Source organism: Thamnophis elegans, chromosome 4 (assembly GCF_009769535.1).
Source record: "Thamnophis elegans isolate rThaEle1 chromosome 4, rThaEle1.pri, whole genome shotgun sequence".
NCBI lineage: Eukaryota > Metazoa > Chordata > Lepidosauria > Squamata > Colubridae > Thamnophis > Thamnophis elegans.
Window position 1 is genome coordinate 100,950,577 of NC_045544.1, and position 144,179 is coordinate 101,094,755.

The window sequence follows — 144,179 nt, forward strand, 5'->3', positions numbered from 1 at the left end:
CAAGAACGCCACGTGGAAGCAGAGACCAAGAGAAGCGACCTCCTCCCTGAGTCAGCAAAACTCGAGTGAGGGAAAAGGGAGGGGCGGAGGCAGTGCACAAACTCAAGCGCGCGGGCAAAATCTGCCTTCTCATCCCAGGCATTACTGCGCATGTGTGAAAAGCGCTTCCAAATAAGGCCACCGGCATCAAAGGCGCGAAATTCAAAGAAACCGCAGGGGAAAATTCCCAATAGCCGATTCATGTAATCCTCCGGCAGCCGCTCCAGCGAGGGCACAAGGGAGGGAGGCGGGGAGGAGGGGGAGACCCGCTCCGACAAGCCACAGCCTCGGATCTGACCGCGCTCGCGGGCGGGTGCTATCCGGCGTGGCGGCAGCGCTGGGAGACTCAGCTTCCTTGCGCGCTGAAGTTAAGGGAGGTCAGGCGGAGAACGCCCCACTCCAGCTGTAGCGATCCGATATCCCTTAAAGGGAAATAGCGAGGGAGGAATCGGCTGGCAGCAATCTGCCGCTTTACCTCCAATCCAGCAAGAAATCCACAGTGAAAACCAAGTAAATTCATCCTTAACCTTGAAAAATTAGCAAATAATCAAGAGAGTGTTGAAAATAAGTCTCGTAGGCTTGACTGAGTAATAGAACTGGAAAGGAAACGGAAGTCCAGTCAGAGGAGGCGTAACTTTGATATTTGCATACTCAGTCTCAAGGCTAGAAGGCTAAGTTAACCCCATGATTGGATTCCCGGAGCAGCACACAGGAGAAATTTTAGACTTGCAGTTGGGAGCCCAACTTCAGTTGGGATTGTGGCATCAGAGGTCACCCCATCAACCCAATTGGAATGGACCACTTTTCTGGATCCAATCTGGGTCTGTCACTGGGACTAGAGTCTTCCAAGCTATTGGACTCATGCTGGGGCCCATCCTCAGGGCATTTCCCTCTACCAGAATGTGCAGTACAGAGAAGTTCCCCAAGGATGGGCTCCAGCACAAGTTCAAACACTGGGAAGACTAAACCTCTGATCCTGGTGACTAACACAGATTGGATCCTGCAACATTATCCTGGGACGTGTATATTTGCCTTCATTTGCAGACCACTTTTCCTATGCCTGCTATTTGCTGTGGGAGGAGAGAGAAGTTTAGAAAGAAACTACTTATGGGACCAAGTGTTAAATATCATCCATGGACAGTGCAGCTCTAGTAGTTTGAGTAAATAAGAGAGCTCCCCCCACCATTCCAAACTGACTGAGACCATGAGTTATTTAGTCAAGCAAAGGCATATAATGGAATTTTTGCTTTGCTTTTGGACCTCACTCTTGTAGCTATCACATCATACTTATTACACTGAGTTTAATAATATGGCCATTTTGTAATTTCATTCCAAAATAAAAGGTAAATCAAGTGTAATGTTCATGGAAGTTTAATGTTTTGAAAACACGGGAGAATAACAGTACTATATCATAAGCACACCACACACATTAAAACAAACTCAAAATTAGTTTTGCAAATAACATGATTGTGACAAATACATTTATTTAGCAAGCACAGTAAATTTGCTAATTTGCTTGCTTCAGCCTCTGCCTGGCTAGTTGTTGCTTGAAGAGAGATCCTCTCTGAAGTCAGTGTTGCTCACAATAGTTTTACAGACCATGAAGAAAAATAACCAGGAATAGAACAACGCATTCTTAAGAGTGTAATGCAAAATACATGTGAGATGGGAATGCTTGCGAACATGCAATATTTTATGCACACATTTCAAGACATGATGACACTTCCTCAGCAGAAACCTGTGATACTTTACTTAGATTTAAATAATAACAACACAGTCCACACTATTTAGAGAAAAATGTTCTCTATATGCTGAAAAGAGTAAATCAACTTTGTTTCCTTATTTGAAGCATTTCATGGCATTAAAATGAATCATGGGGACACCGAGCTGTAATCAGCCTAAAAACAATTCATTTTGAAGAAAAGTTTAGCAACATTCCTTTAATATAATAGTGTAGTCCCTGGAATTCCTCCATTATATATATTCTGCCTTTGACAAAAACATAGTAAAAGGCCAATATCCAGCATCTATGAGTTATAAACCAGGAATGGCCAATATATGTTCTTCAATGTGGGAATAAATTGACTATGCAATGGAAGGCAAGTGGAATGGTTATTTACTAAGAGCAACAACCGCATAAATCTAATAGATACAATGTGTTGTGGAGATTAGCCCTTGTCTTAAATGCATTTAAGGACAGCTTTCATGTGCAGCCTGATGACAGCATATAGTGAATTTTTCAATGCTTTTTTAACAGAGCTTTCATATTCAACTACTTATTTGTGAACCTGCTATCTAACTGCACAATTTTATTTCTTAAAACAATTAAGGTGACACCATTTTTGACATCAACCAGCAAGGAAAAGATAGACTTTTTGAGCTTATATAAACATACTTAAGTGTTTAGTGAGAAGTGAAAAATTGTTGATTCAAACTTTCAGCTTGTTAAAGGCTAACTCTTAATTGTCAGTATTTTAAAGCTTTTCCCTGATTTTGCAGATTTATTCTATGACTGACCAAAAAATTGCTCAATACAATTACAGTTAACTGCATTCCTTTCATCTTCAGTAGGACATGAATATCACTTTGCTTATTAAAGAGTAACGTTGGTTAGATTAGGACCAGGTTAGCTAAAGAACTATTACAATGAACTTGGGATACTGATAATAGTTTTACTTTAGTAAACTGATGAGGGAATTTCATCCCTTAAAATAGGCCCTGCTTGATTCTGTATTTTCAATGCTGTAAAAGTCAGATTAGGCTCCTAACTGATAATACAAAGGAAGAATCTAAAAGGCTATATAAATATTACTATCTGTATCTGTTTTATAAGACAAGTGATTTGAACTTTTGCTTGTCAGCATGAGAAAAATATGCAAGAACCAAGGATTTAAGCACATTCATAGTTTTGTAGAATTATTTCTTTCTATTGATTAAAGTACTGAATGGTTTTTCTTGATTTTTCTTTACCTGACTGGCTTCCAGATAAAATACTGCATTTGTAATTATTTGGGTATATAACCCACTCAGGAAACATCAGAATATTTTATTAATGTCCAAATGACTATTCATTTGGACATGCTTGACTTTCATGAACAAGAGGGCTCTATATCTGAGAAACAGGAAATATCACTTAGGGCCAATTAAAATGGTTTGAGTGTAGAAAGCAGGAATCTGCTTTTGGTATGGGCTTTTCATGATCAAAGTTAAGATACTTATGACAGCCATTTTCAAACAGTAAATTAGACAAGCTCTTTGGGAATTCATCAGTTAGCCAATCAGGAGTGGCAGACATATTTTCTTGCCAATCTCTGGTTAATCATCTTTCATCAATGCATGGGCATTCTAGAACACAACTTAGAATGACATGGATATATGATGGTATGAAAACCATGTAGTATTTCACAATTAACATTATGAAAATAATTACTACTCTACAGAGTAAAATTGTAACCATATTGGTATAATCTCAGTTTATAAACCCAGATTGGTAGGAATCATTTCTCTACTACTATTGCTATAATCAGACCAAACAGATTCCAATTAATCACAGATTCCAAATTCTGTGAGCTAAAAAATGATAGTTAGTAGTTTTGGAACAATCTATAATTGTAAATAAATCTATGGTTTAACAGCTCGGCTTGTGCTAAGGCTCTTTCTAGTTTGGATGCGCCTGGAAGTTACAATTGTATAAGTACAGCTATATACCACAAACAGCAAATTAAAAAAAAACTGAACATGTGAATAACATACTTACAAACATCAGTTAATGTTATAAAACCCTAAAGGTTATCTGAAATGAGGTACTATAACTGTAAACATACCAATATGTTCTATAATCTACTTAAATGTTGCTAAACTTGGTTGTTAAATCTAAACATTTAGCACTTATTTGGTGAGTTATGGCTTACACAAAATAGAACCATATATTTTACTTCAATTTCATCCACTTTGATTAGACAAAAATATAGCAGACCGATATAACATGAATATGTTTCGCATTCATAATTTGTTGTTTTCTGGAATAATGCAAGCATTGAAATTTTGTTATTTGATGATTCTTGAAATTTATGAAATTATTGTATTTCATGCCATTTCAATAATTGATATGGGCATTGACTAGTCCTGGATAGCAGAAAAGATCCCTTAGAGGTGGCGCAGTAGTTAGAATGCAGTACTGCAGGCTACTTCTGCTGGCTGCCTGCAATTTGGCAGATCGAATCTCACCAGGCTGAAGGTTGATTCAGCCTTCTATCCTTCCGAGGTCGGAAAAATGAGGACCCAGATTGTTGGGGGCAATATGGTGACTCTGTAAACCGCTTAGAGAGGGCTGTAAAGCACCGTGAAGCGGTATATAAATCTGCTATTGATTGATTGATATTGATCTGCATCCGCTCTGTGTCCTAACTTCTCAACAGATGATCAGTGTCAGCTCTGACAAAACTGTCACCTGTTTTTGACAAAGTCTTTCTGTTAAATTAGGGATGCTATTATTGCATATCAATTTGCTGTCTATTCAGAAAACTGCGGTCACTGTTTCCTACATTTGATAGATGAAGTTGTATTGCTCATCTGTATGGGGCGACCCTAAAAATTAATCTAGGGAGAGATTTGGCAGCTGTTTCTGGCCTCCTGCTCCTATATAACTCCCTGACAGTGGGGAGTTGCTACCACAGGATATTTGGAGGGCATCAGCTTAGAGAAGGAATACTTTGTAGATTATATTCATTACTTCTTTGACTTGGTATTAGATTGATAATGCCTCTACTAAGAAGTCTGAAAAGGAAAAGAGCATGTTTGTTTAATGTTTTGGTTCTGAAAGCTTATAGGATATACATTCATTTCCATTCTGGTCATTTACAGATAAAGTTGCCATTTAAGAATTGATGGGCTCTAAAATATAGTCAATTTCCTCAGCATTTGTAGAAAAATTATTTATTTGGCAACCCAGGCTAGAGGACCTGATAGATCTCAAAATCGTGATGTTATTGCCTGAAGTTAAAATTCATGGGGGTTTCCCAATATTCTTTTAAATACTAAAAAGGTGACCTCTAGAGACAACACTGACTCAAGAAAAACTCTGGATGGAGTGGTTTCAGTATGAGAAGTGACAGATATTTCAGTGCCTGCTCTTTATATAAGATTGTTTTAAATAATCCATGTAGCTGCACAATTTGAAATATACACAGATAAAGTCTAGTTCCTAAAGCAAAGCTTAGCAATCTACCATGAAGCTAAGCAAATGTCTTAATTTTTTTTATCTACTGCCACTTGCTCTGAAAACTATCCAGAATCCATCAGATCACAAAATATGACCGGTAATTTGACTTAATTCGGGCTAACTGGGCAGTCTTAATGCATCTTGAGGGCAATAGACTGGATGCTAACTTTATGGCTCACAGGTTGTTCGGGAATTCTCATTTTAGAGGAAAGCAAGCAGGTTCTTTGGTGCCTTTAACTCACTTTGAACAACTTCTCCCTATAGGAAAAAGTATCCGGATTTTTCCATTTGTGATCGGTCACTTAGAATGATTCTGGAACTGTCCTGGAGATCAGCAATGGTACTCCTAATGAGCCTAAGTGTGGAGGGGAGAGGAAGAGGGAGAAGGAATAAAACATGTAACAGAATGCTAAATCCTCAACTGGACATTCGTGGGTGTCATCAGAATACAAGTACCTATGTTTGTGTCATGATGCCACCATGTATGTGTCATTTTGATTCAACCTCAATTTGCTGCAGACACCACTGCAATTAAGACAGAGAAGTGACTTCAAGATGACTTATGAGGGGAAAGGATTCTCCTTGGTTACAGAACGGTTCCAGTCTAGCTTCCATGTTCCATTCCAGAAGGCAACACATATTATCCCTGTGGAATCACGTTTTTCATTCAGTTCCGGACTTTGTAGGCACCTTCTGATTTGACCAATTGGGAACTGCCATAGGAATTAACAAGTTTGGGGACCTGAAGTGCCCTTCAGCATATAATAGATGGATACCTATAAACCTCATTGGTATCCTGGATTTTTAAAAGAGGGCAAGATTAGAACATCTTTTTTTTTGCTTAAACTTTCTGTTTTGGTCTTGAATCTTATGACAGAGTATAAGTTTTGGTCAACTATTTCTTACTATCTGAAGCACCAGTTGCTCTCATTTCAGCTATATGCTTATAAAGATGAAACAAGCCAAAGTGTGGTAAAATACATGATTGAATTCATCTGCAGAAAAGTCACAGGGAAGCAGGTACGTCTTAGCAGTAGTAGCAGCAGCAGGAAGCCCATCAGGGTAATTGCATGCACCTTCTAGTGGCAGACTTACTCCCTAGGTATGTTTGGAGGAGGAATTTTCACAGCAGAAGGTTCCACTCCCCAGATCTCTCTGGCATATTCAGTAATTGTCCTGTCACTGGAAAACTTGCCAGAGCATGCAATGTTCTTAATTACCTTTTTAGTCCATTCCCTAGGATTCTAAGAAGAAATAAGAAAGAGATTATTAGGCTGATATCTCAGAGCTTTAATAGTGGAAAGATCATTTGTTATTCATTGGACAGCTAGTTTTTCCAGAAGTTATGAATTCAGAGCTAGAATTCATAACTTTCAGTTTCTTAGAGCTGTAATAAACTTTAACTGTGGTTTCTCCTGTTTGTTCTCTACTTATTCTTGTTGTCTATTCTCCCCTACCTGTTTAATTTATTGGGAATTGGGATTCCTCATTCCAGATAAATGATCTTAACTACTGCCATCCAATCTACATTTAACCGCTTTAAAAAAAAAAAATCCCTACATTTAATATAGTTACCGTGTTTCCCTGAAAATAAGACATGGTCTTAATTTTTTTGCCTCCAAAAAAGGCACCAGGTCTTATTTTCAGGGGAAGTCTTCCATATTATTACCTTGCAGTGGCAGCGCCAACACCCCCATCCAGCAGGAGCCCATGTGGCTGCTGCCAGCCCACTTCTTCTGTGGTCGCTTGCTGCTGCCCCGACCTCTGTTTCGCCATCAGAGGCCTTCAGGAAAGGCCTCTGCAGCTGAAAAATGAGCTCCGGATTGATGCACGCAGCGCCACATGGCCTTGTTTCCCTGTCAGAGGCCTTCATGAAAGCCCTGTGCATCAATCTGAAAGCAAAATGGAAGCCAGGAGTGACATGTGCCAGTGGCCGCAAGCAGCTGCAGAAGAAGTTGGCCAGCAAGGTGAGGCAGGTGTCGGAGTGTGCGAGGCCTGGCTGCAACTGTCCAAAGATAAAACAGTTCCAACACCGCGTCCTCACCCTAGCTTGATTTTTACCCATGCGCCATGGCCTACCTCATGCAACCAGGTGCAACAGAGTGGGCAGGGTCTTAACTAGGGCTTATTTTGGGGGTAGGGCTTATATTGGATGCACAGGTAAAAATCAAGATAGGGCTTATTTTGGGGAAAACACACTTATCTTTCGGAACTCAGGGCCCAACAACATCCTACTCAAGGATAAAAGCACCTTGATATACTCTTCCTCTGATGTGGTACATCCACCAGGGAGGCCTTGCTCACTCGCGTTTTGGGAATTTTCCAGATGTGATGGAATATAAACCTGGAGTATTAGTGAATAGGAATTTTGGCAACTCAGAGCTTTCCCAGAGAGAGGCCCAGTTATGAGTCGGCACAGTCCTGAGCTGGATCGGAGTGGGATAGGGAGAAGTTCAGAGTAGCCACACACTACAACTTCTCATGATATATCTAATAGGTTACATTAGATAGCTTTAATTAGGCAAGATCCTGTCCATCAGGTGGAAGCAAACAAAGGATTCAACTCAAATGGATTTGGCTGTGTTGTCTTTGACACAGCTGGACCACTGAAAAATGCCTTACATGAGGCTGTCCTGAAGAGTGCTTGGAAATTAAAAATGGCGCATAATGTAGCAGAAGGGGCAGTGTTGGGTATGTCTCAATTGTCTACATTATACCACTGTCATGTGAGATGCACTGGCTCCCAGGTTCTTTCAGGTGCAATTCAATATACTGATTACGTCGCAGCGGGCCAGGTTATTTTTGGATAATTTCTCCCCAAAGGTTTCATTTTCCATCAAGCCAGATAGACTGGGCTCCAAGTCCCTTCCCATTCATGTTGCTATTTAGTGGGAACAAGAAATATGCCCCTTCTGTAAGGCCCTGTGGGACACCTTTCCACTCAGGATCTGGCAGCCCGCTTTAATTTTTCGGAAGGCCGGAAAGAGCTGGCAGTTTCCCCAAGTGCTAGAATAAGATAAGGCGATTATGCTAATGTATGTATGATACATATGTACATTCTGACTGCCCCTTTTCAGCATTGGGCTCACTCTTGGATACCAGGAACACTAGTTATAATTTCTAGTTATTTCATGAAGAAGCCTTCTTATCAATTTGCAATTAGTTCAAACTATGAGGAAAGTCTCCATCTTACCATGTATAGTTGGTCCACTTGCCCTTGAGATTTGATGTAGGCTTCATAGTCAGCAAATACTTTAAACCTAAACAAAGTAAATGCAACCATAAATTCCATTTATTTTGTTAACTAAAGAGTCATAAAGAATAATTGGGTAAATAAATATAATATTGTAGCTGTGCTTTAAATAAAGCAAGTTTGGATGTGCTTTTCCTGTCCCCTTGAGTAGTTTAAGTACCTAAGTGTTTAAGTGAGACTCTCTCCTATGTAACATAATTTCAAAGGACTTTTTCTATGGTAGTTCCCACTCTGAGGAGGCCCTAAGTCAGGATTGCTTAAGATAACCTTATTTCATTAGTTGACTGATTTCACTGTATTTTCTCTCTCTAAATTTCAGGAACCCTTTAAAAATAAAAATATATCCAAATAATGGCCTGTGCCCTAATCCCCACTTGGTTAGACTACAGTAATGTGCTGCATTTGGCATTGCCTTTGAATTGAAAGCTACAGCTGATTCAAAATGTGGCAGCAAGGCTCTTGACAGTCTAACTCTTTGAGAGTAGAATTACACCTATCTTGAAATTTCTGCATTGGCTGATGGCTTGTTTCTGAGCCCAATTGACGGCAAAAGGAAATAAGCCAGGGTCTGTATGTTATCAATGAAGAGTGTGTCATGCCCCCTGCCTGGATTTACAATATATAGTAGTTTTCCCCAATATGATATGCCTCATAAAAAGGAACTGCTGTTCTTGTATCTTTCAGCAAGTATGGTGATTGATGTTATGGCTGGAGCAGAGGTGGGTTGCTCCCGGTTTGGCCAAACCGGTAGCAGCGGCGTCGTCAGGAGGCTGATGCGCAGAAGTGTTGCGCGTGTGAGTATGAACAAACCGGTAGTAAACTGGTTAGCAACCCACCACTGGGCTGGAGATGTTGGAAGTTATATTTGAACCCACGCTGTGGACATTAAAAGAAAGTCTATAGTAAAAGTGCACCATTTCATGCCTCTTACCTGTCATGATGCATCAACATGTTGACAACATCGTGGAAACAACTAGGATCATTTGGTGAGAAGAAGCCATTATTTATTTGATCAATAGCTTGCTTGAGCTCTGGAATTCTGTCGTAGTATTCCTTAGCATTGTACCTGAACAAGAAAAATAGGGACACCCTTAACCTTTTCTGCTTCTATTATTTATTTCTTGCATTTACATCCCATCTTTTCTCTTGGAATAGAAGGTGATATATACAAGGGTTTCCACAGTGAGTTAAGACTGGGTGAAAATGAGTGCCATGTGGTTAAGTAGAGACTGCTCCATCATCAAGGGGGACATTAATTCAACACTTTAGCCACTACATCATATTGGCTGTAGGCCAATACTCACTCAAGCAGTTTAAATTATAGGTGAGTTGGAAATAATACAGAACACAGATGTCAAATTAAAAGGCTATTGGTGCATATTAATTCTTAATAAAGGTATGATCAGTATTGTATCTTACACAATTTATGAGGAGTAATTTGTGGAAATTGCAGGTTATTTCAAAAATGTTCCTATTTTTAATACAATGAGTATGTAAGCTCTGTTCTATGCTGTAGCAAGTTCTTCTTCTATTACTATAAATGGATAACGAGAGTTTTGTCACAATGTATAACCCAATCTTCCCACGACAAGGCTATTCCATTTCCTGCAGCAGTTTTCAATGACTGAATTTTCTAATAAGCTTTCCTCATAATCAGAGATATTGACCATAAGTAACTCTAATATACATAGGAGAGAATTCAGAGAAGAAAAATGGACTCTTAAGGAGGTCAGGTCTATCCTGACGGCTCTGCTTGCTAGACACGAGATAGAGAAGTCTCCTTGTCAAAACAGAAACTGAATTCTGGTTAATTCCTCTAAGGCAGGGCTATCAAACATGTGGCTCGCACACCAAATCCGGCCCGCGATAGGCCCAGAGTTGTCCCACAGATGGCAAGGGACTGGCCCGTGCCGCCCCGCCCACCCAGTTGGCTGCAATGACTAGACCACGCCCGCCTGTTCCCACAAGGGCAAACAAAATCTTGATTCAGCCCATGATGGGATCAAGTATGATACTCCTGCTCTAAGGTGAAGCACCATCTTGAAAAAGCTCAGGAGAAGTTTCATGCTGGTCCAAAAAATCAATCACATGCCCATAGGCTGTTTCTATGGCCTGTTCATAGTGAAAGGTTCATTTACAAACCCTTTCTTATCCATTGCTTCTACGTCATCCACCCGCATGCCAAAAATGAACAGATTATCATCTCCAGCTTCTTCAGCCATTTCCACATTGGCCCCATCCATGGTCCCAATAGTGAGGGCTCCATTCAGCATGAATTTCATGTTTCCTGTCCCTGAAGCTTCAGTCCCAGCCGTAGATATCTGTTCAGATAGATCTGAAGCAGGAATCACTGGGATGAATTGGGAAAAGAGAAACAGGTAAGACTTCATTATTTTCCTCTGTAAACAAATCATTTGTTTCTGCACCTAACATGAGCAAGCCTTGTGTGGTCTAATTTTACTGTTCTGAGTAGACTAAGCAGTTCAACACCCCATGTGTTTGCTTCATTGATGCAGCTGTATGGCATACAGGACTGCACTTATACCTCTGCATTTGGAAGGGGTATATTTTCTTGCACAAGAGCCAGTCAGCCATGGATCACAGTATGCAATTCTTTAGATGCAACTTCCAACAACCTCAGTCAGCACAGCCATAAACAAGGTATGCAAGAAAAGAAAGATCAGCAGAATCTTGAAAGGCACCAAGTTGTGCACTACTTAGGCCAACCTGCTTCCAAAACTGGCTTACCTTTTTCAGCAAGAGACACTCTGTAGTTTTCCAAGAATATGACTTTGAGTCTATCTCCTATGTAGGGGTCATTATTGATAATTTCTCCAATGGCTGTGATCAATCTTATAATCTTTTTTGCCATGTGGTAGCCTGGAGCTGCCTGGAGGATGAAAAGGAAAAACATCTTAAGAGAGAAAAAAAGGAGTGATGAAAGTCACAAGGCAAATGAATACCAAAATATAGCATCTGGATTTCTTAATTAGAAACCACTAATCAGAATTTATTTAAAAGTCTCCATCACTGGTGACTTTTAAGAAGAGACTGGACAGCCACTTGTCTGGAATGGTATAGGGCAGGGAGGTCAAACTCAATTCCATTGAGAGCCGCATCAGAGTTGTGTTTGACCTTGGAGGACCGGGGGATGGGCATGGCCATGGTAGGCGTGATATGGGACCTCACCCCCACACCCATGGTTTTATACACTTATAAAAATAGAGAGGTGTACATTTCTGTGATTTTGTTTTTTTTAATACCTACTTGATCTACTTGATCACCTTATGAGAGACCATATCAAGAAATTGACTCCATGGGAAGAATAGAACTATAAATTATTGACATAGGCTATAGTAGCAGAATCCTGCAATCCTGAAAAGTAAACTATTTTACCTTCCCTCTCTTTTATAACCTTCTGAGTTAAGGACAGCCTCCTGGAGCGCTCCGGAGGCCCCGTTTTGGGCCTGGAAGGTCTCCTGCAGCACTCTGGTGGCCAAAACCGGTAGCGGGAGAACCCCATGTGGCCCCCCTGCACCCCATTTTTACTAGGAAAGGGACTGCGGGCCAGTCCTTTGCTATTTCCAGGCTGGCCCCACAAGCCAGATCTAAGCCCCCCTGCATGCCGGATATGTTTGACACCCCTGGTATAGGGTCTCCTGCTTGAGTAAGAGGTTGGAATAGAAGACCTCTAAGGTCCCCTCCAAGTCTGTTATTCTGTTATTATCATATGACAATGATGATGATGAAGAAGAAGTAGGAAGCCATCTTCTGAATTTATCAGCTGAAATACCTAATTCCCAAAGAGAGTGCCACAAACTGATATATGTGAACACTTCTATATATGTGTAAAATCAAAGGAAACTTTGATCTATCCCAGTAGAGGCTTCCTGCTACATATATATATGACTTTTTGTTCTTAATCTTTACTGAAGTTTGCAGCTCGTAGATACCTTAAATAAATCCATACCACAATAGAAATTGTCAATCTCCTCAAGTTCTTATTTTAATATGCTGAGTTTCCAAGTAAAAAGGATGTTTGAATCACACAAGGAAACAAAGACTAAAAATATTGGATTTATTTATTTTTGCATGCTTAAATAACTCAAAATTTAACATAAATGTGAAGTGTGTAGGCAGGCGGTGATGGGTGGAAGGAAGAAATATATGTGTAGCCTTAAGTACTAAGTAGTAAACTTAGCTTCACATTGAAATTCTTTACCTTTCCTCCAATCATAACTGTTCTTGGTACATAGGATTTTTTAGGGTCTTTTCTGATGCCTGAAAAAAAAGCAATAAAATTAAAATGGAGAATGACATTTAAAATGGATGATTTTAAAAAAGAAAAAAAATTAACAAAAAATAATTTTGCCACAGGGAGTGGTGATTGGCAGTGGCGATCAGCAGTGGTGTCGATTCTTGCCCGTGATGGGCCGAAAACAGGATGTGCAGAGGCCAAAAACAGGACACAAGAAGGTGGTGATGATCCACACAGCCTGGAACAGCTCATCGGCGCTATTCCGGGAGGCTGATCCAATTGCCAATCAGCTGGTCGTGCTAAATCAGGCTGCGATAACGTGCTGAAACTGACCAGGCTGTTTGCTGCAAGGATGCTAGCCAGATGGTTTGGTTTCGTTTGGTTTCGTTTTATTTATATGCCGCCCTATTCCCGGCGGGACTCAGGGTGGCTCACAAACCCAAGAGGGGAAGGGAAACATTAGAACTACAAATACAAGTATTTAAAATAACCAACTGACACACAATCGAGAGAGGAAGGGAACTCATCAACTCCAGGCCTGCCGACACAGCCAGGTTTTAACGGCTTTTTGGAAGACCTGGAGAGAGGTGAGGGTCCGAATCTCGGCGGGGAGTTCGTTCCAAAGTGCCGGCGCTGCCACAGAGAAGGCCCTCCCCCGGAATACTCATGGATGCTGGGAGGCAGATTTTTTTTCTTGTTTTCCTCCCCAAAAGCTTCTTATGCGTCTTATGGTCCCGAGTGTCTTATGGTACAAAAAATACGGTACTCCCATTGGTATCTTATGACTATCACTTGTTGGTTGTATCTTATGACATATAATTATATCTTGTGATTTATATTTATCACTTTGTTGCTTGTATGTATACTGAGAGTTTATGTACCGGGGACAAATTCCTTGTGTGTCCAATCACAGTTGGCTAATAAAGAATATTCTATTCTATTTTATCACATTCCTAGCATGAAATGTCAATCATACTTATTTCATTTTGCAAAATATTATCTTTTTTGCCTGCTTGTTTATGACAAACTTCAGTGTTAAGATTTTGATCTCACCAAGGCTTCAATTATGTGTATGCAATTCAGCTGAGGTTCCTAAATATGCTTCTTCATTGTTAACCAAGGCTAGTTTCTGGGAATCTCAAGTTCAAGCATGCTGGAGCATTATAATCAGAATAAAAGGATATGACTGCTTCTACAAACATATATCCGCATACGTGTGCGTGCACACACGACACACACACTCCCCCTATCTCTTCAGATTACTTTCCCAAATCCTTTCATATAGACATATTTTTTTCCACACTGATGTAGGAATATTATTGTTAATGTTATCTAAAAGGCAGTGGGGAAATTCAATTTTTTTCACTACTGGTTCTGTGGCCATGGCTTGGTGGGCATCGCAGGGGAAGGATACTGCAAAATTCCCATTCCCTCCCCACTCCTGGGGGAAGACTATTGCAAAATCTCCATTCCCAACCCACTCCTGGGGCCGACCAGAGGTGGTATTTGCCAGTTCTCCGAACTACTCAAAATTTCCGCTACCAGTTCTCCAGAACATGTCAGAACCTGTTGAATTTCACCCCTGCTAAGAAGGATTTAAAAGCTTTGAGCTGGCAAAAAACTCACGATTATAGAGAGTGATTATATGTAGGCAATTGAGGAGCTGCCTCTTGTATTCATGAATTCTCTTGACATGCACATCAAACATAGAGGATGCATTAATTTTCACTTTGTACTGTTCTTCCAAGTACGCTGAGAACTTCAGTTTATTCTCCTGCCAAAAAGACATTTTAGGTTGATCTCGGAAAATTTAAACAGACATTCAACTCAAGTGCCTTGCCTAAATGGAATTTTAAAAAAAGATACTATCTACTATATAAAATAAATATAGTTTTGCTAGGAGGTAGCATGCAAATGAATATTATAAATAAATGAAGTTAGCTAGCTAGAGGTAAATACAGTGGTCCTTGATTTACAACCACAATTGGAATTGGAATTTTCTTCCTAGATTGTTGAAGTCGTAAGTTGAGTTGGACATGATTTTATGACCATTTTTATGGCAGCTGTTAAGCAAATCACTACAGTTGTTAAGATCATTAAACAAATCACACCTCCCTAATGGTATTTTTCCCCCAGCAATTAGCAAAAAAGGTTGCAAATCACAATCATGTGATAGCTGAATTCTGCAACTGGTTGTAAATGTGAGCCAAGTGCTAAGTGCCCAAATTACAATCACAATCACATGACTGCAGTAGTAGTATGATGATTGTAATTGTGACTATAGGTCAGTGAGGGTTAACCTTTTTGCCATTGCGTGGCAAAAGCGGGGGGAGCACGAGGGGTTGGGTGTGCAGGCGCCCACACCCATAATTCTATGCAACTGCCCCCGCACGTGCAACCCACCCCCCCGCTCCCTACGCTTTTGCCACACAATGGCACGGTGGACGTTTTTCGCTCTTCCCAGGCTCCAGACCCTTTCTAAGAGCCTGGGAAGGGCAAAAACGGCCCAACTCACAAACCAGAATTTCGGGAACGGACTTCTGGGTTGCCCGTTGGGCCATTTTTCTCCCTCTGTAGGCTTTAGGAGGCTTCCCTGAAGCCTCTGGGGGGAGAAAAATGGCCCTACAGGCAACCCAGAAGTCCATTCCTGAACTTCTGGTTTGCATGTTGAGTTGTTTTTCGCCCTCTGGAAGATTTAGGGACACCTCTGGAGGACGAAAAACGGCCAAAAATTAAGGCAGAAATCAGCTGCCCAGCAAGCACATGTGTGCTGGAGCTGAGAGGGCAATGCCTCGTGTGCCCTAAGAAATGGCTTCGCATGCCACCTATGGCATGAGTGCCATAGGTTCGCCATCATGGCTATAGGTCATAAATCACTTTTTCTGAGACCATTGTAACTGTTGAGAGGTTATATAAATTTGTTTACTAAATAAATAAATCTTCTAACAGTAGTTAAACAAATGGTTGTGAGGATGATGATGATAGATAGATAGATAGATAGATAGATAGATAGATAGATAGATAGATAGATAGATAGATAGATAGATAGATATGATAGATAGATATGTGGGGTCCTTGGTGGTCTCTGAGTTTCCTTGTTTTCTTGCAGATGTTTAATTACCCTAACTAGGTAACACCATCAGTGTAGAAAGATAGATGATAGATAAGACAGACAGATAGATGGCAGGCAGCAGAAAGACAGACAGACAGAGACAATATATAGATAATAGATAGAGAAACATGCTTGTTGCAATTATTACCTGTTTAACTTTAGCTACATCCCTAATAAAGGCTTCATCGTTGACAAAATCCAGCAGCTTCTTTAGCTGGCTAAGATCAGTTAGGAAATCTTCCCCAATTCTCTGTATATTAAGAGAATAAAAATTATAATTAACAGAACTGATACATTTTTTTCACAGTTGAATGCTTCTATTACTATGTACATCATTGTTAACAGTCACATAAGTGGCAATGTTTTGATACAGATGAAATCTGGTTCACTCTTATAGGTCTTGTTGACAATGAATAGGCTAATTTAGGACTAACCACTGAATTGGAAACTGGATATAATACAAGATGATTCTGCAAAAATGAAAAAGCGGAGAGAAAAAAAATTAAAAAGCAGCATCTCTATCCTCTCCCTTGGTATAAAATGTCTTCCCCCTTTAGCATCAAATAAATATCCATGTGATGTGGCTCAACCAAGAGAGGATGTGCTGCCAGATGCAGTATTTGGGAGAAAGCATTTGCCACTATTTGGAGTAATAATGCTAACTAACTCTCTTGTTTTTATAAACATTAAGGGGATAAATACTCATAATAATAATATTAATTATAGTTATTTTCATGATCAGCCAACATCAACTTAGAGGTTAGGCGCTCTGCTTAAATTTTATGTTTCAAAGGAAATCTTAAGTAAGGAGAAGTTGACATATGGTCTACCTGATACAAAATTGAACATGACTTTCTGCTAATCTGAATGCAAACTTACTATTTATCTAGAGTTGTTCACAGATTCAAAATCATACTTTTGTCAGTCACCATATTGTTATGCTGTACTCTGGAATCATCCTAAGTATCAGACAAGATAATCTGTAGTATGCTGTCTCTTCTTTCCCCCCTCTTTTTGAAGGCAGGGATAACATTTGCTTCCTTCCAGTTATCTGGCGCTTCATCAGACTGTAGCTGAAACCCAACCAAGTATTTCTACAAGCATTTCCTATTGGCTGATACGTAACTTACCTCCACAATGACTTCGGAGAGTCCTGGGTTACACAGCAGAAGCCATCGCCTGGGAGTGATACCATTGGTTTTGTTTTGAAATTTTTCTGGCTCTATGTCGTAGAAATCTTTGAATCTACAATGCATATGAGTGAGATAGTTTTAAAAGGAACAGAACGTAATATAAATTATTTGATGCCATTTAACACCATTAACTTTTTAGCAGCTCAATGCAACCGTTAAAAAGAGAATGTAGTCATAGGATACATTTATGAAAAGCATAATCCAGATCTTGAGTAGTGCTAATTCTGCTCTCTTCCCCATATACCAAAGTATATGTTCTGTTTGAAGAACACTGACAAAGTGAAATCAATTTAATATCTTCAGATATTAAGGACTGTAGTTCCAAAAGTACTTTGCAACAGAGCACTGATTCATAGAAATTGAAATGCAAACCATCAGGAAGTTACTAGGTTATAATCTAGGTTAATAATTACCTGCCCCTGAAAATGGATTATGCCTAGGAAATGTATATGAAGAAATATTTGGGAAATAGTTTATAAGCAGAAAGCTTGCAGGTGATGGAAATGAGAAGTTTAAAGTGAGACTTGACAACCATTTGCTGAAGCAGACAAGTTCTATGTACCCAGCAAAAGGCAGGATGAGATAAACATTTTTAAAATCCTATGCCTTTAAAAATGGAGGACGTTGTCTGGATTGAAATAATTCAAGCTGCATATACTTAAGAATAACAGAGAAGGACTATATTAAATCTCATTTCTAGACTTGTTGGGTTTCTATGTATGTGGAGTCTTCTATTATATAAATTTGCACCCAAAATGCAAATTGAAGAAATCAATTTGTACTGACTACAGAAACTAGCCTTAGTTCATTTGTTCATTCATTCATAATTTGTTAAAACTCAATGTCTATAATTTTTCCTCTCACTACTAAGCACTTCTATTTTCCAGGCTATGTGCAAAATGAATAAAATCATTTATTTTAATAACAAATAAATCAGATTTGGAAAACAGCAGATATGTATGAGAAGAAAGGGCATTGATTGCTTCTTAGATCAGTGGCATTCTATGAAGAACACCAGGATTGATAGCTTACTTATAACTAAGTAAAAGAGAAACAAGCAGGACTCACACAGAATTCTTCACAATCTCCGAGTGAATCTGAGCCACTCCATTGACTGCATGAGAACCAATGACACACAAGTGGGCCATATTGATCCTCTTGCAGTCTCCTTCTTCAACCACAGACATCCTTCGGAGGCGGTCAACATCTCCAGGAAAGAGGGAAGCCACATACTGACAGAATGTACAAAATGACGGGAATGTTACACAACAAAGTAAATCATAACTCACGATGAATTCTTTTAAACTGAAAAACATGAACACATCCTCCAAAGTTCAGGAGAGGTGAAACTATTTTCCTGCTCTTCCCAAATGCCCTCCTCCATTATCACCATCCCCTAGAGCAGTGGTCCCCAACCCCCGGTCCGCGGACCGGTGCCGGGCCGTGGAGTACCTGGCACCGGGCCGCGCAGCGGCCGGGGGCCATGCAACGGCCGACTCTTCACTCATGCAGCGCCGTCGCCGGAGGGGGGGAGCTGCGCGGAAGCACAGGAGCAAGTGAGGTGAGGAGGAAGAATTCCCCGCTACTACACCACCTCCGCCCCCTCCCCGAGTCAGCCGTCCCCTCAGTGAACGCCTCCGCCTCTTTCTCCTTTCTCGCCTCAGTCGGCTCGCCTGGAAGCGAGGCGAGGAGGGGGCGGACCATGCGCTGGAAGCGGAGCCCTTGGAGGCCGCTCTCTTCTTTTTCCCGCCCGGCCTTGGCTTGTGAGAAGGAACGGCGGGAGAGGTAGAGAGAGAGAGAACGTTGGGCAGCCGAGGGCGGGGGGGGGGGTCTTTTGAGGGGAGATGGGGGGTGCGCGATTTTGGCGCCAGATTCAGGCCGCCGCTGCTGCTATTGCAGCGCACGGTGGAAAAGCGGCGGTCTTGCCCACCCCTTCCCTGCCTCCCGCCCGCTCCAGTTGCCGCAGCCAGGGGTGGGGGCTCGGTGCCTGAAGTCTCTTGCCTCTCTTCCAAAATTTCGCCAACGGGCATCGGTGAAGCACGCTCTTTCTCTTCCTCACAAAACACATTTCCTTTCCCCCCACGCGTAGCTATTGGTGATATGGACTCTTGGAGGCTGCGCTCCCGGGTCGCGTTTCCTTTTTGCAGCCCACGAGAATGCCTGGTTCTGAGCCTCAAAAAACGAGAGTTCTCTTAAGGCTGCAAAAAAGGAATATACTTTGGTCCTTGAAGCGCTTTTCCTGTTATTTGGACATTATATATATACGTACGTACATACGTACAGTATGTATATATGCATGTATGCATGTATGTATGTATGTATGTATGTATGTATGTATGTGTATATATATATATATATATATATATATATATATATATATATATATATATATATATATATATGTCTGTAGTCCATAATATATATATGTACGTACATACGTACAGTATGTATATATGCATGTATGTATGTATGTGTGTGTGTATATATATATATATATATATATATATATATATATATATATATATATATATATATATATCTATAGTCCATAATATAGTGATGATTTAAAAAAAAATTAGTTGAGCACATGGAATCTTTTTTCTTTTAGTATATTTTGGAGGTGGGGGCCCACTTTGTTATTTAAGATAGTATCTCCTTTTATATATGGTAGTGAAGATACCTAATACTCCCACCCCCTATTTCCCCCACGACAACCTTGTGAGGTGGGGGGGCTTAGATAGAGTGAATGGGCTGAATACTGTATTCTTTTTACATTGCTATCCTCTGGCTTATTTAATTTTGCCCTTGCTCTTTTTATCTTTGACCTTGATTAATTCAGCTGTTTATTCCTTAAAATCTACATACAAAATGGAAGGTGGGATATGATTCAGGTGTTGAATTGGGAAGGTGGATTTAAAAATTATGTTTGTATTCCCCCATTTTTGCCCCCCCTACCCCTGCGCGCGCTCAGCGGGCCACGGTAAAATTATCAAAGGCTGACTGGTCCGCGGCGATAAAAAGGTTGGGGACCACTGCCCTAGAGAAACCAGCTCCACCAGAGTTTTGATGACCCATCATTTCGTACTCCTGAACTGTTGCAAATGCAAAATTTGAATATTGTACCTCTTAACAAAAGACATCAAGATCTATTCAAGGATGGTATCAATTACACTGAAAAAGATATGCTAAGCTATACTAACAAAGATATCCTTATATGTATTTACATCAGGGGTGGGTTGCTGCCGGCGTTGCTGCCGGTTTGCTCGTGCGTGCGCTTTGCGTTGCTCGCGCATGCACAGTTCAACTCAAATTGTTCTGTGCATGGGCAAGAATCATTAAAAAGTAATAAAAACCTTGCCGGCAACAGCAGCAGAGACCGGGTAACCGGTTCGGGTGTGTGTGGCCAGCCTGGGTCGCTGCTGGTTCGGGCGATCTAGGCCAAAATCCACTACCAGTTCACCCGAACTGATGCAAACCGGTAGCAACCCACCTGTGATTTACATGATCAACTCATCAGCTTCTAAGCCTGACATTTTTGGCAGGGCTACGTGCACTGCTGCTTTCCAGAGTACTATCAGCATCAGTGAATTGTGGACACTGTAACACAAGAAATATGAAGGTAGCAGATGGATGACTGATGTTGTTTTACTGATTGTTACAAGATCACAAGAATCTGAAGTCCAAATACGATTGATTCTTCCCATGCTATTATTCTGTCCACTTGCTAGAGCTAAATACTGGCTCTTTGCTATGCAGCAAGGTGGCCAGAGAATGCACAACATGGCATAAAAAAGATAGCTAAACAAATTCAATAAAACTGCTATGTCTGATGTATGTTTTCATTCAACTACAAGACACAAATTAAGTCTCTTCTGGTTTGCCATTAGATATCTCAGTGAGCTTCATCTGATGCTAGCAACATAGGATCACATACTTTAAGCATCTACCAGCAAAATAATGTTCAAAACCACACAAAATGAAAAAAAATACTTTTAAAATGGCCAAATTCTTTCAAGTCTGAAGATTTTAATGACTTCACATGAGGTTAGTGAAATCTTATGAGAGCACTAGGACTTTGCAGTATCTTGAGCCTTCCCTTCCTTTCTCTGGGCTGCTGTGTGAGACTGCTAACCTCTGGTATCCTCTCTCTGCCTCTCCCAAGTCCTTTTTTTTCTCATTTAGATGACTTACATCCAAATGCTTTTGGTTGATAATGTAAATGATCTCCAGATGCCTGGGCAGGAGCTTCTCAAACATAGACACTGGCCAGCGCTCCAGGGCCTCAGGCAGCACTGTATGATTGGTGTATGCACAGGTTCGTTTTGTGATTTCCCAGGCCTGGAACCAAGGAGACAAATGAATTAGTGTGAGTAGAAGCAAATTCTATGGGCTGAAAATAAATGGTTGTAACTTCAAATAGCATTAATTTCTGATATTTGCCATGGAGATTACACTGGTGCTGAGTTGTAACTTATCAGTTGCAGCCTTGTTATTAATGAAAAAAACACACATTCATGAAATTGAAATTCAATTGGTGATGGTACTAGAGCTAAGTAGAGAGCTTGATGTGTTATAGGAGTACCTCAATCATCGCATACAGAAACAAAACCTGTCTCTGTGTCTAGTTGTTTTAGAATGCAATGCCCTGTAGAGGTATCCCAAGGGAAGGAGTTGAAACACTTTATGTCCAGAATGTGAGAGGTCTGTAGATAGTTTCTTAGCCCACTCTCTGACCCATGTAATATTTAGGTCCTCAATAGAAGGCAGGCTGGTTGCAATTATTTTTTCTGCTTTCCTTACTATCCGCTGAAGCCTGTTCTGTTTTGGTTGCTGCACCAAACCAGACAGTTGTAGAAGCACAAATGACAGACTCAATAATTCCATTGTAGAACTGTGTTAACAACTCCTGGAGCAGTCTGAATTTTCTGAGTTGATGCTGATGGTTCTAATGCTACAGGTGTCCATTTCAAACTCTGGAATATTATAGAACCCAGAAACTTGAAGACCTCTACTGTTCATACCTGTGTTGTCTAGTATAGTAAGAGGTGGTAGAATAGTAAAATTCCTCCTAAAATCCACTCTCATCTCTACAGTTTTAAGCATGTTCAGCTCCAGATTTTTCCGGCTGCACCACAAGGCCAATTGTTCAATGTCCTGTCTACATGCAGACTCATCGCCATCTCAAATGAGACCAATAACTATTGCATCATCAGTAACTTTAAGAATCTAGCTTCTCACCATCCTGGCTAGAAATTCTGGAAAATGCAATCCCATGATATCTGAAGTAAATCAAGTTGAAGAAGGAGAATCCGCTGGCAGTTTCTGAAAAAACTTGTAGGGGATCAAAAGCTGTTTCTTTCCTGCCTCCACTCGACTCTTACCTTATCCCACTCCATCTGTTCAACATCAACAAAGATTCTCATGAGCTCAGGAATGGAAAGCGCTGGGTGAGTGTCATTTAGCTGAATGGCAACCTGTAAAATGGACAACATAAACCTTAATATGAACATCTCCATTATTTCCATCCAGAAAAAGTCCAGTGAGTCCATGGAGCACAATGGAAAATCTGGTTTCATTTTATGCTGATGGCTACATGGTGACCCCAGACCAGCTATTCTAAATTTCAATTCCTCGATATAAAAAAGAAAAAAATATTAAGGACTCTGGGGGAGCTACAGGGTTTAGTCATACATAATCTGGGCAGTGGCCATGTCTTGGATTTGATATTTAATCAAGTTTTAAAAAATAAACTTTTAATCCTGATTAAAAGTAAAGCATCAGAAAATATGCTAAATAAGTATTTAGGCTGCTACTTAGAAAGTTTTTTTCAATTGTTCATTCATTCCAAGAACATAATCTGCCGGATTCCCGGTCTGTCCTTTTTTTCCTACTCTTGTGCAACCATATCAGTTCACTTTTCTAAAGATCTTAACTATTCTTTCCAAGTTGTCACAGCAGGAAAAAATAATAATATACTAAAATGGCATGCACAATTTTCTTTTGAAAAGTAAACCTGAATCCTCATCCAATTATGCAATTTGGAGGAAGATGAAAATTAAAATAGATAAAATATGTTATCCAATTTTCATTACTGGTGCTTATTGCTGAATTTGTGTTTTGTGAATTTGATACTGCATTGCAGAGTTTCAAAGCCCTTCATTATTCATGATATTCAACTTACAAGGTCCAAGATAAAGATGATTGGTAAAATTTATAAAATCTGATTAAATCCATAAATTCTTTTGGAAGTGTTTGCTAATATAGAATTTATCAATAATTTCTTGTCCCTAAACCATGTAAACATCATGGTATTAAATAACAACAAAAATAATGGCATAATTCTATGAACACCACTAATAGTACTATAAAGATCAGTCCAACAGGACTTCAGGATATTCTAGTATTAAGCAACATTCGGGTTTTATTTTTCTTAATATCAAAAGACTGCCAAAGTCTAAGAGAAAGAGATAAAGGTATTCTTTAAAATTAAAATGATTTATTTCAAGATTTGTACAAGCCTTCATGTAAAATGTTCACCTTGTCTGGGAAGGTTTCAAAACAGGTCCTCACTGGGTCACGGCATCCAAATTTGGAAGACTTGAATCGTCGTATGATGTCCTGGAGAGTGGCAGCTACCACAAAGTACTCCTGCTTCAGACGCAATTCCTTTCCTTCAAAAAACTTAGGAACACAGTGGGGAAAAGGGGGTTATATTAGTCTATGTCAGAAGCAGCACAATGAAGATACCAAAAGAAAATAGGCTAATAATGGCAATGATCTGATCGTAGGGATCGTAAAAATCAAGCTCCTTTCCAGGGTGAAAGAAAGCAATGAGATGGACTTTGCCAATCAGGTTTAATCTTCAGTGGTTTCCCTATCTCAGGTCCATATTTTATATAATAGGCATCCTTCTTTTAATAAGTTTTTACAGACGACAAACATTCACATGGACATTTGTGGATCAGCACTGATCTTAAGAACATGGAAACACTCTTAATTTCTTCTGAAAATAAATGGGACTTTAAGGACACTTAATTCTCCCTGCATTGTATATCTAGTGACCTTGAATTGAGTATAGTCAGGTAAAAATACTATCTGAGCAGAGGAAACGGTTACTACAAAGTGGTATGTAAGTTTCACTCTCCTACTATAGCCTCTGTATGTCTTCTTCCACCAGGAGTGGCTTTTTGAAGATGGTGAGAAGTTCATCAGAGAAGTGGAAACTGGTGGCTCCCACACAAAACACAGAAACAAATAGTTTTTCTAAGACAGCAGAAAAGCAGCCAAATAAAATCCACAATTTACTTGTGGCCAAAAGAGATTTAACGAAGCACTTAAACTGCACTTACATGGCACGATGCAGCAGATACTTACATTATCATTAGGATACAACACTCTGGATATGTTTTCTGCTAGGTTTCTATCCAACACAGCTTGGATATAATCACCAACATTAACTATGGAAGAGAATGAAGATATATCTCAGAGTAGTTACTTCAATGAAATGGAATACTCCAAGAGCTGTATGTGTTTATCACTACACAGCAGTCATTTCATAACTTCTCCTAAACCTTTACCTTTATTCAGTGAGATTTTTAAAAGTTTCAACTTGTAACTCAAATTCAACAGGAAATTTATTTACATTTATTTTGAATGCAAAGTAAATGTATGGATTCTTTGCTCAACTGTCTGTCTAGCTCTCAAGAGTCTTACTCTGGAATTGGATGTCACCATCTTTTTTATTTTGGAAAAAATAATGGATTGTACATTTCTAAGGAAGTGTGTAAAAGACTTTCTGGATGTTTTCAGTACATCAAGTAATTAGTGTGGCTTGGTTCCAGAGGTTAAATGAAGCTTTCTTCATTGTGTTTATCTACTTTGATGTGTTCTCAGGGGAAAAAAATAGGAATACCAGCTACCAAATGGTTGCTTTGCACACGTTTTATTAATTTACTGGATGTGTAATACTTTTTTCTTAAGTAGGAGCTAGGAGCAGAAATTTGAGCCATGATGACTGGAGTTTAATGCTTCTGCCTTCATTGCCCCTTTTAAATTATCCCTCTCCAAACCACCCTGCTGTAGAAAAGAAACTGCTTTTAGTGGCAATAACCAGCTTCCCTTCTTTTGTGGATAACAGAATTGGGAAGCGGATTTTTATCAAGGGACAAAGAATCATGAGCCTCTTATTTGCCAGATTTGTCTTTTTGTTTTTTTCCATGACTTCAGTTGAGATAAAAATACTTTTGCATATGCATACATATATATTCTATTTCTATAGAATAGAAATATTTCTATAGAAATAGATAAAACTGGACCCAACTATATGTTCTATTAACATTTCCTTTTGTATAGCAGATACTGAAGAGAAGAGGTTATGTCATCTGGGTTGAACATACTTAGAAAATATATAGAGACTTTCTTTTCTACATGCTTAGATTCTAAACGGGTAATGTGTAGGTATGAAAAACTTTAACATAGAATAGAATAACAACGAATAACAGAGTTGGAAGTAATCAAGCCACAATCAAGGCCATTGATTATCCTTTTTTCCTGTTTTATGTGGAGACAAATGATTCAACAAAGAACCTGAAATAACAAAAGACTATGAGCAGCTAGGCATGAAAACAAAAGAAGTAGGAGCACAGAGAGTTATTTTCTTCTGTACTTCCAACATAAGGTCAACAACCAATGAGAGAATGGAGAATTTTAGAATTTTAGGAGAATTTTAAACTACTGGCTTGAGGGATGATGCCACTGAGAGAAATTTCGACTCCTAGATCATGGTCTACATTATCTACATGAAGGGCTTCTGGAAGGGATTGGCTGCATAACAAGAACTAGGAAGATTGTGTTTGGAAAATAACTGGCTCAGATTATCTAAAGAGCTCTAAAGGGCTTTAAACTAAAATTTGAAGGGTAGGGAAACTAATCATTAGGACCCAATCTCAAACATAAACCCCAAGAGAACCAATCGAACAATGAGGTAGGTAGTGATGAGAAAGAAGGGGAACTCAGATATAAAACAGGAGACAGAGGGAAAAATATGCAGGATCAGTCATAAAGACTTAGATGCCTATACACTAATGCTCAAAATATAAGGAACAAACAGGGCAAATTTGAATTTAAATAAATAATGCAATAAAGAAATACTGGAAGAACTTTATTCATTATTAAGAGTACGTACATTCCTCGAGGTTGAAATCATTGGGTGCCTTGGCTGACCACAGTCTCATGGTATTAACTGTATTGTTCTTGTATCCAGGAACAGGTGTATCATAAGGCATGGCAAGAATAACCTAATGTGGAGCAAGAGATTAAATAAAGATGGGCTAACACAGTGACATAAAAATGATAATAACCTGTAGATAAAGGGCACTGCAATTGTTCACTCAAGTGTACCTTGCTCATTTTGTTTAAAAAAAAATTATTTACAATTCTAGACAGGCTAGCTTAATATATTGCAAATAATAACATGAGACAAATTAAAAAAAAACAACAGATATTAAACAGCAAAGTAGACTTTTGTATCCTCAAAAGTAAAGCATTCCCAATAGAAAAAGCAGAGGAGAAAAGAAGATAATTCATGCCTTTCTTTAACTTGGCATTTAAGGAAATTCAGTACTGGGGCTCCGCAGGTCTTGTTAGGCAAGCATTTGACAGAACAAAGAAGGATCTGATGTTCTTTAACCTGCAAAGGAACTTGGCACTCAGTCACAGATGTTATTAAATGAAGCTTTCAGAGAAGACTGTTCTTTGAAGGGGCTGGAAGTGAACTTAATTGTGTAATTCTCTCCACTCTTGGCAGTTTAGCAACCTTAACTTTCCTCTCTCATGGTCTCCATTATCTCCTGAGGAATGTCTTTGCAAGCAAAACAACATAAAGAACAAAACCGCGACTAGGTTTCATGCAATACACTAATTTAGGGCTACTCCAAAGGATCAGAGTAAGCTACAACGCAAACCCCAGATCCCTCCACCCCATTCTCTGTCCTCCTCTCTCCATCTAGGGTTGCATTTCCCATCTGCTCTATGACCCACCCTAAATGCTGCCCTCTGTCTGGGTCATCTTTCCTACCCACCCACTCTTTCTTCTTTCCATTGTGCCCAATTGTTTTTTGTGCTTTTTCATACAGCTCTCCCTGTTAATGTCCTCTTTCTTGGCTACTCCAAATTCCTTTTGACATGGAAAAGCCAGCCTTTCCTGCCAACCAGGTCTGATTCTTTCCAGTCTATTCATTCTCCTCCAACTGCCACTTGCAACTCTCTCTACCCTCTGCCCAATCAATCTAACCAGCATGCACAACAAAATGTATACGCATGCACACACACATACACACACACAAAACTTCACTGACCTGCTTTCACTGTTTTTCCCCAGCCTCCCTGTGATATGCTCACTTATTCGCTTACTTATAGACTGCAGGTTCTTTGTTCCTTTCAAACGGGGAAAACCATGTTTTTTTTTTTCTTTAATGGGGACCACGAGACCAAGACTATGGTTTTACAGTCTCTTCTACTTTACTTTTTGTAAAAACGAAACCACGTCCTTTTTTCTGGGTTGGAATGAAGAAGCAAGCTGCTTCTTTCATTTGTTCCAAAGCAAACAAAAAAGTTGCTTGGCTTTTGCATCAGTAGAAAAGTTTTGAAGTGGCAGCTTCTTTTTTTAGTGTAGTCATCATAATTTCTTCTAAAATTTGTAATACAATTTAAGAACAAATATTAGATTATAAAGGAATAATGTTAACTATAAAAAATAAAGTATAAAGAAATTCAAAAGAAAAAAGAAAAAAATAAGTAAAAACAAAAATTAGTATAAGATGCAATTAAAAAATAAATTTGTGCCCTCAGCCCCTTTTAAGAGTATGGCTTTCAAAAAGTGCCATAAGCCCAGTGCAGCTCTTTAGTTAGCAAACATTAGGTATTATTCCATATATTACTTTATTATTGAATAAAGCTTAAATATTTAAATTCATACAGCACATTAAGCCAGAATAGAACAAACCATATTTTAATATAGCATGATTCCAGGACATGTTTTCATTTATGTTTTAACCAAAGCGTATCTGTGTGATACAGAATGGTGGTTTGCTGGCTTGATCCAACCAGGCTCTTCATATGCACTTAAGCCACATGCAGTAATTTGTTACACTCAAGTGGCATAAAACTATTTGTAATACACAATTAAATAACTGTGGAAGACTATTGAAATCAGGATCTAGTCCTGACTGACACATGCTTGACAAGTTGTTTTGTCCAATTCTGATCTACTTCATGATAGCATGAAGCTGCCAGCATTCTACAAATGACTTGATTTAAAAAAAAAGACTAAACACCCATGGGAAGTTTATGGCCTAGTCATGTATCTCCTAACAAGTGAAAAATTAAACACCAAATAATTACAAGTACTGTACCTATGGAAAATCGTGTATTCCTAAACAGTTGAAAAATGGCACCAAATTTCAGTTTCAAATGCCTCTCTAGTCATTTGTTTAGTCAATCTCTTTAAGGAGCACTGCTGTTTAAACCAATTATATGCTGCTCAGCAACAAATGTGGAACACCATGGCCCATTTGTCTATGTGGAAAACATAAGAGAGGCTGCAGCCATAACAGGTCCAAATAAGGTTTGCAAGCAGAGAAGCCCATCTTTTAAATTGCTCTGAAGGCTCCTCATGTTTGCAAAAGCTCATGCTGCAACAAATCCATTTGTTTCTAAAGTGCCATAGGATATTCTGCCTTTAGAACTCACTTGGCATTCAGAAAAAATAAGAGAGAATCTGTTCTTTTTAGAATTGAAGAATTATCCAAACATTTGGATAATTAAAGACTTGTAATCTCGAATCAGCTCCCATTCTTTGCCATGTCATGGTGTTTTCACACACCTTTACAAAGGTGTTTGCAGTGTACTGAGTCCCTTGTTCTTCTACTTGCGTAACAGGGTTTTTCTCATTTTTTTTCTTTTTTCAGGTTAGTGACCAAAACACAGCTTTACTAATTTGATGTTCTTACATGTTGCCTATACTCCTCGGGGATTATGGGGGTGGTATTCTCAACATATCTGGAAGGTACCAGATAATGGCAGCAAATAAAATCAAATCTCTGCATCAATTGCATGGAATTTGATCTCATTTGAATCAAGATATACAATGAATTGATGAAACAATTCATACGTTTCTGCAAGCATTCATATACAACTACAATTAACTTTGACTCAAAACTGATTCTCTCTGATTCCCAAATGATTTAGAATGAAATTAACTTAAAAACTAGAATAATTCAAACTGCATCCTTGAAACATTCCTTGTTGGCAAAGCTATCCAGGCAGCATTTATTGTTCTTACCTCTGCTTTTTTTGATGCTTCCTCTGATCATTACTCTACTAAATGGCTATTTTCACCCAACCCTTCAATATGAATGGTAACCCAGCAAACTGGGAAAGTTCTACTGGTTGATTATCCTTGTAACATGGATGACAGGTAGACAAATATTAATTGCTATTGCCAAAATCTCCAAATCCAAGACTGCTACCATATAATATATCCCTTTTGGCTATTTTGCCCTTGTAATTAATGGCTTCACATATGTAACTTTAAAAGCTATACCTGAGTATCAACCCATTTAACCCCATTAGGGGTATGATCTACTCGACCATAGAAATGTACAGGAAGCATGTATTCAGGGCGGGCTTTTTCCCAAGGATTGCCATAGCGCAGCCAATCATCAGCTTCTTCCACCTAAAACAAGAAGAAATGAGTCACAAAAAATATTGTCTTCTTTGACCAATGAATTGTGATTAATGAACAAGAGCTTTTTCAACAGCTGAATGGAAGTGGGGGTATCCTCCCCAGCAGGGGTGAGTTCCTGCCAGTTCTAACCTCTTCTATAGAAGAGGTTCCACAAATCTACCATGCCATTTAGAACCGGTTCCAGCTTCCTCCCACAGCCCGTCCGCACCACGTTTGCCCTGCCTGTCACTCACTGATTGGCTGGCTCACCAATTGCCCGCCCACCTCTAAGAGTCCTATCTAAACCTTAAAGTCTTAAAGCTGTCAAGTTTGAACAACTCTGGGTTTTTTTCCTAAAGGGTTAGGGGTGCAAGGATCTTGCAACTTTACAGCTTTAAGACTTGCATACTTCAATGCCAGAGTTCCTGAGCCAACATGACTAGAGGAGGAATTCTGGGAGTTGAAGTTCACAAGTCTTAAAGCTGTCAAGTTTGAACACCCCTGGGTTTTTTTTTCTAAAGTGTTAGGGGTGCAAGGGTCTTGTAACTTGATACAGCACTGCAGTCATTCTGGTGCCAAATAATGATCTTTTTCATTTTTCTAATCATTCTAATTTTAAATATATATCTTTGTTTTAATTGTCATAATTAATGCATTGGTAAATATATGACTATGAAAAAGAAACTTTATTATGCATTTGTTGATTTTGTGAATGTATAATAAACATAACTGAACTGCTTATAATAGCAATAGTAATAACTCTTAGATTTATAAGCTGTTCCACAGTGCTTTACAGCCCCCTCTAAGCAGTTTACAGAGTCAGCATATTTTCCCCAACAATCTGGGTCCTAATTTTACCGACTTCGGAAGGATAGAAGGCTGAGTCAACCTTGAGCTGGTGAGGATCTAACCACTGGCAGTCAGCAGAATTAGCCTGCAATGCCGCATTCTAACCACAGGAATTCTTTGCCCAAATAAAGAAAGTTGAAAGTTGATTCCTAAGTGCAGTAAGAGTAGCATATGATAGAAATAAAGTATGTATGAGAATGGATGGAATGTTTAACAAATGGTTCAACACTGCACATGGATTAAGAAAAGGATAGGTGATGTCTTGGAATAAATGTATGGTATAAAGGAAAGCTTCTTGTGTTGTTAGAGATGGATCAGTTGGGGACACGAGTGTGTGTGTGTACCATTGTATGCCATGTTGTTGACAGAGAACCTGAATGATTTGTAGCAAACATTAGAGATGATTTTATGACACGATGAGGAGAATGCATTTGAAAATCAGTGTATCTGACTCCAGCAGATACATCTGACAAGGAACTTGGAATGAACAATTGCCAGTTGTACATAAATGGCAAAATATAAACAAGAATATGTATTTATGTTTCTTGGTAGAATGTTTACAAAAAATGAAAAAATGAATGGAGAAATTTTAGTAACTGCACGTTTGTAGCAATGTAGTGGGTAGAAATGAGTTATGATGTGAGGAATAAATATGGGAAAAAATTAAAATGGCTGCATTTAACAGCATCTTCAACAAACCCATTTGTAATGACAGTATCTTATACATTTCTCAGTGCACGAGCTATGACAATTTGGAGGATAAAATCTTAGAAGATGCTGCCAGCATTAATTTTATTATATTATGGTTCCTTAGTTCACTTAGATACTGTATTTTTCGGAGTATAAGACGCACCAAGGTTTGAAGAGGCAAATTAAAAAAAAGTTTTTGCACTATGCAAACCTCTCAAAAACATCCCATTTTTCGTGAAAACGGGCCCGTTTCCCCCCCGCAAAAAGGCACGAATAGCCTTTAGGGGGCTTGCAGGGTGCTCTGGGGGGGGGGGAACGAGCAAAAAAACGCCCTGTTTTTCGCAAAAATGGGTCCGTTTTTTGTAAAAAAAAGGGTATGGATAGCCTTTAGAAAGCTTAAGGACTGCTCCTGGGGGCTTGGGGTGTGTGTAAAATGGCCCTTTTTTGCTCATTTCTGTTCTCCCCAGCCTTCAGGAGCTCTCTTAAAGTTTCCTAGAAACTATGCAAGGCCATTTTGGTAAAGGGGGTGGGGTTTCGGGAGACAAAAAAATGCTGTATTCAGTGTATAAGACACACCCAGATTTTCAGCCTCTTTTTTGAGGGAAAGAGGTGCGTCTTATACTCCAAAAAATATGGTAGCTTCAAAGTCTGGCATCATGATAGTAGTATTTTATGATGCTAGCAATCCTTAGGATAACCTGTTAAATATGGGGAACATCAGGCTTTTCCACAAGATTTCTCAAAATTGCCCTTATGGACAATACTTCACCTAGGATACTGGTGTTCACCAAGCTGCAATCAGCTGCTGCATCTAGTGCTTACAACTGGCAATGCTATCTATCTACAAGAGCTAGTTGTAAAATATGTTTTGTGGGCCTATGTAAGGATACGTCAACCTATAGTTGCCTCTACAGGTTTATTTTAGTTTATATTAGTTTGATAGCAGACCCGCTTTCCAGAGTAACCTTCACTGGATGTGTTCAAGCTGAATCTATGGTCCTGCACTGAGCTGAAGGTTCGACTTGATTACCTAAGCGGCTCTGTCCAAACTCAATGGTGTTATGACTTTTAGTCAGCATGGCCACTTCACAGGAGCTGCAGAAGTTCTGTTACTAAATGATGTGGTCACAAAATATGACATCGTGTGATTACACTGCTTAGCAATGGCAGTTCTGGCACTTCCACTTGCCATCATTAAGCAAATCCTGTGCCCTTATTAAACATGATCTCACATGGTCAATATTTGTGAGCCCTTGACAGCTTCCACAACTGACGTGGCTTGTTAGAAGCTGGTAATGAAGATTGCAAAGGGCGATTGCAAGATTGTGGAAAAAGGCAGCACATAATTGCAAACCGATTACTAAGTGCCTGGATCACAATGTCATGACGGTCCTGTTGTGACCACTGCAAGTTCAAAGATCAGTCATAAGTACCATTTGTTGAGCACCATTGAACTGACAGTGAACTAGTGGTTGTTAAACAAGGATTACCTATATAGCCTTTGTCTACAGATAAGATTTGACTTCAATTTTGAGTATCTATGATTAAAAGATTCTCAGATAGTAGACTTATGCAACTGACATTCCTTACTACTGTTTTTTCCTAAGGCTTTGGAGAAGCTTTAGCTAACATCACAGTCCTCACTCAAGCTTGATTATCGCTTGACATTACCTGTAAAGACAGACAGAAATAAAGGTGATCTTTCCCTCACCTGCCAGCCATTGACAATCTTTTGATTAAAAATGCCGAATTCATAGCGGATCCCATAGCCATAGGCTGCAAGCCCCAGTGTTGCCATGGAGTCCAGAAAGCAAGCTGTTATGGAAAAGAACCAACACATGTTATTGCCTGACAGAAATCAACACCCAGTTAAGCAGCTCTCACTGATACAACTCAGTGTGTTTGTTTATAAGACTGCACAGACTCCCCCCTTACAAATGAGGGAAGGGAGTGGAAGAGTGGCTAAGAGATTGAGCTAAGGAAACCAAAGGTCTTTATTTCAGCTCTTCCATGAACTCACAAAATGGCCTTAGAAAAGGCACTTTTTCTCAGCCCCAATCCCCATATATTCAGGCAAATACTGTCGTGTTTCAGAATTGTTATGTAAAGATTTTTACTAGGTAAAAAAAATCAACACTTCAATTCATATAATATAAATTCTATAAAGAGGGTTTTTTAGGCTTTGTATCTGTATTGCAAACAGCTCTCCATTTCATCATAGCTTGTTATAGTTCCCCGCAGAACCAATCTAAGTGCAGCCATGCTGGCAAAGTCTGACAGTGCAGAATTCAGCTTCTCACACCCACCCAGCAAGATGCTTAACAAGGCAGTTGGTTAACTGAGAGCCTTTCCAACTCTGCATCCTATTTTATTAGTGCTATACTCCACCTCCTCATTTTCTCTGAACCCTCTAATCACCCCGACTGCAATACAAATGGTCTTCCTCCGTAGAAATGTACTGGCATCTTCTCGTCAATGGTCACTGCTCACCTGCCAGACGCCCAAGTCCCCCATTGCCAAGGCCAGCATCTTCCTCAATCTCTTCCAATTCTTCTAAGTCAAGGCCAAGCTATTGAGAGGAATAAGCAAAAGACAGAAAATACCATGAAATGTAAAGTTTTCTACTTGGAATTTGCAATTTCTTTCATTCTAGCCTTCTGTTAAACAACTCTGCTTCTTTCTGATCTTGGAGTAAAGTTAATTTCTACACTCTATAATTTAGATTGGATTTCTATGTTTTTTATTCAGTGGCATTTTTTAATGCCACTGAATGAATGAATTAAAATCATCTCACTTCCAGTGTTTGTCCCTTTTCTGATAAGATTTAAAAAGAGGACACGGTCTCTCAAACTCTGACACATTTCCTGGGCAAAAAGACCTCCCCCCCCAAAAAAAAGCTAAACAGGTTTTTAAAGCACCTTTTCATTGGAACTATTTAAAATATTTATTACTGTATTTTTCGGAGTATAAGATGCACCTTTTTTCCTCAAAAAAGAGGCTGAAAATCTGGGTGCACAGCATTTTTTGCCTCCCGAAGCCCTGCCTCCTTCACCAAAATGGCTGTGCATACCCTTATGGAGGCTTTCAGAGACCTCCTGGGGGCTGGGGAGGGCAGAAATGAGCAAAATATGGGCCATTTTTGCCCCCCCAGCCTCCAGCAGCACTCTATAAGCCTATGCATGCACCTTTTTTTTTTGCTAACAAACGGGCCCATTTTCATAAAAAACAGGTCATTTTTTGCTCGTTATTGCCCCCCCCCCGAGCACTCTGCAAGATCCCCCCCCCCCAGGCTATTCATGCCTTTTATTTGAAAAAAACCCAGACCTGTTTTTGCGAAAAACAGGCCGTTTTGGGGAGGTTTGCATAATGCAAATAGGGAAGAAAATGGTAAGTGAGCACCTGTCTACCCTAGGTGAGTTCAAATCACCAGGACCGGATGGATTACACCCCAGGGTTCTGAAGGAACTGGCAGATGAGATCTCAGAACCACTGAACTATATCTTTCAGAGATCCTGGAGCACCGGGGAACTGCCAGAATACTGGAAAAGAGCTGATGTGGTTCCCATCTTCAAAAAAGAGGAAAAAAATAGATCCAGGAAGCTATAGACCTATCAGCCTGACCTCAATACCAGGAAAGATTCTGGAAAAGATAATCAAGCAACGAATTAGTGAACACCTAGAAGTAAACAAAGTAATACCCAAAAGCCAACATGGGTTTATCAAAAACAAATCATGCCAGACTAATCTTATTGCATTCTTTGACAAAGTGACAAAATTAGTGGACCAGAGGAATGCCGTCGATACAGTTTACTTGGACTTCAGTAAGGCATTTGATAAGGTAGACCATAACCTACTACTAGATAAAGTAGAAGAATGTGGGTTGGACAGCATCACCACCAGATGGATTTGTAACTGGCTGACCAACCGCACTCAACGTGTAGTAATCAATGGAACTGCATCTACATGGAGGGAAGTATGCAGTGGAGTAGCCAAGGGTCTGTTTTAGGCCCACTACTCTTCATCAATTATTTGGATGAGGGAATAAATGGGGAACTCATCAAATTTTCAGGTGACACCAAGCTGGCAGGAATAGCCAACACTCCAGAAGACAGGCTTAAGATACAGAAGGATATTGACAAACTTGAACATTTGGAACTATCTAATAAAATGAAATTCAATGGTGAAAAGAGTAAGGTTCTACATTTAGGCAAGAAAAACAAAATGCACAGATACAGTATAGGTGATACCTTGCTCAATAATAGTAACTGTGAGTGGGATCTTGGAGTCCTAGTGGACAACCATTTAAATATGAGCCAGTAGTGTGCAGCAGCTGCCAAAAAAGCCAACACAGTTCTAGGCTACATAAACAGAGGCATAGAATCAAGATCATGTGAAGTGTTAATACCACTTTATAATGCCTTGGTAAGGCCACACGTGGAATACTACATTCAGTTTTGGTCGCTATGATGTGGAAAAGATGTGGAGACACTAGAAAGAGTGCAGAGAAGAGCAACAAAGATGATTAGGGGACTCAAGACTAAAACATATGAAGAATGGTTGCAGGAACTGGGTATGTCTAGTTTAATGAAAAGAAGGAGACATGCTAGCAGTGTTCCAATATCTCAGGAGTTGCCACAAAGAAGAGGGAGTCAAACTATTCTCCAAGGCACCTGAGGGTAGAACAAGAAGCAATTGGTGGAAACTAATCAAAGAGAGAAGCAACTTAGAACTGAGGAGAAATTTCCTGACAGTTAGAACAATTAATCAGTGGAACAACTTGCCTCCAGAAGTTGTGAATGCCCCAACACTGGAAGTCTTTAAGATGTTAGATAGCCATTTGTCTGAAAGGGTATAAGGTTTCCTGCCTAGGCAGGAGGTTGGACTAGAAGATCTCCAAAGTCCCTTCCAACTCTGCTATTGTATTGTATTGTATTATATAATCTTTCTCCTCCTTTTCATCTAGATCTTAATTGCTCCCTGCTTATATTGCTAGCACTAAGTTAGAGAAAACAGTCAGAACTGTTTCTAGTGGAAACCTAATATGGAGTGACATGACGTGACGCAACGTGACGAGGAAGGGAAGGGAACGTAATATGGAGTGATGTGACATAATGTAGAGAGAAAGGGAAAGCGAAAGAGAAGAAGCTGAATTTTCTCCTAGCACCACTAATAGCTTTAGATCCAATTTAAATTAGGAAAAGCTGCTAATTTTCACACCTCCAGAATTCTTGTGTTCAGACCAAGAATGATCATCCTCTCTTCCCTTTCAACTGCTTTTAACCAAAATCTAAACTGTCAGGAAACCCGATCATGGATCTCATAAGTCTATAGTTTGGATTGCTGATAGTACCTTGATTTTTTCATTTTCCATGGTGAACGTTCTCAGCTTGATTTCTTTCCAAACAAAACAACTTCTCCTTACCCAGAAAGAAAATCTGGCTCTTTGTGAATTTGATAGCAAGGTAACTGTCCAGGGCTAAATCACATTAGTAGCTCTGCCAAAAGGCCTGCAATCCATGAGTCATGCTGCATTCAGCAATAAACATTTAAAGATGTGTTATGGGCGGATTAGACAGAAACCTTACAAGGCTCTAGAAAATGATCAGGCTCTTTATTAATATAGTTTGCGTCCAGACATTAAACAGATAAGAGTATTGTGATGAGAGTGAGGAAAAGGGAGGGCGGGAGGGAGAGGGAGAGGGAGAGGGAGAGGGAGAGGGAGAGGGAGAGGGAGAGGGAGAGAGAGAGAGAGAGAGAGAGAGAGAGAGAGAGAGAGAGAGAGAGAGAGAGAGAGAGAGAGAGAGAGAGAGAGATAATTGGGCTGTGTGTACAGTGTAGACATTTGTAGCTCTTATGTTATCTCTAAATTTAAAGGAATGTGATTGCTAATGATTTGCTAATTTCCTTCGTTTCGTTCTGTATCTTACAGATTCTGAGTTTAATTTCTATTCTGTGATCACTAGAACCAGAGGAAGAAAGCTTTTTAGGAACTCACATTCACTCATATTTGCAAAAGGATGTACCTATGATTCTCTGGTATTATAAATCCTTTAACCTGATTTGCTGAATCATTATAACGACTCCTATATGCAGACCATCCTTTCGTTGTGAAATTATTGGAATTGAAATTATTTTCCATTAAAAATAGGATTACATAGTTAACTAGATTTAATCTTCAAAGCTGATATTATAAAATTAAATACTATCTATATAATGATCAGTTATCACCCAAACTGTTTTGTCAGTTCATTGCTTTCCACTCATCAGATCAATGCCCCACTATTTTAAAGGCTCATGGCACATGATCATATGTGTAAAAGAATCACATATATATTTTATATTTTCCTGAAAACCTAGGAAGCAAAGCTTTTCTAAAAAATACAAAAACTGAGACTTTCTGAATTTTAACCTCATTTATGAACTGTCCATAAAAATATTACAAACACCTCCTGCTTCCTTATGTACACAAACTGAAGAGCACCAGTTCAACCTCAAAGATGGAACACACCTGATAAATAGCTTCATCGCAGGCATTCTGCAGACCCAGGTTCACCATTGTATTCTGAAGTGTTCGGCCCATGTAGAATTCCAGAGACAGGTAATAAATACGCTAGGAAACAAGAGGGGGAAAAAGACAAGAGTTTATATAATCTAATATGTTTTGCACCCTGAGCCATGAGTAGGCGACAACTCCATTTACGGTATATTATAGAAACCATACAGAAAGCTTAGGAAAAATATCTGTGATATTTGTATCTCTCCTATTTCATCCTATTTTTGAGGTCAGTGGGATTGAGAGATAATGGCTAGTCTAGACTTAACCTATGCTTTAGTGGGGATTTGAACCAATGTCTCACTAGTCTCAGCCCAACATTCCAGCCAATATATCACACAAACTCTACTTTGGGACGACCGAGAAAGTAATGATGCAACCCTTCATTTCATTTTTGCCACAGGATTATTGTATATTCTGTACTGTAGATTCCATAAAAGCACAGGATTGCAGCTACATTTCAGCAACCTGGAAAAATACCTTCCCTGCATATATGTTCCCTCTATGTGTCTGTGCATGTGTGTATGCATTGTGTGGGTGTCTGAGAATCTAATCAGGTCAGGTTTGTATGTGCTACCTTTTTACACGGGTATTCCTATGTTTTACCCTTGTTTCATTTATGTGAACTGGTATGTATGTGTATCCTGGGAAGGCCAGAGTTGACTGCATATGCTCCATTCTGAGTGACGTAACTGAAGGGGCTTAGAAAGGACGTTGGTCTTACCTGAACGTCTATTTTCTGATGGGAGGAGGGAATGGTCACACGTGGGTTTTATCACAGCCTTAGGGTTCGTAACTTAGGAGTCCTCCTGGATCCACAGCTGACTCTCGATCATCACCTATCGGCTGTGACCAGGGGGGCATTTGCCCAGGTTCGCCTGGTCCGCCAGTTACGACCCTACCTGAATCGGGAGGCTCTCACAACAGTCACTCGAGCCCTTGTGATCTCTAGGCTGGAATACTGCAATGTGCTCTACATGGGGTTGCCCCTGAAGTGCATCCGGCGACTGCAGTTAGTCCAGAATGCAGCCGCGCGAGTGATAGTGGGCGCACCGCGGTTCGCCCACGTTACACCCATCCTCCGCGAGCTGCACTGGCTACCTGTCGATCTCCGGGTGCGCTTCAGGGTACTGATGACCACCTTTAAAGCACTCCATGGTAGTGGATCTGGGTACTTGAGAGACCGCCTTCTGCCGATTACCTCCCTCCGACCGATTAGATCGCACAGACTGGGCCTCCTCCGAATTCCATCCGCCAGTCAATGTCGACTGGCGACTACACGGAGGAGAGCCTTTTCTGTTGCAGCTCCGACCCTGTGGAACGATCTCGCCGTCGAGATACGCACCCTCACCACCGTCCAGGCCTTCCGCGCAGCCCTCAAGACCTGGCTCTCCCAACAGGCCTGGGGATAAGTCCTTAATTTGCCCCACCCAAGTGTTGAATGTAGAATGCATGTTGTGTTTTTACTACTTATCTTGTTTTCATATCGTTTATTGTGTATTGTTCCCCCTCCCTAATGGTTGTAAGCCGCCCTGAGTCCCCTCAGGGAAAAGGGCGGCCTATAAATTTTAATAAAATACCTAAAAAAAAAAAAAAGCCTGATTGGTCCAAGACTGAGAGGAAATCTATAAATACCGGTGCCTGTCCATTGCTAGCCCAGATTCTCAAACATGAACGGTACAACTGAAAAACAAGAAACAACAACACAACAACCCCGGGAAACACCCCCCGGGCCCTCCCCTTGGCCCCAACAGACAGAATTCAGGGCGGGTTGTGACCATTCCCTCCTCCCATCAGAAAATAGACGTTGAGGTAAGACCAACGTCCTTTTTCCAGAATGGGAGGAGGGAATGGTCACACGTGGGACATACCCAAGCTAAAGTCCCAGGGAGGGAGAACAGAAACTCTAGGGCCCAAGGGGAGCCTCAGCCGCCACCCCCTGTAGAACCCTACGACCAAAAGACGCGTCCGCAGACGCAAAAGCATCCAGACGATAATGTCGGATGAACGAGGTTGGAGTGGCCCAGGTAGCCGCCCGGCAGATGTCTTCAAACGGGGCCCTCGTGGCCCACGCTGCCGAGGTCGCCGCGCTCCTGGTAGAGTGCGCCGTGATGCCCGACGGAACCGGCTGCCCTGAGGCCACATAGGCCTCTGAGATGGCCTGACGCAGCCAACGGCCGATGGTAGCCGAGGACACCCTCGAACCCAGAGCTCCAGGTAGGAAGGAGATGAACAAGGCCTCCGACTTGCGGAAATCCTTGGTCCGCCGGAGGTAGATCCGCAAGGCACAGCGGACATCCAGACGATGCCAAAGACGCTCCCTGTCAGTGGACGTACTCAGGCAGAAGTCGGGCAGGACGATCTCCTGAGCCCTGTGAAAGGGGGTATTTACTTTAGGGACGAATGCCGGGTCAAGGCGAAGGACCACTCTGTCCTGGTGAAAATGACAGAGGTCGTCCTTACAAGACAGGGCGCCCAGCTCGGATATACGCCGTGCGGAAGTGATGGCCACCAGGAAGACCACCTTCAGTGATAAGAAGCGCAAGTGCACCGAGCGGAGAGGTTCAAACGGAGCTCCCGTTAAGGCCTTGAGGACAAGCGGAAGATCCCACGTGGGGAATCTATGAACGGGGGGAGGCCTGAGATTTGCCGCCCCCTTGAGGAACAGCTTGACCAGAGGAGACTGGGAGAGAAGAAGACCCCGCCCCCCCAAGACCGAGGACAGAGCCGCCACTTGGCGTCGCAAGGTGTTTTGCGAGAGCCCGTCCTCCAGGCCCTTCTGAAGGAAATCCAAGACGTTGGGAATGGTGGCTCTGTCGGGAGAGATGCCCTTGGGGGAGCACCAGCGGACGAACGCCGCCCAGGTGGAATTATAAATGCGGGTCGTCGAGGGACGACGGGCCGCCTCGATGGTGCGAATGACCCCGGAAGACAGATGAGCCCCCCTTAGAAGCTGCTGTTCAAGAGCCAAACGGTCAGCTGAAGCCACTGAGGCTCTGGGTGAATCAGGGCCCCCTGCCGTAAGACCACCTCCCCTTGCGGGATCCTCCATGGGGAAGTCACCGACAGCTGAACCAGGTCCGCAAACCAGGGCCTCCTGGGCCAAAACGGGGCCACCAGAATGACCAAGGCCCTTTCCGTCACCACCTTCCTGACGGTCCCCGGGATGAGTGGAATGGGGGGAAAGGCATAGAGAAGGCCCGGGGGCCACCGGCTCCTGAGGGCATCCGTGCCCTCCGCCGAGCTGGATTGGAAACGGGAGAAGAAACGCGGGAGTTGTGTGTTCTCGGGAGACGCAAACAGGTCCACCCGGGGGGACCCGAACCGACGACAGATCTCCCGGAACAGCGACGGGTGGAGTTGCCACTCGCCGTTGTCCAGAGTTGCTTGACTGAGCCAGTCCGCCTGGACGTTGGAGAGTCCCGAGATGTGCTCCGCCACCAGAGACTGCAGGTGTTTCTCCACCCATGACCCCAATCGCAGAGCCTCCAGCCAGAGGGCTCTCAAGTGGGTCCCGCCCTGACGATTGATGTGCGCCTTGGTGGCCACATTGTCTGTCAGGAGGAGAACATGACTCCCTTCCACCGAGGAGCGAAAGTGACTCAGTGCCAGACGCGCGGCCTTCAGTTCCAGCCAATTGATGTTGTGACGGATGTCTGAGGCCGTCCATCTGCCCTGAGCCATCCGAGAGCCCACCAGGGCCCCCCACCCGAACAGACTCGCGTCCGTGGTGACGGTCACCCTGCTCGGCTCCCAGAACAAACACCCCCGCCGGATGGCCGGGGAGAGCCACCACGCCAGGGATGCACGGACTCCCGCTGAGATGCGGAGAGTCCGAAGGGAATTGCTCATTCGTCCCCTCTGATAGGGGATAAGCTCCCATTGAAGGGGCCAAAGATGGAGCCTGGCCCACGGGACAATCCCTATGCAAGAGACCATCTTGCCCAATAACTGCGACAGAGAGAGGATGGAAACGGAGCTCTTTGTGCGAACGCTCTCCGCCAGCCGACGAAGGCTTACCTGCCTCTCCTGAGACAGACGCACCTCCCCCAACTTGGAATCTATGACTGTCCCCAGATGCAGAATGCGAGTGGAAGGAATGAGATGGCTCTTTTCGAAGTTTACCGAGAACCTCAGGGCCTGGAGGCTCCGAATGGTAAGCCGAAGATCTGAAATGGCCTGAGACAGGGAGCCCGCCTGAAGCAAGACATCGTCTAAATAACATTGGAGGCGGACCGGGACTGATCTCAGATGGGCCGCCAGAGCAGCCAGGACCTTTGTGAAGGTCCGCGGGGCCGAGGCCAGGCCAAAGGGAAGAGCCCTGTACTGGTAATGGCAGGACCCATGAGAGAACCTCAAGAACCGGCGATGAGCAGGCAGGATGGGAATGTGAAGATAGGCCTCCGTGAGATCCACGGAGGCCAGGAAATCGCCTTTTCTGATGCCCTGGAGGATAGACTTGAGCGATGACATTTTGAATCACCTGTAGACCAGGAACCTGTTCAGGCGCTTGAGGTCTAGAATTGCTCTCCAGCCCCCCGTGCTCTTCGGGACCACGAAGAGATTTGAGTAGTGGCCCAGGCCCCGTTCCCCTGCGGGAACCGCCTCCACCGCTTGGATTTCGAGGAGATGGGCGATCGCCTGACTCATCAGGCGGCGGCGCTTTCGACTCCGGGATGGAGGGAACGACCGAAAGAGATTTGGAGGAGTGGAGAGAAATTCTAACCTGAGCCCGTAACGAACTGTGGCTCGGACCCAGGCATACGACGTGATGTCGTCCCACCGGTCCGCATAAAGAGCGAGGCGGCCGCCGATGGGATGACTTGGGTTCGAGTCACTTCCCCCTGCGGAAGGGACGGCCGCCTCCCCCACGAAAGGGCCGCCGAGCCTGGCCCTGGAATCGGCTCCTGTCCTGGAAGGGCTGCCCCAAGAACTGCCTGTCAGAAGAGAAAGAAGAGAAGCGCTGGTTATAGCCGAAGCTAGGGGCCCTATACCGTTGCCTACGGAAAGGACGTGACTTGTTCTCGGCCTTCTTAGCCGTGGAGGGGAGGACCTTCTTTTTGTCCTTATCCTCTACTAGGATGCGAGTAAGGGCCTCCCCGAAGAGATCGGGCCCCTTGAAGGGGGCAGCCGCCAAATCCCATTTCGCTTTGTTGTCCATTTGCCAATGGCGTAACCACAGGAGCCTACGGGAGGTGACCGAGGTGGCCAGGGCGCTAGAAGCAAACTTGACCGTATCCAAGGTCGCGTCAGCTGAGAACTGTCACGCTGCCAGAATCTTGACCAGATCCTGATGGATCCGGTCCTCCTGTATGGGAATGCGTTCCTGCAGCTTCTTGAGCCACATGACCGTGGCACGATTAAAGTATGAAGCTGAGGCCGCCGCCTTAATGGCCCACGCTGTGGCGTTGAAGTTCTTCCGCAAAGTAAGCTCTGCGCGCTTATCCTCCGGCTTCATCTTATCTGCCGCATCGCCCGACACCACCGGGGAGGAGGACACCAATGCGGCCACAGGGGTGTCAACCGTCGGGAGCTGAATGGCCTGAGCAAAGGTTTGCTCCACGTTATAATGCCGACAGTCGGTACTACCTGGAGAAGAGAAATTGGAAGGTTTAGCCCACTGGTCGGTCAGAACCTCAAGGAACAAGGGAGGGGCAGGGATCTCTTCCTTGTTGGTGGCCGTGGCAGAGAACATGACCATGTCGGGATCCCTTGGGGGGGGCACAGAGGGATCCCCAGTTCCGACCTTGGTGGTGTGTCTCGCCTTATCCAAGAGAACTTTAAACAATGCGGGCATAAATAGGACCTTGGAAGAAGGCTCCTCCGAAACAGTGGTATTCTCATCATCTGAGAATCCCATCTCCTGGGGTAACTCCCCCCCCACCCAGGAAGGAAGTCTCACTGATCATGGAAGGAGAGGAAGCCCGACACTGAGCCCTGTTCAGCCCCCCATGCCTAGAGTAAAGGGAGCCTTTGTCCCACTGGGCAATGCCCCGAGTGATGGCTGCAGAAATAAGCCTTTTAATCCCTTCAGGGAGATTATCCAGATCCTCCACATCCAATGTTCCCTCTAATTTTTTTTCAGTGTGAGCGGAAAAGTATAGTGTTTGAGCGGCACATTTTCATGCCTGAGCACCTGAATTTTTTTCACAGATGTCACCTAAGACAACAACGAAATCAGTGTTATTTGAAACTCAAAGTTATGTTTATTCAAGGTACCCGCTTAATTAAAAGTGTTATATAATATCAGTATCACTTAACAACGGTCCTGCTTAGCAACCAAAATGTTGGCTCAGAAACTCTGGCATTGAAGCACGCAAGTCTTAAAGCTGTCAAGTTACAAGACCTTTGCACCCCTAACCCTTTAGGAAAAAAAAACCCAGGGGTCTTCAAACCTGACAGCTTTAAGCCTTGCTGACTTCAACTCCCAGAATTCCTCCTCCAGTCATGTTGCAGCAACGTCATCTGCGTGGATCTGCTCCATCTTCGGTTTTTTCACAGGAGGCAGGGCTGCTGCTGAAGATGCCAACGAGCCCCCACCGCCACTAGAACATGCATTTGTTTAGCATGACATAGAATAGTCTTTCAACCAGAAGTATGGAATAAAAGAGAGACTGATAAATATTAAAAAAATAAAACCAAAAAGCAGCTATTTATTTGAGTTCTAGATAAACATTTAGTTCAGATTTAATAGTGTTTCAGAGATGTGGCTGTCAGCTATTTGTGTATGTATGTTATTATTATGGAAGGTTAGATGAGATTTCACCAACATTATTCACCCCTGATTAATGCATTCATTCTAATAATTGAGTCTGACTCTGAATTACAAATCTATGTCTGAAGAATCTGGGTTAAGTTTTGGATTGGAAATTTGGGGAACATGAAAGTTTATGCATAATTTTTGTAATTTTTTCATTGGGTCTTAATAATGATTTTATTCATTTGGGATTTTTTTCATAGGCTTAACACAGCTCTAATTTTGTCATTAGGAGCAATGTAACATTGGCCACTAATGTATTGTATACAGGTTGCCTTAGAAGGTAATACCTTTTGTATAGTAGGAACTTAAGATAGGCAGACTTCATACAGATAAACAATTGAGAAATATTGTTCTTTTTAAAAAGCAGTGTTAATTGCTGCACCTTTCTCATATTAAGTATGTTAGCTCAAGTTCATGTTAGGAAAAACTTTCAGTCTTAAAGGTTTGGTGAGGAGAAATCCAAAAATTCTTTTAAAGAATTTAAATTAAATTTGAGGCTGCCTCTGCTTTCGCTCTCCCTCCCTCAGTTGTGCAGCAGCGGCAGCGGCAGCTCTCAGCCTATGGCGGCAGCGTCACGCAGGCTGTGGAAGGAGGAGGAGGAGGAGGAGAAGGGAACCAAAGAGAGGCTTTTACCGGGTCTGCGCCCCACAGCCAGGACCGTCCTTGCGCCTCAAGCCGCGTTTCTTCCTGCAAAGCCCTTCGGGCAACCCGAGAGTTCCGCTTGACGCCAGAAGGGCTTTGCAGGAAGAAACGCGGCTTGAGGCGCAAGGACGGTCCTGGCTGTGGGGCGCAGACTCGGCAAAAGCCTCTCTTTGGTTCCCTCCTCCTCCCCCTCCTTCTACAGCCTGCATGACGCTGCCGCCCAGGCTGAGAGCTGCCGCTGAAACAAGTTTGTGGAGGTCCTTTGCGGGCGGCCAGTTCTAGCCACCTGCAAAGGACTTCCCCACGTTTGCTTTGAAAGAAACCTCTGCGCGGCAGTTAGAAACCTCTGCGCGGGGGTTTCTTGCCATGTGCGCGGCCGCGCAGCCGCGCACCTTAGAGGGAACAGTGTCCACATCCCCATAAGTGGAAGCTGGGCCCTGAGGGGCCAACCTTTGGGGGGAACAGGGGCCTCTGGACGTGCCCTCCAGAGGATCATCTATGGGGGATGGAGAACGCCCCCTCCTGGAGAAGGCCCGCAACCTACCAGGGGAGCTGCCTGAAGAAGCCGGGCTAAAACCCCTAAGGGGTGACCTCTCTGAAATGGGCCTAAGAGGGGACCTGGATCTGTCCCTAGATAAAGGCTTGGAGGACTGGGCCTGCCTTTCTGCCCTGGCAAAGGTCTTTTCCAGCGCCCTATGGCGAGCTGCCTCATCCCTAGAGACAGAACTGGAGGGGCGCCTTGAAGAAAGGGATCTCTGAGGGGGAGCCCCCCTCCCCACCTCCTGATCCAAGGCCTCCTCACTCCCAGTTGGGCCCGCCCCCTGCCCTTGGGGAATCTCCGCTCCCTCGTCCATGCCCCACTCACGTGCCCAACGAAAAGGAGCAGGAATCGGCCTCCAAAGTCCCACCTGAGACCAGGGCCTGAAGCCTGTGGGGAGACCTAGGCTCAAGGCCTCTCACTAGGCCACACTAGGCCCGTCGATAAAGGCAAGGCCTCACGCACGTGGCAGCCTCCAAAATGGCCGCCGGAACTCCGTGCGCGGGAGAAAAGGGCTGGAAATAATCACCAGCAGCCCAGCCAGGCTTTTCTAGCCGGCGTTACTTTAAAATTAGCAGGGAGAGTCACACGGCACACACACACGCTCTCCTCACCCCTGCTCTTTTGTCCCCAGGCAACACAAACAAAGGAGCCTGCAGCGAGGCCCCCTACGGAGCAATCAGCTGTAAGGCGGGCCGCTCGCTCCCTCGAGGCTCCGAAGCCACTTGTAACTTTCCTGCTGCAAAAACGGCCGCTTCTAAGCAGCTTAAAGGAGCCGCACCCCCGTTACCCGGGGACAGGCTAAGGCTCCTGGCCTGCGGGGGGGAGACTAGTGCCCCACTGGGCCCTCCCCCAGCCGCCCGAGGCAGAGATCTGTCCCTTGGGGCCACAGCAGATCAATTTAGAATTTAAAAGGATTTAAAGTGCCCAATTAGCCAAATAGGAATCAGATTGCATAGAACTCACCCAAAAGGAGAAAACAAGTAGAATCCTAACAAACTACTCTACAGAACTTGGACCAGACTGAGAGAGAATCTGGGCTAGCAATGGACAGGCACCGGTATTTATAGATTTCCTCTCAGTCTTGGACCAATCAGGCTGTGATAAAACCCACGTGTGACCATTCCCTCCTCCCACTCTGGAAAATGGAGTTGACAAGTTGATAATTCTGCAGCAATATTTTGGGTTGTCTTTTCAAGAAAGTTTTCTCTGCAATGTTTGGTAGGGTCTCACCCATCTACAAGTTCAATCTTATGCTAGCTTCTGCTCTCTTACCGAATTTGGTCTTATTTGGGGGTTTTTTGGGGAGGGGGGATTATTCTGATAACTTAGTCTCAAGCCCCTTTGCACATTTTACAGGTTTACCAATTCTTCTCATTGGACTGGGAAGTGTTTAAAAAGGAGGAAAGGGCTGGAAATACGTGTGGAAATACAATAATAACTTACATGTTAACAAATTAAGTGTATCAGCAATTCATATCTGCATACCAAGTGTAGATTCATCTGTCCACCAAGGAACATAACATTCTTTTTTTGGACATCTCCATGAACAAGACCTGTTCATGGAGATGTCCCAAAAAAGAATGTTATGTTCCTTGGTGGACAGATGAATCTACACTTGGTATGCAGATATGAATTGCTGATACACTTAATTTGTTAACATGTAAGTTATTATTGTATTTCCACACGTATTTCCAGCCCTTTCCTCCTTTTTAAACACTTCCCAGTCCAATGAGAAGAATTAGTAAACCTGTAAAATGTGCAAAGGGGCTTGAGACTAAGTTATCAGAATAATCCCCCCTCCCCAAAAACCCCCCAAATACCGTATATACTCGAGTATAGGCCGACCCGAATATAAGCCGAGGCACCTAATTTTACCACAAAAAACTGGAAAAGTTATTGACTCGAGTATAAGCCTAGGGTGGGAAATGCAGCAGCTACCGGTAAATTTCAAAAATAAAAATAGATACCAATAATGTTTTTGAATATTTATTTCAAAGAAAAACAGTAAACTAGCGGTGTATTCAATGAAATACTTCACTCACCTCATGATGCTGATGTCCCGCTGTGATGATGATGTCCCGTGCAGCCGCGGGAGCGATGTCCCGCCTCCTATGACACACGGCACAGTGATTCCTATCATTGGATCACTGTACCAGAGGAGGTGGGACATCGCTATGTGGCTGCTTGCCATAACAAGGAGGAGGTGGGACATCGTTGCAGAGCGGCAGGAGGGGGAGGAAGGGGAATCGTAAGACAGCCCTGCATTACATTAGAACGTGAGGAGGGGGGATGGTGCAGTGCGCGCTGCGCGGCAAACTGAAACAGAGGGAGGGGAAACTCACAGGGGCACTGGGCCATTCACGAGTGTCACCCAGCGGCATGGCCCCGCCCCTTTTTCTCCTCCATTTCAGGCAAATTTTTCACTGACTCGAGTATAAGCCGAGGCGGCTTTTTTCAGCCCAAAAAGTGGGCTGAAAAACTAGGCTTATACTCGAGTATATACAGTAAGACCAAATTCGGTAAGAGAGCAGAAGCTAGCATAAGATTGAACTTGTAGATGGGTGAGACCAAATAGAGACATCCACAAACCTTGATAATTTGAAATACTGGAGACATAGGTACAAAGAAGCTATGGATCTTTGATGTACATTCTAAAACATAATTACAATTCTATGAATTTTTGTACAAAATGTGGTAACAGAGAGCAAGGTTAACTGATGTGAGTTAACTGCTGAATTCCAATAGCATAGCAATTGTAGTCAACATTATAAACATTAGCTGTGCCAATGCAAGGGAGTTCACTGGAATTCCCGTGGAGAATGCAATTATGTTTGGAAGAGTTAGTGGTAAAAGAAAACCAGGCCATCAAGGAACACGATAGCTGGACACCATCAAAGCTGACAGCAGCCAGAGCATAGAAAAACTCAAAGAAATAGTGCAAGATTGGAAGATGTGACAGACCATAGAAACACCAAGAGTCAGACACGACTGAATGGATATATCATCATCAAATGTATAGAAAATTTTCTGGTATTCTTAAGCATATTTTAAGACCTAAAGGACCTAACTTTATATTTTTTAAAAGCAACTTTCACAGATCTATAAAAACAGGACATTCAAGGTCATTATTTCAAAGCCTGAATGTTTAAAGGTCCCAGGGGTTAGATTTGGGCAAGAGAGATCCAGTTTCATGTTCACATTTGACTACAGGCCTCAGCCACCAACTCTATCTGATCACAATCTAATGTGTTGAGGGAATGAAATTAATGGGAAGCCCATATATGAGCCCCATTTCTTCTCAAAGTGAAGTGTTCTAGACATGCAGGATATAAATACTTAAGTAAAAAGTAAATAAACAGAAAATGTCTGTGAATTGTTCTGCTCTGACCTTTCTAATCCACAGGTGAGAGTAACCTGTAATAAGTAATAATTTACATACCGTATATACTCGAGTATAGGCCGACCCGAATATAAGCCGAGGCACCTAATTTTACCACAAAAAACTGGAAAAGTTATTGACTCGAGTATAAGCCTAGGGTGGGAAATGCAGCAGCTACCGGTAAATTTCAAAAATAAAAATAGATACCAATAATGTTTTTGAATATTTATTTCAAAGAAAAACAGTAAACTGGCGGTGTATTCAATGAAATACTTCACTCACCTCATGATGCTGATGTCCCGCTGTGATGATGATGTCCCGTGCAGCCGCGGGAGCGATTCCCGCCTCCTATGACACACGGCACAGTGATTCCTATCATTGGATCACTGTACCAGAGGAGGTGGGACATCGCTATGTGGCTGCTTGCCTAAGGTGACCAGATTTTCAGATTGGTAAAGAGGGACACCTTTGACGGGGTGGGGGGAGAGAGGGAGCTGGCCGCGGCGGTTACTCCCAGCCCGCGGCCTCACTAGGGACGTCTGGTCCCCTTAATTATACACATCCTCTCTCTCTCTATCCGTCCATCCATCCGTCTGTCTATCTACCTGCCTACCTATCGCTCTCTCTTTCTCTCTATCCATCCGTCTATCTGCCTGCCTATCTGTCTATCTAGTTATGGTCTCGCTTTCTCTCTCTCCCTCTCCCTCCCTCATCTCATTATCATCTATCTCAGTGTTTCTCCACCTTGAAGACTTGAAAGTATGTGGACTTCAACTCCCAGAATTCTGGGAGTTGAAGTCCACACACTTTCAAGTCTCCAAGGTGGAGAAACACTGATCTATCTAATTAATATAATTATTTCTCCCTCTCTTTTTCACTCTCTCTCCAGCGCACACATGCAAATGCATAGGGCAGCCCACCTCACACACAGGTAACTCTGGGCGGCTTACAACATTATGATGCACATCTCCCCATAGCAGAGGAGATGGGGAAGCCGGGGGCCCGGAGATCACCCGGGGGATGCCGAGGATGCCCCAACTCAGCCCTCTTCCCGCTCCAATCATGTGCCATTACTTCCTCCGAGTGCGGCGCTTTACTCACTCCTTGGAGCATTCGCAACTTCGCTCCTTCCAATTTCTCGGCCCGGGAGGCTCGCCGGGCTCCACCTACCCCGGGCCCCCATTGGTTCAGCGGGCCGAAGAACGCGAGAGGGGTGCAGTTGGGAGGAAAAAGCGCTTGGCGCGAAGGACTTTCTTCCAACCAGCGGAACCCCCTGGCGCAATTGGGCTGCGATCGGCGGCCGTCCTTGCTACAATCCGCGCCGCCTGCCGCTTCAGCCGGAATCTAATTCAAGAGATCTTAATCTTGACAGCGTTGTTGGGATCTGCGGTGAAGAAATTACTTTAATCAGTGGGGTAAAGTCCTTTCTCCCACCCCCCAGCTCTGATGCAGGCATAAGGAAAGTCCTCTCTTTCCCCCTCATCAGAGCTCGGGCGAGCGAAAGAAAGAACTTTACCCCACTGATTAAAGTAAATTTCACCTGCAGATCCCAACAACACTGTCAAGATTAAGATCTCTTGAATTAGATTCCGGCTGATGTGGCAGGGGCTGCGCTGGCGGGGACGGGCGGAGGGGATGGGACTTGGAGTCCTACGATCTTGGCGAGTGGGGAGTCCCATCCCACCCCGCCCATCCCCGCCAGCGCAGCCAGGCTGCAATCGGTGGTCATCCCTGCTACAATCCGCGCCGCCCGCCTCATCAGCGGAATCTAATTCAAGAGATCTTAATCTTGACAGCGTTGTTGGGATCTGCGGGTGAAATTACTTTAATCAATGGGGTAAAGTCCTTTCTCCCACCCACCCCCCCAGCTCTGATGCGGGCGTAAGGAAAGTCCTCTCTTTCCCCCTCATCAGAGCTCGGGCCAGCGAAAGAAAGAACTTTACCCCACTGATTAAAGTAATTTCACCTGCAGATCCCAACAACGCTGTCAAGATTAAGATCTCTTGAATTAGATTCCAGCTGATGCGGCAGGGGCTGCGCTGGCGGGGACGGGCGGAGGGGATGGGACTTGGAGTCCTACGACTCGAGTATAAGCCGAGGCGGCTTTTTTCAGCCCAAAAAGTGGGCTGAAAAACTCGGCTTATACTTGAGTATATACGGTATACTTTGCACTAGAAGCAGCAGGTATTGTTTTTCATGTTGCAAGGCCTGGACTACAATGTTGTATTGTAATCATTTTTAATACTCAATCTTGGATTAGCATGACCAGCAATGAGTTCTGAAGGAAAAATGGGAGCATTTTTGCTCATGCAAGATGCTAATACATGGCTAGCACAGCAACCTCAAGGTCAGTGTGGTGCCTGAGTGTACAATAAAGATTGAGGTCATTCAGGAAAATGCTACCAATGAATTGTCTGCAATAGGGTTTTTAAAAAATCTATTAAAGGTTCCCCTCGCACATATGTGCTAGTTGTTTCAGACACTAGGGGGCTGTGCTCATCTCCGTTTCGAAGCCGAAGAGCCAGTGCTGCCAGAAGACATCTCCATGGTCATGTGGCTGGCATAACTAAATGCCGAAGGCACATGGAACACTGTTACCTTCCCACCAAAGGTGGCTCCTATTTTTCTACTTGCATTTTTACATGCTTTCGAACTGCTAGGTTGGCAGAAGCTGGGACAAGTAACAGGAGCTCACTTCGTTATGTGGCGCTAGGGATTCGAACTGTCGAACTTTCTGATTGACAAGCTCACCGTCTTAGCCACTGAACTCTTCCTTTTTTAAGAGAGTCCCAAGGGAGTGGGCGGCATACAAATGTCAATAAATTGAAATTGAAATTTAATCTATTTAATCTATTAGGCTCTGCCTAATATGATAGTCTGAGCTCAAAGGGATGAAAACTACAGGCAGACAGCCTGCAAATAAAGGACAAGGGAATAAAGTCAGAATTATTTATCCTTTCCCTTTAAGAAAATGATCAAGATACTAATGATGGCATCAATATTTCCTGGGCTATGCCAACTCTGTCTGTTTTCTTTCTTTGGAAATATAACTTGATTTAGCAAGGATCTTAAAGGAGGATGTTATTGTAAGTAACAGGTAAGGAGTCCCTGTGGATGACTACTCCACTAGTCGTTGCCGACTATAGTGGGTGGTACTCATCTCCATCTCAAGGCCATTGAGTCAGTGCTGTCTGAAGAAATTTCTGTGGTCATGTGACCAGCATGACATTACAGAGCACTGCTATCTTCCACTGTAGTGGTATTTATTTATCTACTTGGACTTGCATGCTTTGGAACTGCTAGGTTGGCATCAGTTGGGGCAAGAACAGGAGCTCAGCTCACCCCATCACGTGGTGCTTGGGTCTCAAATCTGGGCTGCTGGCTATCCAGCTGACAAGGCCAGCATCTTAACCGCCAAGTCACTGTACCACCCCAATATTGCGAGTGACTAAACATAAATCTCATCCTGGGGAAAGAGAATAAAATTAATGGAAATAGATCCCTTCAGTCATTCTGAAATATTTATTAGATTTAAGCAGAAAGGCTAAGATTTCTGAAGATGCTGAGAGTGAAAATTTCTGGTATTGGGATGACTCCAATTTTCTCCTCTCATAACTTGAAGTGTATTTGATGCTAGAAAACTAAGAGAAGTTTGGCTGCTCAAATCTACATTCTGCATTTTTTTCTGGACCTTTGTTCTGATTTTAAAATCCAGTGCCAATTGAGACATTAAGCTCTAGTTAAGTTGATTTATTGCTCGTACCTATTCCTGTCAATTAATGGTAAGCACTAAATTGGTGTTATATAAGAGTTAACAGAATTCAAGAGCAGTTGGATGGACCATTAGGGACTCCAGGCTGATTCCTCTCTTGACTCTGCCTCTTTCTCCTGTTCTGACCTAGGCTTCCTGATACAGTAAAAAGCACACACTTAGTCCCCAAAACCCTCTTTTTATTTCAAAGGCTGTGAATGATATTCATTCACAGTGCATAATGAGTCACAAATAGTTTGTAAAGAGTCTGACAGTAGTCTGCCAAAGTCTTTCAGGATAAGGCTGATAACACCCACCTTTATCTTCCTTGAAACGCTGCCAAAGACCTAACTAGCAATTAGCTTGCAAGGCCACATGAACCAAAGAGTCAAAACGGAGCTTCAGAATTTAAACCAACCAGCATGAACAAAGTTGCTTCCTACAAAGGCTCACATGCCTTTGCTCCTCCTTTATGTCTTATGGGAGAGGCCAATCACCTCCAAGCCTTACTTCCGAATCATTCCTTTTGTCTTAACTGTTCTTGCTTTCTGGCAGCTCTGGGCATGCGTGCACTGGGAACAGGCTCCCCCCTGTTCCTCTGCCTCACTGATGTCTGGCTCTGGAGGCAGCACATAACTCCCAGATGGCCCTCTGCCTCTGACACAGAGCCCTCGTCCGAGCCTTCCTCAGACTCCAGGACTGGCCCATGCTCTTCCCCAACCTGCTCACTGTCCAACTCTGCTGCCAGCTTCGCAGACCACAACATCTCCTGCATCTGGGCTGCATATCTTGAAGCATATCTTTTCCTGGAAATTAACCCCCAACGAGTGCACTGATGTATGTTGTAGTTAACTGTTTCTTTTCACCTTTTCATATATGGTAAATTCTGACCATAGTTTCTTTGCACAGATGAATATTGCGAGGTTGTTGTTCATTATTATGCACCCAATCATGTGTTCCTCCTTGGTCAAATACTTCACCATATAGGAGAGCTTATAGCAATTCAAGTTACAATAGGAAGTTTCAAGTTAACCCCACTCCCACACACCCTTCCATATGTTGAAAGAACATAAAAGGCCAAAAAACTAACCCTGTTAACTTCTAGCTGTCAACATCCATAGTTTTTGCCATTCACACACTCACGCTGAGGGGGGAAAAACCTTCTGTAGTACAAGAATTTAAGTGTGGAAGGTGCTACTATAAAGTATAACCTCAACTCGGCCAGAGTTTTACCTTCTGGCCAGAGATATATGAAGAGTTTTCCAGAAATGGGAATAAAGGACCTTCAAGCAAATGAAAATGAAAGTTTTTGGCAATATGGCTGTACACAGAAGAGCACAAGCAGAGGAGACAAAAGAAAAGACTGGGCAAGAATAAGACTAGCTAGGGCAAAATATATCAGTTATCTGATGTGATTATGTTTATTTAAATGGGAACTAAGGTTTAGTGTTGTGGCCCAGCAGGAGCCGTTGGAGCTGCTGATGGACTCGGATAGTGAGGACCCCTATGAGTCTGCTATGGAAGATGTGGAGGACCCTGGGCAGTGTTCAGACTCAGAGCAGGGACCAGAGAGGCTGGTTGGCCACCATCAGGTACCTGAGGCATGGAGCAGTGGGGAAGATCAAAGGGAGTTTGTCCCTGACGCCAGGCAATGGAGGGTGGAGAAACGGAGGCAGCAGTTACGGAGACAGACTCATAGGAGATAATCAAGCCCAGGTGGTTGTGGCTTGGCCCCTCCCAAGAGAGTATATAAGAAGAGACTTTGGGTGGAGTCGTTTTGCAGGGCACAACTGTTTGTAGTAATCTGGAGAACTCCTTGTCTGATCTGCCTTGTGTTCCCGTGTCTGTTGGAGTCTGGGTTCCTGCCAACGTCTTGCCAGTGAGTTGTGTCTGGGCATTCAGCCAACAGGATTATAATTGCTGTGAATAAAGAGTGGCAAACAGATAAGCCTGTGTCTGTGTTCATTACCGGATGGAGGGGGGCCAGAACAGTTTAGTATATGTGAAAGGCAACAGATTAACAAACACTGAAAAAATGGCCATATGGGAGAGTGGCAAATTTCACTGCCCAAGCAATGTCTATAAATAACTATAAATAAAAGGATAATGCTAATTACTGCAATAGATTTGAGGAACAGAAGCAATGAAAGGCCTATTCAGTTCAACAGCTTTGTAGTTCATTTAAATGGGTGTCCAAATGAACCATGTTTATTTATTTTTGCAGAAGACTATTAATTATTAAATTAGTCTATTATCCCTGTCAAAATCATTATTCACCAGCAAAGGTCAGGCTGAGTGATAACCCTCAACACTGAAATCTAGAAGCCTATTTAAGTCATTGGGAAAATTCTTAGATGCTCTTGGAAAGTGTTGAAAATTTTTTGAGTTTCCAAGAAAGAAATTAGGACATTTTAATGCACTGTTTCTCAATCCCAGCAACTTTTAAGATGAGGGGACTTCCCTCATCTTAAACTTCCAGAATTCTGGGAGCTGAAATCCATACATCTTAAAGTGGCCAAGGTTGAGAAATATTGTTTTATATGTCAGTGTTCTGACTGCCTTCTTTATAGAATATACACTGCATGCTTCAATCCTTCCTCGATGCCATTTTTTCTCATAACCGTATTTTCCCTTACTGATTTTATAAGCAACCCTTCCACAATCGAAAGAACCTATGTTATCAAATCCAATCTGGTTTGAAATTATGTCATTATTAAATTTGAGGGCCATTATTATTCATACTGCTTAAGACACACACGCACACACCTTAAACAACATGTATACAGAATGGGAAAGGTGCTAAATAAAAGATTGGAAAGAGGGATTTTCGCTTCTCATAAGGGATTGGTGGGTAGGAAAAGACTGATACTTTTTTTTAAAAATCCCACAATCAATGGAAACCTTACAATAGACAATGATGACTAGAAGCTATGGATATTTGCATACCAAAGATTGAATGTAAAAAGCTAATTATATATGACAGTGACTAAACATCATTGCAGCATTCTGGGTCACCACAAACAAGGGGCCATTCCCATACCACTTACTGCTTCTGCAGTTATAAGGCGAGCACATTCGGTTCACATTCACATTCTAAAACAGGTCAGCTCTACAGATTGCTATGTTCCTACAAAGGCAACTGCATTTTCAAAAATAACCCCCACCACATCGCCTGGTACGTAGAAACAGGTCCATGATGTTCCAATCTCTGACTGAGTCTTTTACATTTGTGTGTGTTAAATGGCTACCAAAAGCTCTTTCAGTTCTAGGCTCACGTAATTTTATTTGCATGTCTAAAAGGAATCAGATTGAGAGATGGACTGACAAACAGGATCACTACGTTCTTGATGATCCAGCTCCTCTGCCTTTAATAGTAGCTGGTGAGCCATTTCATTAATTTTTCATGCTAAGTGCCTGTCCAAGTGATGGGCATATAAATTATTTTCCTCCAAAAAACGGCATAGTCATGATTATTGGCATTCAGATTTCAGGTCTGACCAAAAAAACAAACCTTTTTTTGGAAAGGATGACATTTTAAATGCTGGAACTAAATATTTCTGCTTGAATATTTGTGATCAAAACTAAAACTGGGGCAGGCCAATGTTTAATTCCTCTTCCAAGCCTAAGGGCGCTCCTCTGGAAAAAAAACACTCATGCAAACCCCAAAAAGTTAATTAATCCACTGCAGATCAGAGTAGTGAGTGCAGGGAGGAGGGAGAGGTCCCTTTTGCATGCTTTAATCACCCAACATTTGGATCAGAGGTGGATTGTCAATTTTTTTACTACCAGTTTGGCCACGCAACGCTTCTGCGCATGCCTTGATAAATAAGGCTTTCTGTCTGGATGGTCTCCTAGGGTGAGCCGATAGAGGTGAGCCAATAGACAGAGAAAGGAAGCAGTATACTTCCTCCCATATTTGGGCATACCAGGGGTTGTGACACAAAATACATACCTATTTCCCTGGCTCAGCTGATAAAGGAGGAGAACCTGTGGCTTAGTGGCTAACACAACTGCCTAATATGTAATACAGCACAGGTTCAAATCCCAGTAAGGGTATGGCTAGCTGATGAGAGCTAAATAACTTGAAATAGATCTATACTAGTCTCCCTTTATTTATTTATCAGCACAAATGCAACACAAATGTAACAAAGGTAACAGTAAAAATAATGGCTTTCTGTTTGGATGGTCTCCTAGTGTGAGCCGATAGACAGAGAAAGGAAGCAGTATACTTCCTCCCATATTTGGGCATACCAGAGGTTGTGACACAAAATACACACACACACACACACACACACACATTTATGCATACATACACATACACACACACACACACACACACACGCATACATAGATACATACATAGTGGTGCATATGATCATTTTGATCACAGTGATATATATAACACCTCAGAGTAACAAGTAGAAACACACACAAGTAAGCATAAGCATTACAGATAGCCCTTGACTTATGACCACAATTGAACCCAACATTTCTGTTGCTAAGTGAGACATTTGTTAAGTGATTTTTTTCCATTTTACGACTTTTCTTGCCACAGTTGTTAAGTGAATCACTACAGTTGTTAAGTTAGTAACATAATGGTTAAGTGAATCTGACTTCCCCAATGACTTTGCTTGTCAGAAAGCCGCAAAAGGTGATCACATGATCATGCAACCATGATAAATATGAGTCTGTTGTCAAGCATCTAAATTTTGATTTGTGACCATGGGGATGTTGCAACAGTCGTAAGTGTGAAAAATGGTGGTAAGTCACCTTTTTCAGTGCATGGTAACTTGGTCACTAAATGAACTGTTGTAAGTCAAGGGCTATCTGTATTTATGTTCACCATCTAAACCAAATATTCTCAAATTTTTCTTTACTACAGACCCCATTTAAATACCTTTTGTGGCCATGGACCACCAACACGTAACTCAATAATTAAATCATAACATTTCTTCAAGACTTCTCGGATCCTCTGTCACAACATCGTGGACTCCCTGGACTACAGGTTGGGAACCACTGATCTAAACTATTTTCAATTTACAAAGATTTGAATTGTTTCAAGAATTTGGCTCCTGTTACAAGATACTCTTACAATGAATATACAACTGGCATTTGCTTAAGAGAATTAATACTTCTGGGGCTCCTGACAGTATCTGGTTGCCTTTTTAAAGAGCAGAAATGTGGCCAAGTTGGAATTTGCATCTAATCCAGCAGTCACTAAAAAGGCAGCTAAACAACAGAATCTCAAAGAAGATAAAATGTAATTAACTGGATATAAGGAAAAGAATGCAGGGCCAGCATTTTAATGCAGTGACTTAATACAGAAAATGCCACCCTTTCAACATAATTCATTTTCCAATCTAGGAACTCTTGTATATTGCAAATATTTCGAGGTGATTCTCTACAAGAGTCATCAGTATGGCCAAACCTGAGGAGCTGCTCATCATGGAATCCTTTAATGCCCCTTACTTTAGTTGGTAACAATTTCCCTTTCTCTAACTCTAACTCAGCTAAATCTATATGTATGAAGAGGTATGGTTCTTAAGATATAGTGCAGTGATGCCTAACTTTTTTGGATTGCCTGCCAAAAATGGGGAGAGTGGAGGGGGGTCGTGCGTGGGCATGCCCACACCCATAATGCTATGCACGTATCCCCCCACTTTTGCCGTGTGACACACACCCCTTTTGCGTACTTTTTTCACCCTCCCCAGGCTCCAGAGGCTTTCTAGGATCCTGGGAAGGGTGAAAAGAGCCTTCCTTGCCCCTCCAGAGGGCCTCCGGAGGCTTCAGGAGCTTCCCTGAAGCCTCTGGAGGGCAAAATATAGCCCTATGGGCAACCCAGAAGTTCAGGAACAGTGACTTCCAGTTTGTCCATAGGGCTGTTTTTCGCCAACCGGAGCCTTCCGTTCCCAAATTTCCAGTTTGCCCATAGGGCTGGTTTTCACAGTTTTTCAGGTGAAAAACAGCCTCAAAAGAAGCCGAAGTCAGCTGGCCAGTGTGTGCATGCACATGCCTCGTGTGCCCTAACAAATGGCTCCGTGTGCCACCTATGGCACCATGCCATAGGTTCACCATCATGGCTATAGTGACTTGTTTCAAATACCCAAGTTATCATGGGTAGGTTCACATACATTAATCTAAACTCAAAGTACTTTACAAGTTGACCTTTTAGGTGAACCAGATTTTATTTTGCAAGACAAGGAAAGAGTCTAACTGATAAAATTATCAGGAAATTATCATGCTAGATGTTGCTCTGGGGCACTGTGGGTTCAAGGGATGCTACTTGCTGAGAATGAGCAAGTCTGTGACCCAAGATGAGCTAATTATACACATAAGAGCATGTCCAGAAGTTATATACAGAACACATACCTAGTAAGAACTGGGATCATGGCAAATAAGATGACCTCCATTTGTATGCATATACACAACAGATACATTTTAGGTATGTTAGCAGTAAAAATTATATAAATATTTGGTTAAATTCTACCACTCTCACTGGGGCCAAATCCAGTGGAAATTTGTAGTACTTACTTTGAAATCAACATTTTAAAAATCATCACTTGCAGCCTAACCATGATTCTTTCTTTCTTTCTTTCTCTTTTTTCTTTCTCTCTCTCTTTTCTTTCTTCTCTCTTTTCCTTCCTTCCTTCTTTCCTTTATTGTATATCCTTTTTTTGCTTTGTTAAAAAATCTAAGTTAAATGAGGATTCAACGGCTCTGTATTCTTGGAAAAAACAGTATTCAACCTCTTTCCTCCTCTTTATTCATTTATGCCTGTCTCCCAGAAAGGTGTCTTCCTTCCTTCTTCTTCTTCCCCTTCCCTATCAGCTGATCATCCCAAGCTTTTTAAATGTAATTCTGGATCAAATCACGCATCATTTTTCTCCCAATGAAGTATCCTGACAAGTTACTATCATTCTAATGATTATTTGAGCATTTTTGACCTAGAGCAAAAAGACTTAAGATCTTTTCTACCTGGTATTGTCTCCCATTCAATTAGGTGACATCTGCAGTATAAATGAAAGCATATGCCAACTTGACCTACATTAGGTTTAAGCAACAGAAGGTCTGAGTATCTATAATTAAGCTCCACAGCATAACCTCTAATCCTTGGTCCACAGACTTGAAGTATACCCAATGATGCATTGAGTCTATACTCTCATTTGAATTGCAAGCAAAGGGTTAAAGGCCTATTCAAATTTTGCAATGTGAAGAGCAAAGAGAGGCTTTAATAGGGCCCCTGTCCTAACGACGCTCACATGCACAAAAGTAGGGACTGGCTGCCTCTGGCTGAGGAGTTTAGAGGACACTGCCAAAGGTTCTCCTCCTTTGCACATTGGGAGGAGGGAGGAAAAGAGGAAGAACTGAAGTCCTTTGCCTATATCTTAATTGACATGGGACTGAGTCACTGACCAAAGCCAATGTTTCTGCTGACCTTTACACTCTAGCTAAGTTGACTGCAGGAGTTGAAAGAATTAGTAATTGATCAGGAACCTGAAACACTGTGGTTCCATCAACTCAGAAATGCTATAAGGAAAGGAGTTGGGGCAGGCCTCCAAATATATACTGTATATAAGGTGACCAGACGTCCTGCTTTTGGCGGGACAGTTCCGATTTCTAACAATTTGTCCCGCGTCCCGCGGAGTTTTAAAAAAGTCCCGATTTTTGGAAAGAATGCACGACGCAGTCCTCTCCCCCGGCACCCCACTGATTAAAGTGCTTTCTTTCGCCCGCAGCAGAGCTCGAGTGGGCGAAAGGAAGCACTTTAATCAGTGGGGTGCGTGCTGGGAGGAGAGGAGAGATTTCTCCCAGCACGCACCCCACTGATTAAAGTGCTTTCTTTCGCCCGCAGCAGAGATCAAGCGGGCGAAAGGAAGCGCTTTAGACAGTGTGGTCCGTGCCAGGAGGAGAGATTCCTCCAAGCACGCACCCCACTGATTAAAGCGCTCAGTGGGGTGCGTGCCGGGAGGAGAGAATCCATATAGACCAAATTTTTAATGAAGAACCCCCCACCCCCCGTCAATGGTGTCCCGCTTTACCAATGTTAAAATCTGGTCACCTTAACTGTATATATACTCCAAAATAATACTGTTATTATTTAAACTTCTCGTTCTCACTATAAAGTCCAGAGTTTCAATTTATCTCATATTTCTTTGTCCATTTCAGCATTCATTCTTCACTTTTTTTTGTTCTTCTCTGGGTCTACCATTGGAGATTATTTCTGGATTACTATTATAGTGACTTTTAAGATCTTTCAAATTCTGACTACTCCTGGAATTGTCCCTGAGTCAGAAATGAATTACCTTTCTTTGAAATCCACCGTTTTAATGAATCTGCAGTTTAGTATATTTAATTTCCTATCAGGAAATTCAGATTAAACAAGAAACTCATATTAAACTGTATCCATATGTATTCTTCCCTTGCTATTTTTCTCTTCCCTTTGTTGAATTTGTACAATATGAATTCTGCAGCACAAAGTTGTGTCCCTGACATATCATGGACATCAGTCATTCTAATTGAATGACTAATACAGACTTTTTAAAAAAAATGCTTTCATAATATATGTACTACATTGAGCAGGGCTAATGTTAAAGGGGTGATGGAACCATAATCCAAGACTTCTGGAAACATCCACATTGGCTAAGGTTCTGCTAATGTAATAATTCCATTCTGTATGTTGTAAAAATGTTATTTTCAACACCATGAATATCAAAACCTAAAAATATGTTTCCTATCTTTCTTATTGGTGTTAGTAGTCTCTCTATATAAATAAGCTAATGATGATATTATAAACAGATTTAATTCAGAGACAATATATGAAGACAGAAACAAAAGAACTCCTTGTAAACATTCAAAGTTCAGTAACCTTAATCATCCAGAACCCAAAATAAGTACACGCTTCAAGGAGAGAAAAACTGCTAAGTGAAAAATTAAGGCTTAAGAAATAGAGTTTCTACTATAAAAAGGAAGACTAAACTAGAATTAAATTTAATCTAAATTAATATAAGTACATACTATGGAAATATAAATATCACCTTTCTCAGTTTCTTGTGACAAATTTGCCACTTTAATATCTCTATTGCCCAACATTGCCAGGAATATACCTAACTGAAAGTTAAAGTTTTACATTCTGTCCCATTCTACCCTTGTGTGGCTCTTGCAGTTCAGGGGTGTCAAACTCAAGGCCGGCGGGCTGCATCTGGGGGCTTAGATCTGGTCTGCGGGCCCATCCTGGAAACAGTGAAGGATTGGCCTGCAGTGCCTCTGCCTGCAAAAACGCAACTCCATTTTTGATGGCAGAGAGCTGCAGGAGGCTATCATGGCCGAAAATGGAGCCTTGATGAGTGATGTCGAGCTGGCCACACACACCTGACCACGGCCCCCCCAGCCCTCGAGGTCAAACACAACTGTGATGCGGCCCTCAATGAAATCGAGTTCCCCTGTTGTAGATGGTATAATTCATTGCGATCCTATCAAGCAGCCACTGTGGTTTAATCTTGTACTGTCCAGAATCACTATTGTGAGTGGTCATATAAATAATTTAATAAAATAAAATAAATAAGTAGTGAATTGTAATTTCATTACTTATTTATACATTTAAGCAGCACTGACAAAGAACAGAGAAGGCTATGATATGAGAAAAAGTGAATTATGACCAATTATTCTTACAAATCATTGGAACTTAGAATTATATAATTAAGCTCTTGGCCTAGCAAGTTTAGCATAATTCCTTGATTGCCCACAATTGTGATAATAGCTGTTGAAACAGATGGTTTCAAATAAATGAAATGATATTGAAAAAGTAAATCAGGACTAGCAATTTGTTTATGCCCTAAGTTAGTAAATGTGATAATTCAGTATACTTAATGTGGAGAGCGATATAATTTCCTTGTGGCTGTTCTAGTTGCACTAAAGAACTTCCATGCTCTTCAAATAATTTTTTTTTCAACTGACAGTTTGAACCATTGGTAATTAAATAATTTTAGGCTATGGCTTTTCTTTTATATTCCTCTCAAATGCTTTCAGAAACTTCAAGATATTGTTTAGATACGTACTTTAAATTTAAAACATTTTAAAACATTTGCATTTTATGAATTAAGTATTTCTTGGTCAACCAGACCAACACAAAACAAAATTCTAATGATCACTCAGTATTCCCAAAGCAACATAATTTACACAACCACCAATATGTCATTAGCTCAACAGATTTCTAAGGTACAGATTTTAAAAAGCTGGTTTACAGCATCTCTTTACAGCATCTCTATCTCTTTGAAGATAGCTTCCTCATTCTTCCAAGACAGTTAAACTTTCTCTCTCAAAGACTCTTCCTTCTGAATCAGGCCTGTGGTATTTTAACAACAAAGCCTCTATAGTGGTAGCTATTAAATTTATTTTATTATTATATACTTTATTCATTAAACATGAAACTCAGTCAACAGAACATTCAAAAATGCATCACAAATACCATTGACTGGTATGATGATGATGATGATGATGATGATGATGATGATGATGATTACTATTATTTGGGAGGGAGAAATACTTTTGGGATTTTTTCCTGTTCAGGTGCTGAAATAATCTTACATTTCTTAAAAACATTGAGTTATAACTATTTGTTGGTGAGCCTGGGGCAGCCGTCTCTCCAAACCAACTTCTTGAATTTTATTCCTAATTTTAGTAAAGACATCTTCTAATAAATCCTCCTTATAAACTACAACAAAATCATATTGGTTACTGTTGGGTTAAACTGCTTTCTATCCTTTCTTAAACTGACAGAATATTGTTACTGATATGTACCAACTGTTTTTGCCACCCTGATATGAAATTAGCGGTCCCTGTTGCCAATCCCAATCTTGACTCCATTTTGGCTACATGTTTTAGAGGGTATTGTGATAAGGGAGAAAATGCTACTTTAACACCACTGTTTCAGGTTGACAAAAACAATTTCAACATACATAGCATCATTCAGCATTGACTGAAATAATATTAAACTTGGCCTATATTGCTGTGATTTTAGCAGAACAATTGCTGGATGACTCCAGAAGATGCTGTACGGAGCTAATGACCTTGTCTCACAGACAGTGCAAAAGAGGAAGGGAGTGTCATGGGGAAAAGACAGAAAAAGCTGTTATCGGGGAATGTCCGTGCCATGCCTTAGGTGCAAGTGGAAAACGATTTATGACTGCAGAGAGATCAACTGAATACAGGGGTGAGAAAAAGAGGACTTTAAAAAAATATTTTGCAGCTACCAATAAAGTTTATTGGTTCATTAAAGCCTAATATACTTGTCTTGGCATAAGTAGACCTTTCCAAGCCTGGTACCCTCTAGATGTGTTGGACGTCAAGCCCATGTTCAAAATAGCTGATGGAAACAAGTCCAGAAAGGATCCAAACTAAGGAATGCTGATTTCAATGTGAATGCAGCTTCTCCTTGTCTTTGACAAATTCCCCACCCTCCCAATTCATTGCCTGTGATTCTTTCTAGCCATGATCTAATGGCTCTCTGATGCACAATTTCGCTGCCAAGACACCCACACACGTTCTCCAGCAGAGGGGAAATTTCCACATTCGGTACCTGCAAGGCCTCCTTTGCCTGTGTGAATCTGGGGATAACTGGGGGAAGGGGGGGAGGAATGCATGCACGCACGGAGTGCCAGGTCCGCATCTTTTTACCTTGGGGTCCTTCTCGTAATAATATTGCTGGGTGCGGATCCACCGTCCCACCAAGTGATCGCGCACAGTGTGCGCCAAGGCGAAAAAATAATCCCGCGGGGTGGCCACATTCCGATCTTTCACCAGGGTGAAGTGGAGGTGCCGATTGAAGCTCTTCCTAATCTCCGCCACATCGCCCAGCCCGGCAATGCCCCGCACGCTGATCTGTTTCCTTTTTTCGCTGTCGCTAAGCGGAACGGCCATCCCGGCTAGTTGAGCGGCGGCCCCAGGAAGGTCGTCTGTCTGGAACGGCCCAAGGGTCGGAGCAAACTGCTGTTTCGGATAAATTTTCCCGACTCCCTCCCTTCCTCTGGCTGCAGACGCTTGCACGGCTAGCTGGATGCGAGGTTCATCAGAGGTGAGGGGTGGGTGGGATGAGAGCAAAGAGCTGCAACCCCGATCCTCCTCCTCCTCCTGCTGCTGGCGGCTCTGGCAAAGCCCGGCCCGGCCTCACTGCGGCAGCGCCTGCGCTGTGGGACGAGGCAGCCGGAGCAACTTTCAAAACAAGACCAGCCGGTGGCAGCGGAGCTTCTATCGTTTCCCGCTCTTTGCTCCTTTTCTTCTCTGCGCTGGATCGTCCCGGGATATTCCCCCGCGGTGCTGGGCAGAGGCGCAGAGAAGCAGCGGGCAGAACCGGGGCAGCGGAAGCGCGAGGCGGATCACCCGCAGACTAAAGCCATCACTTGGGCGCCCAACCGAATGTGCAGCGCGCCCTCCTGCCTTTGCAAAGCGCAGCTCAAGCGATGCGGCGTCTGCACATGCGCGCTCTGAAGAGCAGCATTGTGCGCGGTAGCGCTCTGTTTACGGCAACGTGGCTGGAGATCGATGGGTGGCTGAGGTCCGCGGGATTTCGTTCTGTGTACGTCTCGCCTAGGACACTAAGCCTTAAATCGGCTGAAAGGGAACGTTAAGCTCTGTACAGGAACGGAAAACTAAATATCTAATATTCAGTCAGAACTGAAGAATCTTCTTGGATGGGAAGCGAAACTTCTTCAAAGAAAAATCGGAAAGTCCAGTTGCCTCTTGAAAAGAAAAACACCTTTGTAAGCTAAATAGTTATCGCTTATGAGACTTATACGGACTTGGTTACAGAGGCTATGAATGCCCTGCTGGGAGATCTGAAAGAACAAATGAGAAAGAAATCTACCGGTTGGTGGTTAGGAATAAAAAAAAACAACTTGTCACATCATCTTCAGTTACCAGTTGCATTAAATCCGCTGAAAGAAATGACTGGTGCAGCCGCTGATGAATCTTCTCTGCTATCCTCTATGCTCACTGCTCTGATACAGAATACAAGATTCGTCCATCGAGCAGTCTGATGCTCTCTGATGTGACAGATTACTCAGAGTTTCTAATTTATTAAGGCATCAGCATGCGGACTATCATTTAAAGTGAATGTGGTTTGTGCCAATGTGTTAACCTTTAGGATATCATGTGATTCAGTTCAGATATCTGACATATGTCTGGAAATGTTTATTAATTCAATTTATGGATCACTTACTTGACATATGACTTTGGATGGCACCTGAACTAGTTAATCAATAAAAGCACCCAGAAGCTCCCAAACCTGGGGTATGTATCTGTATACTGTTTCAACAACTTCCCAAACTTGCTCATATTCCACAGATATTCTGGTATGAGTAGGAAACTACCTGCCCCCTAAATGCAGAAGAAAAGCTGCAGAATTATTTGGTTTTACTAGAATCAGGAACCATTGGTTTTACTCTACATCAGCCCTATCTCAGGAGCACATACCAGTCTGATGGAAGGGGTGTAGACCTGTCTGTAGAAGGGAGTGGGGATACAATTGAATAAACAGAGGCTTGGTATTTGCTGTCTGCCCTAAGAAAACCTTTCCCAAGCTGCCCGGGACATTTTGTGTAATTGGCAAATAATATATTCAGAATATTAGTGAACAAAAATGACTAGCCATTTCCAGGATTTGGGGGGAATGTACTTCCTTGTACTAACTATTACACAGATGAAAATAGGAAAAAACCTTGTCTGCTTAAAAAAAAAGTTCTATTGTCCCAGCAATAAGCATTTCAGAAATAAATTTAGTGATTTGCCTTACCAGGAGCTACAAAGATTAGTTGATTATCAGAAGAACAGATTCCCCTCCATTTCCCCCAACTTCTTAAAGGAGCTAATGGACATGGAAACCAAAACTGCATTGGAAGAAAGTGGACATGTGCTATGGTGAATTATTAAATGAAACAGGTCAGACAAAATTACTATGGCCTAAAGCCAGCATAAAACAAAACATATTGTAAAAGGTATAGAAGTATAAAATTATAATATGAAATGCAAGAAATGATTCTATATGGGGGAAATAAAACTGTATAGTCAAGGCTATGGTTTTCCCAATTGCAATGTATGGCTGTGAAAGTTGGGCCACAAGAAAGGCTGAGCACCAAAGAATTGAGGTCTTTGAACTATGGTGCTGGAGAAGACTCCTGCGAGTCCCTTGGACTGGAAGGCAATCAAACCGGTCAATCCTAGAGGAGATCAACCCTGACTGCTCTTTAAAGGTCAGATCCTGAAGAAGAAACTCAAATATTTGGGCCACCTAATGAGAAGGAAGGACTCACTGGAGAAGAGCCTAATGCTGGGAAAAACTGAGGGCAAAAGAAGGGGATGACAGACAATGAGGTGGATGGATAGAGTCACCGAAGCAGTAGGCGTGAGTTTAAATGGACTCCAGAGGGTGGTAGAGGACAGGAAGGCCTGGAGGAACGTTGTCCATGGGCTCGCGATGGGTCAGACACAACTTCATAAGTAATAACAACACACATAAAATTCATTATAGGCAATCAAGGCTTAAATCAAAGTATGTTTCAGATCTAAAATTTTACAGATATTATATCTGTATAATAATATATTATATATAATATATCTGTATAATATATATAAAGGTAAAGGTTCCCCTTGCTAATCGTTCTAATGTGCTAATTCCCGACTCTAGGGAGCGGTACTCATCTGCATTTTGAAGCCGAAGAGCCAGCTGTCTGAAGATGTTCTCCGTGGTCATGTGGCCAGCATGACTAAACGCCAAAAGTGCATGGAACGGTTACCTTCCCACCAAAGGTGGTTCCTATTTCTACTTGCATTTTTACATGTTTTGAACTGGTAGGTTGGCAGAAGCTGGGACAAGTAATGGGAGCTCATACTGTTATGCGGCGCTAGGGATTCAAACTGCGAAGCTGCCAACCATATATGTATGTATGCATGTATGTATGTTTGTGTGTATGCAATATATGAAAATATACAAAACAAGTAGGCATAGAAGCAGTTGCTGAAGGCAGAAGGAAGCAAACACATAAGCAAAGGAAGAAATAAAAATGAGGAAAGAAATGCATATTGCTAACTTGTTACAAGCACCAGATTTTATATACTGCCTCAAAATGTTGCTACATTGTATTGTTCAGGACAATAGATGTGGTTTCTGAACTGCTTGGAGCAACCTGGAAAATCTACCAGCAAGGGTATTAATATATGTGCTGCATAGATAGCTATTATGGGCAAACCAGTAGTGCCTACTCACTTGTTTCTATCTTCCCAACTCTACAATGACAAGTTTTTTTAATATCTATTCTCTAGCATCCATGAGGGAAGGGCATGACACCTTGCCACAGCAAAGGCTTAAATATGGTGCAGTCTTAGCCATAGTTATTAAAATGTAAGCTCATTTGAACTTCCTTCAATATTCATAGGCTTACAGCATGTGAAAAATCTGAGGCCCCAATGCCCTGCATACTCCTCCAAGCCTTGGGTACACCCTACGGCATCTAAAAATCACCTTCAAATTGTAAAGTTCAATGATAAAGAATACAAATTAATTATATTTAATAGTGTATCATACACACCCACGCTCACACCCTAAATCCCATTAAAATAAATTTGGTTTGGAAATGTAGATCTTTCATAGCACTCAAAGTGGAGGGGTTCAAAATTTTTACTACCAGTTCTGTAGGCGTGGCTTGGTGGGCGTCGCAGCGGAATGCTGTAAAATCTACATTCCCTTCTCACTCCAGGGGAAGGTTACTACTGCAAAATCCTCATTTTCTCCCAATTAGCTGGGACTCAGGAGGCAGAGAATAGATGGGGGTGGGGCCAATCAGAGGTGGTATTTACCGGTTCTCCTAACTACTCAAAATTTCCACTACTGGTTCTCCAGAACTGGTCAGAACCTGCTGAATACCACCTCTGCGTCAAAGCCAAATAATAACCCTGGCCTGAAAATTTTGCTCAGGTGAGAATGTAGGCAGAGTGAAATAACCCAATCATTTTCATTTTCTGTCAAGTGACAGAAGACAGCATTAACACATTATTACATTAATTGCTGGAATATTCAGAGATAAATCAATTCAATTTGCTAAGATTTTAAAATGAAGAAGCTTTAATAATAAATTTAGATGTCAAACTTCTTCCTTATCTAATTTGCAGTTAAATTTTCCCAGAGGTATCAATATTTTTTTTGAGCTTAAGTATGCCCTCACTGTATTGTCAAATGTCTATATCTAGCAAATGTTGTTTTAGGAATACATGTTCATGTATTTTCTTTTCATATAGACAAGAACTTCCATTAAACTAGTACAATGAAACTCTAGTTCGTAAATCTTTATCATCTGAAAAATAATCCTAAAAATCTCTTCCGAGGTGATCCTTTTTAATTCATTATAAAAATCCAAAATCCAGACCAAATGAAGTTTTATGTATTTAATGTGGAGGTAAATACAAAGGTGGCACAAAACAATACAGAGTAGTTAAGCTAGAATCTCTCTTTAGTTTTTTATTTGTCAAGCACAAACAGTCTTGTGATGATCTTTTTCAGAAAACAATTTGTACCTGGTCATGTAACAGTAAGTACTGGGAATACTGTACCAGACTAAGTCACATTTTATGTGCTAATTAACTTTTTAATACAATGAAATCCTTTGTTCTGTTTGATTAGGACTTTATTCTTAGTACACAGCTGTAAATTGTTTCCAAACTATATCTGGAATCAAACCAAAATGACATTCTGCAGGTATCACTAAACTCTATTAGCTTATTTTTCAAGGACATACATTCTTTTCCAGTTCAGTATTTGATTTATCTTAACCACTGTCTTAGTCATCCTATTTACTTCCTTTGAATAATTAATAGAACACTAGTCTTTTTATTACTCTGGGGAATTTCATCAGTGCTCAACATTGTTTAAAAGGCAAGCAAAGGCAGTTTTATAGCTTGCTTCCATCTAAACCTCTTTATTTGAAGGCCTTTTGGATTCAGTGGGAATCCCTATACCGTAATTTACCAATTGAGTATAATTAGGACTGTTCACTGCATCAGTCAACAGTTTCAATTGTATCAGATGTAATGGGGAGTTTAACAAAAATTGAATAAATTATACATATTATAATGTCTGCTTCAAACTGCAGGAGAGTGACATTTTTGTCTATCAGCATTGCTGCAAATATCACTGAAAAGCTAGTTTTTAATACCAAGGCTATTCTGGTATCCTACTTTCCAAAAGCTGACATCATACGATTACACAGTCTTCAATTAGTGGAATGCTTTAATCTGAGTTATGGAATGAAAAGTCAACAGAGAATGAAAAGATAAAAACAAACAAATTAAGATTGCACAATCAATGGAAAAATATCACAATGAAGTAGCAAAGAGTGCAATGACAGATAATATGAGCCAAACCAGCGGCAAGGGACAGAACTGGTTCATTTCATCCTTTAATACAGTGAAGGAAAAGATGAACCAAGTATCAGCATATTAACTTCATTTATATCCATATGGACATGTACACATGCATATTTTTACACACATTCTGCTTCAAAGGACATGCCAAAGAGAATCAGCAATTAATGACAAATACCTTTTGACTTTTCATCTATATTATGTGCTTATAAACCATATTCTATCAACTAAACTGGCCAGTAGACCAACTTCCTTAATGCCAGAGTTCAAGTGTTCTGCTAAATTATGCATGAATAAAATATAAGAATATATATTTGGATAATCTGTAACTTTTCACTTCTACAATGGGCTACTATGCTGTGTCGACCACGATGTTTGCTCTATTGCAAGTGTTACTGTGAACCATTTCAGTTTTAGACAACAAAATAATCAAACGTATCTTTAAAAATCAGGACTGCAGTAGCTAGGGAGGGCAGGAATCATTCCTTTCTTTTCTTCTATTTCAATTCATTGTCCCTGCTATTAGTAAGAGAAAGGCCTTGGTTGATGTCAATTGATATTTTTTCTCCATAGTTATTTGTCACTATGAATCTAGCAGCAGAAGTAAGAGTTGCTCTTTTCTTTCATGCTGCAGTTCTAACAATCCCTGCAGTGTCTAATGTGTTTACAAGACTGGCACAGTTTCTAAGAAAACATAGATTTCCATACTGTCATTGTTTCCTCTTCCTAGTATCACAAAAGCAACTTTGGAGTGCTTTATGGCTTGGGTCCTAGTAACTTTACAGATCATCTGTCCCAGACAGTATCTGCCAGTCCTACCTAAAGAGGTAGAGACAGGAAATGCCCCTTTTTATTGCTTTTCCAGCCTTTGAAATAATTGGCTGCCCATATAAATATAGCCTCTCCCTATTGACATTTGGGAGGGAATTTATTAGTACATTCAGCTGAATCTTTCCATCAAAATGTATTTGGGGATACTGTTATGGCTTTTTACCAAGGATATGTATTAATTCCTTTATCGTAATTGTAAGTGGAGTAGCACAGAAATAATGCTAAACAAACAAACAAACAAATCTTAAAAACTTTAACACCATGCAGTCAACTTTTGCCTTAGAAATTCTGCTGTGATTGTTGATATCTTCAAACCAAAAGGTAGGATGACACAATCGTTTCTGCAGATGATAAAAAAGGATCACCAGAAAGTTGCATTGTTTCAAATAGAACATTTGTTTTACTGCAGTTTCAAGTACATTGCAACCTACCCAATGATAAACTAAGCTCAGCCTTCAAACCCAGCACATTTTGGGATCTAGAAATGCTTTTGAACAGAGTCCTTGGGTGGAAACAACCTTAATACTGCTGAAATTCAACCTTCATATAGTTCCCCAATCTTTGTTTAGTGCAGCAATAAATTTACTTGCTTAAAAGAAGACTGTGAAGACTTTAAAAAAGTATTTGAAGTTTCCTTATAGCTAAAGGAACCTTAAATATACAAACTCTTTACTGAATACAAAATTTGGAACATTCGTATTATCTTTAATATGATCTAATATTTAAACCAAAATTAAACAAACGCACATAATCATTATTAGAACATTCAAGCATTTTTCCTGAATTTTCAGATTATCTCTCTGATATAGGTATACATGTTGCAGTAGGGTGCTTTCTGTCTTTCATACAAATTTATACAATCAAAAACTACTTCTACAAGTATTTTATAACTGATTAATACATTCCAAAATACATTCCAAAAAACATACTATAGTCTATGTATTGGACAATGGTAGACCAAACTAGCATGGTCCAATACTGCCTGATGTTAGCCTATGTCAAAAAACTCATTCAGCTATTTCTATGACCCATATGAAAAGATTCTTTCAGCAGTTTTAGATAATCCTCGTTTAGCAACTGCTTCAGATAACGACTGTTCACAAATACAATAATAATAAATAGCAGTAAAAACATTTTCCAACCAATGCATGCACTTCTGCCAAACTTTCTGCACTTGACCATAATATACACCAAAATTAGACTAATTGCTTGTGTTGCTACATGAGAGAACGTTTATTAAAATGGCAACAACCAGTGATCTTTGTGGGCCCTCTCAACATGTGGTTTGTTTAATGTTTGTATCACTTAGCAACTATTTCACTGGTTGAAATAGTTGCTAAGTGTGGTTGCTAAACAAGGACTGCATGAAGTGAGTTATAGCAAGATAACATTATCTAATCTTTTGCTTGACAGCAGGAACAAAAAACATTGTGCCATTTAAAAGTGAAAAAGGCTGTTACAGGATGGAATATACACCAGAAAGAAATTAAGGCAGTCAAAATCAAGGGGAAAACATCAACTGAATTCCATGTGGGAACAGGCATCTTGCCCAGCTCACCTCTTCCAAAATAAACCAGTACCCCAAAGGCTCTGAAGGATTAAAAGCTGGGTTTCAAAAAGTAATCTAAATATGTGCCAGTAAGAGTTTCACAAAGAATAACAAAGTTTTTAAAATAAATACCCCACATATTCACATATTTTAAAATCTGAATGCCGACGGTCTAACATTCAAAGGTAGTTAAAAAGTTGCTTGCTTCTGATGTTAGCTTTTATATGCTTGCATCAACAAATGGCAAAATGTCTGCCTAAAGATTAAGTGCTTTTCTTATAAAGAACATCAAATAAATCAGAGATCATTAGCAATGTTCATTAAAAATCAAAGGAGATTTGTTATACTAATTTGGTTTGATTTCTAATAAGCTTCTGCTTTTAGCTGTCTTTTCAAAATGAGTGTTACTGATTTTGTGTGATGCTAAAAGTATTTGTGATCCCAGGACAATACTGGGCACCTTAAGCTATCACCTGAAGCACCAGCCTCCCTTACTGAAAGATTCAAAACATTTAAAAATATATATTTTACTTATAGCCCTTTTCAAAGGAACCAATCAGGTCCAATTTCCTAGACTCATTTTCCCCAGGCAGTAAATCTCTAATTTTATAGCATGTGAAGTGAATCCATGTAGTGAAGAATTGCTCCCAAAGCCCAACTGGTTTCAATGTTGTTAATCTTCTGGGCCAGCTATAATGAAAAAAAAAATGATTAACATTTTTGGAAGTAGAGATGTTTCTGTGGGCTGTTTAAAACATTGTGATCTATATATTTCAAGAGACTGCAGTGCATAATAGCCTTCCATGTAGTACACACATACCCAATTTATGCATTGCCTTAGTTTTACTAAGTAGCATTTGGAATCCATGAGTTCCCAGATTTTATAATGTAGGGGGAAAAAGAGGAAATAATATATCTTGGCTGTAGTATTTAAAATTTATAAAATAGCAATAGCAATAGCACTTAGACATTTACTATTCCATAATACTTTACAGCACTCTCTGAGCAGTTTACAATGTCAGCATATTGCTCCCAAAAATCTGGGCCCTCATTTTATCAATCCTGGAAGGATAGAAGGCTGAGTCAACCTTCAGCCAGTCAGGATCAAACTCCTGGCTGTGGACAGAATTAGTCTTCTACACTGCAATTCAAAACCATAGCTCCTAAAATCTAAAATAGTGCAGGTAAAAGCTGATGAAGATTTATGGAATGAAGCAGTCAAAATAAATTTTGTACACTATAAATCATACATTTTATTTTGCACATTTAAGACTATTGTACATGGTTCAGGGTGGGATGCAATGTCTAGGGTTCAGTTTCTCTCTTCCTGTTCCTCTTTAAAGTACTTTAGTCTGTCTCTTCTCCAATGTCTACTTCTGCTTTTTCCAAATCTTTCTCTAACTCAAAATGTTATTCCAATATTCGAAAAGAATAAATAATATTTCTAAATTAAAATTTTATTATTATTTTAAACAACCTAATTATTTTTGATAGATGTTTGTGAAACAAAATTTTGGATATCCCTTTTCTTTTACTCTTAGTATTTTCAATATTGATATTATAATTCTACTCCAAATATTGACATTAAAAATTATTACCTTAAGAATGTGATTCTTTGGAAAGCCCAGTTCTTTCAGCAGCAAACTGATGTAAGTAAGATCCATGCATAAGAAAGGATGCTTTCCTTGTTGAATCTCCATTGTTTTACACACTGGGTAATTGAAAAAATCAAATAAATGTAAAAGCAGTCTTTGCTAGAACTATTCCGATATAAACACTTTTCTCTGGTTACTAAAGAGCCTTTGTTGGATTGTATTTTATAAAACTTCCTTAGATCTTGAGGAAAGCATACAAGCAACAGTACTTACCTTTCTTTGCTGCACTTTCAAACTTCCTGACTGGTAGGATCCCTCCCTTTTTCTTATCTAAAGAAAGAGAAGGGGAAAAAACAGTTCCCTAGTTCTAGAACAGAAATAGTGCAGTATTGGCAAAACAGCTGCCACTTTAAATGATTAATAAATGGTTAAGTAGACAGTATTGTGTGCATTTCAAGCACAGATCTTTAGGTTTAGTGCTCATTAAAATAAGAATGTGTCTTATTTTCAGAGTCTTTAACAGGGAAAAATACCCTGCAATATTCATAGAATTACAGAAATGAATAGACATTCAATTGGAATCTTTTTGTACTTATGATTTCTATGTTCTAAGAGAGGTTTTCACAAATTATTGCACTAAACAAATAAACAAAATAACAAGCAAATACAACATTAAAGAATAAGCATAAATATGGGAAGTTTCCAGTGAGCCATTATGGGAAACTGACATTCGTGTAGAAAAGCAGATGTTGCAGCTGAAATTATACCTGAATGCAGGATTTGGGCCGCTAAAATCTGAGATCCCAAGATTACCCACATGTATTCTGTACAGGATTTTTTTTGTGTGAGCAGATGCAGAAACTGCATTTTTGTGCTTGGCTTATCATCAGGTAGGCATTATGGAATTCCATCATGTTTGTAGTTGCTAATGTTGCCTATATGGACTTTAAGTTTGACCGAGGTTCATCTCTTAATCATTCTGGATTTAATTTTTTTTGCTATTTTTAAAGATTGAGAAGCTATAGGCTGGCAAGTTTTACTATAGTATGTCTCCTTTAACATTTTTTTTAAAAAAGTTTAACTATGAGTTAAAGATTTGTACTTTATGAAATATACAGCAAAAAGATGATTACTGTTGGCTCTAGAAAGTTTAAATGTATTAAAGGCTTAGATGACCTTTAGATTTTATATATTTATTTAATTTATATCTATAATATTAGTTATTCCAATCAATTTTGTATTGTATTGAAGATAAGCATTCCCTACACCTACCTCTCTGCTGAGGCAGATGTAGAGAATGCTTATCTATATTCAACTGGCTTGCTTCTCAGAATATCTTAAGGTAGCTGATCAAACTTTTTGCTGATCAACATTTATTATGTTCATAGAATTCTTAAGCTTGGCCTGAGAAAGATATACTTATTTGTCATCACTCTTGAACAGTACCCTCCCAGATGGATGGACTAGAAGACTTTTCTATTAGAATTAGAATAACAGAGTTAGAAGGGATGTTGGAGGTCTTCTAGTCCAACCCTCTGCTTAGGCAGGAAACCCTACACCACTTCAGACAAATGGTTATCCAATCTCTTCTTTAAAACTTCCAGTATTGGAGCATTTACAATTTCTGGAGGTAAGTTGTTCCACTGATTAATTGTTCTAACTTGTTAAAAAATGATAAACTGTTCTAATTAAGACTGTCCAAAGTAAGCATTCATTCACTGGCAATATTTTCAGCACCTCTTTTTGATCTGACTTCTAACAGAAAATGATTTTAAAAAGTCTTGAAAAAGTAAAACTGTAAAACACGTCTTACGTGCATTGTAATTAATAACTAGCAACTGATAAATAATGTAATTTCAATAATTTATGATATTATACTATACTTCCCTGCTGGAAGCCCCAAATCACTTCCTTGGTGAAAGGATTAGCAGTGACATCACCATTGCTTGGGAGATGCCCAGTTGTTGGCTCCTTTCACGCCCCTGCCAATGAGTTCACCAAAGTGGTACCTGTTTATGTACTTGTGTTACCATAGTTTCAAACTGCTAAGTTGCCAGGAACTGGCGCAAATGACGGGAGCTCACCACATCACACAACAGCACTTGGGCTTTGAATACGGGTTTGCAAATTGTCAATCCAGCATCCCAATCACGTGAGCCACCTCGCTCCATATAATCTAGGATAGGTGACTTTTCAATTATGACAACCTGGCATTTGAGCAAACTAATGCAGAGATATTATCCTTGCAGATTTTTCCCTCAAGAATTGATTTGTCATGTGAAAAGCCTGAGTATTCTTGTGGACTGAGTGCCAGAATAAACTGACAGCAGTGTGAGCAAACCAAATGCCACTCTTATTTGCATTGTAAAACTGAAGCAACATCAGGCTTTCCTCTATGAGTTTATTAGTTCCTCTAAAATAATCCTCTGTGATTATTCAAGTTTATTTTCAATGGCTTTCTTCCATCTATTGATGCATTCGAGGCCTTAGCAAAGGTTCATTTGTAGGCTATGCCATGGCATATGTGAAAGCACCACAGTCACCTATCACTATCTTGCAGAGATATATTTATCTGCTTGTAGTTCCATAGGCTGATTATCTTAGCACCATTTTTACATATTCGTAGTATGGCGATTGTAGGGGATTTCATTACACCAATGATGATCTTTAGTTTATCTTTGGCTTTGTGAATATCAAATATACACAAAGTTTTTAGAACCTCAAAATCTAGTTTTTGAGATCCAACTTTTCTCTGACACGCAAATTCTCTCTCTCTCTCTCCCTTTTTTATACCTTCCTTTTAAGCCATGATGGGCAAAACTCTGCCTTTCAATACTGTAGGCTTTAATCTGTAACCATAATCTCTGTGTAGTCTTTTAGGTCCCGAAAGGCTCAAGTATTCATTACTTCCATGGGCTTGTCCTAAGTAGTGCTTGACTTAAGTGTATTCATTGGCCATCCTTTGGACCAGTGGTAGGATGAGCTGGATATGGAAAAATTGTATCTGGTGTTCTGCCATAATAAACCAATTTCCTATTTCAGGTGAAACAAACTGCTATGCAGAGCAAATGGACTCATTACATACATATTATTTTCTACTGAAGATGTATAACCACAGACTGTCCCAGATGCATATGGAGGAATTCCGGTGGACACTTGGGAATTTCCAAATAATCTGGCAGGCAATACCATTTATTGCCTGATCAATTTGACATGCTGCCTATTGTTGCTTTACAATATCACTTTAATCTCATCAATATTTTACAAGTAAATAAGGATTTGGGGTTAGTTAAAATTACTGATATTTAAGCTCTGTCCAGCACATAAGAGAAGAACCTCTGAAAGCAGAGAGAAGAAACAAATTAGATTATTCTTGCTCCCTTGCTTTGGCTAATTAGAATCAATGCCCTGTGGAACTTGTTATTGCATTTGGTGAACTAAATCCAACTTTCTAATATGAGGTTCACACTGTCTTTATTGCTAAATTACCTATTAAACCAGCATCTACTGCCAACTCATAATAGTAGGAAAAAGCATAGAAATCCAAGTCCTTTATTCTGGCTGTCTCATGAATGTTCTTGTTCAGCACTTTTGATATTTCATTATGACATGATTCAAAAAGTGCCCTTCCTAAAAGACAAAGGAAAAATGACTGTAATGGAATTCATATATTGAGATTTACTACTTTTCAATATCTTTAGCAAATAGTTATCAATTGGCATCAAGTAAGAAATAAGCAAATATGCAGGGCATTACGTAGGAAATTATAATATTGTATAAGGAGGAGGATGGCAGGTGGAAATAGTATTGTCAGCGTTCCAAATATCATGCAGAATTAAATCAGAGTCCAAGGCAGAGCTATCCTTAAATTTCCAATTTAATAAGACAGACATGTTGGCATATCTGTGGGAATCCTGAATCTGAAAACTTCCTGGGTTCCCACCCAGTTGAAAATTCAATATCTTGCCCCCACACCCACAAGTTCATCACATGGTCCAATCTTCCTCTGCCACGCTGGCATTTCCACCCATCTAGTTCTGGTCAGGTGCAGAGATGCAGAGACAAAGAATGACCTTGGGCTTCTAGAAAGGAATGTTCTATTATGACAACACCATGTTCTACTATTCTACTCCTTACTTTTCCCCCTCCCAATTACTACACTAATGAAACAGCATAGAAAATTATTAAAGAGTGTGGCAGGCCAAAAATCCTAAAAGGAATATAACTGCAGGCCTGACAAGTATGTAATTGTTTAATTACTGGTGGAACAGTTTAGGCTCTGAAGAACCTCTTCCAAGAAAGGTTCTGTGAATTAATGGAGACTTCTCTTTTTAATATAGACCTTCAGTATATTATGGAGCATTTTATATTTTTACACTTTTGAAATCTGTTGAGTTTTGTGACTCTGGTTTATACCTGTCCTTTGTTATATCAGTGCATTATACTTCGATCTGAGCTGCCTAGAAACTGTAATTATGAGCTGTCTAGAAGGAATAAAATGCTTCCACTATACTTACTCCTGCACTCAATCCTAAAAATGAACTATTTCAGAAAAATGCCTGATCGCTGGAACCGTATTTGGAAAGAAGACAGGGGAAAACTCTATAATTGTTCTTACTTTCAAACATCTTTAGACCAGCCCAATAAAACTCTCCCTTCTGTATCTCTGCATTCCATCACAAATCACTTGGGGATCAAACAATATTAAAAAGCTGACTTATCACCTTAAACGGGTTTATGAGTCAGCCTTCTGCTGTGATTGTTTTCAAACACCATTCTTACTCATGAGTGTGACCGCAAACATTTGGTAAAACTGGTGCATATGGGCAGAATGTTGTATATGCACTCCTCTATTTAGAGGAAGAATGTGTGAAGATGTAGTTACAATTTCTATTCAAAAGACCCATTTGCAAAAGTCAAGTACCTTTGCAAAAATAAAGAAGTGATCAGGTACCTGGTTTCTGCCCTTTAATTTTGTACAGTATCTTTGCATGTTCCCATTCACCTTGATAATTTAGTGGCAAGCAGGGACTTATTAGTTCTTCACCTTCTTTTACTGTTAGGGAAAAATATAGAGAGAGCAAGTCTGCTTGAGATACAGAAATTATTTTGAATAGGCAAACAATTTTCCCACCCCCAAGATAATGTTTTCTATTTGATACTTGAATGTATAGTACAGATCAATCAAACATAAATTTGGGGTAATAAACAAAGCTAAAGTGCTAATTCTCCAAAGATAGAATGAAAGGTAAACTCTCCTTTGAATCAAGTTCAGTTCTGAATAATAATTAGAAGAGCCAAGGTGGCGCAGTGGTTAAACGCAGCACTGCAGGCTACTGCTAGATCAGCAGTTCAGCGGTTCAAATCTCACCGGCTCAGGGTTGACTCAGCCTTCCATCCTTCCGAGGTGGGTAAAATGAGGACCCAGATTGTTGGGGGCAATATGCTGACTCTCTGTAAACCGCTTAGAGAGGCCTGAAAGGCCTATGAAGCGGTATATAAGTCTACTGCTTGAATTTCATACACATCGTTAGGAATATGATTCTAACCGTTGAGGTAGCAATTTATAAATCATGTAACAATGTTGTAACTGTTTCTTTAAATCATGCTTTAAATGTGATTGGGTGCTGTTTACTCAATCGGCCATAAGAGGGAGCCAGAATGTCTGCTGGCTCTCCCTCTGTTTGTTAGATGCTGGGCTGAACTGATATGGAAGTGCCGTGAGCTATTGTAAGTTTTGCAACTGTTAGCAAACTTTGTGTACCGAACTGATTATATGTTACTGGACTATGTTATTTGGATTATCCCTTAACTGAATGACATTGATGACTGACTGAATTATCCCTGTATGACTTGGGCTGTTTGATGGACTCTGATACCTCCATTTCTATGAAAGTAAAAGCCTCTTTAAACTGCAGTGTTTCTGTATGCTGGTTTGTGTGTTCTTCAACACAACTCTCACAACGCTTTGCTCGCTCTTCCAATGGGGAGCTTACCTAACACACATATATGTAGTTTTCTTGACAACAACACAGAAGAGGTTGCTAATCCACAGTTGATTTAATTTTCCAGTCTAGACTGTAGTACATTTCCTATTGTTGACATTACCAACAGACTTCCAGATACAATTTAAAGCTTCAGGGTGCTGATTGTTAAGACCAGGTCTGTTTGTAATAACACCATCTTCATCCATGACTGGGTACTAAATCAGGCAGCACATCTGTCATCTATTAGTGAAACATGGATGCATGAAGTGACAATGTAGCCTGGTCAGAGATCTGTCCTACCAGTAGGTCCTTCCTCTACTTTGATATGAGGGTGGGAGAGGAGGGATGCCTCTGATAATTAGAAATACTTTACTGGTGGCCAGGGGTTCTGCTTCTGATACAGCTGTGTGAGTGGCTCTACGTTAGGCTAGGTTGTAGAGACATGCTTGGCAATAAGGATCTGATTAGAAGAGAATACATTGAAGCTGAAGCCAAGTAAGATGAGTTATTGTTGGTGTATCAAGTTTTCTTTCAACACCATTGTTACTACTAGATGGGTAGGAGCTACCCATGAAAGAGCAGATTTGCAATCTGGGGGCCCTTTTAGACTTATGGTTCCTGTTATAACAGCAGATAAAAGGTATGCTAAAGAACTTTGCCCAGCTGCAACAACTGCAATTCTACTTGATGCAGAAGGACCAATTTATAAGTTCTCATTGCTATCTGGATTATAATTATTATAATGTGCTTTACACAGGCTTGCTCTTAAAGACTATTCAGAAATGTCTACTGTTCCAGAACAGCCTACATATTTCCGGCTTTTTGGCAATGAGAACCTATGACACCAATTTTGTGGGCTCTATAATGGTTACCATTACCCTTACGGATACAATGTTAAGTGCTGGTCTTTCTCCTTAAAACCCTTCAAGGCTTAGCACTGGGTATGTACAGGACTGCCTGCATCGGAATCAGCCTCACCAGATCTAGTAGGGAACCACTGCTACTTTTCATGCACTTCTAGGAAGTGAATGAAGCCCAGGTTAAACAGTGCTCCTTTTGTACAGCCGCACTGCTGCTTCAGAATGGTCTTGGCAATCAGTTATATATCCTGATCTCCCAATAGTAACAAAATCTCACTTTGCTTAGCCTTTTCAAATTTAACCAAGGTTGATGTTTCCTGATTGAATATGGTTATTTTAATTGAGTTTTATCTATTTTAATTATCTTTAGATTATGTTTTACTTGTGCATTGCTTCTAACTCCTTGAAAGAGAAAGAAACTAATAGATTTTAATTGAGAAATATTATTAATATGTCATTATCTACTTGGAAAGGGAACATTAAAAAAAGCAATTTGGGATTCCTGTGTAAATCATTCAAATCATATCTAATACTTACAGGCTTGTCCTTCAACGCCTCCTAAAATTGCCAGTCTTGCCGACATTAATCCAAATCCCAAGTAACTAGACAAATTGAGAGAAGCAATTCTGATAAAGACTAGATTGTTTTTTTGTTTAACAGTACTTATGAAGTAGAATATATCTACCAGTGGCTGGCTATAAACAACAGATACAGAATGCACTGGATTTTGCAGCTGCTGAAATTATGAAACAATAAAAAAACTTGGTCACTTTATTGCAGACTATAAGACTATATATACTACATGTATAAGATACTTTGAATATGGCAGATCTACAGCTAATTTGCACCTTGCAGTTATTTATATTTATAAATATATATTCATATTTATCAATATTTATAATGATAATTTTATGATGAATATGGTTATTTTAAATTTTATTTCACAGTTATAAACACTTAATTTGCTTCCATACCATACATTTTAAATAGTTAGATAGGCCAAAGGGGTGAAATGCATTCTGGGCCTTTTAGAAATGAACCTTACCGCTTAATAGGCAAGTTAGTTCATGGTTCATCAAAAGCAAGATGAAATGTATTTGTGAACAGTCAAAATAAATATATTGCAGTCTTTATAATAATTAAAAAGAATTACATTTTATGGTATCCTAAGGTCAATGTTTAAGTAGCGTTTTATTATAAAATGGCCAATACTTTTATAACTAGCAACTGTATGGTCACATGATAAATTTAAATTGCCCATAATCTGTTGTTATTCCCCAAAAGATTGTCCTTGAAGGAAGGAAATGGTACTTTTTAAAAGTATGGGAAGGATATTACAAATATTTAACACATCAATCCAATCAGTATCTTTTTCCAAATTTATATTTTGATTTTTTTCTAGTTCCTGGGATTCCTGGCTTATAAATAGCAGTCTGAAAAATCTGATCTGTATAGTTGCCCAGCCAATCTAAATTGCTCAGTCTTTTCAAGGAAACAGTGTCAGACGTTTGGGTTATAAAATATCCTCTGGTTTTCTGTGTATAGGAGTCAAATAATTTATTGGCCTGTTGTTACTCTAGAATACGTTTGAGGTAGATTCTTAGAGCCCTGCATATATTTAATCCATGCCAACTCCATTCTTGTAATAATTTAGACCAAATATCAGGCAGCACAATGTTTCTGATTAAATTTATAATCTTAATGTTGAAATGACTATATCTTAGATCCTGTGTAATTGAGAGCACCTCTATTTCTCCCCTAACCAAGTTTAGGACTATCAAAAAGAAACCCACTATTTGACTAAAAATGCATAAATGTTTGCATGCAACTATGTATTAGATTTTTTTAAATAAATAATCAATTACTATGAACATTTGACAACCTTAAAAAAAACTCCACTATATGAAAAAACTTTTTGACAACTAACCTGTGTGAATTCAATTTATATGTTGTATTAAACAAGTTAAATGAAATGATGTGTTCAGCAGTTGTGTTCTCCACAGATGTCTGTAAAGAAAGAGAAAATACCTGATATTCCATTAAAAAAAAATAGAACAATGTGATTGGAGAGCTACTAAAAAGCTATATTTAAACGTTCTTAAAATTATGTGTTATATCTCTATGCATCATGGTCAGATAACAACAAATAGAAAGATCCAAGATTGGATATTTCAGTAAATAGACCAGAGGATGATCTTCCAATTTATATGCTACTGTTTCCTGATTAAGCCAGCATGCCTAGAATCTTACAGATACTTGTATCTATGAAAATTATGTGCCTTATGTCACTTAATTACAGTGGCATCCTATAAGACAACTAAAATAAATACTGCTTGTTAATTGTAACCTACATTCATATCAACTCTGTCAGGGTTATACAAAATACAGATAAGGAATAAGAAATAGGATGCTAAATAAATTAAAGGCATAAAATAAAAGGAAATTTGACTAAAATTATTTTTTACCATTCATTATACCTCCCATATCTTTCAAACCATTCTTGCTTCCAATATGTCTACATGTTGTTTAACATATTGCCATTTGTTCTTTAAACCTCTTCCCTCTTTTTTTTTAAGCCTCATCAGCCATCCAGACACAGCTTTCTATTTTCCTCTTCTTTGTGACTTGTTTATCCCTCCTTCTGGTCCAACTTTCTAACATTTTTATACCCAATCCTTATTTGTGAGCTCCCATTCATTTTTTCCAATTAAATAAAATAGGCAGATGCATGCCCTTATACAGAGCTATTTCCCCTAAAAGACCATTATCAAATTTTAGAAGCCATTCAAAATCTCCTTCACAGAAGGATTCTGGGCAGTGTACAAATAAAATATTAAAACATAAAAACAGTATGTAATATTTAAAAAGGGCAAGGATGAATTAAAAACTTAAAAGGGAAGGGGAGGGCTTTCAGGGTGCTAACTAGGCCCATTATTGTGTGTTCCTCTGTGAGCCCCAAGCAACGTTGCAGAGCCATGTTTTTACCCCAGGAGAGAGTGGGGCCTGCCTTATCTCTGTGGGAAGAACGTTCCCCAGGGCAGGGACAATGGCAGAGAAGGCACTTTTCCTGGACCTTACCAACTGGAACTATTTAGCTGACGAGGCCCATTATACACTTTCCCTGCTTGACTGGGTGGGATGGATGTATGTGGCTCCATGCCATGTAAGGCTTTCAAAGTCATAACCAACCCCTTGAATTGGACCCAGAAGCCAAATGGCACCCAATCCAGTTTGCGCAGTAAAAGTATTACATGGGCCCTTCTTTATGTTCTGAAAGCTTTTGGATACTTTTCAAGGATATCCTGAAAAGTCACCACCTAGTAGAAATGTTGTCTGTCAGCCATTGGTGGCCAGCAGCTTCTAGGGATCAAAAGCAATGCCAGAGAGGCATTAGAAATGTGCTGCCTGGCAGAATTTTTCAAGCTTTATACTTGCTGTATATTGTGAGTGAATGAATGAATGAAATGACAGATACTACAATTTTTGTTAGCACCAAAGATCTGCCAGCATACTTCTAGAGCTATATCAGACCTAGAACATGTATCGGAAATATAATGTAGATAATATCTAAACTATATTGTTTTGGATTTTAGGTAACATCCGTAGCCATTTATATAGCCAGTATTAACCTTGCACAATTCTTTTCAATAATGGAAGTCATATATCTAAAAGCAATAGTTGCTGACAGCCTTTCTCTTGAATAGAAACCTACTAGCATTAAATGTCAACAGTGGAGAGTTCATTAAATTTCTACTTCAATACAAGTTTTAAATCCACTCTAATGCTGGCATGTTTTTATATCCCAAATCAAAATTGAAGAAAATAATCATAAACAAACAAAAACAAAGTATAAAATTATCTGGTAATCTCTTGAAAGAGTTGAAATAAAAGGGACTTGTATTCTTCTTACTTCAGTGCTTGGGCGAAATGTGATTTGAGTAGATCCACCACCTAAATCTAGCATTCCTACACATTTCTTCGTTGGATTATTCAAGCTTTCTGAAATGCATCATTTGATAAAGCAAAGTTAATGGAATGTTTATTGAAGAAATGTAATTATTTTTACAAACAGTTCCAAGTAAAACACATGTACCTTGCCTATATTATCACACATATATAAATCAGACTTATAATTTCAAATAACAAACAAGGAACATAAATACATGGAAATGTTTTAATTTCTTATTTGCTGAAATATATATTAAAGTAAGCATAGGTTTTAAATTCAAACTATAACTGGAGTTTTACCTGAAGCAACTATGGCTGCAATTTTATGTCCTGGGAACTGCTACACTGAATGCAATGGTGCTTATGTAAATCTTGTATTTTTACATAGCAAATTACTTTAGCAAATAGTAAACTACTACTACATACTTTGAACATTCAGAGATAACAGAAATTGTATTATATTGGGGTCCCAATGGGAGTCGGTACTTTGGAGGTGGCTGATAATACCCCACCTCCTCCCTGTGTGCACTTTGTTCCCTCCCTCTCCATCTTGCTTAGTTTTATTTTAATTGGATTTTAAATTTATTATCCTTATTACTGTTTTAATGTTTTATAGGACATCAGAGTCACCTCTGACAAAATGGGTGATTTATTAAACTGACAAATTTAAATAATAATAATAATAATAATAATAATAATAATAATAATAATATAGAATATAAATATAATACAACATACTTGCAAACATACCTGTTAAAAAGTTGACTGTGATCCATGCTGAAATACCTGGTTTTAAAAAATGCAATAAGTAGAGATCAGATTTCAATTTTCCAGTTCCTGTGATTTATTTATCAATAAGAGCATATTTAAATTAGTCAAAATTACTTAAATCAGGATGCATGAGAACATGGCACAGGAGACAAATGCTTGTTGTAACAATTAGTATATACGGTAGGTATCTGACTAACACCAACTGCAGCTTAGGTTTCAAACTGGTTACTACTATATCAGAAAAAAATGAGCTGGATCTTTAGAGGAAAAACATACAGAAAATGTCAATTAAGTGTACTATTTGCAAGCTAAAAGATCTTAGTTAAACTTGGATGACACATGCATGCATGACACATGCTTTTTGCCTTCGCATATTTGCATATGGAAATGGTCATTATGAACTGATTCAAAGTACCTGCTAGAGTATTCTATAGTATAGAAAATTCTTCTTCCTAAATGGCCACACAGTATTCTGTCAATACTATGTGTAGCCTACAATTTATAATTAAAAAAAATTAAATACAGTACAAACTGAAAAACTTATTTATAGAATTTTGTTTCAACTATACTTCTAGTCTCAGAACACATAAAGTCTGAAAGCAAGTAATAGATAAATAAAACTACAAACAATACATTTTATTAACTAAATTGCTTGCTCACTCTTATATAAGCCTGCCCTCATTCTGTGGAAGATGGATACATGCAATTCTACCTGGAACTCAATACTACATAACTAAACGAACCATTTTCTTTCTGAATGAAGAAGTCATTTTTTTCCTCAGTAAAAGAGATTAGGGCATTCCTGCAAGTGCCAGGCTGTGGCTAAGATTGGAACCAAGTGCCTACTACAAATGGAAGAATTCCTCAGAAGCTAAGTGGAAACTGCCATAAATGTAAATAGCATTTTCTGTTTATTAGTACAGTAGGACAGCCAGTGGAAATTTCTCAATTTGTTTCCTGAGGGATAAATTTAAAATCTTACTCTTAGGGGATTGAAAAAGATGCTGAGGAAATGCAGATTTTTTTTCCTCCAAAAATTTACTATCAACTCATCCTTGATCATCTAACTTTAGATTATGTGGAGTCCTTGATGCTCTCTGAGCTTGTTTTCTTGCAGGTATTTCATTATCTAAACTAGGTAACATCTTCAGCACTAGATAACCTGATGATGTTTGCATAATGAATCATTTGCAAGAAAACAACCAGCTCAGAGAGTACCAAAAACCCTTCAACTCTGAGCTACAAATATTCTCCTCTATCAGTTTAGACATCAACTAGATATTCTCTAATAAATTTCAGTGAATGCATAGTATCTGACAACTGAGAATTCTGCATAGATAACAGGCTAATGTCTTTTTCTTGTTTCAACTGGCTGCAGATATGATAATAGCAGCCATTTTAGCAATAGCAATAGCAGTTAGACTTATATACCGCTTCATAGGGCTTTCAGCCCTCTCTAAGCGGTTTACAGAGTCAGCATATCGCCCCCACAGTCTGGGTCCTCCTTTCACCCACCTCGGAAGGATGGAAGGCTGAGTCAAACTTGAGCCGGTGAGATTACAACCACTGAACTGCAGATAACAGTCAGCTGAAATGGCCTGCAGTACTGCACCCTAACCACTGCGCCACCTCGGCTCATAAATTTTGATTTCTCTATAAAAGGATAGGAAATTATAGTGTAGTTTTTGGTTTCATTAAGTACTACAAAGCCAGTATTTGTGTGTTTCATAAATGAAGAATAACTTATTTATTTTTTAACTAAAATAAAAAATAATATTCTACGAAATTATATTTGGAGCAGTTTAATTCAAGAATATTCAATTGCTGCGAAACATGCAGTTTGAATTCTTTCTTTGACTGACATATGTGGAGCAGAATTTTCACATTATGATATAATGAAAAGTGTGAAATGCTGCGCCATACACAAAGATCTTTCTAGCAATTCTTCTAATTTTAAGCTGATCTATGATCAACAAAAGAAAAACACTTCTCCTGATAAAGATTTTGGGCACAAAATGGACACTCAGTCACAGCACTTCTTTTAAGTGAGGATTGAAATTCATTTTTACTTATTCATTTTCAATGAACCCTAACCAATGTTTCAACTAAGTGTGTGTGTGTGTGTTTGTGTGTGTGTGTGTAAAAACCTCCTTTCCCAGATGTAGCATGTGGGATTAAATTAAAGACTCCCAAATATTCCATGGCCAAATAAATTTGGGAAACAGTAATTTAGCTTTATAAAACTGGAATAGATGTTCTTTATATTACTCCACAATTTTTTGCAAGCAGTTAAAATATTATAGGAGAGCCAGTGATTAAGGTATCAGGTTAGAGAATTCAAGACTGTGAGTCCTAGTCCCACTTTAATCACAAAGCAGCTGGATGATCTTGGGCTAGTCACTTTCCCTTAGCTTCTGATGGAGGCAATAGCAAAACACTTTTGAAAACCTTGCCAAGAAAACTGCAGGGACTTGTCCAGCCAGTTCCTGAGAATCAGACATGATTAAACAGAAGGGGGGAAAAACATTGCAGAGGTATTAAACAAAGAGTTGTGTTTGTCCTTAGCTTCACAGAAATTCTGTCTGCACAGGAAGATTATTTTAGAATCAAAAACAAACAGAGTATGAAATCACTGAAACATAAATTCAACTACCTTCATCTGATCCATCCATTATAGAGACACAATCATTTCCTATAAAGAATGGAGACTCTTGAAAAATGTCCTTTACCTAAAATTAAGAGAAGAGTGATATAAATACATTTAAAACTAAAAAAAACACAGTAATTCAGAAATGACTATATTTCTCTGCAGTTGCCTATATGGTGTCATTCTTCTTATTGAACAATTTTCTGTCATATTTAAACTACCTGCTGAGTTTTCATCAAGAAGTAAAAACATTGCTGTGTTTAAATCAGAAATAAACAATGGATAATAATAGAAAACATGGCAAAGAGATATTACTGATTTGTATTATTACAAATATATATTGTTTACCAGATTTACAGACAGTCCTTGACTTACGAAAACAATTGGGACCGGAACTTTGATTCCTAAACAAGGCAGTCAATAAGTGAATCATACTCAATTTTATGACTTTTTTGCCACTGTTATTAAATTAATTTTGTTATTAAATGAATCACCACTGTTGTTAAATGAATTTTGCAGATGTTAAGTGAATCCAGCTTCCCACACTGAGTTTGCTTTTTGGAAACTGGCTGGGAACGTCACAAATGGAGAACACATGACCCTGGAATGCATCGTAAATACATTCCAGTTGCCAAGAGGCCAAATTTTTATTACGTGATTGTGGGAACACTGCAATGGTCATAAGTGTGAGGATTGGTCATAAATCACTTTTTTCAGCACCAAAGCTTTGAACTGTTACTAAACAAATGGTCGTAAGTCAAGGATTATCTGTACAAGTGTCTCCCAACACTGGTCATACTAATATATCATCTGAAAGTGGTGGAAAACTATAAATGAAATAGACAGTAATCTTGATATTCAGAATGCCATAACAGAGCAAGAAGCACCCCCAAAATGAAAAGCATTTAGAGGTTTAGAGGTTTATTAACATTTATAGGCCGCCCTTTTCCCTGAGGGGACTCAGGGCGGCTTACATAAAATCAAGGGAGGGATATACAAACAATAACGTAGACAGACATAGAATAAAATAATGAGCAACATTCATTCATCATTCGGGAGGGGCAATTATCTTTGTCCCCAGGCCTGACGGGCTAGCCAGATCTTAAGGGCTATGCGGAAGGCCTGGACGGTGGTGAGAGTACGAATCTCCACGGGGAGATCGTTCCAAAGGGTCGGAGCTACTACTGAGAAGGCTCTCCTCCTTGTAATTGCCAGCCGGCACTGGCTGGCAGATGGAACTCGGAGGAGGCCCAATCTATGAGATCTAATTGGTCGCAGGGAGGTAATTGGCAGAAGGCGGTCTCTCAAGTACGCAGACCCACTACCATGGAGGGCTTTGTGGGTGACTAGTAGCACCTTGAAGCGCACCCGGAGATCAACAGGTAGCCAGCGCAGCTCGCGGAGGATAGGTGTTATGTGGGTGAACCGAGGTGCACCCACAATCACTCGCGCAGCCGCGTTCTGGACTAGCTGAAGTCGCCGAATGCTCTTCAAGGGCAGCCCCATGTAGAGCACATTTAGGGAGAATGAACCTCACCCAGGTCAAATTCCAGGTGCAGACCTCTTCTAGATGTGTTATCTGTATTAAGCCTTTTGATACACCTGTTCAAATCATCCAATGCTTCATTGGAAGATTTAAAAGAAATCAATATATTGATGACACCAATCTTTCTACCTCTGGATGATAAACTGCAATGCAGCCCCCTTTTAATACTCCAACATTCATCAATAAGCCTGAAGTCTAATCATTATCTGCTAAAATAGAATGCAGACTGCAGAAGATTTAAGACAGATTCATGCCAGGATACCAAACTAATTTAGACTAATCTAGATAAGTAAGGGAACAAAATACCTTATCCAATAATTTCTGTGCCTTTTCTCCTGGCAGCAATCTTAAGCCAGCGGTTGCTTTAAGAACTAAGGGCGTTGACTTCCACAAATGCATAGGAACAGCTTCTTTAGCAACTGCCAACAGCTCATTTATTCCTTCAGTACTCTGACAAAATAAAATGTGTTGCCTTTTTATTTAAGCAGGTTTCTGTGGGAATGCACACGTGCATATGTTCTCTTATTTTGTCTTCTAGCCTGGTGCCTTAAACCACTAAAACAGACGGGCTCTTATTCAAGCAGTTAAAAAAGAGGTAACTATACCTGTGGATGATGCAGGATATTTATTTATTTTTAAGATTTTGAGGCTGCCTAACTTCTTGATATATATAAAACACAGCATTTTGCTTTCTGTTGTCCTGCTTGTTCTATGGAATAGCATTCCCCAAGATCTGAATGACTTCAGCTCTATTTGCCTTTTGGAAGATTCTCAGGACCAGGCTTTCCCCCTAAGCACTAAGTCAGGAAATTTTGTGCCTATCCTGAATACTTTCGCTAGATGAAGTTGTCTCACATGCAATGTGATTTATTGTTTAGACATGCTAGTACTACATGAAGAGCCAGGAAAATTCAGGTTTCAGACAGATCTTACCTCTATATGACATAAAAACAACTCCAGGTGGAGTCAAGAGCTGAAAGGAAGGAGGCCCCGATAGGGAGAATTAAGAAATATGTAGCTTGGACTCTATAGGGGGTGAGAAAGCATATGAGATCAAACACTATATCAGGCTTTCCCAAGGGAAGGCAGGCAGGCTGTCAATTCAATAATAAAAAAACCTCTTGACTGAAACCTTGGAGCAGTTCTGGTTGCTTGTGCCTAACATCCATGGTCCTAACTTTGGCACAAGGTGTGCCTAACTATTGAGGAATTACTCAGTGGATAAGATACCTTTTAAAAATGGAGACAGAACATAATAAATGTTTTAAACCTTACCTATCAAATAGCATAGATATATATTTCTTTAACAACTATACCCCTGTAAACCTGGCAATACAATGATTTGCATGTTTTTTCAGAAGAAATTCCTATTATTATAATTATTATAATTATTATAATTTATAATGTTAATATTTATAATTTATTATATATTTTTATAACTTAACAATAATTAAAAATAATTTCCAGGCAAGCATGGCCTAAATTAACATTTAAGTTCAAATTACCTTATCCACATTGTCAGCATATGCAGAGAGTCCTGGTTTTAATGCTTTGAATGTGGTATCAATTAATCTAGGAAGTTCTGTTTTTTAAAAAAGAAAAATTAACTCAATGTAGTAAAGTGATTCTATACATAATTTTGCAGTCTGCAAATGAAAGGCACCGAAAATTAAGTTAATTAAACAAGAAATTAACGTGAAAGCCTTCTTCATAAGAGGGGCCAACTGCAGAAAAGAAAACTCGGAAATATGCCCTTTCTTTCCTTCTGTCTTATGGGAATAGCTCTTCATTGTATGATGACACTATTTATGTGATTCCTAAAAAAAACTTATACGTTTCTTATGTACTGTCTTCAACAATTTGTAACCTGAAGGATTACAATATTTATATTCATATGGAAATTATAATTAGACCATGTATTTTGCACTGTTGCTCTATCTTCAAAATAGATCTCAAAAAACCCACCACCCTTCAATATATAAATAAATATGCCACAGCTTTTATAAACAATATTAAAATATTTAAGCCACCAAGAGGCAGCAAATTCCGACATGAGGAAACAATAAAAGAAAATGGTATGAGGACAGGACAGATAGTCCTCATTTAGTAAACACAATTGGAACAAAAACTTCATTGTTAATCATTGCAGTCACTAAGCAAAACGTTACATAAGTATGACAGGCTTTTGATCTCACTTCCCCTTTGGTCATTAAGTGAATCAGTAATTATTAAGCAAAATAACACATAATCATGACTTACGGTTTTACTTCCACCTTCTCTATTAAGTGTGCAGGAAGCCTGAAGGGAACCGACCAGAGTGATTTATGACCTTCCCTGCTGTCTTCCCCATTGCCTTGTGGGAAGCAGGCAGAGAAGGTTGCAAATGGCAATCACATGACTACAGGACACCGGAATTGTCATTTGTGCAAGCTGGCTGCCAGTTTCACAAATCATGATCATATGACATGGGGACATGGTGATGGCCCAAATTTTGAAGACAGGTTGTAAGTATCACTCATTCAGTACTGCTGCAATTTTCCAGTTACTGTACAAGTGGTTGGTAAGTGAGCACTGCCTATATTAGCAAAATTATGAACTGAAGTGGTTACCTTTTGGTTTCTGTGCAAATTGGAATACATGTATACGGGTGCCAGTGCTTCCAGCATCAAACATAATACCATAAAGAACTGCCTCATCTTTTCTTGAGATCTCAGCACCAAGCTGCTTTTCCAAACCCTTGTCAACACCTTTTCCTTTGTAGTCAAAATTCCACTTGGTATACACAGCATATATAGCAGCACATGTGAAAATTGAAAATACGCAGAATAGTTTTGGGAACTTCATGATCTCCATTAGACTTTTTCTTTCACTTTTTTGAGCAGGTGCCTATGGTTTCCTGTAATATGAAAAAATAAAATTGTCTCATAAAAGGAACTATGAAATTTTATTTCAGAAAAACTGAGTCCTCATGCAAAATATACTAGAAAGGCTGCTTAGACGCAGTACAACATTAACATGCCATATCAATGATGCGGCAATGCGTTTTAGTTTGTAATTTCTGCCTTGAATACTTTTATATGATGATATTCCTAAAAATACACAATGTAATAAAAATCTGTAAGAACTATTTTTAAAAACTTGTCACTCCAGAAAAAGTATAGAAAATACTGCTGGAAATCTTAAGAGGGTGGATAAAAGCAGGATTTTTTTAAAAAATTAATTGATTTTTTTTAAATTTAAATTTGATTTTTTTTTACTTTTATCAAATTTATTTTAATAAAATGCTTTTGGAGTAAACATCTATCTAAAGATAGTTTTCTATTTAAGATACATTAATAATTTAGTTTATTCAGCATGAAATGGAGCTTAGTTATGTAACACAAGGCTGTATGTTCTGTAATATGTACATTTTTGGGAAACTCATTCAATGAATCCAAGCTCTGCGAGCTAAATAGAAAACCTTCATTTTGTTTACGAATAATAATATTAAAGATGCTAACTATCATCAAGAATGAGTCCTTACATTTAAAAAGCACCTGTCATTTCAGATCCATCATGAGGGTGCCTGTTAGTGGGCATCCACTCACCTGCTGCCCACCATGTTCCTCATCTTGTTGTGTCACTGCTGCATCACCAACCGTCCCATTAAACTGAATGGGGCTGTTGGTGAGTCAACAGCTGGTCAGAGGAGGAGCCGCTGTGGGACAGAGATGACAGCTGCTCTTTAAAAATTGTGACTTAAATCGAGTTGATTAAATCAAGCCTTTTTACTAGTGATTTAAATTATGATTTAAATCATGATTTAAATTGACTTGATTTAAATCAAATCCATCCTGGTCTCAAGCCAGATTTTACAATTCTATTGATACTATCACTATAATATATATTTTTTGGCATGAGGAAAATTCTGTGGAAAAATAATAAAATAGATTATTGAGATAAATATTGACCTAAAATTTTGAATTCATTGATTTTTTTAAACAAGGAGTAAAGAGAGAAAGGAGTAAAGTACTTCTACCAAAACAAACACTGATGTTTTGTTAATCTAATGAAATTACATTACAGATATGTTGGAAGAATTGTCCAGCTGGGTTCAGTTTCAAGTGGGGAAAAAGACACTGGATTCATGGAAGTTGCTTGGAAAGGTTTATTGATGATTCACAGGACCACATACCATATTTCTGGAAGTATAAGACGCACCTCCCCCCCCTTAAAAGAGCATGGAAATGTTGGTGCATCTTATACACTGAATACAGCCATTTTTTGCCTCCCAAAGCCCCGCCCCCACATCCCAGTTTTGTGAAAAATGGGCAAAAAATGGGCCATTTTTAGCAAAAACTGAGGCATTTTTGCCTTCCCCCAGCAGCACTCTGCAGGCTTCAGCAGAGCTGGGGGAAGGCAAAAACGCCTCTATTTTTGTGGAAAATGGTCTGTTTTCCTTCTGCTTTTTGCTAAAACAGGGGCGTTTTTGCCCTTCCCCAGCCCCGCTGAAACCTGCAGAGTGCTCCTGGAGGCTGGGAAAGACAAAACCTTTTTTTTCTTACTTACCTCTTCAAAATCTTGGTGCGTCTTATACACCAGTGCGTCTTATAATCTGAAAAATACGATAGTTTGAGGTCCGGGGGGGGGGGCAGAGATGCTGGGAGCACCCTGGTTTTATGCCCTTTCTGGGCTTTATGCCCACTGAGCTTGTATTCTGACTCCCATGAGGCCATGCAGGGGCAACTCTGTAGGCTGTTCTGAGTACCAGGCTTGGTTGAACCTTTGCTGGATGATGATGTAATGAAAGGGCTTCGGGATTCCTATTATGGCTCTGTCTGAAGGATCTTTGTTATGTAGAGTAGACTAGCTCAGGCCTTAATGGCCCATTGACAAAGGTGGAAGGGCTGAATTTTTAGGGGAACTATTCTGTCCTTTTAATATTTCCTAAAATATTTATTTTTCTAGGAGAGGAGTGGGTGCTAACTTCCTACAGATATATAACTAAGATATGTGTCTTGAAGAAATTTTCCTCACTTGTCAAAAAGTGTTCTATAGTGTATTTCTTTTAAAAATGTATTATATTAGCAATAGCAATAGTTAGACTTATATACCGCTTCATAGGGCTTTCAGCCCTCTCTAAGCGGTTTACAGAGTCAGCATATTGCCCCCAACAACAATCCGGGTCCTCATTTTACCCACCTCGGAAGGATGGAAGGCTGAGTCAACCTTGAGCCTAGTGGGATTTGAACAGCCGAACTGCTGAACTGCAGTCAGCTGAAGTAGCCTGCAGTGCTGCATTTAACCACTGCGCCACCTCAAAGAATTATATAATATTCAACTGGATAAATATTTTATATTTGTAATTTTCCATGTGATGAATCATCATACTTTAGCCAATTCTCTAATTAAAGCAACAGCAATAATATACTCAAAGGAAAGTTTTTTGTTTTTTTTAAAGTAAACAAGTACCTAATTCAGATAAGTTCCTCATAGAAAATTATTGTATGGCAAGTATGGTATAATAATCATTTTCTCCCTAATTATGTGAACTTTAATCGCAGTTAATCTGAATCATAGTAAACTGAACTTTCCATTATGTATGAGCACATATATTCAACTGTTATGCGTTAGCAAACACAAAATACTGATAAACTTAAATTGCTGAATTAAAGAAGAATTTCTTTACTGTATACTGTAAGTATACAGACAAAACAGTGTTTTATAATTAGAATGATGAAGAACAAAGACGACATTGCTGAATTATAGCATTAAATGATAAAAGATAAGGGCAACTTATTTATTTATAAAAATTATTGGTGGAAATATTATTACCACAGAGTAGCTCTGGGCAGCTTACAATCTGGTAACGAGTTGAAGAGACTGCCTTTTAAAAATTATATAAGAACATTTCAGCAAATATAGCAATATTTCTCTTTCCTTTTCTTACCCACACAAAATAAATGCCACTTTGAAAATGTTCTTCAGGTCAATCGAACTGTAGCCTTTTGCATCTGGCCACCTAGAAGGAATGAAAAAATATCTTAGTTCATACAATGCATAAATGAATAATTTACGAGGGCTGGATTCACAATTAAGCCTAAATCATACGACCTGAATTATGCTTTGATTTACCCAATGCATTAAGTAAAAACTAAATAAGGCATATATGAGAACCCAGCTAAACACTGTATTGTACAAGGTTTGGATAGCTAGTAGCTTCCCCTGGAAATTATCCATGTAAATGGACCTCACCATGTCACTATTTATCATCATCTTATAAATTGCAATTAGTTTTCTAGGCAGGTTTACTTTCAAAAAGCCTCCCTAAATTCCTCCAGACGAAACAAGATCATAACCCGGAAGCTGGCTGGGATCCCCATGTCTTACTCTTGCCTTGGATTGGCCCAGCCGCGATTTATTGAGCCGTTTACCAAAGTACTTAAGAGAAACGCTGAGCTCAAAAGCCGCGCTTAGAAACCACAGACTCAAACCGCGAGCCTCCCTTTTCCGTCAGTAAAGCCCGGCTTTCCCGTAGAGTCCCTTCCCTGCCCCCCTTTTCTTATCCCTTGAGCCGCGGAGAATCCGACAGAAGACGTCGAGCGGTTCTCCTCTCACCTCCGCTCGTGGCCCATTAGGCAGCCGAGGAACCGCATGCTGGAGCTCGTCATCGCCCAACCCGCCGCTTTCTTCTCAACTTCGCCGAATCCGAGCGCTTCTTTTTCCCATTTCGAGAGAAGAGTTATTGGCGGGGCTGCCTTTGGCTGAGAAACGTACGCATGCGCAAGACGAACCCGCCGGTTCCTACAGCAGGCCCTAGCGCCGACCTAAAGGGGGAAAAAAGTCAAGAGGCAACGGGACTTTCTGGTTTTTCTTTGAAGACGTTTTGCTTCTCGTCTAAGAAGCTTCTCCATCTCTGACTTGATGGTGAGGAAGATAGTCAGAGCTGAAAAAGCTTCTTGAATGAGAAACAAAACGCCTTCAAAGAAAAAGCAGAAAGTCCAGTTGCCTCTTGAAAAAAAGCACCTTTGGGACAACCATGACCTGGATGACTGAGAATCTCCAGAGACACCCTAGCGCCGATGTTTGTAGGAGCATGTGAGAGACTTTCCACGTGGGACGAAGGCAGGAAAAATCCAACCTGGAGGACAGTCTAATGGCTTTATTGGGAAAAAATGCATTCTTGTTTCTTTTTCTTTTTCTTTTTTCTTTTGCATGGCAAAAAGTTTTTGCCCGTGAGTTTTATGTCATCTGTCATTTCTACCATCTGTCAGAAATGGTGTAGTAGGCTCTCCTGCTTGGGCGGAGGTGGGTGGGTTGGACTAGATGACCTACAAGGTCCCTTCCAATTCTGGTATTCTGTATCCTACATCAATCTGTCACGTTCATTTTTGCTATCTCAAGCTTTTTGATTAAGTATCATCATCATAACTTGCATCATCAAGTCATTTTTTTCACTGCACAGATACATTTTCGTCATGACAATCTCTCCCTAATCTAGTGTTTGAACACTGGAGGCATTCAAGAAAAAAACTGGACAGCTATTTGTCTGAAATGCGATAGGGTTTCCTGATTGAGCAGGGAGTTGGACTTGATGACCTCCAAGCCCCCTTTCAACTGTTATTCTGTCTTCCAATTTGTGCATAAACTCTGGGTTGATTTCTTCAATGATCCAGTGGTTTACTTTCTTAACTGTCTACACAGTATTCGCAGGAGTCTTCTTCAACACCAAAAGCAATTTCAAAAGCATCAATATTCTTTCTATCCTGCTTCTTTAAACTTCAATTTTTGTTTCCATAGAGTGTCACATATTTTTCATGATTCAATGGTTGGCAATTCCCTCTGCATTACCAGCTCCCCAGAATTGCTCCACTTCAAATTTATTTGCCATGTTGACTGAGGATAATAATCCTACACACCTGGAAATATCAAGTTTGGGAAAGCTGTATTAACAAGCAAATATTGTTCTTCATAGGATCAGATTCATAAAATTATGGTTTGATGTGGGTTTAAGATCCATATAGTGCCCCTTGTTTATGGATCATGCCCAGCTCAAAGAAACGGAAGTGACAGATTCTGAATTTGTGATTGAATTCCTCTTGTGAAGATATGTGCTCGTCACAGTTCTTAACAAATGGTCATTTGGTCAACCATTTGGTTTTATCTTATTATCTGGAAGCTAATTAAAGTCAGATATTGGGTAGGTCAATGGCAGTAATGCATGTCATTCATTAAATTGGTGAAACAATCTTTGAGGTCAAGAAATTTGGGAGCTTTCAAGCAAATTAAACCAGGCAGGGAAACTAAATATGACTTTTTCTCAAAATTTAATTGGATTTCAAACTTAGTAAGAAGTTGAGAATGTACAACAAAATTACCATAGGGTCAGGCATGAAATCCTCTTACCTTCGCTCCCAGTTCAGAACCGAGAGCATGCACGGGCTTGCTTTGCTCGTGCATGGTGTTTCTGCGCTTGTGCAGAGCATTTGTGATGACGTCTGGGCAGGTGGGAGGAGCCTCCTGCCGCCGCCGCTACTACCGGTTTGCCCGAACCATGGCGAACTGGCAAAATACCACCTCTGCATAAGGTCCTTAAAAACATATATATTGGGCAGCTTCAGGAACATTCGGTTTGTGATCTTTATTGTCCCAGATGCCTTAGGCTTTAAGAATCATGAACATATCTCTATAATTTTTAATAATTCAGGATGTGGTTATTACTATTGTGTTTTCTGAGCCAAGGTGGCGCAGTGGTTAAATGCAGCACTGCAGGCTACTGCTAGATCAGCAGGTCAGCGGTTCAAATCTCACCGGCTCAGGGTTGACTCAGCCTTCCATCCTTCTGAGGTGGGTAAAATGAGGACCCAGATTGTTGGGGGCAATATGCTGACTCTCTGTAAACCGCTTAGAGAGGCCTGAAAAGCCTATGAAGCGGTATATAAGTCTACTGCTATTGCTATTGCTATTGCTATTTCTAAAATTAATAGCATTTGTGGTACTGTACCAAACAAACAGCCATTATTTTAAAAAGATGCTTAATATATTGGACTAAACTATGAAGTTACTGTCAGTTTTTGAGAATGATGGCAAATGGAAGGCTTAATGTTTTAGATCAAACGTGTTTGGAAGATCCTTTTCAACTTCTATTTACTTTGATAATATTTTATGGCTGGCTTATTGAACAGTTTGGATTCTATTTAGATTTGATCCTCACTGCTGGAAAGAATATTTAATAGTATTCCTTTGTCAGAGTGCCTTTTACTCTACAGATGGCAATGTACATATACTTCTTCACAACCCCTTTATATAAACTGGAGAAACCTAATAATGTCTTATTTATTCAAACCTCATGGAAGTTCAGAAAAGGAAAATGTTTTTTTCTTCGTAGCTGATCAATCGTTGGCAATTACTAGATGGGAAATGAAATTTTGTTCAATCGCTCCCACTATCTGGTCTAAAATTGTAATATTTATCACTTAATGTACAATTTGTATTACAGATTGTCCTCAACTTACAACCACAAAGTAAGTACTCCCCCTCTTTTATTGTGGTGATGATGTTGATATTGTTGTGGTTGATGATGATGTTTCTGTTGCTTTGTATGTACACTGATTGCTTCTGTACCAGAGACAAATTCCTTGTGTGTTGAATCACACTTGGCCCAATAAAGTTCATTTCAGTTCAATTAAATTGAGTCCACAATTTCTTTTGCTGTGAGATAGTTGTTAAGTGAATTTTGCCCCATTGTATGACCTTTCTTGCCACAGTTGTTAATCACTGCAGTTGTTAAGTTAGTAACAAAGTAACACAGTTGTTAAGTGATTTTGGCCTCCCCATTGACTTTACTTGTCACAAAAGGTGATCACATGACTCTGAGACACTGCAACTGTCAGTTGCCAAGCATCTGAATATTGATCACATGACCATTGAGGATGCTGCAATGGTTGTAAGTGTAAAAAAATAGTCATAAATCACTTTTTTTCAGTACCATTATAACTTCAAATGGTGACTAAACGAGCTGTTGGAAATAAGAACTACCTATACTCCATTACAGTATTCAGATTTTGTACTGATATATGTATTTTGAATTTTGTAAATGAATAATATAATCTGTGCTTTTAACTGTAAAATGAAAACAGCTTAATGGCCTATTAATATCTTACAAATCTATAATAATATTCTACAGTCCATCTCAACAACTGCATGTAGAATTATCCTGAGAATTTAATAACTAGTCATAGTTTGAGGAGCAAAACTAATTGCAGCAATTAATTAAATACTCCATGACTAACTAGCAAGTATCAAGCTAGCCTAGCATGTTATAAAAATGTAATCCTTCTGTTTATTTTGTCTACGATTCAATCCAGAAAACTGGGTTAACTATAAGCCTGTTTACAAAATCAATCACTGAGGACCATTTACCCCTTTGACAGATGTAATTCACACACATAGAGCGCTAATAGAATTGCAGCTGGGTACTAAGAAAAAATGGGCTCTAGCTTATGCAAACATAGCAACTGCTTATATCAAGGCAATGTACAGGTAGTCCTTAGGTTACAATTACTTACCCACTCATTTAGCAACCATTCAAAGTTACAATGATGAAGACTGGTCTATTTAGCAATTTCAATGTCACCAGGGTCATGTGATTGTGATTTTGGCCCTAGGCAACTGCTTGCAGTTATGGTGACTGCAGCATCCTGCAGTCACAAATGATATTTGCTTCTGTTGTCCTGCTTTTGTTGTCCTGCTATTGAGTTTGAATAGTATATATTATAGTAATATATAATAAAAATATTACCGTCTACAAACAAAATTAAAAAGAAAAATATCTAAAAGAAAGTCTGTACTCAGTTACATGGTATAATATGAGATTGCATTTGTATTGCCACATCACCAATAATTTGCTAAATCCATTAACACCTTGTTAATGAGTCATGTCAGGTTACAAAGTAGTAGATAATTAATATTTCAGTGATAAGTATTACTTATTTCAAATATACACACATACTAAAATGGCTCTTTATTGAAATATGTCATCTAATTCTATATTAAATTCATCGCTAAACACTTGAACTTCTGATTTAGTATACCATTAATATTATGAATACTCTATAGGCTTTTTATTTTATAAATAATATCTTAAATAATCTAATATACCATCATAGAACTACTTTATGTTTTATGCATTGGGAATGTTGAATTAATTGTTTTGACCAATAGAGGGCTGTGTTTGATTACATAAACAGTCATGTTGCTTAATAAACATGAAAGAATAATAGTATATATATCTTTCAATTTCACTTACTGTAACAGCTCATTTTCCTAGCCTTAAGGTTGCTCTATTTCTGCCAGTTTGCAAATTTATCATTTTTATATAAATCTGATTTACATTAAAAAGCAAATTAAATCAAAGCAAATATATATATTTTAGGTGTTACTCAAACAAAACATTCTAATATTCAACTGGACTTTGCCTGTTTAACACATTTTTAACACATTTTAATGGTGTTTCCAATTAAGATTTCAATTAATCACTGGATGGAATTACACATTCAGCCGCAGCTTCTGCAATTTGTTGGCCAAAAAGCAAATCTGTTGATCGGGGGAGGGGGCTTTATTTTAGAAGGGAGGATTTACTGTATTGTTTAGATGAAGCATTTCCTCGCTTTGATCAAGAGTAGCCCTTGATCAAATCAGGCTGATAGAAGTCAGAACTAAGTAGTGTGATACCTACAGTATGCCCATCACTGTCCTCATAGCAACATGCCTTGATATTATCTGGCTGGCTGGCTTACTCATTTAAGATATAATATCAAGTAAAGCACAAGCCTCATTCTCACCGCCAATATTTTTGAGCCCACGTGGGCATGATATGCTTTCTTACAAGCTAACAAGCTAAAAATGTGAATAGTTGCAGAGTATAGCTACCCTCTAGAAAATAAAGACAAGAAAGGTGGCTTCTATTAAATATATTTCATGACTAACCATGGCAGTTTTTGGCACCATTTTTGTGAATAAGTGTCCCTTGTTTCACGGTAGCCACATTCACATTCAGTAACCAATGAGCTTCCCCAAAACAAGATGATTTCTTGTGGAAATAAGCCTGTGGTAAGTCAATTCGGTGGCCTTATGAAAAATGATAAGACTGTAAGTTTTGGGAATCTCAGGAATAGCAGTTCTAGAAAGCAAACAAGCTCTAGGAGCTGAAAGAATATTTTGAGTCCACTAGAACAAAAGCTATTGTTTAGGATATTTTTACAAAGCTGTCCTTGTATAATGTTCAGCAGCCAGAAGTCATACTGAGTGAAGTTATAAAGGGCCCAGGCTAGACTGTGATTGGCTCCAGCTAATCTATTGCCATCCATCTCCCATGAAAAGCACTTGGTTGCTAGAAGTCTCTCATGAATAGCTTGAGTTAAATTTACCAAACCCAAGTGAGCTGCTCATTCAGCTCTCCATTCATTACTTCAATTAACAATCAGACCCCTGAAAAATACCCCAATCTGCTTCTTGAGAAGGTGTGCAGAAAATCGATGAGCCAAGCCAATTAGCATCCCATTTGTGACCATCTAGGGAATTTAATTGGAGCCACTTGCTTGATCGAAGGCCCAATAACATTGTTGTTTAGTTAGGGAGAATGTAATGTTTGGTAAATGAATAGAGTGCCTTAAGGCCCATATGCTAGTGGCATTTCCAGGCCAGAAGGGGCAATAAGGCAAGCGTGCTTTGTTGTGTACACATGGCTCCTTGTATTCTTGGGATGGAGCTACAGCAGCTGGACACAACCAGGACAAGCCTACGCCACCCGGGGTGGGCGTTATAGCTTCCCCACTAAATTGTTGCACACATGAACAGGCACATTGTCTGCTCTTAAAAAGGCATTTCAACTGCCCATTACCAGGGAGCTGCCAGACAACAAAAAGGATGCTGCCTCACTGTGTGGACAACCTGTCCCCAGAACATATTGTCTGGGGGTAATTAATTTACAAATTTCCTGCTTGCAAATCCATGCCTGAATTAGTTACTTTGCTCCTCTCAAAGCATGCTTGCAATTTCAGTTACACTTTTTTAAAAAAATCAGAGGAAGTCCCATGAATTCAAGCTACCAGATCTGGGCTGCAAAAATCTGGATGGTTATTAAATAGCATCAAAGTGTTAGAGTTTGCTGTATCCCTTCGCTGATATCTAATGATTACCTGGATTTTTATAGCTTAAACCAGTGGAACGACTTGCCTCCAGAAGTTGTGGGTGCTCCAACATTGGAGGTTTTTAACAAATTGGACATCCATTTGTTTGAAATGGTATAGGCTTTCCTGCTTTAGCAGGGAATTAGACTAGAAGATCTCCACTGTCCCTTCCAACAATGTTATTCTGCTATCTCTTATTTGAAATCTGGTAGCCTGACATGACTGAGTAGTGCAATCTCATAAGGAGCAATTGTTTCTGCCTGGACAAATGGTAAGACAACTGAAGAGGATTGAATGGCTTAGCACTATTTATTTTTTGCCTAAACCACAGTTGTATCTAGTTTGCAATCTTCGGAAAACTAAACTAAACTAAATTATAGGTAGTATGATCAGTCAGTAGCTGAATGAGTATTCAGACCAGTGGTGGGTTCCGGATGCCCATTGCAATGGTACCGGTTGCAATGGGGCACGGCATCCTCCACATGAACGCGTGCAGTGCGTGCATGCATCTTACCATCCAGCCACGCCTCCATGAGCATGCTCCAGCTGCTCGGCGGAGCATCCTGCAGGTGCTATACGTGCCATCGCATGCGTGGAAGCGCCGAAGAGTTTAAAGACAGGTAAGGTGTGCGGGCAGGCGGGGGGCACCGGAGTACCGGACCGGAATGGTACCAGGTGCTCCGGGCAGGCTCCCGTACACCCGTACCGGGTGTACCACCTGCAACCCACCACAGATTCAGACCACATGCAATGATGTTTTTTATCACATGCATTCCATTTAGAAAAATTAAACTCTTCACTTTGAAAAAAGTTGGGTTCATTTTGAATCTCTTAGAAGTCAGCAGTCTGATTTGGACCCAAAATATAAAATGATGGTTTCTGCCCAAAAAATGAAAACTGAAGGACTAAAGCAAATGTAAATTTCCAAACATACAGTATTTCTTTCCTTTCTTCAGATATAGTTTCCAACTGAGTCTATAGACATTTCTCCAGGGGTGGGGTGGGGTTTGCATTAGCTTGGCAGCATCTCCATAGGTAGGAATGGAAAAGTAAGTTGATTTCCTTATGGTTCAGCTGCAGGTCAATTAAACAGCAGACATGGGGGTGGGTGCTTTAAAATATTGCTATTTATGTGGACATCTCTACATCTGCAAGAACATAATTTGGAATATTGACTTTGATGTGGAAGTAAAAGCTACTTTTCCCTTTTGTATGACGTTAGGGAATGATTAGTAGTCCATCACTTTGAGATGGTTCAGTGACTGAATGATAACTCTTCTTGTTTTCAGTGTTTAAAAGCTCGGTTTAAGTTAAGACATTATGGATTGTCTTCATGCTGCTTTTGAGGAAGATAAAGTAGATGGTACTTTAAAGTAGATAAAGCTCTATGGTATGTCCTGGAATTCTGTTCCTGTGCTTTCAGCTGAAAACAGTTTCCTGTTTCTTGGCAGCTTTCAAAAATTGTCTTCTTTATGTGGCTCACTGGGGTAGGGTAATCTTTACTTCCATTGCCTTCCATGCTAATTGAGATGGGTATTTTCTCTTCTGTTTTGGTAGCTGTTTCTGATGGCTGGTTAGCATGACAATGGGAAAGAGTAGGTAGGGCTCTGTTGGTTATCCTCTGTTACATGGACCTAGTGGGAAGGTTCCCACCAACATGTCTACCACTGAACCATCACATCACACAATCATTGTAATGCAAAATCTCCAGAAGTGTTTCAGTTGCAACTGCTGAATTTCCTCAATTCTTTAGGACACATGTGGGAGAACAGTGGTAGGTTCCTACTAGTTTGGACCAGTTCGGCCAAACCAATAGTAGCTTTGCAGCCTGGGTCTCTGTGACCAGCAGAAACCCAGGTCTGCTATGTCCCCGAACCGGTTCTCCCGGTGGTGCTGTTTTTTGCTTCTGCGCATGTGCAAAGCAATTTTAGTTGTATTGCACATCAAGCACGCATGGCGCGCCCCTGAGCAAACCAGCAGTAGTCTCTGCCGGAACCCACCCCTGTTGGAGAAGGCAGATACAATGAGTAGAATCTCAGTTTCATTACTCTGTAATCTTAATGGTATGTGGGAAAGACCTTCAGAGAGAGGGAGAGTTACAGAAGGTACATCACAGTGGTGAGATACGACTGGGGGTACCGGTGCCTGCTGGGAGCACCAGGTACCGTTCCGGTACGGTGCTCCGGAGGGCCCACCTGCTCTCCTTACTGCTATTTGAGCCGACTGGGGATTTTGCACATGCGCACGGAGCGTACGGCACCTGCGCGATGCTCCACCGAGCAGCTGGAGCGTTGCGGGTGATAAGTACACATGCACGTGCTGCACGCATGCTCCGCATGCTGCACACATACTGTGCACGTTCATGTGGTGGATGCCAGGCCCCATTGCAGCATATCGGTTGCAGTGGGATCTGGAACGCACCACTGATACATCCGTATGTAAAAGCTATCTTTATTGTTGGGTTGGATACATTCTGCCCACAAAATCTCTCTCTCTCTCTCTCTCTCTCTCTCTCTCTCTCTCTCTCTCTCTCGCACGCGCACGCACGCACGCACACACACACACACATACACACAAACACACACACATATCCCACATATATCTCAGCCCACAAAAGGGGGAATAGCATAGAAAATGTTTCAGGTAGGACCCTCCCTAGTTTTCTCAAATGTAAAAGAAAAAAAAACATTTTCAGTTTTGCAAGATTCTGTTAATGTAGCCTTGAAATAAGGATAGAGCTAATACTCCTGGTTACACCTCTTGTCTGGACTACTTTACAGAGCTAAAGTAATCTAATAGTAGACTAACTTTATGAAGTGGGGTTCTCACCTAACAGTTTTTGAGAGGTTTCAATGGATTAAGTGAGTTGATATCAGGCATGCTAATAACACTGGGATTTGGTTTTACTTTGTTTTTGGGATAGGATGAATTTTGATTTTTAAAATCTGATTGCAGATTTTGTACATTTCTTCCCCAATATGGGGAGCTTGCATTCACTGCGAGTTGGTTTCCAGGTACAATTTAAGTTGCTGATTTTAACCTAAAAAGTCCCTTATGGCTTGATTCCCAGATATTTCTAGGACCATAGACTCCATCCAGTACTGGCCCAACCAATCAGATCAAACAGAGAGAAAAATATTATTGATTCCACATTTTAAAAAGAAGTTTAAGATACTGAAGCAAGAAAGCATTGCTTTTCAATAGCGGGGTCAATTACAGTGTGGAACAGCCACCTGAAAGAGATCAAGAGATCTTCTTGCTGATTTTTTGGAAGCTTCTAAAGACAGCTCTGTTTTAGAGAGCCTTCATCTAATTTTACCATGCCAAGTTATCTTTTCTTGCTTGAATTCTTATATTTGGTTGGTATATTTGGTATTGTTTTTCAGAAGTAGTACCTTGGATATTTTATTTATTTTTTATAGTCTATGTAAACCATTGAATCTCTTGGAGTATGAAAAATAAATGATAGACAGACAGACAGATAGAAAGATAATTATAGATAGACAGATAGTAGAAGTTCCCCATATATTGTAGTTTAAAGGGGATTTGGGGACTAGAAAAAAGGGGAGGAGTATTTGGGGGTTACAGGTTACCCACTCCAGCTGTGATGTGTATAAACTACCTAATTTGTAAAACAAATGCTTTTCATCAAACAAGTATTATTCAGACTCAACTGTGAGGCAAATTTATCAAAGACCTTGTTAGTGAAATGTGGACAATAGAGTAACTGATCAAGAAACAGCAACTGTTGGTTGATTACATCACAGTTTTTTTTGGCCTTGCAGAGTTCCTGCCTTTCTGTCCATTCGACAATAGCTTTGTGTCAATAACGCTTTCAACCCTTAAAACAAGACTGTTTTCTTGACAAATTCTCAGGAACTATTGCAGCCAAGAAATAAATGCATAATGATTTTAAACCAAATAAGATTAAGAAAACATGATTATGAATTATGTTCATGTATTAAAAATGTAATAACTTTAAAGGTAAATAACAATGGCAATCGATAAGACATCGCAGTTTACACCTTTGCTGTAAATCTGAAGGATTCTTCCGAATCTGATAATTCTGCATGCATGATGAGGTCAGGCAGCTCTTTCAGAATCACCACTTTAATTCAGGAAATCAGGAAGAATAATTTAACTGGATTTAATGAAAGCATGTAGCATTACAAATAGTTAGAGACATTCTAGAAAAGAAAAGAGCACTGTTTCACTTTTCTCTATCTGTTTAATACATAAAATGTCACAATTTCCTCAACTTCATCTGAAACTCTGGACCTAACTGCTAATCTTTGGTCATTATTTATTACTGCATTATTTTATGAAGATTATTTCTATGGCTACAGAAAATCAGGTGGAGTCCACCAGCCCAACCAATGCTCTTGGTCTAATCTTCTTTAAAATTGTCAGGGCATTATTAGATATAATGTAATCTTTCCAGATTAATACCAGCGCACTTGAAGATATTACTCTTCTCAAAGAGAATTCAGATTTTTTAAAATGACAAATGCTACTCCTTTTCAGTTAAAGTAACAAAATATATTCATGAAAGCTGACTGAATTCCAGCAATATACTGTTGAGTATAGGAAAGGTTGATAAAGGAAATACTGCAGGTGTGCAAAAGGGACACACATGGCTGCTATCTTATTTTACTGGGTCCAGAGTATCACACTCCATTTGAAATTCTGTTTTTGGTAATTAAGACAGCGATGGGACTCAGAGGAATTCAGTAAGGTATTCTGATTCTGACTTTGCTCCAGATTTGTTAGAATATAGATTTCAGAACTACAGCCAGCATGTGCATTGAGAATTTTTGGCTGTAATCTTAAAACATATGAACAATTTTAGGTTGGAGAAGTCTGCTCTAAGCAGAATGGAGTAACAAGCCCCGTGATCTTTCGGTCTCCATATGTATGTGTCTCTGAAACTATGACTCTGTCCAGCCACTATTTTATAAGCAATTAAATATGTCTGTGTATACAGGTAGTCCTCGATTTATGTCCAGTCACTTAGCAACTATTCAAATTATGTCTCTCCAGAGCTACTTATGCCTCACTTTTGAAATTACAATGGCCACACCCCGTGTAGACATCTGATCACATTTGGGTGCTTGGCAATCAGCTCACCTTTATAGCTGCAATGTCCTAAAGTCACTGGACCACAATTTGTGATGCTTTTTGCCAGTTTCTGAAATTTACTTACACTTTCCAACAAAAAATACCCCTTGGAAAATGGATTTCCTTAACAATTGTAGCATTTGCTTAATAGCCATGGTTTTCATTTAACAACTGTCACAAAAAATGTCAGAAACTTGGATCTAGACATGTGATGCCATGTCTGACAATCACAATGACTTATAACATAATTCCAAGCTCAATTACAGTTGTAAGTCAAGGACCACCTGTATGTACAGAAGCCATTATATATTTAATAAAAAGATGATAAAGGGACTGCCTTAACCCTTTCTCCATCTATTCCTTTCAATATAATCCTAGATAGCATTCCATGCAAATGTTTCCTAATATTTGGCTGGATTCATACACCTCATTAAACTCAGGTTTAGAAATCATATGGTTACCTATAATATGATCTCCAAACAAATTATTGAAATTAGAAAATCATTGGGTTCCCACAAAATGCTGCCTTTAAAAGGAAAAGAAAAGACCTCTTTTGAGTCAATCTAAACTTGTGACTCTGTGGACAACTGTATATAATTTTCTTGGCAATTGTTTGGAATTGTTTGGAAGTGAAATATGTTGAATCCCTCTAGGACTGTGATAGCGAACCTATGGCACACATGCCACAGGTGGCACACAGAGCCATATTTGGTGGCATGCCAGCTGTCAGCTCTGGCGTCCACGTGCACACTGGCCAGCTGACTTTTCACCCTTCTGGAGGGCCGTTTTTACCCTCCCCTGGCTTCAGGAAAGCCTCCGGAGGCTGGGGAGGGTGAAAAACGCCCCCAACGGGCCAACCGGAAGTTTGGAAATGATCCGTTTCCTGCTTCTGGGGAGCCAGGGGAGGCCATTTTTGCCTGCCCCAGGTTTCAGGAAAGCCTGCAGAGCCTGGGAAGGGGTTATACACACATGTGCGTGGGGTCGAACGAGCATGCGCAGTTGGGCAGGAAGATTGGGCATGTGTGCATGCGTGATAGCATGTGCCCGGACAATTTTGGTATACCGTAAGAAAAAGGTTCACCATCACTGCTCTAGGATGTCTTTTAACTTCTATTTTACCACTCTTGGATTTCCTGGTGATCTCCCATGCAGATTACTAACAAGGCAACTAAGGGAGACTAGATAATGCTACCAAATGGGACACTTAACCACTTTTAACTTATTATATATATGAACTTAGCAGGTCTATGGGCTATTCTTATTTCTCATGGCTAAAGTCAGAGACTTCACTTTTAAAGTGATAATCAGCTTCAATCATATCTAGTTTCCTTCTGGCTTTATACAGGTAGTCCTTGAGCCCAAAATTTATGTTGCTGATACAGTTGTTAAGTGAATTTTGCTGCATATTACGATCTTTCCTGCCACAGTTGTTAAATGAATCAGTGAACTTGTTAAGTTAGTAACACAGTTGTTAAGTGATTCTGGCTTCCCTACTGACTTTGCTTGTCAAAAGATGATCACATGACCATGAGACGTTGCAATTGTCATAAATATGAGTCAATTGCCAAGCATCTGAATTTTGATCATGTGACCATGGGATGCTGCAACAGTCGTAAGTGGTCATGAGTCACTTTTTTCAGTGCTGTTGTAATGTTGAATGGTCACTAAATGAATTGTTCTAAGTCAAGGACTACCTGTACTAACATGGGAAAAACTATGTATCAGTAAATAAAATTCACTCGGCCATAACTAGATTTCTTTTTTTCTCTTGATAGGTGCTTTAAAAATATTTAGATAGGTTATCTGAACAATGATCATAAAAAGATCATATTCATAAAAAGAATAACCAATTAAAATGGAAAAATTGAAAAGAAATCAAGGGGAGATTATTATTATTTTGGAGTGAAAGGCACTAGACTTCTCTGAGTCTCAAAGTTTATCCAATAGTGCATCACTTGAAAATGTAAGATCTCTTTTTACTCTTAGATTTCTTTCTTTGGAGAGTCTGAAAAACAGATGTACTGTTAAATTCTAATTTTTAAATTATGCTATTGCCTTTTTAAAATGGTTTCAGGGCAGGAAGAATAATTTCTCCAAAGGGTTAAACCGTTTATTTAAATAGGTTTGTTTATTATGTTGTAGTGCTTTGCTTGTTCTGCGAATTAATAAAAGATAAGCTAAAAGTTCATTTATAAGAGTATTAAAGGATAATTATGATGGAGTAAATGCAGAGGGTCAAAAAGCATTATCATGAATAGCTACATAAAAGGAAACTGGCTAAAATATAACCAGTAGTGTACAGTAGCACCGGTACCAAACTTTGCATTCCATCAAATGGGGCGTGTGGACTATTTCTCTGACACCATTTTAATTAAAAAGTGAGCTATCTGAAATTATCTGTTCATCCATAATGGTAACGCAGCCTCAGCAACTTAAATTAAAGCTGAAGACAGGGATTGTAAATATGTAACCCCTTAATATCAACAAAATAATAAAAAAGATTTGGGTAGGAAATCTGTTTCAATCAGATTAGAAGAAAAGTGGGTAAAGCTGATTACAAGCCCACTAAACATAGTATTTAAGCAGTGTTTGTTGAGGAACAATAGCGTTAATTCTACTTTAACAAGTATCAATAATGGGAACGAGTTATTAATGTGTAAATTTAGGTGTAGGGAAAGTGGAAGTGAATGGATTGTATTCTTTTAACGTGATCTATTAGATGGATAAACTTTACTCAGGATTACAGTTGAGTGGATGGGGATGGAAAGCTAGACCCACCGGCACCCTTTAATATCTGTACCTTTAATTTTTTTTAAAGTAGGCAATAATTTGTCTACTAATCCCCTAACTTTGTGCCTTTCCCATTTGTACTACAGCATCCATAATCCTCAGCTACTATAGTGACCAAGAGTTTGCAGAACTGTACAATAGTCTGGCGCATCTGTCAGGCACCACCTTGAAGAAAGCTGCAATACAATGCTGCTTTTTGCTGCTAGAGAGATATGAAGTAGATAAACACTATTATTTTGTGATGGGAGAATGCAATAAACAAAGGATGTACATAAGCAACATGAAATACTTTGACAAGTTTAGAAGAATTCAATAAATATGGATGTGAGGTAGAGGTGGGTTTCTGCTGGTTTGGCCCGGATTGGGTGAACCGGTAGTAGTGGCGGCTGGAGGCTCCACCCACCTATCCAGACGCTTCTGCGCATGCAAAATATTATGTGCAGAGAAAAAGAAAAGAATAAAGAAAAGGAAAAGAATCTATATAAAGAAATGACTTCTCCCTTCAGCAAGAAAAATACAATTTTAGTCATTTATTATCTTCTTATTTCAACAAAATATCTTTTTTCCATCCTTATTTCTTATCTATAAACAAATCTTTAAAGCCTCTTCATTCAGACTCGATCAAGAAAATTCTGTTGAAAGTTATCAGAAACAACATATATATTTTAATCTTAATCAAATATAACTACTTTTTACTTTTTCTGTTTACTTGTGAGAATCTCTCTTCAAACAATGCCTCACAAGCTGATTTTTTATCTTTGTTTCCTTCACAAGTTTAACACATCTGTTTAGTAAATCAACATAAGAAAACTATCCAAATCTCTCTTCTATTTGTATATCCCCTTTATTAGGACATAAACTGGTTTATTTGTAAATACTGCGTAATTTACACATTGTAACTTGATATTTTAAAATCTATTTTCTGATCCACATTTAAAACAGTTTCAGTCTGTTTCATCCTGTCAAATCTGCTCCTCTTCTATAATTTCTTTTTAATCCATTTTTATAATACCAGACATTCTTAAGAGTAATTTCTGAATACACTGTTCCAAAAGATCCTTGAATAATGAATAATATTACTATTCTATATTAATGAGCCTCTTTTCCTTTAATTATACTTTTTAGTTATCCTGGTTCCAGGGGTCCTGAACTCCCAGGCCATGGCCTATTTAAAATTGGACCACAGGAGTGATGGGCAAGCATGCATGTGTGTGTGTGTGTGCAAAGTTCTACTCACATGAGTGTTACCTGGGAAGTGCAAAAATGTCATCAGATTATAAAATGCTCCTAGTTTTCAAAGATCTTCAAAACTGTTTTATTTACTGGATTAGAAAGGTAAAAGAAGCAGTCATTATCTGGAGTTAGGAAAGACAATCAATCTGATTATTTGAAGCTGCCTTTCTTGCGAATATGTAAAAACCAAGCTGTTGATGTCAGTTAGGGACAAAGAATAGAAAGGGCCTGAAGGATGAAATCTCCCACAAAACAAAAGAAAACTGAGGGATCCTTGAATAATAAGGATGGGATGGCTTGCCAACAGGAAGAACCGGGGGGGGGGGGGGGGCAGGATGACTGAGAGAGGGGGGAAGAGAGGGCAGGCAGTGGAGATGAGGAGCATGGAGCTCAGGCAATGAGCAAGGACCGCCCCCTCCTGATCCCCAAGGGAGAGTGGAGAGGAGGGGGGAATACCACAAGCTGACCCAGGAGGAGAGCACCCCATCCCTTTTCACAAGGCACACCTGGGGACTGAGACTTTATGAGATGCTGTGGGGAGGGGCAAACAATGAATTCGTGGAGTTTTGTGTGCCATTGTCGATGTCTGGAGTTTGTGGATTCATTGCCAAAATCCTTTTGCTTCGTAAACTCATTGCTTTGTTCACTTGCCTCACTGGATTTCTTGCCTGGAAGCCATTGTGCTAACAGCATTTTGCTGGACTACTCATAGCCAGAGGCTGCTGGAGATGTGTGTGCTCCATGACGTGCTATAAACATGGGAGCATTTGGGGGAAAGTTGGAGCAATAAAGGGGAGTTTTAACTACCAGCTGTGTTACCTCCGTGCCTTTCCCTGGGTTGTCACGTCACATCTTTAGCTTGTGTTGATCACAACAAATTGTGAAATGTGCTCAAAAATGGGAAACACAGAACATTTGATTGTCCTCATGGAAAATTTAAATATAAGTCAGGAAGCCACAGTATGGATAGAACATAATGATTGACTCCAGGTTGGACACAATGAAAAAATGAGACTGAAATTATAACTATAAAGAAGACTAATGACGATAAAACAACCTATTAGAATTGGTAATAAATGTATCAAAGTGCTAGATCAATTACCAAGAAGAAAGGAAGAAGTAGTCAAGAAATACGGCCCTGACTGGCACTTGGTAGAACAGCCATGAAGGCCTTGGAAAAGATGTTCAAAGCTGTGGTGTATTTATACCTACTAAGAACAGAATTGCAAGCTATACAATTCCCTGAGTCACTCTATGAAAGTGAAATTGGGTTTTGAAGAAATAGAGTAGGAAGTGTATTATGCTTTTGGACTTTGGGATTGCAGAAGATTTCTGAGAATGCCCCTTCCCCAAAAATCTAACCCAAAAATCATTGAGCAAATCAACCTAGAGTTCTCATTCAAGGCACAAATCACCAGGCTCAAATTACGGTATCCTACTTCAACACATCATGTGAAGATGTAGCTCTGGAAAAGGTTCTAATGCCGCACAAAATGGAAGGAAAGAGAAGAACAGGATGACAGTATCAAGGTGAATGGATTCCATTACAGTGATGATGACTGCACTGTTGGAAGATTTAAAAGACAGGTTAGGAGTAGATCATCATGGAGAAAATCTATCTACAATATGTGGATCCTAGGAGTTCAAAATGACATCATGCACATAATCCATTTGTATATAACAATATGTGTTTATTGTACAGTGGGTAGTAAAATAAAATTTATATGAGTTTCATCTCTGGGGGATACTAAAAATCATTTTTGTATTTTTTTTTCTCCCTTGCTATTTAGAAGCTTGCTGTTGTACATGGCTTTCTCATTACATTTTCTACCTTTTGGCTTCATTGCTGTTAAAATCTATTGTTCTGAAAAGTGGTTAAGGTGCTGGCCTAGGAACCAAGAGACTAAGTTCTAAGCTTCCCTTAGGTGGGAAAACTGACTGGGTGATCATGGGCCGGTCACTCTCTCAGTACAACCTGCCTCATAGGGTTCTTGTTGTGGGGAAAATTAGAGGCAGGACTATTAGTGACACTAATAGCCTTGAATAGATAATACATAAAAGTGAGATGATAATAATAATAGTAATGGTGTGGTTCTAGTTGGTGATGTTGTAGATCAGTGTTTTTCAACCACTGTGCCGCGGTACACTAGTGTGCCGTGACATAGTGTAAGGTGTTCCGTGGGAGAATTACTTTATATATAGTCAATATAGGCACAGAGTTAAAATTTTTTAACATTTTCTAATGGTGGTGTGCCTCGTGATTTTTTTCATGAAAAAAGTGTGCCTTTGCACAAAAAAGGTTGAAAAACACTGTTGTAGATGATTGTGAATTTGCAGCTGCTCAGAATTGCTTTGGATAGTGAGATGGGTGACATATAAATTTAATAAATTGACAAACTTTTGTTGTGGAATGCTGCAGTCTTTACACTCTCCCAACTCCTATTTAACATCTACATCAGTGGTGGGTTTCAAAAATTTTCAGAACCTCTTCTGTAGGTGTGGCCTGCTTTGTGGGAGTGTCTTGCCAGACATGTGACTGAGTGGGAGTGGCTTGACAGTCATGTGACTGGATGGGCATGGCCAACTTGTAAAATGTGGCCAACTTGTAAAATCACTTAACAACGCTCTTGCTTAGCAACCAAAATGTTGCCTCAGAAACTCTGGCATTTGAAGCATGCAAGCCTTAAAGCTGTCAAGTTACAGGACCCTTGCACCCCTAACCCTTTAGAAAAAAATCCAGGGATGTTCAAACTTGACAGCTTTAAGACTTTAAGGTTTAGACAGGATTCTTAGAGGTGGATGAGGTGATTAGTAAGCCAGCCAATCAGTGAGCGGCGGGCGGGACAAGCATGGTGCGGACAGGCAGAGGGAGGGAGCTGGAACTGGTTCTAAACGGCACAGTAAATTTGTGGAACCTCTTCTATAGAAGAGGTTAGAACTGGCAGGAACCCACCCCTGACCTAGGTCCTTGACAGAGTGAGAGTCGTCTATTAGGTTGTATCTACCCAGCTTGTATTTGGTGTTCTGGTTTTTGTTGCCAATGTGTAGGACAGAACATTTGTTAGCAGAGATTTGGAGTGCCAATTGCTCAATCAATCAGATACATAGTCAAGGTCATTTTGTAGTGTGGTAGTATTGTCTGTGGTGTTAAATAGTTGTACCGTGTTTCCCTGAAAATAAAGCAGTGTCAGCCTGCAGGGTCTTATTTTCTTTTGATCCTCGAAATAAGCACTTGGCCTTATTTTCGGGGAGGTCTTATTATTTTTGAGATGTAGGAGGTGGCGAACATGGTCACATCATGGCTGCTGCTTGTTGCAGTATTTTCAGGAAGGGCTTATTTTCAGGGAGGGTTTATTTTCAGGGGAGGGCTTATTTTGGCACATGTGCTCAAAATCCCGATTGGGCTTATTATATAGGGAGGTCTTATTTTTAGGGAAACAGGGTACATCTTCGGCAAAGAGGACGCAGCTGCTTATAGTATGATCACAGAGGTTGTTTATGTAGAGGAGAAAGAATGTGGGTCCTAATATGCTGCCTTGGGGGACACCACTGTTAACTGGTGCAGGATTTGATATTGTGATTCCAATCTTGACTACTTGTTGATAAGAACACAGCTATCCACTTGTGCAAAGATCCAGAAATGCCATAGGAGCTTACTTTTAACAGACGTTTGTCATGTACTAATGAATCAAAGGCTTTGTAGAAGTCTATATAGATTGAATCTATTGCTTTACCTTGGTCGAGTTGTGTGGTCCAAATTTTTTTGCAGTGTAGGAGCTGCATATTACAAGACAATTTTTTCTGAAACCAAATTGCTTGTTAGAGGGTAGGTTGTTTGTCTCTAAGTGGAGGGTGATGGATTCCATGACTTTACAGGAGACGCAGCAAAGGGAGATCAATCGGTAATTCTCAACTAGGCTGGGGTCTCCTTTTTTGAAGATAGGAATGACCATTGCTACTGATCATAGGTCAGGCAAGGAGCTGGTTCTAAAACATACTTCATAGATAGTGCTTAGAGGTTCGGCTTTGGCAGTGGAGAGCTTTTTCAGAAAGTAGGTACCTCTTCCATCAGGACCAATAGATAGAGATGGTTTTAGGTTGCATAGTGTCCCTTTGACAGTGTCTTCAGTAAAATCAATGTGTATTAAATCATTGCAATTGGTTGAGGTATGACTAGGAAATGAGGGGGAGATGCCATTGCTGTTGACAAAGACTGAACGGAAAAATGTGTTGAAGAGATTGGCCTTAATGGCTTCATTGTTGCACTCTTCCCTGTTATGCCCTTTTAGAGGTGGGATAGTTTTTGATTCTTTAAGTTTGGTGTTTATGAAATTGTAGAAGGTAGATTTTGTGTGTAACAGCTCTTCCTCCTGTTTGCAATGGTAATTGGTACATTCTGCTTTTATTTGGCAGCAAATTGCAAGAAATGGAGGCTCTGCATTTACAGTAAGTAGGAAAAATTACATACACGGGTACTAGATAGATAGCACCTGGCTCAATGGTAATACTTGTGAAAATGATATTGATCTTTTGGTAGATAACTGATTTAAGTATGAGCCAGCCATATACTTAAACAAGCAAAAGAGTTAATGCAATCTTGGACTACATCAATAGATATATAACATTGAGATCATGTGAAATGATAGCTCCAGTTACACCATGATTCTATCTTCTTCAAAAATAGCCCCATGTACAGTGCAATGCAAGAGATGACTAAGACATGAGTGACTGTGAGTAAAGCCTCTTAACCCAAGAGGGATGGTAACTGGTACAAAGGATGAAGATACAGTTTCTCTCCAAGATTGTTTACAAACTTAGAGCCTCTCCATCTCTCCACTCAGAGGCATCATGTAGATCAGAGGTGGGTTCCTACCAGTTCGCACCTATTCGGTAGAACCGGTTCGTCAAATCTACCGAACCGGTTAGAAGAGGTTCCACCAGTGGACCCGGAAAGCAGGCCACACCTACAGAAGAGGTTCCAAAATTTTTTGAAACCCACCACTGATCTAAAAATTTGCAAGTTATGAAGCCATGCCATGTTTCAATTACTATCCATTTATGGATATTTCAGAGATCATAGCAGCAATCTCCACTTTCGTCTGGAAATAAATGGACTAGTAGATGCTAGAATGTAAGAAACTATTGGTAGTCCTTGAGTTATAACTATAACTGAGATTATAATTTTGTTTGTTAAACAAGGCAGTTATTGAGTCACACCCAATTACACAACTTTTTTTGCCATGGTTGTCAAGCGAATCACTTGCAGTTGTTAATACTATGGTTGTTAAGCAAATTTGGCTTCCTTCCCCCATTGGCTTTCTTTTTTAGAACTCAGATGGGAAGGTCACAAATGGCAATGATGTGATCCCAGGATACTATAACATCATAAATACATGCCAATTGTTAAGCGCCTTAATTTTGTTCATGTGGGAATCTTTTAAGTCACCTTTTCCAGTGCCCATTGTAACTTCAAAAGATTGCTAAATGAATGGCTGTAAATCGATGATTTCCTGTATGTGAGCCAGCTGTAAATGAAAGTACCATATTTTCCGGACTATAAGACGCACCGGTGTATAAAATGCACCAAGATTTCGAAGAGATAAGTAAGAAAAAAAAGTTTTTGTCCACCCCGGCCTCCTCCTTAGGTTGAGATAAAGTAAGTAGCTGAAACAGGGGTGAAATCCTCTTATCTTTGCTACTGGTTTGGTAGCAATGTGAGCGTGTGCACATGCGCAGAGTGTCAAAATGACATCCGGGCAGGTTGGCTGCTACTGAGCTTGCCTGGCAAGCAAGTAAGCAAACAAGGTAAGTGAACAGCAGCGGGGGGGGGGGGGGCGGAAACCGCTGTACCACGTGATTTAGATTAGCTAGAAAGCAATAAATCTTGTTTTCTAGCTAATATAAATTGTACAGCCCAACTGATCATTGGAAAAAACGGTTTGCCCAAACCTGTAGCATTTTTTTACTACTGGTTCAGGTGAACAGCTGGCATATTTGCTACCAGTTTGGGCAAACTGGTCTGAACCAGTAGCATTTCACTCGAGTTGAAAGTTACCCAGCTGGCTTAATGCCCAAGATTGGGCTAGAACTCATGGTCTCCTGTTTTCTAGCCTGGTATCTTAATCATTACACCAGGGCTGTCAAACTTACACGCCCAGTTTAGTGAAGCGGGGGGGAATCCCGATACGTCACATGACGACGCCGTGACAAAATAAGTGTCAGGCCTGCAATTATATTCTTTTTAGAATTTTGGCCTGCCACACTTTCTCTTATTTCATTATGCTGTTTCATTAGTATAGTTGATGGGAGGGGGGAATAGAAAGGAGTAGGATTGTGGAATGTGTTGTTGTCATTCTTTTCTAGAAGACCAAGGTCATCTTTTGTCTCTGCACCTTTGCACCTGACCAGAAGCAGCTGGGTGTAGATGCCAACGTGGAAGAAGAAGATTGGACCATGTGATGGATTGTGGGTGTGGAGACAAGATCATGAACTTTTAACTGGGTGGGATTCTGATGTAATTTCCAGAATTGGGATTACACAGATGTGCTAAAATGTCTGATTTATTAAACTGGAACTTTAAGGATCGTTTTGCCTTGGACTCTGATTTAATTCTACATGATACTTGGAATGCTGACATTTGACACCCCTGCACTACACCAAAGTGGCTCTTAATGACATCATACTAGAACATAAATCGGTCAGGCCATTTAGTTGTTGCTTGTTCTGACAAGTTTTCTGACCACTTTGATTCAATGGCTTCTCTGAGGGCTTATCATACCTTCTTTGTCTGAAACTGTATGGCTTGATTACTGATGCTTTGCTGCCAAATTTCAGGAGCACGGTCCCAGAAAGTTCAGGGCTGCAAAATAGCTTTGTGAATTGTATGTAGACTATAGGTTGTCCACACTGCTTTAAATACAGCCACTGTAATATCTGAATCATGAAATTAATCGCTTCCTCAAGCTTTCTAGAAAGCTGCAGTAATTGTCAATTAACCTGACCATTGGTAAATGCCTGAACTGTAAGATGTCCCTTTCCTTCACTGGAGGAATTTTATGACTATATGTTGGTCTTAAAAAGCATTTGCACTGTGAAGTAAGTTTCTTGACCATCAGTGAAGTAGCAGCTTTCAGCAAAAAACACAGATTGAAGACAGCTTGCACAGATGATAAACTGGGGTGCTATGTAGATAGGGAGTGGCTCCAAAGATGACATTTAAATATTCAGCATTAACTCAAGACATCTGTCACCATACACAGCAGTGAGTGGGCTTTGCTGATGCTTGGAGCAGAAACAATATGTTCTAGTCCTCATAATCACTTGGGGTGGGGTGGGGATTCTACTTTTGCAGAGAATTCTTTTAGTGACTAGTATAAATCCGTATATTTTATTATAGCAATCCCAACACAAATCCTTTAATAAATGGAGTTATTAATGTGCAGATGTTAAATAATAACAAAAAAGCAATAAAAATGAATCCCTTAGTAATCTTGCTGATCCCAAATGGTAAGAGCAAGAAATCAGAATAAATGTGTACTGATTTTTATTATTATTTTACTTATGCTTTATTTTTCCTCAAATTTGGCTGAGTTTGCAATTTCAAAAATCAACTTTATTTCAGTGTCTGTCTTTATATGAATACTGTATGTACATCCAAGTAAATGTACAATATTTATGAGTGTGTGAGTGATATACAATGTTGACAGGAAATGACAGCAATAAAACAGCACTGTAAATATATCAGGAAACAAATCAGCTCCCAAAGCATTAAATAAAGTATACTTATTTGAATAAAAATGAAAAGATTTAGATTTAGATAAGAATAACTCCAGATGGTAACTATAGATTTAGATGAGATATGTTTGAAAGATTAAAAAGTTTTTGAATTAATCTAATTCTCCAAATATTTCAGGTTTGTTTTTATTATACTCATCCAGGTTCTCATGCACCAGAATGGGTTTTTTTTTTGGTCTTTTGGTCTTGTGTTGGGATTTTATCTCAATCTGGAATGAAATCCTTTCAGTCGAAGGGTGGGCAATTTTGAACAGGTAAAGATCATATATTTTTAAACAGTTTTTGATGCAATAGAGTAATCCACAAGAACTACAGGGATTTGATATTGAACAGGGCATCTAGTAGTTATTTTGTTTTGGAGGAGAGAACTGGCATATGTGATTATTTACTATATTAAGGCTTAAAGGGAAGTTTATGTACCTTTTATTTAGTTGTTTTACATTAAAACTATGGAGAATTGTGCCTCTGTTTTGGGGCACTTTGCTGTGGAAATCCAGCAGAGCATTTCAACAGGCAATGACAGCCACAAAACTGGAGATCAAGAGTAGGTCTACTGAATCCAGAACATAAAAATCTGGATGACTTTTAAGTGGTAGCAAAAAGTGGTAGAAACATGTGCCACTCAGATCTAGTAGCCTTAATCAAGGAACATATGCAATTTTCAATATACTGTTTGCACATATGTTATACTGTATATAAAAGCATTCATGTTTAGTACTTTATTATCGGAGTTCAATGAAATCTACTCCAAGGTACAATAAGTGAGTATAAGATTTTAGCCTTAGGCATATCTCTCACTATCGGCATTTAGTGTCCACGAATATTCCATAAATCAACAGCTGAAGTCGCAGAGAATCAACAACCAAAGTCTTTACTCCTTTATTTAGAACTTGCTCTCCATCATTGAGGAATCACACTTTCTACACCCTAGAAAGTCTAAATTAATACAAATCGGTTCTGTAACGACAAATCACAAGATGTAAAATCTCATAACTCTATCTGAAGTAAAAAAAAAACTTTCACTATCCTCCTAAAAACAATAAATGTGCTATAGGAACTCTCAAAGTGGAATTCTAGGAGAAAAACATCTCAGGAACTCTGGAGGGGATACAAGAAAGCAGGGACGTGCAGTCAGGGGAGGCAGGGCCTCACCAGTGTCATGAGGAAAAGAAAAGAAAATTAAATTAAAAAGGAAAAAGGCTAAGGTAGTTGCTGCCAGAATGACTCTGCTTAGTGCTAACTGCAGGGGGAGGCGAGAGAACTACGGGCCTTCTTTGCATAAGGAATTTTTCACCTTTTAACCCTTGCTCAGAGTTAAGCAAGGGTTAAAAGGCGAAAAATTCCTTATGCAAAGGAGGCACGTGGTTCTCTGCCTCCTGGTCTGGGAGTAGCAGGTCTTGCCTAAGTTGCCTTTTTTTTACATTTTCATCATAGCGGACAAGAGGAGAGTTGAAATGATCCTCTGACACAGCTGGAAAAAGTGGGTCTGAGGGAGGGGACAGGGGGGAGGAATTCAAAATTCCAATCATCCATCCCCTATAAAATGCAGCTATAAAGTGATATTTAATGTTTGACCGAGTATATAAGTGTAGTAATATGGGACATCATTTTGAAATGGTCAGTTTCCTATAGAAAATTATAGTTATTCTTGAACACTTTCCAAAATTCACTGCAACATGTATGTATTATTTGGTTCACCAGTTGAAACAGAAATAGTTCCCTGAAGAATATTTAAAGTGGTAAAAAGAAGCTGACTTCTTCAAATGAGGAGCCTGGCGAGGCTGGAGCAAGAGCCGCAGAGTCGAAAGGCGAAGAGGGGTGGGGTGTTCCAAGAGGCCCCCTCCCCTTTTTGCACTCCGCAAGTCAGGCACGCAGCGACAAGAGGCTCAGCTCCGCTTCTATTGCCCCCCCTCCGCTCCAGAGAAGCCGGCCGCGGGCGAGTCTCCGCAGCCCCGGTTCCGTCTCCAAGCAGCCCCGGGAGGAAAGGGGCCAGCCCCGCTTCCCTCCCCAGACTTTCTGGGAGTGGAGGACCTGCATTCCGCTCCCCCTTCCAAGCCCCGAGTGGCCAGCCTTTTGCCTCCCTGGCTCTCGCTCCAGCCTCGTCCAGGCTCCTCCTCGGCGGGCCTGCTGGAGCTCTGAGAGAAAGCGGCGGGAGCCGAGGCTGGCCACTTGGGACTTGGAAGGGGGAACGAAATGCAGGTCCTCCGCTCCCGGAAAGTCCGGGGAGGGAAGCAGGGCTGGCCCATTTCCTCCCTAAAGAAAGCACCCCACTGCTTCTGTCTGACATAGAGGCGCCCCACGCCCCGCAGCTGGGTCAGACATAGCTGCGGGGCACGGGACGCCTCTATTTCGGACATAGCTGCTGCAGGGGGGGGGCAAAAGCTGCTTTCTTTCTTTTTGCCTCACCAGCCATAAGCTTTACCGCACGTCACTGCAAGAAAGGTATTTGTCGAAACTATCAGTTCTTGTGCACTTTATATAAGGAATCCAAATATCTTTGATGATCCCATCAGCTTAACTAGATGTTTGCTTCTGTGACTTTGCTTTCCATTTTGTCCCTTGACTATAAACAGGAGGAATAATAATAATAAAAAAACTATTTGCACCCCGCTCCTTCCACAACCTCCACAGGATTTTATAGTTATTTATAATCCTGTGAGAATCCTTTACACCAGTGATGGCTAACCTTTTGGTCGTCGTGTGCAATGGGTGTGTGCTCCCAACCCGCTCCCTGCATGCACACATGACCCCCCCTGCATGCCCTGGTTTCCCAAAAACCAGCTGGCCAGTGGGAGGCTTGCGCACGCACGCATGTGCAGTGGAGCTGAGCTGGGCAATGGTTCGCGTGCCCCAAGAGAGGGCTCTGCATGCCACCTGTGGTAGGCGTGCCAATGGTTCACCATCATGGCTTTACACTGTTCTCAAGAGATTGGAATATTTGAACTACTGTATCTTGGGTGGTTTGTGCTTGCCTTCTATGTGCATTAAAAATAGCTTGACAACTCTAGTGGCTTCAGGTGTGTCTATTTGTCCTCTCCTCTTCCATGAGACAAGTGGCATATAAATTTGATAGATAATAAATAAATAAATAAACTCATTTGAAAAATTCCCTGTCAGACCTCTGGGTTTCTTTCTTTGTCCTCTTTCCTTCAATTTTTATGCAGTTCCTTGTGAATTTTTGCACATCTCCTCTTTATTTAAATAAAAATCAGGTGGCTATGCCTCATTTGTTATCTTATATATGTGTTTATTTTATTGTATTTTAATCCCAATCTTTCACCAAACTCCCACTATTATTTATTATTTATTTATTATTTTATTTATTAGACTTATATACCGCTTCATAGGGCTTTCAGCCCTCTCTAAGCAGTTTACAATTTTTTTTTAGCAAATTGAGTCAGCAACTTGCCCCCCACAGTCCGGGTCCTCATTTCACCCACCTCGGAAGGATGGAAGGCTGAGTCGACCTTGAGCCGGTGAGATTTGAACCGCTGAACTGCAGATCACAGTCAGCTAAAGTGGCCTGCAGTACTGCACTCTAACCGCTGCGCCTCGGCTCTATATCCTCATATCACCCTGAAGTGTCAAAGTAAAAGTGGAAACCTTAAATATCAAACAGAGACTGGTTTCACACAAATACCCTAAGACTAGCTAAAATAGGATTTTGTTTTGGGGGCTCATTATTTTGAGAATCCAACCATGGGCTTTACAGATTGTGTAAATAAAGTCATCCTGTCAATCCAAAATGTTTTGTTTGAGCAATGTGTATTATGTAAATACATCAAATCTGTTTTCTTAACCTATATTATTGGTTTATTTATTAAATTTACATACTATTTGTGTGACTCTAGAGTCTAGACAGTATTAAGATTTAATAAGTGGCTTATTGACTAAAAAACTATTTGAACAGAAATGACAGCTAAAAGCCAAGTTGTCTGCCTTGACACACCCTCAATAATCCCTCCCTGTCACATTTTTTGCACTAGTAGTAGCACAATAAAATAGGGTATTTATTGGGCTTGTTAATGAGCTGTGGTCCAAAATTCAGAACATCTATTTTAAAGAAGAATCTACATAAACAGAAATATGATGGTTACACTGAAATATATAATTAGGTTGTAAGAAGGTTCAGAATGAAATCAGATACACTTTTATCTTCTTTTCTCTTTACTGCCCATTTTTCCCATTGAAGTGAAATGGAGACACACCCACACAACTCTCCCGATAACATATACAGATAGTTCATTCAGTGACTGTTCAAAGTGATAACAGCACTGAAAAAGTGACTTTTGAACATTTTTCACGCTTGTGACTGTGGCAATCTCCCCATGGTCATGTGATTTACATTCGGAGCTTGACAACTGGTTCATATTTATGACAGTTGCAGCATTCTGGGGTCATTTGATCATCTTTTGTGGCCTTCTGACAAGCAAAGTAAATGGGGAAGCCAGATTCACTTAACAACCATGTTACTAATTTAACAACTGCAGTGACTCACATAACAAATGTGGCAAGAAAAGTTATAAAATGGGGCAAAACTCACTTAAGAAATTTCTCACTTAGCAACATAAATTCTCAGCCCAACTGTAGTTGTAAGCCAAGGACTATCTGTAGTTAATACAGAGTTGGTAATTCTCATTTACATCAGGCCACCAGATCTGGGCTGCAAACATTCAGACAATGTTAGATGGCAGTAAAAAAAACAAAAAACAACCCACCTCTCTCTTATACTTTACTGCCATTAAATAATTGTCTGGATTTTTGTGGCCTAGATCTGGTAGTTCTAATTTGCATGAAAGGAAAGTGATTGGTGGAACACGGGATAAGATGGTAACTACTTTATCTTATAATCATATATTTTGATACAGATTTTTTCACTTAAGCATTTCTTTACAGCAAAGGACTTTCCTCTACAAACTGTACCATCTGGTTATCAAACTTGGAAAGTAATTAATATAGAAAGACTTCTGTGCATGCCTGTAACCTATTGTATGCCAATTAGAGAAGGGTGAATTGATTTGGAACATGGAAAGGATCAGACATCCTTAAGCCAGATTTTTATCTAAATTCCATGCCAGGTTGTGTTTAGAAACTGGAGGTCTCTACCTTATCTTTATTCCTTGCCATCATCGCTAATCCTCTGTTTGAACTTAATTAAACAGATTGGCTAAAGTCAGTGGTGACTATAGGGGGAAACTTCAGAACAGAGAACCACAGCCTATGCAGTAGAATTAACAGAAGGTTCCACAAAGAAACTGGAGGACCTGCTCCCCAAATGGAGCACAAATGGTTACCAAATTTTGAAATAAATTAAAATATGTATTCTTACTAAAGAACACACCTTTCCTATATTATGGTTATAAAATTCAAAATCTAAAATTTTGTAACTACAAGTTTAAGAACATTCTTGTTATTAAAACAAAAAAATAATAATCTCCAGCCAGAGTCTTAACGCAAAATAGTTACTTGGGACAGATGCAGCTATTAAAATTAAGCATATAGCTGAGACCAAAACTGAGCCATGTATCTGGTTTCAGATTCAAAACTCACTATGTTTGCTGACATTTCACTTAGATATTCACTCCTGGTTTCTTTAGTATCTTACCTTTCAGCTTTCTGCATTTCAGTAGCCTAAGTTAAAGTCAAAATCAAAGATCTATGACAATTTTTTGTAGATAACTGCTCAATCCTGGGCTTTACATAGAATAACCGGAGAATGGTAAAAGATTAATAGATAGAATCTTGCTGACTGAAATACTTCGATGATTCCAGAAACTATTCTATTATGATTTAGCCCAACAAGATCTGGTGATAGCAATGCTATCCTTTAAAATGCAATTTTATCCTGCTGTAGAAAGAATGATGAGTTGAAAGACACTATCTGAAGATCAATGTATTTAGATAAGGGTTTTGAATATTTGGCTACAATATGGAGAGGAAACAGAATTTAGTATAAGAGAAAGTGAAACATTAACCAAACTGAGAAAAGGACTTTAATGCTTAGCTTTAAAAATCCTGGGTTTCCAATAGTCAACTCTGTACTGTATATTGTGCTGATTTAGTTATTGCCATGTTTTCCCATTAAGAGGCTCTTTAACAACCAATAAGCACAATTCCATGCTGGGAATACCTGTAGCAATGCATAAGGGTGACAATTTCATTCATATTTTGCTAAATAAGAATTTCTTTGTCCTGTACACTGAAAAGAAACCTAGAGGTTAAAAATATTTAATGTGGAGAGAAAGGGAAAATGACACGAAGGACATTTTTCATTGCTGTGTCTGGGACTGTTAAGCCATTATCACAAACACTGCCCTGGATAAGGCAATATTTGAAGATACTAGCACACACAAGCAAATTTTAAAATGCTACCCACCTCTCAATATAATATAAATTTAAAAATAAAAAGACATTGGAACTTGTAAGATTTCCTATCAAAACACCAACCTCATAAATTCTCACTGAAATTTCATGAGGCTTGGATTATCTCATTCTCAAGTGAGACATACAGGTGAAACTAAAAAAATTAGAATATCATGCAAAAGTTCATTTATTTCAGTAATGCAACTTAAAAGGTGAAACTAATATATGAGATAGACTCATTACATGCAAAGCAAGATAGTTCAAGCCATGATTTGTCATAATTGTGATGGTTATGGCTTACAGCTCATGAAAACCCCAAATCCACAATCTCAGGAAATTAGAATATTGTGAAAAGGTGCAATATTCTAGGCTCAAAGTGTCCCACTCTAATCAACTAATTAAGCCATAACACCTGCAAAGGTTTCCTGAACCTTTAAATGGTCTTTCAGTCAGGTTCAGTAGGGATCACAATCATGGGAAAGACTGCTGACCTGACAGTTGTGCAGAAAACCATCATTGACACCCTCCATAGGGAGGGAAAGCCTCAAAAGGTAATTGCAAAAGAAGTTGGATATTCCCAAAATGCTGTATCAAAGCACATTAATAGAAAATTATGTGGAAGGGAAACGTGTGGAAGAAAAAGGCGCACAAGCAGCAGGGATGACCGCAGCCTGGAGAGGATTGTCAGGAAAAGGCCATTCAAAAGAGTTGGGGACTTTCACAAGGAGTGGACTGAGGCTGGAGTCAGTGCATCAAGAGCCACCACACACAGATAGATCCTGGGCATGGACTTCAAATGTCATATTCCTCTTGTCAAGCCGCTCCTGAACAACAAACAATGTCAGAAGCGTCTTACCTGGGCTAAAGAAAAACAGACCTGGTCTGTTACTCAGTGGTCCAAAGTCCTCTTTTCTAATGAAAAGTTTCACCTGCATACATCCAAATTGATTTTAAGAATAAAGTACTGTATATACAATTTGTGCACATTTCTTGGCTTTCAAACTGAGCAATTTTAGTTAGTTATATTAAGTAGCATAAAGGCTGTAAAATATTTTAGTCTTTTAGCATCTTCTAGCTGAGTATTTTCTAGTGTAGGGCTGTTCTCTTATAGACAACTATTTTCACTGATTTTGTTAATTTCATTAAAATTGTTGGCCAGAGATTACACTAGATTAGTAACCATTAGCATCACTTCATCTCATACTGTACAATTATCCATTCCATTTCACTAATTGCTTAATTATAAGCTGCTATCATGGTACTATTCTAAAGTACATATGGTGACAGATGTTGAATAAAATGGGGACATAGTTAGAAAACTGAATCCTATGTTTTGAGGTTTTTTAAATATCTGATCATACTTTAAATTTATCTATCTATCTATCATCTATCTATCTATCATCTATCTATCTATCATCTCTCTATCATCTATCTATCTATCTATCTATCTATCTATCTATCTATCTATCTATCTATCTATCTATCTATCTATCATCAAAAATATTTTTTTTCACCTAGCTGGATGCAGCATACATTTTCTACAGAAATAATTCATTCTCCTGGCAATTGAGGTAACCATAGAAAGATGGTCTTGAAAATATATGTGGCAACAATCAGTTAAGCGTGAGTTTAGTCTGGGAAAAGCAGAAAAGTGTGAGAAAGAAACTCAAAATTGCCCTGTTTTGACTCTCTTTAGTACTATAAAAAAACGGGAAGGAAGAAATGTTGTCAGGCTTACAAGATTCTTGTCACTATTGCCTATATCACTAAAGTGGATTTCCACTATTTTGGGGGGCTTGAAGTTCTTGTTAGTTGAAGAACTAACAGCAAAAAATAGTCCAGAGAAACATGTGATGCTTTCAAAGTGACTGTCCTTGTAAAGACAGATAGTATTGGTTACAATGGTACAAAGAATAGGCAAGGACTAGTGGAAGGCAAAAATTTGGGATCACTAATATAAAAAACCTGAGGAATCCTAAATCAATCTTGGGACAAATCAAGATAAAGTGAATAGGCAAGAAAGTAAGATAGGTGAAAAAAGACAACAAGAAAGACAACTCCTACTTGGACTCAAGAACAATTACATAATTTCCAGTAAAAGATATAACATAATCCAATGTTATTTGGAGCTTGCCAGTCTGCTATGATGGTGGTAATATTTCAGGGATGCTGGATCGCAACATGGGATCTAGAGCATCTTGATGTAAATTGGGAGAAATATCTTCATGAAATGTCATTATTCCCTCCCATCTGTAATTCAATCCTATGGTTTTCTAATCAGAAATATTTTGCGTTGGTGAATGAAATTTAGTTGTGAATCTTGGTCTCTCACTTTTTAAACTGGTATTTTAACCCATACACTGAATGGGCTCTCAAATATACATTAACACCTTTTAAAAAACCCTGTGGCCTGAAAAATATATCATAAACAAAATTCCAAATCATTTAACCAAATTGTTCAAAAGTTCTTTTATTCATTCCTTTGTATAAAACAAATGCAACTCAAATTTGAAGAATAAGTCAAGTGTTACCAAAATCCAATGCAGCAAATCAGGATAGATTTATATTTTATAACAATTATTTTGGCTCTCCTCATGAGTTAAAAGTTGACAATTCTTCCTGCCTTAAGGAATTGCAAATATATGGGATTTAGCCAAACAGAACATATTCCAGATCTATAGTGTGTAGTGGGAACTCAGGTGGATTGCCAAGATCTATCAGTTAGAATGGGGATGCAAAAGGGAACATGCATCAAGGTTTAAATAAGTACATTTAAGAATACACTTAGTCCAAGAATTTATTTTCAGTAACAGAAAAATTCACTTCTTTTATTCCCCAAGTCCACTTTATTTTCCTGAAACTACTTCCATTTCAGAAATTTTAGAATTATTAAACAACTGGGAGCCAGAAACTCATACATAATCCTATTATTGATCACCAAATATCTATGAATAGATTGAAACTATTCTATCTATCCTTATTCTAAAACAAGTAACTTTGGGAAACAATTCTTTTCTGTTAAGATAGAACTGGTACTTAAAGTGTTATTTAAAACATAATTTGCTTCTGAACTTGACAATGTGGTTCTGTATGCACACTGTACCAATTCCTGGTGAACTGAGATGTGGTTTGCTAAATGACATGGATTCACAACTATAAATTATCACACAGTCTGGATTCAATAGTCCAATGAGTATGTTATGTAAATCCAGGCTGTGAAGGCTATCATCCTCTGAATATAGATATCTTCTATATATACGAATATAGGCCCTCCAGTTTCTTCTGTACTTTCTTTGCATCCAGCAGCTTGGAAACATTGTTGAAATGTTTGATTCTGCAGTGCTGCATGTGTGAATATTGCAGAAAAGAAATCAAATGCATCAAGTGTAAATTTTAGCCAGTATTAATTTCCTTTTATACTGTAAATGCAAGAATTAAAAAATAGAGAAATCTTAATTTAAAAATTATTACTGCTGAAAGAAATTTTGTGCTTTTGTAATTAATGACATGTTCCAATTGTGGATCTAAAAATATTGCTATTAACCTCATTTTTGTATGCATTGTAGACATCCTTCCTAATTCCTGGTAGATTATTTTCTTAAATCATTTTGTTTTTGATTACAGTCAGAAGAGCAGTCATTTAAATGGCCTTAAAGATCAAAGCATGTAATGAAACACTCAACTTTTATACTGAGTATGGCAGATTACTTAGATTGCTGGAAAATAGAAAGGCAAGACAGCTGTCAGATCAGTCTTGGCTGAACCTTTTAATTAATTCCTAGAGAAATATTCACTGTAAACAGGAAGAGGAAAAATGAGCATCCAATTCCGAATGTGATAAGTTAGCATTTATTTATTGAAACATTTCTGAATGGCACTTCTTTTAGCCTCGGTGTTTTATTTCAAAGCTATGTACAAAGTTATTCTAATTCCCACTTTAAAGACAAAGCTAGATGGCCTTGGGCCAGTCACTCTTCCATCATCCCTAAGGAAGTGGCAATGGTTAATCAATTGAAAACTTTGCCAAGAAAATTATTACTTCAGGTAGTTGCCAGGAGTCAACTCTGTTTTGAAGGTACAAAAAAGCCCCTATCTACACTGTTATTTCCAATTAGAGATTGTTCTGTTTTGTCTAAACAGGTAGCACCACTTTGGCTTGTACCCCGGGGCTCCCTTGTAGCTAATGGTTCTGCAAAATTGCCTAGAGTCCATGAGAACCGACTCCGAGACAATGGATAAATCACATAGGTGAAATAATTTCTGTACTATGTTTTTTTAAATCATCAGCATCCCCATCCAAAGCAGTGCAGAGAAGGGAGGTTTTCTGTCTCTGCATACAAGCTGCAGATTCACACCTATCTGAATTAAACCTGCAAAAACTGAGCTCCTAAAAAACCTGATTTTAGGAGGTCAGCCAAGATAGGCTGCTTTTGTATCCTGAGGAGAGAGGGCCCCAGTTAATATTTCTGGGGATACCGGCACAGGATGACTCAAAAGTAGTAATATTTAGGGCCAGTGGTGGTTTGGGGGTTTCTAGATTCCACAACACGCGGTCCCTTTAAATGTGTGTTGTGGGGATGCGTTCTCTATCCATTCGTGCAGCAGGCAATGTTGTTCCGGACGTCCTTCCTTCAGAACCGGACGACGAGAACAAGGCGACCTTCTCCCCTCCGAGGGCACCGCAGCCGCGGGGTTCCGAAGCTCCCCCGTCTCGTCTGGGCCAAGGCCGCACGTGAACCTCCACGTGTCCCGGAGGGCGGGGCCTGCAGAAAATTAGAACGCGCTTTGATGCTCTCCTCTTTAAGGGATTAGCAATCTTTTGCGGCCGGGGAGGAGGCTGAGAAATCTTCGCTTGCAAAATAATGAGCAGAGAAACATTTACTGATTAGTATAATTCGGGATAATCCGATCTGATGAGCGTATATCAAGATATCCTTTAACTGATGTACTGTCAAAACGCTCCGGTCGGGGCGCAATGTATTTCGGTCCTTTTTATTTATTTATTTAAAGTTTTGTCGCTATCGTTTTTCTCCGGCAACAACATTGAATCCGGATTTTGATTGGCGGGAACAGGCGAATGAGATGAGGTGCCCCCAACAACCACAAAACTCCACCCGAAGTAGTCAAAGGCCGCTGGGAAGCCTGCAAGCAGGGTGGCACAGCATTTGTTAACTTCTCGGGAGGGACGTAATTTGGGCGGGTGGGCGGACGGGCTCTCCCTGCAGGGCTCCGGCGGGCGCTTGGATTTAATCACATCTCCCTCCCTCTCTAACGTGCTGGAGGTGGTTTAAAAGTCTTACTCCCTTTCCTCCGTCTATCGGCTTTCTCTTGCATTTAGGCTTTTATGTTTTATAAACTGATTAGAAGCAATTACGTGTACTTATCCCTCAACTTTCCAAATGACTTGGCCATATGCATATTTAAGGCTGCCTCATCCCGCCTGGAGCTCAGCCTTTAACGTAAAACAGCTGAAATTAAGCTGATTCTGGTGGCACGTTAAAAAAAAAGTCCTTATCCACTAATATCTGGTCGGATAGGAAATTCGTTGTGGTCGGTGGTCGGATTACCGCTTCTCTAATTACTACACCGGATTTGCTCCCACGCGCTAGTAGTGAAAGTCTGTTTCCCCAAAATGATTGGAAAAACTAGGAAAACTGAGCGTAGCTGATCTTCCTTTTAAAAGAAGCAGAAATGGGCAAAAGGTGCGTGTCCGCTCCTTTTAGGAAAAAAAAAAGATGGAAAAAAAGGTATATGAATGACATGCCTCAAATACGGCCGAGGGTGGACTGGACAAGGAACAAGCACGGGAGGGATCAAAAAATTGTACAATAGGTGTGATCTGATGCGTCCTGAAATAAATCTACCCAAACCTATGGTGCTCTGTCTTGAACTTTTACTTCTTACAATACTCAACCATCATTGTTTAGAATTATGGGAAGTCCAACTCTGGAGGGTCCGATCCACATTGGAAAGATTTTGTGGAAGTAGCAGAGTCGGATAGATGGGAAACTAAGTGTACAGCTCTTTCTCTAAGGACTAAGAGAGCTGGGCTTTTTTATGTCTGCAGAATATTTTGGAAAAAAGGAAAAGGGTTTTCTTTTAGGTTGTTCAGTGAGGTCTTTGAGGGGTGGGATTGGAAACGTTTACTTGATAACTTCAACCCTGGTTAAAGAATTATCATGTCAAGAATAGCCTAGAATATTTGCAAACACATGTACTTACTGTATGAAGCTTTAATTTACCAATATTAACCCCATACACAAAAGTGATATTTTAAGATGCTTTTTAAAAAACAAAGCAACCAACTCACCCAAAAATGATATTCTCTTGTACTATATATATTCTGCATTCTGGTTATATATGCATATATATATCTATATATATGCATTCTGGTTACCATTTTAATACTATTCTTTCTTTTAGGTTGCCCTCACCTCATTTCCAATTTGCATAATTTCAATTGATTTAGGAAGTCTATCTGGATGGTGAAGGCACGTATTTGAAGCCAATTCTGACCATCAGGTAATATAGCTAGAAGAATAGACTGAAAATTTCTTTCTAAAAAAGTTACTACTGTCCTAAATTTTCAACTTACAGTAGTATATCAATTCAACACAAAAATTGTATTAATAGACAATTATATGTAAAGGTAAGTAAGCAAAGGAATATCAAATATTTTTTAATTGGAGGGCTGCTTATATAAAATATAAATCAATACATTTCCTTCATAGACATCTTTTTAAAATGTGTTTTGAGATTATAGAATATGGAGTGTGTTATTCTTTTTACCCATCCTTTCATTTCATCTAATGTATTATTTTATTGCCACCTGTTAGTTCTTTAATGTGACTTCTTAAAATTCTGCAGCTTTTTCCTTTTACCCAATTGGGGTAAGCAGAGCTGCTGGGAACAATACTAGGAGCCCTAATATAGTATTGTCATTAATGAGCCTGTATGAAAGCTACTAAGTCTCTTTTTGCTTTTTTCAATTCTTCACACCTGACTAATTCAAAACAAGATTCCAGCTTCTCTATATAAACAAAGAATAATAATGATCAAAGAGTAATAGTCAAAAGCAAAACCATAAAACCCAAGCCTTTCACATCACAATTATCTTAAATGAAAGTTATTGTTCTGCTAATCCCAGGAACAGCTTGCAAGGGGAGATTTGAGTCTTTCTTTAATAATGTAAAGTTAATACACAGTGCTCTTGTAATTATCTTTGTCAGAAAACCCTGGTTAATCTGCATGTTTAGCAGAAAAGGACCAAATCAAAAAGTGATCTGATTTAGAACACTTGATGTTTGTTTGTCAATTGTTTACATAAAAAGGTGAAGCAGTTAAATGCAATCCAGGTGCAAAAAATGGAAGTAGATAAATAACTAGATTCCCCTACCTTGTGAGTTTATTAACTCATGTCCAGAGGTTCAACACAGAAAACCCTTTTTCATTTCCCTTTGTGTGATAAGACATCTTGAGTTCCACCAGATTTTAGTATTAATGGATTCCAGGAGGGCTAAGAATAACTTTGACAGGGAATTGCAGCTTCAGAACTGATGTAAACATGTCTCCAAGATGAACTGAAGAGCTGGCAAGTTCATTTCTTTAGACAGCCCAAAGCAAAAGCTGCTCCATGGGGAACGAGGATGTTCTGCTTGTAAAAAATAAACGATCCTTTTGGTCTGGTGTGTTCCACTTGTACTTGAGATTTCTGTCTTTCATGCAGATAACAAGGAGAAAATTAATGTATATCTAAGGTAATGTAATTTTTACATTTAATTTTGAGACAGGAAGAAAGTTGAATATAGGTTACTTGTGTAAATAACACAGGTAGTACTACAGGAAAAGAAAAGGAGAACAAACAGACCAGCTACAGTAAGCAAGTTGCTTCCTCTGTACTGGATCCTTGTGGAATATAGTGAAATGATTGATAATCAATTAAACAAGACTGCTTACTAGAAAACTAATTCCATCTTCATTGACTGTGAAGAATGTAGGGGATGGCAAATAATATCATAGATTATTTCTCATTTTGGAGATTGATGTATGAAGACAAAAATATTTTCCTTCTGTGCTTAACTTTTCCATGTCCCCAAGCCTTTTACCAATAAGAATTAAGAGGTTTTTTACAGTATTTAACTCTATGTACTAGAATGACATAAATAATTTGTAATTACCTGAAGACAAGAATCATTTTACACATCAATGTTATTCATCATAGAAGAAAAGAAAAGAAGAAGAGAAAAAAAGAAATAAAAGGGAAAGTAGGGCAAACTGAACAGCTTGAATATTGCAAATAGCTTTTGATAGATGTATGTCATTTTTCTAGTAATCTATGTCTCACTGAAAATTCCAGGGATTTGGTTCCAGGTTTTCATAGATGCCATTCTTTAACTGATGATTGACTGAATGTAGTATTCTATTAATTATATATTTTTAAATCTTCCCAAAACAAAATAAGTATGATCATTCCATACAAGTAAAAGGGAAAGGAATGGATAATGTGAAAGTTCTATTAAACAGAGAAGTTTGTGTGATGTGTTAAAAGGAAGGGTAGGGGTGCCCATTAGAAACAGAGCCATCCACAGCCCCTTAGGAAAAGAATGGGACTCTGAAGTCTTGCAGTTCCTTAATTAAACCGCATGGAGGGAACATTCAGGCCACACTCACCACTATAGGTGGGCATGGTAGGGAAGAGATGACATAATACATGACTTCTGGCGGTCCATTTAAACTGCTGTGTATTGAAAGATCTCTAATTTTCTAGCAAAGTGGGAAAGGACATAGGTAGATGTTGGACTACATACAGCATGGAAAAGAAGCAGACAGAGACATGCTGTCTTTTTCATGGGACTGTCCAAGGTCCTGAAGAACCTGCTTAGCCGTTCCCACATCCAAGGCCTCTCTCTTTCCCCTCCCAGTCTGCTGCATGGGCTATCACTGCCAAGTCTTGCCCTGATTGTTTGCTTAGTATGAAACAATCTGCTTGGGATGACTTTCTGAATTTGTCTATTTTTTGCCTTGCTGACTTGGATAGATACAATTTGCAGATGAATCTTAGCTCTCTACGGTTAGAGTTGACAGTGAATGGTCATGCTCTGGGGATCTAGAATCACTATTTTGGCATCCTCGTTCAGTTTGTTTCTGACTGATACCTTATGAATTCTTGTGACAGAAGCAAGGGGCTGTGACAAGGAACCAGAATATCTATTCCTCTCGCCCAATAATTGAACAAATAGCAGTAGGTATAGTGCTACAACAATCAGAGTTTGGGAAGTGAATTGAACAGTTACCAAGCCTATATTGACTCTAAATGGTGTACATGGAATAACAACCACCATTTCAATATGACTTTAGTAACACCCTATCTTGCATGTTCAGATATTCTGTATCTATTTCATTTCATTGGATGACTAATTATATGTTTCATACTACAAATTCTGATAAAGGAAAAATGCTTTGACTAACATACAGAGTACTTTGGGTTAGAATGTTTTCCTTCTTGTTAGTGTAATTTGCAAAGGAATAATTAAGAAGTAAGATGGCAGGAGTGCCCAAGTGAAATCCCAACCCTTTGAAATGTCTGTGAGAACCTTTAAAAGGATCAGAGTTTGATCATGGGGGTCTCATCTACCTGGTATTTTGACACCTCCCATGTATGCTGCTGCCTACTGTTGCTAAACTTCACACATTTCTGGATTCACTCAGTACAGTGGACCAAATTGGCCAAACCAGGTATGTTGTAGAAACATATCCATAACACACTTGGTTTGGTTTTCAGTTCATATATTGTACAAATGCATCCAGATATTTATCCCAATCCCCAGTGTTTAGCCTAAAATGATGCTAGGATGGTCTTCCTCAAAAGTTTGGATTATTATTTCTCTTCAATGCCAGCCAGTGTACTAGTGGTCAAGGGATGAGGGAAGCTGCAGCCCAAAATATCTGGGGCGGAGGAGACCCAGATTAAAACAATTGGATAGGTTTTCTTTCAGGAAGCCATTTAGCATTGATTCGATGGTGTAACCTTTATCAATCTCAGAGCCTTATGACACCTTGGGATGTCCTGTGTTAAACCTCCTCAACACGAGAAGTTCCCCAAATATGTTGGGCACAACTATCACTCTGGGGTCACTGAATTCACTTTGAGGAAGCCAAAGTGGCTTAAAAACAAAAATAAGAAAGCTGTAAGAGAACATGGCAATCCTTCTGCAGGGAAAGTGTGATATGAGGAAGCCCAAAACTTTTTTCTACTTTTCCGGTGCAGAAATGTGCTCTTGTTTATGTAGGAAGGATCCAGAAAGGAAAATCTATTCAGCCGGGGGAATCTATCCAGGGCTGCTAAGAGGCCAGTGTCGCGGGGGTAACCATTGGCATTGATAGCCCCTGCAGTTCTCCGCTTTGTGGATGGCTGGGAGCTCTGCCCGCCTTCCCACAACGCCGAAGGGAGGGAGAAGAAGCCGAGCGCCCCCCCCCCCGCCTCCCCAATGAAAGCCCAGAGGGCCCTTGCTCAGCGCGGCTCCGACGCGGAGTGAAATCTGTCCTGGCAGCAAGAGGGGAGGGGAGAAAAGGGTGATCGGATTGCGGGCAAATAGGTGGCAATTAATTATCCGGGATTGGGAATCAGTTGCTGCTCTGCGCCTCCCCCCTTGCCGTCGCTCCCCACATTTCCCCTGTGATTGGATCCAGGCGCCGATGAGCGCGGGATATAAAGCTCCGGCCCGAGAGCCTCTTCTCCCTTCCCAACAAACGGCGGCGGCAGCGGCAGCATGACGGGCCGCGAGGAGCTCTCGGAGGGCAAAGCCAAGGGAAACGCGCTGGCGCCCAGCAGCGCCTGTGGCCACGAAAAGGCGCGCTTGGGGGGCCCGGCCGGGGCCGGCGGATTGCGCTCCAAGGGCTTCGCCATCACCGACCTCCTGGGCTTGGAGGCGGAGCTGCAGCCGCCGGCCGGCTCGAGCTGCGACGGCGGCGGGCCAGCCTCGGGGCGAGGAGGAGGCGGAGGAGGCGCTCCCTTGCCGCTGGGCTTGGGCTTCCTCTGCGGCTTTGCCACCCAGCAGCCCGCGGGGGCGCCTCGTCTCCTGCCGGCGCACCTCCCCTTCCTCCAGCCTCGCTCGGAGCACCAGCACCAGCACCCTCGCTACGTCCCGGAAGCCGAGAAGCCCAAGTTGACCGTCTCCGGTAAGCCATTCCGCCCCTGACTTGCGTTCTCACGCTGGCGGAGAAAGCGACTTGCCGAGCAACTTTGGAGCCCTGATTCCCCAACTAGGCGCCCCCCCCCGCCCCTCTGTCGGCTGGGGCCAGGACCTTCGGAGGGACCTGTTGGGGACCGAGGTTTCACAGTAGCTGGAGAGGAGCGGTTTCTCCGCCTCACACCTTGGGTTGAGAAGAGAAAACCTCGCGGGTCCAATCCCGCCCTAAGGATCTGCTGTTCTTTATTTCCAGCCTCTAGTAAGCTTAATGGTTGACAGCCTGGGGCCAGTTTCCCTGGTATCTGATGAAGGGGTCTGTCCTGCCGGTTGGTGCAGTCATATAACATCATGCTTTACGACTGCATTAAATTCCAGTCCCAACTGTCACAGTAACCTGACGTCTACCGTATTTTATAGTGATGCTGGAGTAAAATTTGCCGCCTCCCTTGCTCATTCCTGTCTTGCTTTTGTTGATTATTATCCTGTGATAATATGCAACAAATTTGTGACTGAGTGCCAAGCAAGATGATATGATGTGTCAGGCAAAGTGATCAATTTTCACCTTACAACACTAAATGGGAAAAATCAGATTACTGCTGCAAGATTGGAGGGGTCTGGTTTCAAAACTCTGCATCAACTTCTCTAGGCCGGTTTGTTTGCCTTTCTTTCCATACCCCCTTAGGGCATTTTCCAGCTGAAAATAATGCAAAATGAAGAAACATATGGGAAGACAACAGAGCAAAAATTACCCAAGGAGGAGGAAGACAGACCTTGTCCTGTTTTGCAACTAGCTAGGTCTGGTCGAGCGGATAACAAAAATTGACAAGCTGCTGAATAAGCAATTCCATCACTTCATGGGAAGAGGGAAAGAGATTGAAACCGACAAATATAGGGAAACTGGCAAACAAATAACAAAAATTCAGTGCAACATTCATTATTTTGAGGACACTGAAATGTAGAAAAGTGGGTTTGCTGCATCATAAAATGGTATTTCAGAATACTGTTAAAACAGAGTGCTTAAAAACACCCCTGTTCTTCCCCAAATAAAAGAGTTCTCTAGTCTGAGACAAAATTGAGCCATATAAAAATATGGAATAAAAGATAGTATTCAGTATAAAAAGATTTCAGTAAATAAACATAGCAGTAAACAAACATAATAGAGGAGGAAAAAAGGCCCAGGAAAAAATAGCTACCCAAAAGAGGAAAGATAATGACCATACTTTTTAGTATTTCCCAAGTACACATTTTGTTACACCTACGAGAAGTCAGTTCATCTCAAACACACACTGAAGCTGTGCTGGTATAGTGTTTGGAGAAAAATAGAGATTGCAGATGGGTACATCAAGTGACAATTTAAATCTGTTTCACTCATAGCTGGAGACAAGGTTAATGTGTTGTCTGGGTATGATTATATCATGGTAAACTGTAAGTGGGGAAAGTACCTAAGAGAAGAATTTTAAATTTATAATTCCTGTCCAGTATTTTAGGCCAAGAAATATAGCCTTCATCATAGCCGGATGATGAGCTTGGTAGTTTGAACAAGGATTACAAGGTGGTGCTTCTTGTATCTAATAAATGCCGCTCGAAAGTATCTTTTCCTCCCATTGGTGCTATCTAAAAACATAGAGATATTCTTCTTCTGAAGTATGAAGGACTTAAAGGCAATAAAGGTGATAAATAGTCTGAGGCAAGGAGAATGGAACTTCCTTTGCTTTTAAGTAACAATAGTCAACCCCTACCATTCTGAAATTAATAAAGCAATCCTGTTTGGTCAGTTTGTAAGCAATGTCCATTGAATTCAATTGGATCTGTGTACTCAGTCAGGACAACATGCACATAGTTTACAGGCCAAGTTTCTAGAATATTTTAAACTTGAACTTCAGTGCATATGAGTGTGTGTTGAGAAATTAATGATTATTCCACCAATCTCTGCACTACCATTCTTAATCCACTTCATATGATCTCACATGTCTGTAAGTGATCAACTCTATATATAATCTAGAATTCATTTCCATTTCCAGTGCCTTTTGATAAGGAAGTCAATTGCTGACAATAAAAATACCCAAGGAGATGATTAGGATTTGGATAGTGAAAAACTACATATTCCAAGACTCTATTCTCTCTCTCTTTCTACCTCACAAAGTTCAGGGCTTAGTAGTGAAAATTAGATCAATTTGAATAAAGAACTGCCTGACTCATATAAAGAGCCAATCTGTAGAACATAAGGTAGACCAAAGATCTAAATAACCCAGTATTCCATAAATATCCATGGAAAGTCGACAAGCAGGACATAAACCCGGTGACTTCTTCCTGCTATTGTTTCCCAGCAGCTGGTGGTCAGAAACAGTTTATTATTATTTGTTTGATTTGTGCTCTACATTTGTGCTCCACATTTCTGTACCACCAAAGTTATTACCCTAATTTTAAATACTTTCTCTGATATTGAGAGTAAGATACAGCTGTTATATTCATTAGCCATTGATACCCTTATCTCTTCCTCAATCTATTTAGCTTTGATCTCCCACACTATAATTTTCTGAACAGCAAGATATTTACATATAAGATATATATATATATATATATACACACATACATACATACACACACACACACATATACATGCATACATACACATGCATACACATACATACATTTTTTTCCATATGGGTGGCGTGAATATATTTACACAAGTTCTTCAAAGGGCAATTCTAAGGAGACTGTTTTTATGAAAGACTTTTGGATATGGAGAGGTATAAAAATATTCAATTTAAGAGAATGAGATGAATAAGATAGGAGCATTCCTACAGGGGACAATGGATTAAACTACGTTGACTTCTATTTTCTACTCTGTACTGTCTTTTAGATATTAAATATTTACACTAGAATTTGAAAATTATATATTTTTTGCCTCATGCATTCTCTCTTCCCATGTTCCTTGTCATACATTTACAATAGATATGTTGATTCTTCTGGAGCACTGAAAGAGTGGTATGCCAGATTTAGGAAAAAATTCAAACAAATTCAAATTCCACTGTTATGGGACTCACCACTGAAAAAATTAGGATATCACAGAAAAATTAAAGGGTGTGCATGTGAAGAAAAAAAAGTACTAAGATACTAGGGAGTTGAAAATATTGCATTAGAGATAGATCCTTTTCTTTGGTTTGGTAAAACCAGTAAGCAGATCTTGAAGAGAAACCAGTTATGGATTAGAGGGAATTTATGTGGTTTGAAATGGTTGCATTAAACCGAGTGATCATTTTCATATCATTTCTGATTTTGAATATCTTCATTCTTTTATTAATGTAGAAAAGCAAAAGATGATATCCTTGCTGTGCTTGGAAATTGCTTCCAATTCTGCTCCTCTGCTAGCTTTGCAGAAATTGGCTCATTTATTCTAGCTGTTTTCCTGATATTGAACAGCCAGAGTTTTTGTCAGTACCCCTTACTCCCTACATGCTGGCTTGGGAAGTTGAAGTCCATACGTCTTAAAGTTATGGGTTTTTAAATACATGGCCCTACCCATTTCTTTTTCCTAAGCATAGACATGGCTCATCTATATTCCTAATAATAGGAAGAGTAGTTTTAATCAGTGCAGGCTACTTGTCAATCCTGGTTGCTGTCCAAGATGAACTTTGTTTCTTGATTATTGGTATATCAGGAATTGGTGAAGAAATTATTAGTATGTTTGTGGGTTTTTTTTCTGGTTTTACTGTTGAATGGTCTTACTGTAGATTCTTTAAAAACTGTAATTTTTTTTTTAATTACAATTTAATTTTAATCCTGATCCAATTTTCTAAGACAAAGGAAAACTAAGAATTATTTTAAAAGTAGAACTATAGAAGGAAAGCAAAAATATATAAAACAATCCTACTGTATTGTATGGACCAATGCTTATAGTGAAAAAAGATTGATACATCTCTTCTTCCCTCTCCCTTCCTCTCCCCTGCTATCCATCAATATGTTCAACAGATGAAGAGAGTTTATCAGGGGACAAGAACAACCTGAAGGCATCTGACTCTCAGATCAAGAGAAAGAAACGGCGTCACAGGTACAAAAAGCAATTTACGCTAGGTATATTGGAGCTGCAATATCTTCTGTATTAGCATTAGGATATGTTGCATTCATGTTCCAAAATTGTTACAATGGTTTTGTAATATATGATTGTATTGCCTTTTGGTGTGTGTGTGTGTGTGTGTGTGTGTGGAAGTGGGCAATAGAATTATGAATGTGAAAGACAGAGGGAGACAAGAAGTGGGCTGCTCTCAGGGAATGCAAGACAGTTGCCTTATACCAGTTTTACATTCCAGCTCATTTCATGGTCTGAAGCCTGGTACCTTATCAGCAGCCCTTCAGTGGCCCTGGTTTTTGGCTGTTGCTTTTAAATGCCAGGTCAGTTTGTAAGAAGTCCCACATAGTGATTTAATCATTGATAAGAGGGCCAACCTAGCTTGTACTGAGGTTCCAAAAGGTGGGCAATCCGTTTGGAGATATGCCTAGCTGGGTTTTGGGTTTGGCATTAGCCAAAGATCTCAGGTAGGGATGGGGCTGTGGTGATTATCATCTGGGAATCTTACAGCTTTAAAGGGTGCTGTATCACAGGTCACCGGATGTGAAACCCTGTTCATTTCAAATTGGGCTCTAGGGATCAATTGGGATTCACCAATCTCTCTGCTGTATAGCAACTTCCCGGCCTGAGCAAACTGACTTCATTTCTGCAGGAGGGAGTATAGAATCCCCCAGACTTATGGTTTCAGGCCACTTCAATCTACCTTCTCTGCAAGGAGGATCTGCAGTAGAATTCATGGTCCCCAAGATGACCATGGGCTTATCCCAAATCATCTAGTACTCAACATGGAACAGTGGTCACACACCAGATCTAATGTTCCTGTCAGAGCAGTGGCTTTGTGAGCTGAAATTGGGGGAGCTTTGAGTGTTGTCTTTGTCTTTCTCATGGTCATATCACATCCTGATTTCCATGTGATTTTCTAGTGCCACTTCAGGGAGGTGAGATAAATTAGATTGGTCTGTCCTGCATTATTGATGGACCTGGATGGGTTTCAGAGGGAGCTGGGATTTGTTCCTGTTGATCTGCTGCATGATCCATCTGAAGCTGTATAGAACTATGATTAAGTCCTACTTGTGGCATTAAGGGTGGTGAAGCATCAGTACTTCACCCCTTTTGCATCTGCAGATAGCTGCCCTGTAGCCCTTTTCGAGTAGAAAGAACTGTTGTGGGTAAAGGAGGCTTAGGGGACCTCTTGCAGGGACATACAGAGCAATTTATTCAGAGTCAGCTGGAGAAAGTCACTAAGATTGCTCACAGTTGGACACCAGCCTTGTTATAGGTTCATACCTGGAGAGAATCTTCCTTTATCTGGGAACAGTTTGAACCTGTTGGACTTGAGGAAGTGGACAAAGTCCTTAAAGCTACGTGCTTAGCCATCTGTTCTTTAGATCCATGCCCTCACTGGCTTATTAAAGTGACCTGGGGTGTGTGTGTTGTGTGACTAGGTTCCAGCAGTGGTTGACTCTTCTTTGAGCGAGGGCTTTCTTTACTTCTTAAAGAAGATTTGGTTTGCCCCTTCTCAGGAAGCCATCACTTAACCCCACTAGAGTGAACAATTTTAGTCCAGCATTTAACTTCCCTTGTTTGGGGAAGATGGTTATGCAACAGTTTCAGAGGACGTGGGTGAACCAGATTATCTGGATCCTTTCCCATCAACATTCAGAGTTGTGTGCATGACACTGAAGCAGTATTGGTCATGCTTTTGGATGAACTGGTGTGGATGGAATGTGGGTTCTACATCACTTCTTGCCTACTAGACCTTTGCAGCTTTTGATATCACCGAACATGGTATCCTTCTGGATTGGCTCAATGGAGCACATGGCGCTCAACACTGAGGGACACTCAGAAGAGTATGTGGAACAGTGTTGTGCTGGATGATGACCTTTCCCTGAGGTCAATTCCAGTTAGTGGTGATTAGGGAGGAGTAGTTCCACCCTTTTAAAAAAATACTACTATAATACTGATGCTGTTATTTTGTTTGGTAATGAAACATCTGCAAGAAAACAATCAAGCTCAACGAGCACTAAGGAGCCCATTACATTAAATGCAATATTTACGTTATATATCTGGTTTTACCAGAGCATATTTCTCATTTAAGATGCATGGGCAACCTAATCTGGACAGTATTTATTTTTGTCCTCATAGAACTGTGTTTACTGCCCATCAGCTGGAAGAACTGGAAAAGGCTTTTAATGAAGCTCATTACCCTGATGTATATTCCAGAGAAATGTTAGCTATGAAAACTGAACTGCCTGAGGACAGAATACAGGTAGGTTGTTTCGTGTTTAGAGCCACTGGATTTCTTTGCTACAATAGACAAATGCAGGGCCCAAACTCTTCCAGACCTAC

At 40.0% G+C, this 144,179-nt stretch overlaps 3 protein-coding genes across 5 annotated transcripts in view; 1 reads left to right on the forward strand and 2 right to left on the reverse strand.

Moving 5' to 3' along the window:
- Positions 1–4,516: 4,516 nt before the first annotated feature.
- PYGB (glycogen phosphorylase B) lies at positions 4,517–66,208 on the reverse strand. Its single transcript, XM_032216513.1, has 20 exons — positions 64,639–66,208; positions 37,848–37,949; positions 33,830–33,908; positions 33,051–33,154; positions 29,678–29,809; positions 26,261–26,372; positions 24,451–24,533; positions 23,614–23,757; positions 22,458–22,550; positions 21,268–21,414; positions 18,145–18,308; positions 17,014–17,128; positions 16,032–16,133; positions 14,398–14,545; positions 12,736–12,794; positions 11,262–11,403; positions 10,656–10,863; positions 9,445–9,579; positions 8,454–8,520; positions 4,517–6,504 (listed from the first exon to the last, which is right to left on the reverse strand). Exons 1-20 carry the CDS (start codon positions 64,879–64,881, stop codon positions 6,352–6,354), a joined length of 2,532 nt encoding a protein of 843 aa, XP_032072404.1. The 5' UTR covers positions 64,882–66,208; the 3' UTR covers positions 4,517–6,351.
- A 3,323-nt stretch (positions 66,209–69,531) lies between these two features.
- ENTPD6 (ectonucleoside triphosphate diphosphohydrolase 6) lies at positions 69,532–96,848 on the reverse strand. Of its 3 annotated transcripts, none has more exons than XM_032216500.1 (15): positions 96,703–96,848; positions 96,039–96,106; positions 92,715–93,001; positions 91,611–91,687; positions 90,412–90,555; positions 88,566–88,641; positions 85,892–85,927; positions 85,104–85,192; positions 83,121–83,200; positions 81,731–81,795; positions 79,301–79,402; positions 77,836–77,976; positions 74,620–74,676; positions 74,350–74,462; positions 69,532–73,441 (listed from the first exon to the last, which is right to left on the reverse strand). In XM_032216500.1, exons 3-15 carry the CDS (start codon positions 92,956–92,958, stop codon positions 73,358–73,360), a joined length of 1,308 nt encoding a protein of 435 aa, XP_032072391.1. In that variant the 5' UTR covers positions 92,959–93,001; positions 96,039–96,106; positions 96,703–96,848; the 3' UTR covers positions 69,532–73,357. The 3 variants fall into 3 exon arrangements, with proteins under 3 accessions (XP_032072391.1, XP_032072390.1, XP_032072392.1); XM_032216499.1 differs by having other exon boundaries at positions 96,035–96,106; XM_032216501.1 differs by lacking the exons at positions 91,611–91,687; positions 96,039–96,106; positions 96,703–96,848 and having other exon boundaries at positions 92,715–92,791.
- A 40,493-nt stretch (positions 96,849–137,341) lies between these two features.
- Positions 137,342–144,179, forward strand: part of VSX1 (visual system homeobox 1) — a 9,481-nt gene continuing 2,643 nt past the window's right edge. Inside the window, exons 1-3 of the mRNA XM_032216078.1 lie at positions 137,342–137,750; positions 141,734–141,812; positions 143,976–144,099. Of these exons, the coding sequence (XP_032071969.1) occupies positions 137,342–137,750; positions 141,734–141,812; positions 143,976–144,099 (612 nt within the window). The remainder of the gene's footprint in view (positions 137,751–141,733; positions 141,813–143,975; positions 144,100–144,179) is intronic.

Bases quoted from the DNA above. Each gene is read 5' to 3' on its own strand.
- PYGB (XM_032216513.1), bottom strand. From the start codon at position 64,881: ATGGCCGTTCCGCTTAGCGACAGCGAAAAAAGGAAACAGATCAGCGTG. The intron at 29,810-33,050 runs GTGAGGGAAAGA...TTCTTGTTTTAG, and splicing joins AGATTGTCAATGGCTGGCAG to GTGGAAGAAGCTGATGATTG. The intron at 26,373-29,677 runs GTATAGCTTTTA...GCTCCACATTAG, and splicing joins TTAAATGGGTTGATACTCAG to GTTATTCTTGCCATGCCTTA.
- ENTPD6 (XM_032216500.1), bottom strand. From the start codon at position 92,958: ATGGAGATCATGAAGTTCCCAAAACTATTCTGCGTATTTTCAATTTTC. The intron at 91,688-92,714 runs GTAACCACTTCA...TTTAAAAAACAG, and splicing joins ATTTGCACAGAAACCAAAAG to AACTTCCTAGATTAATTGAT. The intron at 85,928-88,565 runs GTAGTTGAATTT...TTTTAAAACCAG, and splicing joins AATGGATGGATCAGATGAAG to GTATTTCAGCATGGATCACA.